The sequence below is a fragment of the Sebastes fasciatus genome, chromosome 5 (assembly GCF_043250625.1).
Source record: "Sebastes fasciatus isolate fSebFas1 chromosome 5, fSebFas1.pri, whole genome shotgun sequence".
Classification (NCBI taxonomy): Eukaryota; Metazoa; Chordata; class Actinopteri; order Perciformes; family Sebastidae; genus Sebastes; species Sebastes fasciatus.
In genome coordinates this window covers 32178421-32322599 of record NC_133799.1, presented here as the reverse complement: position 1 = coordinate 32322599, position 144179 = coordinate 32178421, and the positions used below count along the sequence as shown (strand labels likewise).

Here is a 144179-nt window from a genome sequence, read left to right as displayed (position 1 = left end):
GACAGTTCCGGTAGTGGAGCTTACCTCAGTGCTCTCCACGGGAGACCCACTGGGCTAATAGGCTCTCTGTGTGTCAGGACGCTCCACATTCACTGTTTAAGACGAGATGGATGGACATGTGTCCTTAGATAATCCTAGTTTTGTGTGTGTGTGTGTGTGTGTGTGTGTGTGTGTGTGTGTGTGTGTGTGTGTGTGTGTGTGGGTGGGGTGGGGGGTTGGAGGGTCTCTCGCGCGCACCAGTGCGTGTCTGTTTGTGTGTCATTTGAATTAGTTGTTTATTACAGTAAGTCATTTGGAGTTCTGGTAGATGAAAAATAAACTCTATCCAGTCGTTAATGCTATTATTATTAATATGCTTCCACTTTCACAGTCTTTTTCTAAACCAAATAAATCATATAAATCAGAGAATAAACTGTGTATTATAATATTATTTTTTCATTTATTTTACCTTACTGTTTGTTGTGACAATCAACTCCTCTCACATTTCCAAATGCGTAAAGTTTGGAGATGGAGAGAAGTTACATGGTGACGCGTAAAACCATAACTATTTTATTTCTAAACTGTATTTTTTTTACCTTTGTATTACAGGCAGTATAGGCTGTGTCAACGATTATATTTGAGAAAAAAAACTGTGGATGGAAAACAAATATCATCTCAATCCTTGACAAATTAAAACCTACTGCTTTTCTCATTATCCCGTCCAATTGTCTTGGGAACTTTGAGGCGTGCGTTTATTAGACAATCAGGTTTTGAAACAGGAACATAGTAGACTTCCCCCCTCCTCGTGAGAGCACGAGGCTCAGCCCCTAAAATAATTCCCTCTTATCTAATTCATTGATCTCAAAATGAAGCCTAAGCTGGCGCATGTATATGTGGCAGCCTACATGCCAAATTGCATTCAGGGAAAAGATAGCACCGACATAATTTAAAACTTCAAAATACGCTGAAATATACAGTCCGAACATGCAGTATACTACCTCATGGTTGCTGATGAACATCATAGCTGCCGATTGGGGAGGATTTCAGGAGCTTTTTCTTTTTGCATCCGGTCGGCAACAAAAAAAGAAAAAGAAAAGAAACGTCGGAGGCGTCCTCAGCTGTGGGCTTTATTGTTCTGTAGGTCTATTGAGGCTGAGGGGGATTTTCCTCCCAAAAACGCGCAAATTTAACGATAATTTCAGGGTTTGTAAAGAAAGATATGATGGAAATCTTCCACCGATTGACGCATGCGTGTGTGAGGAGACGAGGAGCGGAGAGAGAGCGTGAGAAACAGACACAGATGCTGTTGGAAATATATGGGAATATGAGAGGAGCAAATATAACTCAATTCTTTTGCCCTATTTTGGGCACAAAAATAAATTGACTTTGGCCTGCATGAGATGGTATTTTTTCTCCTGTTTTGTATAATAAAACCTTAATGTTAGTACTGAAAATATATGGCCAATAAATGTATATAGATTCAAGACCACATTTCAGCTTTTAAAGTATTTTATTTATTTATTTTAATGTACTTCTCACGCATATTAGAAATATTGCACGCCAGTGTGATGTAAAGAATAATCTATGGAGTGGCGTCCTATTTGTGTAACACACACAGAGGAAGATGAGATGATAATTGCAATAGGATGTGGTGCACAGCATCCGCGTGTGGGTGCACGCATCTACTGTATATGTAGGCCTATAGCAACCTTAAATAAATGTAGTTATCAGTGTAACTAACCAGAGACTCGTCGTCTCCAAACAGCAGCATTTAGACGGTGTGAAAACACTCATCTGTCCGCGTTCCGTTTAATAATCACAGCTGAAGGAATCATACATCACACACACATTAGCCCGAGGGCTATTAGGCAGTGGTCCTCATTGGAATTAGCATTTTAAAACCATCACTCCTCACTGCCTCCTTTAAAAAGCACACTGTCAAATAGATGTGAGCTAATGCAACAATTATCAGGCGGACAATGGCGCGTTTCTAAACGTTTACAGTTGACGTAATATTTTCTCGGTGTTTGTAATTGTGTCACTACACAGTTGAGCTTTTCCAGTCTTCAATGTGGATGGATTAAACCTGTGCGCGTGTGTTTGTTATATATGTGCATGTGCGCTGCGTTTGTTTGGCCATTTTACTATAGAGTAGTATATATAAATAAACTATATAAATAGTATTTTATTTTGGCATCCTGTGTGTGACACGCTGGAAAAAAGGTTACACCAACTGAAAAATACTGATGCTAAATATGACATTTCTTCATCCTCCTATAGTGAACCCTTTCTCATTGTGGGTTTTGTGACCACCCTGCAGCTGGATGTGGGAGGGGGGGTTAAAGCCCTGTTGAAGTGTCTTTGAGCAAGATGGAGGGCTGCCTTTTTATACTTTTAAAAAAGATATCCTCAGGAGGGAAGGAGATTTACATTTATAAACATTTTCTTGGAGGAATAAATAGCCTATATTATTATTTTTCTTTTTATTCTCATTATTCTTATTATTTTTGTATTATCATTATCATTATTATTATTGACAGTACTATTATATTATTATTATTATTATTATCATTTTTTATTATTATTATTGTTATCATACATCCCCCTCACTCAAAAAAATAAATGACATAAATAATAACTCTATTAAGGCATATATCTATTTTGGCGACAAAAAACTCCCTATATGTGTCTCTGCGTAAAGCTGTACAGTAAATTGGTTGCACGGTATAGTCACCTCTCTGGATTGAAGTCAGGTTTTAACTGGAAAAGAGGTTGAAGGTGCATGTTTGTTGCGATTCATTACATTAAATGGAATCTGGGAGGGATCCTGAGTATTACACACACACACACACACACCCCTCTCTTTCCTTATTTATTTTATTCTCCTTCTCCTACCAGCCGCTCTTTGTTTATGTTGTAATGTACATGTATTCTGTAGCTGAAGGTATTCTAGTAGCCGGTCTGGGTGCTGATTGGTGATTGGTGCGCTCAGGTTGGAGAGTGAACGCCCTGCAGATTATGTCAGATTGCGTGCAGAAACCAAACCAGCCCAGCCTTTGAACTTCACCGCTTTTGGCTCGTATTCACGCTCTTCCGCTCATTTCCAAGCCAGGTGCTTGACGACAAACCTCCGAGAGAGAGAGAGATAGAGAGAGAGAGAGAGAGAGAGAGAGAGAGGGAGAGTGAGTCGCAGAGGAGAAAAAACACACTTTTTACGACTCCTGCAAACTGACTGCGGAACATTGCTTTCACCTTTGTGGATTTCTTTTACGTGTGTGCATCTTCCATGTCTTTTTTTGCCTCCCTGCATCGCGCGCCGCAGGTCTGAAAGAAGGAGAGTTGTAAAACCGGACTTGAACGCATCAGTTGTTTTTAAACTCTGGGAAGAAGAAGAAGAAGAAGAAGAAAAAAGCAAAATAGAATTTTTTTGCGCTGGATTTTATTTTATTTTTTTCCCAGACTCCGAACATCTCTGACATGACTGGTATCTGGCATCTAGACAGGTGAATAGTTTCTCCCTTTCCTTCCTTCCTTCCTTTCCGATAAGAACTTTTTTCCTCGTCGTTATATTGGGGATAAAAAACAAGTCCACTACTTTTTAAAGATGTCAAAGCCTGCTGACCACATCAAGAGACCCATGAATGCGTTCATGGTCTGGTCCAGAGGCCAGAGGAGGAAAATGGCACAAGAAAACCCCAAAATGCACAACTCTGAGATCAGCAAACGCCTGGGCGCCGAGTGGAAGCTGCTGTCCGAGTCCGAGAAGAGACCTTACATCGACGAGGCCAAGCGGCTGCGCGCTCAGCACATGAAGGAGCACCCCGACTACAAGTACCGACCCAGGCGCAAACCCAAGAACCTGCTGAAGAAGGACCGCTACGTGTTCCCGCTGCCTTACCTCGGAGACACCGACCACCTGAAGGGACTGTCGGTGGGGGCCGCGGACTCTCTGCTGGGTCACTCGGACAAAGCTCGCGCCTTCCTGCCGCCCACGAGCTCTCCGTACTCCTTCCTCGACCCGAGCCAGTTCAGCTCGAGCGCCATCCAGAAGATGACGGAGATGCCGCACGCGTTGAGCGGCTCTTTGCCGTATGCGTCCTCGTTGGGATACCAGAACGGCGCGTTCGGCACCCTCGGGTGCCCCAGTCAGCACACCCACACCCACCCGTCGCCCACGAACCCGGGCTACGTGGTCCCGTGTAACTGCACGGCCTGGTCCACGTCCAGTTTACAGCCCCCGGTGGCCTACATACTTTTTCCAGGTATGACCAAGACTGGGATAGACCCATATTCATCCGCACATGCCGCTGCCATGTAACCTTCAAAGACTCCTCTTTTTTTCTCGTTTTTTTTTTTTAATTCACTTGAATACTGAAATGCATGTAAATATATTACAGGACAGCGCGCGCCACCCCCATTAAAAAAGACATGAACAGTATTAAACTGCCTTGGACTTATATGGCAACAAAAAAAAAAGAAAACAAACTTTTCCAGAAACCCAACAAGTTTCTGACTTGAGCAAACTGGGATTTTGGTGTAAAAGGACGGTGACCCTGTGAACTGTAAGAAATGTAAATGTTATAACGTTTATGGCAGCCAGAAAAAAGGAGGCCTTTAACTTTATTTATTGTGTACATTTTAATGCTGATATGCTGATTTGTGTTGATTCTTGATAGGGTACTTTTATTTTGAAAGAATTTGGCTTGCACAATTAGCATTCCTATTTCCTGTATAGGCCTCTTAAGTAGTCTTAACATTTTGGCACTCGTAATTTTATGATTTTTTCTGGGTCAAAATCAGGACCTTATAGGCTGGATTATATACGGGTCATATTGTTTATATTTATCAAAACACTGGCACATAAAAACTAGACGAGTCTATTTAAGATGACGACAAGAAAGAAAACTACTCATTTACATCCAAATGTTTTTATTTTGCATTTTTCCTGTGGTTCAGTGCTAATATAATAGTCACACGCGTCATTCTTTTTTTTTTTTGGTTTTTGTTTTTGTTTTTTTAAGGATTAACTTCTATTTGAATTCCAGGAGTTATATGTGTATTATCATCTAAGATGGTAATTTAAAAACCTGTCATGTTATGGAAAGGATACTGTATCTTTAGAAGGTTGATACCTCCTGCTCTTTGTTCAATTGCTGAGCAAAGACGTTTCGAATAAAGACAATCTGTCTTCAACGCTATCAATTTCCTGTATTTGTAGGTTATTGGGTGCTTGAGATGACGAAGATAGTGGGATAGTGTGCAAGTGCTGCGGGGAAGTTCAACTTGGCAGAAAGAGGCAACATTAAATCGATTTTTAAATCAAAGAAAATACAAAAATAATAATAAATGCTTAAAAAGGAAATAATAATTTGCAAAAAACGAGTTTGAAACATTTTTTTTTAACTAAAACAATTGTGATTTTTTTTTAACATTTCAAACCCAACTTGACCCCAAACTAATCAATACTGTTGATAGGCTAAAGACTGAATATTAATAAACTCCTCTTAGTAGAATAACAACCTTCAAAATCAATCCTCTTTTTAACCAAATCGATTCTTCTCTCTCCTGTGTGGCTTTTTTGAAGCTGTCAAACTCCTCCACTCGGATCATTTCACATACAAGCTTTAATTGCCGTTGGGCTGCTGCTGCTTTTATTCTTCTTATTATGATTCTTTATTTATTGGAAACAGGTTTGAGACATGTTCAGCGGTACACTGGAGGTGTTTTTATGACCATGGTATGACCCGGTTGTGATCTTTTGATGTTTGACAGTTCAGGTTCAGGAGGAGGAGAGGAGGAGAGGAGAGGAGGACTAGAGAGGCCTCCCTGGAGGGATTCAGCCCGTCCGACTTGTCTGACTGCTTAATCACTTCAAGGAGGGAGCCTTCTTCTTCTTAATTATAGGTTTAACTAATGGATGATGTGATTTTTTTCTTTTGTATCGCTTGCTGGCTCTAAAACAGCCCAGTGCGGTTTTTAAATATCTCTGCCAGTGTGTTTACTTTTTAAAAAAAGAAAAGAAGAAGAAGAAGAAGAAAAAAAAGGTGTTGCAGCCAAAAACCTGCTAAAGGTTATTATCATCAAGTCATTCATACGTGTTTAAACCTGTCTAAACTTGTGGCTGATATATAGGCCTGACTGCCATTAAGACAAAATGAAAACATGAGGAATGATATAAAGATTTAAATGTGAATTGAGCGCTCTCTGGTAATGGAGATCAGGTTTTACGCACCGCGGTGTGTGTGTGTGTGTGTGTGTATATAGCCTCATATTAGACGACTGTAGTATTAATTAAAAATTTCATTCCACATCCAAATTGTTTACTTATCTGCCAGGAACATATGCTGAGAGAAGTTAAGATTCTGCACTATTGCCCAAGGTGCAATTCAATCCTGGGGAAGGAAGGAAGGAAAGGAAAGAAAGGAGGGAGGACGGGTAGATATTTTATGACAGACTTTATTTCTTATCTGGAGCTGTAAATTAGGGTGATACTTCATTGAACCGAATGTGAAGTTTTACATCAAACCCCTAAAGCATCCTAATTCAACTTTGAAATTAGACAATTATAATTACTTTCAGGAGTAACAGCATTTTTTTTTTTGCAAGATGAAAATGAGGCGAATAACCTTTTATCTATGGGCTATTATATAACTGTTGTTTTTTAGAGTTTGCTTTATATTTTATATTTTATTATTTAAGCTGTGTGAAGTTTCTTTGCCGTGCGCACTCACTTATACCTGTAATTATCCAACTTAGTCACGGGAATTGACTGTGGTTACAACGCCCTGAAATAAATAACCTTAACGATAAACGGCATCTGAGAGGTATAATGGGAGGGAAATTATGATTTGAAATTATAGGGAGGCTTTTAAATCCCCCCTCCTCCCCCTTGACGTTTTTATTGGAGCACAACAGAGAGAATTCAATCTGCCTTATCTCTCCAGGACTCCTTTTCAGCGCCAGATCAGAGAAAAAGGAGAGGATAATTGTTCTTTATTTTATTTAATTCAGGCCATTTATATGCTTCATTTAGTGATAAAAGTCAACGAGGAGCGAGTTAGAGTAGAGAAGCTTTTTTACTTTCCCCTCCTCCACAACACTTCATTCCCAAAAAAAAAAAAAAATGTTAAACAGATGAAACAAAAATAGCGAGGACATTTTTAATTAAAAGCCATGGGTCATTTACATTATTGTGTTTTAATGTTACCCTGAAATCATCCTCAGTTAAATGGAGTTTGATAAGTAGCTGTTGAGAATGTGTTTTTTGTATTTAGGCGTACTAATTTCCTAAATCAAAAGAGGAAAAAAGGACCCCTCGAGGAGAGGTTAAAAAAAAAGTACTATTGATGATGATGATGATGATGATGATGATGAGAGTGTCATTACTTCTGATGATGGTGTAGAGAAAAAAGAGGATTATATGGCCAACTCGCTTATCAAAGATGCATAGCATTCCGGCTTGTGTCAACGCGAGATTTGACACAAATATATATTGAGAAATTATTTTGGGTTGGGATAAAAACTGATCTCATTTCAGCATATTAAATATTGTCTCCGAAAGACCAAAAAAAAAAAAAAAAAATCATCACTGGCTAAATCCTTAGTCTATCTAAAATTGAATCTGGGATACCATTTTTGACGGGAGAAAAAGAGAAACCGTACAGTTGTGTTTGTTTGAAGACGCGGGGGCTTGAATTTGGGGGTCCCTGAATTCTCATTTGAAAGAAATGAAATCGTGAACGAGCTGATAAAGAAGAAAAAAAAGAGGAACGGATGAGCTGAGAGAAAAGGAATCACGCCACGGCTGTTTAATGTGCTGTGCCAGTCGGAAAAGTGATTTACACCGAGACTTTTTATCCCCCGACACATAGAAAGACAGTGCGCGTCTCTGGTTTATTTACGCACACGCTCACGCATGCATGCATGTGTGGGGCCCTATATATATATATATATATATTATGGTCAATTCTCTGGAGTTCATCGGACACAGATATGGGAAGCATCGAATCTTATTACATGCTTCACTTAGAAGCACAAGCTTTGTACACGTTGCACATCCATCAGGTTCATTTTCTGCACCGGACAGCGCGGGGAAAGTTCACTCCTTGCACTTGTTTCATGACTTTTTCAACAATGTTTTCATGCAATTTCCTGCAACTTTTTTTTTAATTTGCTAATAACAATACTCATTTGATTTTGCATGTGACAACTTCCCTGCAGCTTTTTTTAGGCCTGATGTCTGATGCTGATGCTGATATTTGCCCGGGCCGCTCTGAAAGAACACCTGCTCTATTATATTCATATTTAGAATGTACTAATATATTTCTATAAGCTTTAAATGTGCATATCAGATCATAATAAAATTAATTAAAATCATTTAATTTCCTCTACATTTAAAGTAACATTTTGAATAACAGTTTTAATTATTATAATGATGATTATTATCATTATTATTATTATTATTATTATGATTATGATTATGATGATGATTATTATTATTATTATTTATATAAGCAGACAGGCCTATAATTTAAGACAGTTATTAAATATGATTTTACATTTTCCCAGGTGTCCTCAGGCTGCAGTCTTTAAAGGGGTAAAGAAGTGCTCCTCACTTTGATTTTTATTTAGTTACTTTTCATCACATTGTTAGAAAAAGTCTTTGTTTGGAAATACTTCCTGCCTCTCATTGAAGTCAATGGGAATTACTGATCACTGATGTCAGTTTAATGTCACTCACTTTAAAGTTTTTGGTTTAAATTCAAAGTCACATGGGACCCCCCACCTCCACCACAAGACCTAGCAGAAACAAACCACATCTTTAGTGGTTCCAACCTTTTTGTCTCATGACCCCTTAAAACTATGGGATGCACCAATCCAACTTTTTCAGCCCCGATACCGAGAGTGATACCTGGGCTTTGGGTATTGGCCGATACCGAATACCGATCCGATACCAGTGTTTCATTAACAAGATGTACAGTATGCTTCACTGTGTGGAAGTAACTGGGATCATTCTTTTATATCAGGCTTAAAAATTGCCTTTCTCACTTGAAAAAAAAAATTGTAGCAAATAAATACATAGATATAAATTTACTGAATTGTTATTTATTATTAAAATAATAAACCAGCAATTTGGTAAAAAAATCTTCAAAATTAACAGGAATTACAATTCAAGTTTAAACCTTTTTTAATGCAGCAAAAAACTTCAACAGGCATTCAAATTACAGTATAATAATGTATATAAACATAGAATTGAATTTAATACATCAGCCCCATTGTCACTGATATCCGATCCAGCTATATAAGTCGGTATCGGCCCAGTATCTGATCTGGTATCGGTATCGGGGCATCTCTACTTAAAATTAAGCAAAGTCTACTTGTGACTTCCTATTGCATGTTGAAAATGCCACTGAGCTATGTTCATTTCCACTAAAGAACTGATCATATTTGATTCGTTTTTAGAGATACAATTATCAAGTAAGATGAAATAATAAAAGAAAATCATAATTTAGTGTAGTAGGACTAAGTATTTTCTTCTTTCTTATCTTAACTATCTTGCGACCCTTCCGATTTATCTTGTGACCCCTTAGAGGTCCCGACCCCCAGGATGGGAACCCCCGTTCACATACTATATATCCTCTACATTTAGGCAAAATTAGCATTTTTCCCATGCAACCTAGAGCTGCCTCACTACTTTTTCACTTTACTTTTTCAGAGTATCAGTCTGCTTGATTTCCTCATGCATATGTATTATTATTATTATGCATGTCCTGCTTGCTCAGACACCCTCCATACATTAAAAAGTGTGTCATAATTTACAGTAGGCGTGGGGCGTGTGAGACATCACACACGTGTGAATGTATGTGTGCTTCATCTCATGCAGCGGTTACTTTTGAGTTATTGTGCTGTGTCTTTGTTGCTCGTTGCACTCTCTCTGAATTTCCATGCGGTTTAAACTTTCCATACATCAAATCATGCGGACGAAGGAGTTTTTTCGTTGCTCATTAATACTCCAGATGCTTCTTGAGTCATCAAGTTGTTGTTGTTTTTTTAAAAAAGCATTTGTATGTCATGGATCAAAAACATAATAATTGCAGAATTCTCAGCATAGATGAGGTGTCATAAAGTCACTGTAGTCAGTGATTCATTAGTTAACTTATCGTCTTAGTTGAAGTTATACAGTTCCAACAAGCTTCTCGTTGGTGTACAGTATTTGATTAGTGATATTAGATACAGAAATTCTGCAGACCTGTACGTATTTAGTAAAATTTGGATTACATATTACGTCCATTCCTTTATAATATTAAGACATTTCTTCTGAGAACACTGTAGAAGAGCTTAAACCATCAGAGGAGGTTACTGAAAGTCAAGTTAAAGCTGCGGGTATGTTACAGACATTAAAAAACTTCATATGACCACCGACATATAGCATATCCGTACTTTCATAAATAAAGTTGTTTTTCTCAGAAAAATAATTGCATTGATTTGTTTTCTTTGTCTGATACATTTAGAATAATAGCAATATGTGATTTATTTCTGTAGTTGTTTGAGCTGCGATTCCTCACACAATAGTTTAACAGTGGTAGTGCTATAATCACCTGGAAGCTCATTGAGCCTCTGTACAGTATGAGCTCATCTGCTCACATAACTCTTTAATCACAGGCTATGTCTATAACAAAACAATCTCTTCAACAATCTTTTAAAAAAAATACCCCCACAAACTAAATGATGTATCATACCACAGGAAACTACCTGCTCAAAATCAAATACAACAGGATGGTGAATACTGAATAGAAATAATCAGATCTACCAAGATTCAAACTTGAGTGAATTCTTAGTTGATGACAGTGTAAACACCACCTTACACTTACATACACGCTAATGTTACTTGAATTTGGCCTATTGTGCAGGGCCACGGTTACCATTGAGGACACCGAGGTCATGGTCCTGCTAATATTTCTACACAGTCTCACAGCAGTTTGTGAAATAGTCATGAAATTCAATCTGTTTGATTTGTGCACATAGACCAGATTTCCCTTTTTCTTTTTTCGTGGCGCTCAGCACAACTTTCAACAACATATTTTTCATGCGTTTTCCTACGAATGTCCAGCAACACGGGACGCACGTGTCAATTTCCACTCCAGGCTTTTCAAAATAAAACTACTTATTTAGGTTTAGGAATAGATCAAATTGGTTAGGCCTAAGCAACAAAAGTACTTAGTTTAAAATAACTCCGGAAGAGGCTTAACTCAAGTACGAAAGTTACGTGACAAAAACTATTTTGTTAGGTTTAGGAAAAGATTGCAGTTTGGGTTAAAATAACTCCGGAAGTGGCGTAACTCAAGTACGGAAGGTACGTGACTAAAACTACTTTGTTAGCTTTAGAAAAGGATGGCAGTTTGGGTTGAATTAACACCTGAAGTGCTGTAACTTATGTTCGGAAGTTACATGACAAATATAAATAATATAATAATAATGATATAAATACGGATTTTGGTGTTTGTTTCACACGGGACAAAAACACCAATCTCCTGGGCGAAAGTCCTGTGTTTTTTGACCCACCCATCCACCCCGACCTCTATATACTTCCCAGATCACAATTCTGTGGATTACATACGAACTGATTTCATGCTGACCATCATGAAAAACGTGACATTCGTGTCTATGTACACAAATCAATACATTCAATTTATGAATATTTCACGAACTGCTGTGTGAGTGGGCTGACTATTTCTGTGTATTTGGGGGATTTAATGACAATAAGAGGAGTTTACATTCTAGGACTGCAGTACTATTGCTCCTGTTGGAGTTTTTAAAGGCTGATTGTGTTTTTTTTTTTTTTAGACTAAATGCCTTAAAATGTAACTAAGAAAACAAAAAGAGATATAGTTTTTGCCACCCACCCAAATGACAGAAACTATAACTGGATAGTTAAATGAAGAAATAATAAGTGACATTTTGTGATGTTTTTAAATACTTACCAGTTGGGTGGGTGTGATTCTGCTGGGGGACTTTGAACTCATGACCGCAGTATTTCTAATATCCTGGATACGGCCCTGACATTGCGATCAGGTCATAAAATAAAGGAGTGTATGTTTGGCATTACTTTTTTTCGTGACGCTCAGCAAGATTTTCAACAACGTATTTTTCATGTGTTTCCCTACGAATGTCCAGCAACACGTGACGCACGTGTCAATTTCTGCTCCAGTCTTTTCAAAATAAAGCTACTTAGGAATAGATCGACTTGGTTAGGCTTAGGCAACAAAAGTACTTAGTTAGGTTGCTGTGTATTTGGGGGATTTAATGACAATAAGAGGAGTTTACTCTCTATGACTGCAGTCCTATTGCTCATGTTGGTGTTTTTAAAGGCTGACTCTGTTTTGTTTTTTAGACTAAATGCCTTAAAATGTGACTAAGTAAAAAAAAAAGAGATTTAGTTTTTGCCACCCACCCAAATGACAGAAACTGTAACTGGATAGTTAAATGAATAAATAATATGTGAAATTTTGTGATCTGTTTAAATACTTACCGGAGGGTGGGTGTGATTCTGCTGGGTGACTTTGAAGTCATGACCTCGGTATATTTCTAAGATCCTGGATACGTCTTTGACATTGCGGTCAGGTCATAAAATAAAGGAGTATACGTTTGGCAAAACTGCCATTAGAGAATATTTAAGCTGATATATACTACAAAGACGGTAAATAGAGGAAACACACCTTCTGATATCAAGTTGTCAAACACACACTTGTGAAGGGCGGATGCCGAAGCGCACACACACACGAGCCACACACACACACACACAGAACTACCTAGCTGATTTAGTGCCTTCAGCGACTCAGGTTGAGGGCAGCACTGGCAGTCCAAGCCAATGGAATCCCTTGGTAAAGAGGATGCTAATCGTAGCTTCTTGTGCCTGAGCATGTCTTCCTGGGCCAAATGAGATTAGAGGGAGTGGGATATGGCGAAGCGACGTGCGTGGGGTTCTGGAGGTGAAAGGTAAAGGCACTTATCAGGAGGGTTCCCCTCGGGGTCCTCGACGGCTGACTCAATCAAAACCCTGCACGCACTTCTCACTGGATTAGACTAATCAGGAAGGAGCAGGGGATGTATAGACCACTTATCTGAAAAAAAAACATTGGGCTCTCTTTCCCTTTGAAAAGACCCTACAGAAATGTTTGTTAATTTTATTTATTACAGGATGCTTGTCGATGTGGCAATCTTCCATGGAATCATTAAAAAGGGCTCTTCCACTCACTGAAGGCACGCACTGTTTACATGCTACAAAGATAGAGGAGCCTTTGATGTTCCAAATTTCCCCCCCCGTTCGCTCATTGTCATTATTATTTATATATTTACTAAGATTTTTTTCTTAATTTATTTTCACCATTTGTGTTTCTCGTGCCACAACAGATCAGACTGATGGAAGGTAGTCAACATAACAAAGACCCTGAAAGGTATATGAATATTTATTACCGGGACGACTTCAGAGCCAGACAGGCCGTTAGCAGTCAAAGGAATAGTGAGAAGATAACAGCAATTTTCACACTTATGATTACCTTCAAATTAATCTCCATTTCTTGAAGGGATGTGGGATAGTTGACTAGCATATCTTTCATTTCTCGATTAAAAAAGTTATTTAATCCAAGTTTCAGCTACTTGTTTGACAAAATAATCCAAAAAACAATTGTAGGTTTTAATGGAAGAAGACATGTAGAAGAGGGTAAAATACTGGACGAAATGATCAGGGTAATGACAATCTCAAGTATTTTACAACACCCAAAACTATTATTGAAGTGAGACCTTTTAATGAATCAGTTATGACTTTATCATTTATTATCACATGCAGCTTCTCTCTAGATTCCAAACGTCTGTATCTTAAAGTGAGACTATGCAACTTTTGAAAGAAGAAATAACACATCCCTCCTCTTATACGAGAAAAGTTAAATTAATGATAAATAAAGCCCACCGTTGCTCAACTCAGTGCACTCAAGGGTTTTACTGCTACAGCCTTACTTGGTCTGGTATGACCAGTAGCTAATGGCGGCTAATGTTAGCTATTGTTAGCAAACATTAAGAGAGATATTGCTCTGTATTAGCATTACTAAGTAACTTCACTGACTTTATGACTCTTTTCTACTTGTGCTACTGTTACACTATGTATACACTATGTATACTCAGCCCAGTCGCACAGCAGTTAGTGAAAAATAGTCACGAAATTTAGTGTATTGATTCGTATACGTAGAATGTAGTAGTGTAGCTTTATTTTGAAAAGACTGGAGCGGAAATGTGTCACATGTTGCAGGACATTCATATACATATTATAATATTTTAGCATTTAGCCTCTCGTAATTGCCGTTTGTGGCCACAGTGGCCGCTGTTTAGCAAAAGTTACATTTTGCATTTTAGTGCATGAGTCTCTCTGTTGTGCCCCACTGGTTAGCTCACAGCCGCCGCTCTGCACTGCGCACATATGGCGGTTATCGCTGATAACGCCACCCCTATCCCATGACGTTGTCACATAGGGCGTAGCATCCACCCTCCAGGTTAACACTGTTAGCCCTGTCAGCACTGTTGCCGTTTTTTGCACTGTTAGCGCTGTTAGCACCATTAGCTGCTAGCCGCCAGCTCAGCCATTGCCATGTTGAGAGCCGTGTGAAGGCAATAGATATGCTCTGACTTCCGTATTGAGCACCTTTAAAGCTCTAAACAGTTTATGTAAGTTTCTAAATATATAAAACCATATGTGGTCGTCATTCATTGCAGATTGTGGTATTAACAGCTCTCTGAGACTATTATATGATGGATCAAATGTTTTATTTGCAACCCCGTCTACTAGGAATTATGTATACAATTAATTGACAACAACAAATACGTTTTGAGGGAAACATAATGGCAGCCGAATTATGTTTTCTAGTTACATAATGAGGACATGTTGTTAAGTAACATATCTGATAAATCGCTAAAACGTTGATGCTGAACTTATTGGTAAAATGTTCACTGACATGTATTTTACACCGAAATACCCGATCTTGCAATACAATATCTGCTTGTAACAATAACAGCATTACTGGACTTTTTTTATGGGTATGTTTAGGCATTTACTCAGCACAAGGTCAGGCAAAGATTAAGGTCTTGGTTTAATACAGAAAAAGTCTGCAGTGACTTGTCTATTAACGTTTACAGTAACTAAAAACACAATCTTTCACTACCCATAACCAAAGTGTTTTTGTTGCCTATTCTAATGCGAACCCTGGTCTCTGGCGCTCACCGCCCACCACGACCACCCTCCTTGCGACTCTGGAGCGCTACATAAACGTAGCACTTTATGCAGAAAAAAACATTGCCTCTCAATTTAAATTTAGTAATATATAAACTTAATTTCTAGGAGACAGGATTGTTTTTAACATCTGCCAATATTAAAGGTGCAGTGTGTAGGATTTGGCGGTATGGTGTGGTTGCAGATTTGCAGACTCCGCTCACTCGTCCCTTTCCTGCGGTAACGTCAGCCGCCAAGGGCAAAACCGTGGTAACGCCGTTTGCCTTGCTCAGAGGCCATCCTTACCATAATAACACTACTTTCAGTTTCAGGTGATTATACACTAATGAAAACATAGTTATGAATATTATATTAAATTTCTGCTAATAAATCTCCCGAAATGTTACACACTGTTCCTTTAAACATTGTAATAAAACAAATAAATGGAACAGCCCTTTAAACTGTTATCGTTTTCACTGGACATGTTATTGTATGTGTTATGATGTGGTAACTTGTATTTGTCCTTGCCTATTTATGCTGTAAGTCCCAATGAATACAACTGGTCAGGGCCTGAGGGAACCAAAAGAACGGCCTTGAATGCCTTACAGCCGTGGTTTATAATCATATTGATTGTTTTGAAATTCTTAAATATATTAGGAAAGAATTTGCATGCAATTTAGATAATTTGCATGCAACCTTGTATGCGAGCAATACGGTAATCTTTTGGTTCGCTGTATTGATTTACCTTGGCTTGGGAACAAGAGTCTGAATGAGAGGTGCCCCCTTTACTCTCCATTCAGTCTATAGAAATGCAAAATGATGTGCACTGTACAACATTGTTATCGCTACAAAGCAGTACAGTGTTGATTATGCCAACTAATTATGCCAGCAAATACTTGAGGAAGCGCAGAGCAGCAGATGAATAAGATATCAGCCTTGTAGAGAGGCTTGATTTGCCGTATTGTTGAATAATGTAACATTCAGGTGCCTCCCTGACATGATATTGAGCTTCATACAAGATGCTTGGGTAATTTCACATTGTTTCGATTGTTACATTGTTTTTAGAGGCCAAATCATCATATCGCAGCTTTCAAATCTTATAACACACGTGTTAAATATGAATTCATGCGCTCTGTGTTGTACTGTATGTTACTGAGGAGGGCTGGGAGAGACACATTATCTTTGTAGCAGTTCCTTCACATGTCAGTGAATGCAGTTATACTGTAGCCCTGTAGCCACTATATGTGACTCAGAGAATCTGATTACACGGAATATTCTCGCTTCTAATTTAGTTTAGTAAGGTAAGATACTTTCTGCTTTCACATATCTTCAGTAAATTATCTCTTTTCTTAACATATTATCCAACCAAGTAAGCTGTACTTCTAATGAGGAATCTCATTTTGAAATGAGATTTTTTTATTCTCGCTGGTAATAGTAAACATGTTCCCCCCTTTAAATAAAGCAGAACTCATCTGGGCCGATCACTGACAAATCCAGTATGTCACTTGCATTGGCGAGATGCATAATTGCGGCACGTTCTGTCAAAATGAGATCAGCAGTGACATAGATATTGTGTGTGACAAATGGATGAGCAAAAATATGCAGGGTACATGCCTGCCATGCATTTGAAAAATCTGTGTAAGTATGAATATGCTGTGAATGCGTACAAACCCAACAAGCAAGCAAACAAAGATTGAAAACCTATTAAATAGTACTTCCTTGTTATCTGTGGCAGCTGTCGCAGCACTTTCCAGAAACAGTATTCTGGAAAGCAAAGAGCAGTTTCCTCCAAAAGGGGCTTTGTACCCTCACTTCTGCCTGCCTCCCCTTGTTTCGGAGTCGACCTCAATTTTGGAGTAGCCATCAAAAAAAGAGCGCTTCAAGGGACTGAGGTAAAATAACCGCCATTGACTGTGGAACCCCACATGAAAACAAACAAAAACAGGATGGAAAGCAGGTAGAAATACATCTTGTTTCTTCTTCGTGTTGTTTAAAGGCAGATCACAGTGGCCTGGTATTGTTTCCAAAAGCTACTCGTAGGCCTAATGTTAAGGCCCAAACACACCAACCCGACATTAAAGAAGTAGCGGTGATGAAGGACGACTGTTGCGTCGCCTCACGTCGCCTTTGTCTTGGCCGACAACTTGCATTTGAACACATTGCAAGGACTACAGCCAACGGCCGGTTAGCATGTACGTTCTGCACCTGCTTGAGAGGAAATATCTCGGCACATCAGCTGGCGGTGATAATCTTTATTCGTCATTCAAAAAGAGAAACCGGAAGACCGAGGAATGCGGATATACTGTACAAGCCGTTGTAGAGTTGCTACAAGAATGAGTCCTAAAACACGGAAATTAGTTAGCATTTTAGCACTTCTGGTCCCCTCGTCTGGAAGTCAATGGGTTTTTTGAATGGGTTTTTAGTTAGATGCCTGAAATAAGGTCTGTGGTTAACACAAGATTTTAACATTTTGTTCTACGATATAAAATACACCAATAAATACCCCACTCATAAATTTTGAAGCCTTTATGTGTCTTAAAAAATGCGATTGCTAACAAGTGGCTAAATTAAACTACTAAACGTCATCACGCCGACTCATTTGCTTTTACAGCCTCGTTGTGTATACTCGCGCTCATGCGACCGTGTTGTAGTTCGTCTATAGCCTAACGTTAGCTTTTTACTTCTGGCGATTGCATTTGCACCTCAAAAATCATAAAAGTGGTGTTCATTTGTGAGGATTATCTTGCTGAAACATGTAAGTATCATAAACATGTGTTTGCCACAGAGCTTATTTTCTGTAATAATCAAAAACCCAATGGAAAAATCTCTTTGGCTTTTTGTCGAGGCAACCCAGGGCGATGCTAACTTCCTGGTTGGCCCACAAAAATACGTCATCCCTGGAGCCTTCTGTTATGATACGTACATGAAACAAAGCAGCGTCTGCCGACCTTTTTTGGCGTCAGGGCCTTTACATATTTCAAGACCCGATCACAACAGAAAATGGGCACAGCAAAGTTCTTCCGCATGTCCTCGCAAAATAGTTAGTGGCGTAGGGACTACTAGCAGGGTTAGTTGGTGAGCTACTATAGCTAATGTGGAAACATGCTAGCACTAGCTAGCTCTCTCAGTTTGCTGGCATGCTAACTTATGGTGACCAGAAGACCCGGTTTCCCAAGGTGTCACGAATCCTGACAAATATTTGTAAAAAACACATAAATGTCCCGGTATTCAACATTCACGAACAAATTCTCCCGGTTTTCACCACAAATAAAATAATGATAACAATATTATACTTACATAGATTTAAGGCATGGCTACCTTGTGATTGACAGGTCATTACCACGGCGTTGTCCAGTCCGAGAGTTTTTTTTTTTTTTTTTTAATTTTAAAACTTTAAGCCTTTCACAGTGTGTTTTCGGTTCATGAAAGTTTATTATAATCGTTCTTTAATTAATTATTCTTTTTGGTCACCTAAAAATGTCTTATTCAGTGTTCGGTTGTACTTCGCTCAACCCTCCCGTGTCACTTCTGGTTGCAAAAACCAAGATGGCGACGGACAAAATTCTGAACCAAAGGACTCAAAATGAAAGTCCACAAACCAATGGGTGATGTCACGGTGACTACGTCCACTTCTTATATACAGTCTATGTGTGAGACAAGCCTGAAAGGTGTACTGTCAAATAATTGATATAAAACTGGGTCTTTAAACTACATCAATTGATGTTGGTTTTTGTTTGTATTTAAAACCGTTTTGTCTCTATGCTCATATTGGTCACATCCTGCTCTTATTTTTTAATGACTCCATACCTTTTTTAATGGCGTATGTATGCCGTTTATGTGGGTAAAGTAGCACTATGGCCAATTGTAATGTACCTGGATTACAGTACAGAAATGATTCATTCTTAATTAAATAAAAGGAAATCAACAATCAAAGTCACATACTGTACAGTTACTTTTGTAACATGTAGCAAGAAACAAGAGAGCACTTAGTGTGTAAATGTATTATAGTATACAGTGAGGTATTTTTAAATGAAAGAAGTACATCATGATCGCTCATCTTCAGTTGCCTAAAATCAGCAGCTTCTTGATATGACAAGCATTTAGTCTGAACTTGCAGTGACTCGGGGCTCCAGGGGTCGGGGATGAGCAACTCGCAGGGCCACCATGAGAATGTAATGAATGAAAAAAAAAAAAGTTTGAGATTCTATGTGCATAAAGCTGAGGCTCAAACTTCCTCTTTGAAATGAAAATCTGAATGCACAGCCAGGTTAGATACACCATTAAAAGTTCATCCTGTGGTGCGGTGATATTTTACACATATTGGATATTTGGATAATTGAGAGTATGAAGATATTAACTGTTTTAATTCCTTGCTTTGAACTAAGACATTTTTAATATAATAAATGGATGTAACCCAGCCCAAAGTGTTGGTGACTTTTGAAGAGGCTGCAGTGGCCACAGTGCCACACCATCGTATTATACAGGGCTCTTTTGTCTCTCTGGAAAATGTCAAGGCGTAATTGATATATTTCTCACTGTGCCCTTTATCTTTGTGCCATGTTTCAGGTTCTGTGATCTGGGTTCGCGCTGACCTTTACCAGTGCACTCTTTTCTCTCGCTTTTTTTGGTGCCTCACTGAAAATAGCTCAATAGGATTTCAATGGGGTGTCTTTCATTTGAGACAATCTTCTCTTCCTTTTCCTACCCCTTTGACGGTGGCTATTTATTTTGAGATCCAACTTTTCAGCATGTTGTTTGATCTGAGATTTACTCCGGATGCTTTGTCCACCGAGGTCTGAAAAAAATCATCCTGTTCCTCAGCAGTGATAGAGGAGATGTGCTGATGCTACTGGCCTTGGCTATTCATCGAGGTAAATGTGCTAAATGTTGTATTATCACTCAAAGCAAAGCTGAAATTGTGTTTTCAGTGATAAATGGAACAGCAGAAATGATGTTAACTTCTTGATTCTCAATTATTTCTAACATTTGTCTTGCTGTTTTCACCTTGATATGTCTTTTTAATTAGTCTTTTTCTCTGCCTTTATAACCGCCTGACCAAGGACTAAAAACTAAAACTATATTTACTCCATGTGCTGAACACTTCCATTGCTCATAGGTTAATAGAGGTACAACGAAAGTCACTGAACTTCATGAGCCAGTTTTGCAAATACTCAATTAAACAACACAATTACCCTTCCAGAACAACTCAAACATCTTTGCTAAGGTTCATGCATAATCAACACAGTCCCACAGCAGTTCATGAAAAAGTCACAGAATTTTATCTATTTGATTCGTGTAAATAGACACAAATTTCCCTCTTTTTTTTGTGACGCTCAGCACGACTTTAATACACGTATCAATTTCCGTCCAGTCTTTTAAAAATAAAAGTACTTAGTTAGGATTAGGAATAGATCGACTTGGTTAGGCTTAGGCATCAAAACTACTTATTTAGGTTTAGGAAAATATCGTGGTTTGGGTTTAAATAACACCGGAAGTGGTGAAACTTAAGAACGGAAGTTACGTAACCAAAAGGAAGCAACACCTCAATGTCTGGCTGGTCCATGGATGAATTTACTTGCATGTCGATCAATTTTCAAACAAAAAAAAAGCGTGTCTGGTTTGAAATTGTAACATTTCTTCACCAAACTTAGTTTTTGAAATGCAGCTCCAATAATATGCTTCATTTTGTATCAGCACGCATAGTTTTAATAGTTGTTAATGAGGCTAGAGAGTTTCAAGAGGCAGCATGTCACATCATCATTTAAACATTCTTACTTTTGATATAATTGCTTAACCTTATAGTAACCTTACAGCCCCACTATGCTAGACATAGTAGCAGCATCTCAATCATTTAGCTTGAACATGATTCTAAAATGTTTTTTAGTGAAGTTTGTAATGTGTTTTCTGTACTTATGTTTTGCTGGTAGGTACATTGGTACCAGCCATGTCATGCTAGCTTGTTGGGAAGAACGCTAGACAACACTACGAATTTAGCCTAAATTTTGGCCTATTGTGTATATGAATATTTCTACTGGGGTTCTTACATAAATTGGGTATCACTGTAAAGCTGAGACTCATATGGATCCAATGAGTCCAATTGTATTCATGTGTGATGATGTTAGTCCCCATAGTAGAGACCATTTTTGGAAACTTGACCTCACTGTATAAAATGACCTGCTGTGACCTCTAGGATAATCACAGCCTCTTGAAACTTTGCAGCCACAAACCTAGAGCATTCAGAGGATGGATGGCTTTCCTAGGTAGTGCTCACCATCCAATCACTGAAAAATGCAATACTTGCAGAAATCTCCAAATTTCAAAAGTTTTTGATACCAAATCACAGCATGGCTTTTTCTACTGTGTTCCTCGAGGTCTTGGTGTCTTAATGTGGTATTTTAGAGGGAATATTGATAATTTTTTATCAATTCTTGAGTGGTAAAAATGGTTAAATTTAGCACCACATCTTTGTAACAAATGGTATCAACACCAAAATTGCTACAACAACTTATGAGACATAATAGAGCATGGAGATGGCCCTCACAAACTTATATCATCATGTTCTATGCTCTTTCACAATTTATTTTAATTGATTAATTCATTCATTCTTATTTCATATTAATGACTAGAACAACTTGACACACAGTGCTGAGCTGCTTCTCAAATTCATCTTCGGGTTCCCAGCTTCCAGATGATGTACACCACTTCCATGTCACATCTACTATTGACTGTTTATCCACACCTGAACATCCCCTATCCCCCACCTCTCTAAAAAAAAGAGGGCGGCATAGTAAGGGTTTAATGTTAAAATTAGGCTTTGGTTATATAAATTAGATGCATGTATTAGTTAAAAACTCAAACTTGATTGCACTCGATTTCATTTCTGTTGCATGTCACACCTTCTTTCTATACATGTGTGTTTCCTCCGGGTAATTTTGTGGTGGAACACAGCATGCATTTGTAATTGTCATGGTGTTAGGCCATTATTAAGGCCCTGTAGACAGTGTCTTTTACAAAGCTTTTTCTGGGAAGCTGGGAATGTACATGCACATGATATAGACTCCTCATCCCTTCTCCTTGATCAGCCTCTACTATCTAAATCCCTCTTAGTAACAGGATAGTACTGGAAAAGCTCCCAGTTCTCCCCGGTCCAGATGCTTTTGTGTCACTAGAAAACAGTGATGCAGAATGCTCACTTGCTCCTTGTCCTCTCCACTTCCTCCCAGTCCTTATCTCTCGGTCATCCACACAGACTTTAGCTGTCCTGGATTCCTCTACTGCAGCATTTCTCCTGCACTGCTGACCTTTAGCTCAGGTCATCAGAAATTCCTTATTCAGGCAGCTGATGGGGAGCTTCAGCTCGCTCTTCTGTTTGTGGGGAAGAAATCCAGGTTGTGGCTGATATACCAGTAAGTCTACAATATTATTCAATAGGCATATAAAAGATAAACTAATGTGCTGTTTCGGCATAAAGACATGCTGCCTAAGAGCATGGTCTGTACTCAGACCTTGGATATGTTGTAAATATTCATTTATTTTATGGCTTGTATTTTTTGTTAAATGCAGTTTTTTCTAACACAGAGTGTTATGGCCCGCTGTTGGCTTTACAAACAGTGCCAGCTTTGTCTGTTTACCAACACAATGAAACTCTATTTCTAAAGAGCCGAAATGAATCTAAGAGGTCACGAGATGATTAACAGGAAAGTAAAGTAGAAAAAATATTTCTGCTCAACAAAAATATGCTTATTTTTGAGAATGTGTTCCAATCTTTGGCTTTTACTTGTGTGAATTATATATACAAAAGTTATTTTAAAGGAAATCAGCTCGAACTTCTCTAACTACAGGGATCACATGTAGGCATTGCTTTTTTTAGGGATGTCAATTGATTCAAATATTTAATCGCAATTAATCACATGATTGATGATTGATTTTTATTTGTTCAAAATGTACCTTAAAGGGAGATTTGTCAAGTATTTAATACTCTTATCAATATGGGAGTGGGCAAATATGCTGCTTTATGCAAATGTATGTATATATATGTATTACTGGAAATCAATGAACAACACAAAACAATGACAAATATTGTCCAGAAACCCTCACAGGTACTGCATTTAACATAAAAAATATGCTCAAATCATAACATGGCAAACTAAAGTCCAACAGGCAACAACAGTTGTCAGTGTCAGTGTGTTGACTTGACTACGACTTGCCCAAAACCGCATGTGATCATCATAAAGTGGGCATGTCTGTAAAGGGGAGACTCGTGGGTACCCATAGAACCCATTTTCATTCACATATCTTGAGGTCAGAGGTCAAGGGACCCCTTTGAAAATGGGCATACCAGTTTTTCCTCGCCAAAATTTAGCTGATTTAGCCTCCCTCTAGGCAAGCTGGGTTTATGATGGTTGGTACCAATGGATTTCTTACATTATCTATGATGCCATTATCTTCACTCTAGCTTTGAAATTGAGCCTGCTACAACCTCCGAAAGGTCAATTGCGTTAATGGGTTAAAGAAATTAGTGACGTTAAAACGAATTTACGTGAGCGTTTCATTATTACGTTAACTTTGACAGCTCTAAAAAATACAAAAAATTCAGTGTTGATTTATTGACCTTCCTTCCTTCATTTTCACATTAACATACCGACTGAGTTGTGGCCCACTATAGGCTTTACATAATGTCAACTTTGTCTGTTAAACAACACAATGAGCTGTATTAATAATTGTTGAAAAGCTGAAGAAAGCCTAGGGCTGAAACAGTTCCTTCTGCCTCTGTGCGTCATTAAAAGTGTTACACACTTATGTGTGAGTGCTGACGACTTCATTTGCCAATTTTATAATTGTTGTGCCTACTTGTTTGTGCCAGTTGTTTATTATGTGTCAGACCCAAACACCCCGACCATATATTTTAGTTAACATGCAGAAGTTTCAAGGCCAATCTTTATTGTGTTGATAAAGTGTTGGAATTTGTTTGTGTATTGATTTCCCAGCTGCAAAAATGGTTATTGGCTCAATGAAATTAGATTCAGTGAGGAACACTGACAGATTCTTGTTCTGAGGCATGTGCAGCTGTTGTCATTTCCACAAGGACTCATTGTGTAGTTGAATTTGTAATCCCTTTTGAAATGCAAAAATATGCTTTATATATGATATGGTTGAATGCATCCAATTATGGCCTTTAATTTTTAAATGATTTGCTCTTGAAACTTATTCCAGGCAAGTGTTTCTCGCTAAAATTCGTGTTCTCTTTAATCTTGCAGAGAGTATGGAATGAAGGGGAAAACTACACGGACCAAAATGGGGCTTTCATAACTTAAGTGAAAATCACCCAACCTCACACAAGTGTTAGGCTGATGGCCTTGCAGTAGTGTGTCATTAGCATTCATTATAGTCCTATAAGCCAGAGTAATTACAGGCCCAAGTGCAGGGAGGAATAGCAGTTTACACTGCTAGTAATTTGATTTGCATCTACGCTAATAACTTCTTTTGTGTGTGTTTATGTGCCGTGTCAGAACACAAGTGCCATTTGGCTGCAGGCTGTATGAGGCAAAAAAAAAAGCCTTTTAAATTCTAAGATTGAGTTGCCTTTGCTTTCAGCACTCGAAGCTCTCAATCTGCTAAAGCGTTCAGACTAGCGTGATCACAGAACAAGTGATACTGCATTTTTCTGAAAGTCGTTTTGATGGGTTTTTGAAGGAAATGTGGGGCAGTAAAGGAACAGGAAAGCAGACGGGCAGCTGAAAGTTTCTCAATGCCGTTTTTCTGTGCAACCTTCAAAAAACGTTTCTTTATACTAATCTAATAGCAAGGTGAAATGGTATTTTATTTGCACATTTACTCATGCCTCGTAACCTGTTGAGATTATCTGATTATCTCCCTATAAAAGCAGAAGCACAAAAGGTTAGAGATTTCTTTGTGTCATAACTGCTTCCATTGAAGGCCATTAAAGCAAACGCCAGTGTTGCCACAAGTTGCAGTTTGCTTGTATCCTGTTCTGCAAGTGCACCGGTGGGCCCTGGGGGAACTAATACCTGTGGTGTCTACGCAGTGTCTTCAAAAGAGCCAGGCTCCCTCTTCTGATGACTGACTGAGAATAGAGAAGCATTCCCCAAAGCTGATGAGGTCACAGGGTTAAGACTATGCTTTTGTTGCGGGACAATGACATCCTATTTACCTGGCGGGGTCCTGCTTTCTTCTCCATGCAACTGTGACCTCGGTGTGAAAAACAGAGCATTGTCTCCTTGACAAATAGAGGCTCAACGTTCAGATTCGCTCGGTTGCACCTCAGTGGCCCCTAGCATGCGAAGCCTGCGGGCTCCTGATGTGGTCACAATGTTAGCTTCTGCTGAAGGTATACCTGGATCTTTTGATCAGGTTTACAGGTTCTAGCAGTATACCCCGAAACCCATGTATACATGTAAGTGTTTGACCCAATTCCTGAGTCTGGAGGAATATTTTTGAGGGGCTGCTTTTATTTTTTAGGGCTGTCAAAGTTAACACGATAACGCGTTAACGCAAATTTGTTTTAACGCCACTAGTTTCTTTAACACATTAATGCAAATTGCGATTTTTAGGTTGCAGTGTGCTCAGTTTTAAAGCTAGAGTGAGGACTTGAAAGATATGAAACTGGAAAACAAAAGGAATCCATTAGTACCAACAAAAATACGTTTGTTTTGACATATCACAAATACGTTTGTAAGTCCGCGGACGGCCGCAAGTGACATACTACAACGAGCAATGCGCAATGCGCAGAGCAGGTGACGTAGTATATTGTTAATGAAAGATAGGTAGAACAATAACGTTATTGAAAGTTATGTGGTATAATAACAAGTATAACAAGCGAGAAAGTCCACTATTGGTGGGCGAAAGGTATTCTGGATGGGGCACACAAAATTTCCCCCAGGAGACCACTGGTCGTGTGAAACGTAGTAATTTTAAGCCAAACCATGATGTTTTTTTACTAAACGTAACCATGTAGTTTTGTTGCCTAAACCTAACAAATGTTGTTTAATTTTTTTTTCAATTTACAACGTTATCCACGTGTTTAAAACTGTTTAAAACTGTTTAAAACTGCGACCGTAATCCGGGAGAAAATACTTTTCCCTCAAAACGTATTTGTGAATGCAGATTGGTTATATGGGAACGTAATTTTGTCGGAGACAGTGTTGGTATGTCTAATGTAACAGATGTTGCTCATACTGATATGTACAGAGAATTAACACCGACTCTGCAGTTCCCCCTAAGCTTTACAGAACTAGCATCCTTTAACTTATTGCTTTAACTTTAATGTTTTGGTTCAGTCTCACGGCTCTCAACAGTGCCATTTCCAGATGCATCAAGGAGCTAATTTGACCTATTTTAGATAAACCCGCTTGACGCCACCTTTAATTTCCCTCGAGGGATCAATACATTTACTATCTATCTATCTGTCCAAGCTCTAAACGTTAGCAACTAGCGTGTGAACATAGTGAAGCACTTAGCTGCTAAAGAGCCAAGTATTTGGTGGAGACCAAAAACAGAGCTAAAATCAGGCTGCAACCTCTGGGTATGAAAAGTGAAGCCAATGTGGAAGTGCCTAAAACTTGCATTATTTCTAACAGCCAGCAGGGGGCGACACCTCTGGTTGCAAAAAGATGTCTGATTGTATAGAAGTCTATGAGAAAATGACCAAAGTAAACATTGTAAACAGGAGTTTTTGGTCTCAATCGCTAGTTTCAAGTCTTCTTAAATACAGCATGATGTTCATTTAGTAAATTATGGTCCCATTTAGAGTCAAATAGACCATAAAGCAGGGTATGCTTTATGGTCTATTTGGGTGTGGATACATTGTGATTGACAGGTCGCTACCATGGCGTTGTCCGGTCTGGGAATTGTCTGCTTTTTTTCTTCAAAGTGTGTTTTCAGTTCATGAAAATGAATTATAAGCATTTTGGTCACCTAAAAATGTCATATTCAGCATTTGGTTGTGCTTAGCTCCACCCTCTCATGTCACTTCTGGTTGCAAAAAAACAAGATGGAGATGGCCAAAATGCCGAACTTGAGGCTTCACAACGGCAGTCCACAAACCAATTGACGACGTCACGGTGACTACGTCTACTTCTAATATACAGTCTATGGCTAAAATGAGAGTGAATATTGCACTTATGTTCACCAGGTGGCCAGAAAAACTACAAATGAATGATGAATGAATGGATGTGTAAATAAGCAACTGTTTTCTAATGTGTATGCCATATCAACTTTAATAGGTGAGAATATTTCAATGTTGTGTTTACAGTGGTCAAAAATAAGTAACATAGGTTTAAAAACACAATGAAATGAGAAATACATGTTCCTGCTTCTCTGTGTTAATTGTTCTGTTCATTTTTCAAATATCATTTACATCAAAATTCATCTCATTTTCCTCATCTTGACGCTGGGGTTGTATACATATACTGTATTTATCCAAAATAACATGATTTGGGGCGACTAGCTTACTCCTCCCATCGTATAAAACCCACACTGACCGTTAGCTCGTGGTTCGTAGTAGTTAGCAGAGCAATATCGCGACTCAAAGTCAGAGGTGCGTGTCTGGATATCCGTTGCCAAAAAACTTTGTTTGCAGTTCTAAAGAATGTGATTGAGGTCTGATTTATTAATTTCAACCCTGATTTTCCCCTTTAGATCTAACAATGAGGTTTCACACAGAAATATGCCACATTACAAAAGCTAAAGTCGTTCTAACTCAGGGCCGGCTTAAGGCATAGGCCATAAAGGCGGTCGCCTAGGGGGTGGCGCTGGTCGCTCTAAAAAAATATATAATAATAATAATGATTTTTTTTTTTTTTTTAAATAGCGGTGGGCACCCTTTCTCATTTTGTACATTGAGGTAACAAATGAACAAATAAATAAAAAAAGAAAGAAATACACTTTTCACCCCTGTAACTCTCTTCATCTGCCCGGCCACACAAAGTGTAAATTGTAACGAAACTGAATAAACGCTTTTAAGCCAACAATATCAGGGACCATTGTTTATTTATATTATAATAAATACAGTTATTTATGAAAATAAAAATCTTAATTTTTGACTCAAAACCATTGTGATGTCTGATGTGTGTTGCGGGTTACAGGGCTGGGGTTGAGGTTCTGAGGGGTTGAACCCGAAATCCGTATTTCGCCTACAGGGCACCAAAAGGGCTAGAGCCGGCCCTGCTCTTCCTGCTGTTTCACGGGGACTTTAAGAGTGTCATTGCACCTACTTCTTCATTGTGCTTACTTCTTTTGGCAGCTCCTCAAAATAATTTCAAAACACACTCATTATTTCCTATCGCAAATGGGTTCTTTCATAACGCTTTCAATTAATCTCCTGATTAAACGTCTGAGGAAATATATTTGAGCATTATTGGCTTGTTTACCAGCTGGTGGTGATAGAATCTCATGGCACTGTCCCAACTGCTTTTTTATTAAGAGGAAGCCAGGGGTGTTAGGTGCCAGTGCAACTGCCAGGGAAGTCAGTGAAGAGTCTGAACTTGTTAAATGGGGCGATGCCGTGACCATCAATTCAGCCACCCACTTTGCCTTTATGCTCTGGTAATGTATTGGCGCTGTAAATGCCGGGATGGAAGTTAATGCAGAGGTGGAAGACAGCCACAAGGCAAAGCTGTTCACTCTCAGACTGAGGAGTTCAAGGCTTTGACAGCCTTTTAAAGAAAATAGTGAAGACCACTTTTTTGTTGTTTTCTGGTCTTTTAGCATACATTTTGACTGCATATCTTATTTGATAAGCAAGTTTAAACCAAGAGCTGAGCTGCTTTTCTAACCCTGGATGGTCATCCGAGGACGTCAGTTATGAAATCCACCTGATAGCTAGCCCCCGGAGCCCTTCCTCTTCCGTTTACCCGCTCTCCTAATCCGCCGCTAATGGTTAGCAATGGAGGCCCAGAGGAAGATTCAACCGTTGGTGTGTGGAAATCCCTGCTGGAGAGGGAGTGTCGCGCTTGAGGAAGTACTCAGCGAAGCGCGCCAGAGACAGCGGCGGGACCCTCATGCCATGTGCACCAAAATGCTCAAGGTGACCCAGCAACACAAACGTACCAACCACACACTTCGCGTACACACTCGCACGGAGGAGTACACAAAGACACACTTTGATTGTGATCGCTGGCAAAAGCTGTGCTGTAAAGGAGGGATCTTCCTTTCTGAAAATGTTCCAAATCTGTCACATTGTTGGAGATGAATTTGATTTGTCGCGCCCCCTCGGTCGTTGTAGCAGTTATGAGTTCTCGTGTATCCTGAAATGAGGATATCTGAGACGGGAATCAACTTTAGGTGAGACTCGACAATCAGGCAGAGGCAGGACCCAGACGCCGACGGAAACAAAAGGCCTGAAAGAAGTGCTCAGTATCAAACCAGCTGCAAACTGCCCGAGGCGTTTAGTGCAATTGTAGGGAAGCGGTGGCTGAGATGTGATATAGCATGATAGTACATAAACTGCTAATTAAATGTTTCAGGGTTGCAGCCGTGTAATTTCCTTCATCAGCTGATAAGAGACTTAAAGGTTTGTTCTCGCCGTCTTCCTCCCAGTGCTTTGGCCTCAGCTTTGTTAGCCTTTGATGGATGGTTTTTATGTCATTATTTCACAGGGTAACTTTTCATGCAGAATTATTGTCACGCTCAAACGCAGTGTGTGCAAGGGACCCGGCAGAGGCCATGTTGTTTCACCTCATTGTCTTAGCCTCGGGGCCCCCAAGGTCATGTTTGGACGGCATTTGTTAGCGTAAGTGTTGGAGGTCTGAACTTTGACCCCACTTATGTCGGAGTGGGATGCTGGTGTCAGCGTTGAACAATGGCAGGGTGACAGGACACACTGATGCGGTGTTGTCCAGGACGTTGCCTCAGGCCTTTGGGCTAACGCTTGGCCAGTAGTGCTGTAGACACCGTGAAACGCGAGCCTGAAGCTGTCTTTTAAAGCAGCAGTAGGTAGAATTGGAGCAAATATTGTTAAAAAAAAGTTATTTTTATATAACAGATCTGAAAAAAATCTGAAAACAAATGCCTTTGTCTCCTCCGTTGTCTTCCAGTGCTCCTAATAGCATAATGGAGGAAAACAACCAATCAGAGCCGAGCTGGAGCCTTACCATCTCTGAGCAGCTGTCAATAACTCGCAAACTCCAATCAAATGGTCAAACTAGGCAGTGCTGATCAAATATTAATCAATATTCTGTTACTGTAATGCCTATTACTTGCCTCAAATGTTTTCAGAAACATCTTGTAGTGTACTGTTTAGCTATAGGAGTTTGCGAGTGATTGACAGCTGCCTCCGTTGAATGACAGCTAATAGGAACGCTCTCTCAATGAAATGACCTGTGATCGGTCAAAGTCTCCCGTCACGGGCTAGATTTTTTAAAGCCTCAAAACAGAGCCATGAGGAGCAGAAGTCTAGTTATCTCTCAGAACACTTCAATTACAATATGCTGAAAGGTTATTATGGAATTTTTGCCCAATGATGTCAAAAACATTCTGCCTACTACCGCTTTAAGTCAACCCTTGCTTCCTATTTTCATTTCATTTTAACTGTTTGGGATGAAAATTTTCAAACGAAGCCATTGTTCAATTGTGTGTTATTTCCCAACATAATAAACTCTCTCTTTCAGCTGAGTGCTACAAGAAGTAATATTGGAAATGTGCCAGTTTGTGTGTATGACTGCGTGGGGGGAGAGCAGTTGATTTGCAATGCATAAACTTATGTGAGCTTAATTTAGACGTGTGCGCTCACAAAAATACCAATTTAGGATTTTATTCTTCTACAGCAAAGTATGTTTCACACTGTCCTCCTTAGACCAAAATGGATGTCAGAATGGGGGGGAAAAGAGAGGTGCTAATCTCAATGAAGAGAAGGGTAAAAAAGAAGATTGATATTAATATCAAATCAGGGCATGTGTGGGAGAGGCAGCGTAGCGCGAAATGCTCAATCTAAACCACAGGGACGTCTGTCGAGGGAAGCACTAAATGTGGACTGACCTCCTTAACCCATCCACCAGGATCCTTTTTGCTGTAATAAATAATAGAGGATCGGTTGGGTCAAGCAGAGCACCACCGGGCGCCCTCTCCTCCCACGCGAAAGGGGTCCGCTCGCTGATCACCCCCCGAAGACACAATGCACAATGTGTCCCAGAAGCCTCAATCAATTATTGATGCTTGATGAGAGATGAGCCAAGACAATCTCTTAACTTCTAACTTCTTGGTGATGTGAAAGTGAGATTGAATGGTCCTAGAGTACACGGCACACCCTCCAGGTTAATTGTGGTTAAGCATCATTTGTGTGCACGCTGTGTGATTGCTCGCCCAGCACAGCTGAGATGAGACTGACCCCGGAAATGGGCGGAAATTGGTTCTGAGCACAGATTTTTGTCTGGAGTCCTATTAAAATTGAGAATGTATTTGAGCTCAATCGAGCAAGTGTGCATGCTAAAATATATTTCAGCTACTTCTGTTTTTTCCCACTCCTTTTTTTTTTCTTTTTCTCTCTCCAGCCACCGTGTTCACTACTTCATCCCAGCAACCGGCCCGCTGCCTTGACACAGATGCTGAACAAACATGTCCAGATCAAGAAAAAACAACTCTCATGTAGTCTCACATTTCAGCCTAAATGCATGTAGTGTCCTAAACAGAGATTATCTGGGCTGCTGATCTTGATTGTCTTCCCCTTTTCGCTCCCAGGTGGCAGAGCGAGGTCCACATGTTTGCACAGGCACAGCAGCAGTCCCTTGGGGGCAACGCTACCGCAGCTCAACCCTCTGATGCTTCTGATCGCACAACACTCTGTGTGTCTGCCTGTGTGTGTGTTTATCTATCTATGCATACACTACCGACACACACACGCACACACACTGAAAGTACAGCTGATAGACTATATCACACCCTATTACGCCACAAAAAAAGATTGAGATAGCACCTGGTTTGTATGATGCTAATCTTCTTCGTGGAAACACAGTTTTTTAACCTGAAATTCGCGAGATAATCAAACACGAGACTTGTTAATCTGGCTGTTAGATATAATAGATATAATATTATGATAAAGTAATGAACAATAAAATTGCATTAGTGGCTTTGTGCTGTGAAAGCTGACTGATTTGCCATCACTTGGATCCATGACAGTTGTTTATTGATGCCTTGGGGCCAGACGACAAAATGATGAATAGAGAGGAAGTAATCAGAAGCACTCTTGAGATGCACCACAGATACGCTCCCTCCACAGGGTCTGCCACAGCGCCATATAACAATTAGACTGCCGGATGGTTTTATTAATAGTATTATTTCCATTATATCCTGTTAAGAAAAATATATATATTTTGACCTGAATTTTTACTGCTTTATTCTTCTAATCAAATCCAAAATCGAGAAATTGTGCAGAACAATGTAGAAAAAAACAGCTCATGTCCACTATTTCTTATTTTCCCATCGTTTATCTTGAGGTCTCATGCAGTTCGTGGTTTATGTGGGGATATTTGGTGCCCAAGGTTAAACACATTATGTCTGCGTTCAGCCAGCAGTTTGCTCAGCTTTGCACAATTAAAGAGAATTAAAGTCTGTTTTTTTTTTCTTCTTCTTCCCAAACATAATTACAGGGTATGGAATGAGTCATAGCGGAGTGTTAGAGACTCAACAATGGCGGAGGAAAAACTTGTTCATCCGATTGTGACTGCCAGAACATTGCCCCGTGGAGACAGGAGGGAAACAAACACACACGCATGCAGGGAAAAAAAAGAAATCCAAAATCATCTTCTTATTCTTTCATTCTTTTATGTGAATACAGATGTATTCAGTCCTGTGTCTGTCACTCTTTTTTAAAAATGCTCGTCTTGACTTTTACAGTAAAGCTGTATTTACTGTTTGAATGCCAAAGATTCCGTCTTATTGTGACAAATTTCCTGCTGCACGGAGACAGTGGCAGACTAAACTTTCTAACCCCCCCCTCCAACTCCTTCTTTTCTCGGGTAAATAGAAACACAAGGACACAAAGCGTGAGGGGGGGAAGTGCGAGAGGTTGCTCGCCCTGTGGGAGGATTTGCCCATGGAAATATTTTGCAATCAGAAATGAATCAAATAGATAATAAGTGTTTAAGAATCTGTGAACCCTATGGAGCGTGTTCCCTTCCCTTTTATCTGATGCAACTATCGGCTGTCTTGTCTTTTATCAGCTTACAGTACGGGATGCCACACAGCAGCAGCAGCAGCAGCAAGAGCACATGTTGGAGGGGAAAATGCTTGGCTGCAGTGCCCTCTTGTGGCGGCTGGTGGCATTTCTGTTGTGCAAACTTGGGAGAAGTCCTCAAAGAGAGAGATGCCTGAAATCAACCAGAATAAAAAAAATATCTTTTGTGCTCTGCTAAGACACAGAAACATATATTTAAAAAGTACATTTTCTGGTCATCTGTTTTGGAATATGATTCACCAACATGGGAAGAAGCAGCAGAACCATAGATATAAAACGGTACATGCATCATAACTAATGGGATAAGCGTCCGTCATCTTAACCAGGGTATTGTTAACAATCGCCACCAATGGGCAGCAACTGGTTATCAGCTGTTCAATTGCTTCACCAAAAGGACCAGAGAGACCAGGGAGTCTGGCATCCCTTTCAACACGTCAGTATAGAGTAGATGAGAGATTTATGGTGCCTTTAAAATGGGGTCGTGTTTACCGTGTTCACAAGAAGAGTCCACATGAACGTCCCCCTCTTGGGGTATTTACGACCTTGTAAGTGGGAAGTTTCTGAAAGTTCAGAGTTCACGACTTGTCAGTAATGGCGGAGGCCATTGAAGTTATTTTTCCGGTACATAATAAGTGAATATATTGTAATTTTAGTCGTATGTTGTAATTCTTCGTAATTGTATAAAATGTCTGAAGAAAATGTTGATACTCCCAACAGCCTCATCTTTCTCCTCTGTCACTATGTCTTTGCATTTACTGCATTATGTTACTCACTTGCTAGCTTGCTAAATTGTTAGCCTCTGTGGCTTCTAGATGCCGACAGTATGTGTTCTCACAACTCAACCACTTGAACGCCAAGCATATCGTGTACATGACTTCCCATGTTGTAAATTCAAGCTCACAAGTTTCATTTGAACGCACCATTATTTTTTACTTATGGGTCAACTAAAACTACAAAAAGTTAGTGAACTAGCTAACTTTACCGTTAAGCTACCACGCAACGAACCAGCTGAGTTCTAAGTCAAAGTTATTACTGATTGTTAGCTCAACAGCATTGATCTGTTAAACAGACGTTTTAATGTTAGCTACACTAACTTCGCTCAAATGTAACGTTTAGTAACGTTAACGTTACAACAGAGTTATTAATATTACCCTAACATTTGACCGCTAAGTAGCTGATTTCATGCCAATCGAGTCGAAAGCAATCTAAAGTAAAATACAGTTGTCTTTCACATTACTTTGAATAAATACCGGGTATTGGCATATTGGTAGAAAAATACAAGGATTATAAGGACAACATGAGCCTCTTTCACCATATAGGGTCCAATTACAGCAGGTTTAAAACTGGACCCAGGTAAAATGGCCGCCATATGGTCCTATCCTGGAATGGCAAGATGTCATTAGATCATTAGTCACATCTACTGTTTTATGTCTGCGAGCCGAACTAGCAACAGACGGGTGTTCTGGTCAAGTTTAAAGTCTCTCCGAGCCAAAAGCCTTGCGCCTTGTTTGGCTTCTTTTGTCCACCGCCTGCCCAAATGAGCCTCTCCCCCTGCTATGGGGATGAGAGGACAGGAGATAGGATTATGCGATGACTTGTGTTCGCCGATGATGAACAAGCCCTCGTTAGCGAGCACTTTAATGTGCGGACAGATAGCGCGCTCATTAGCTCTAGTAATGACCACTTCACAGTGTATTGCTGCTCTAATTGCATGTTTTGTTCTCGCTGAGGCTCCAGCGCCGCAGAGTGGAAGACATCTCTCTCCTTCCCTTCCAAGAAAGTGAGCTGCTATCGCTCTCTAACTTCCTGTCTTTTCTCTCCCTCCGCCTCAGCCATCTATCACAGTTTGAGGACGCAGCATATTTGTGGTCAAGCGTTCTGTCGGAATGAGGCATGGCAGATTAGAAGCTCCCAAAAAATCGTGTCGACTAAATGGAACAGATGAGACTGGATGAAAACCCGGGTATTGTCCCTGTAGCTAGGGCAACGGAGGTTCCAACTCAATTGTGCTTCTGTCGATTAATTCAGTTATGCGGCAGTAATAATTTTTTGAAGATATTGAACGATACGATGGAGAACTGGAAATATGAAAAACTTAAGATCTCACCTTTTGATGCGGAGAGAAAAAATATGAGTAGCTTCCAGCATCAAAAGCCCTAATCACATCATATGTTCTGCACATAAAAGGCTCTCTCCTTTCCCCATTTTATTTCCCCCTGCTGTAGTGATATGTCATGTCAATCGTTATATTATGCACAAGTGCTGTCTTTTTTATTGTGAATTCCAGATCGGGTGGGACATTTGATATGGAGGCTCAGAGGATTCTGATGCCCTTCTATTTTCCTTGATTTCGTTACCAGTGGGACATTTTTGCCTCCATATTCTTTCATGCCCCTCCCTTCTCTGAAAGTAAGTTGTTTATTCTCCATGATGACTATCTCCGGCTCAAAAAAAATATCTTCTGAAAAGACTTCTGAGCAAATCTGTCCAGGCTTGGTCCCTTTTTAAATCTAAGGCTTGGGTAGAAGCCTACAATGGCTTAGAGTCCTTGGAGGAGGCAGCTTTCTTTTACTCTCTTTCTCCATTCCCAGTCATCTTTGTGATACTTGTGAACACACAGCTTTATGACAAGGAGCTAACTTAAATCAATTTAAAACAGCTTTTGAAATGCCTTTCGATATGCCATTGTGCTTACTTGAAAAAGAATGAAAAGAAAATCTGAATTGTAACATCTGTCATATCGGTTGCCCCCCTCCCTTGCAGCTTTCGTCACACACACAATGAGGTATTGATCGATTCAAGTCCATTTAGGTTTTGAAAAATAAATATAAAAAAATACGTATAATCTATCCGGGCTAGAAAGCAGAGAAAGCGGGAAGAAAGAATCGGAGGGCCTGCAGGCAAACAAACGCATTAAAGACATCCAGAGCACAGAGGCAGCCAAGCTATGCTAAGCCAGCAGGATGATTCATTTAAGCACATCTCTCGTCTCTGTAAGCGCCACAGTCATTGTTGCTCGCCTGTGTACACTGCAGTGAACAGCAGCTTTAAGTGGAGGAGAACTGCGGTGGTCATTCTTCGGAACAGCAGTAAAAACTATCAAAGTTTGCTGAATAAAGAGCCGCTCGCTCAGTTCATCTGGTTACTGTATTTCAGACCCAGGCTTGAGTGCTTTCGCTCCCCGAGAGGATGAAATGCCACGTGGAATCATAGGAGGTACTGACCATGAAAAAAAGACCTTAGCCTCGTGTTCCACATTATATCTCATAGACCATCAGCCTGGCGCACAATGCGACTCAAGACCCTTCAAGTGACATCTTAGTACGAACAGAGCGGAAGAATTGCGCCGAAATACCTCTTTGCAGAACCTGAGCTACAAGCAAATCCTTTTAATCCAGTACAGTATACTTAAGGACTGACCATTGGTAAACCCTAGAGAAGAGAGAAGTATTAATAAGCTGTCACAAGGCTTACTCATTCTATGATTTCCACAGACACTTAACTGCCATGGTGAGAGGCAGGGGAGGGCTCGGGGATGAGTGCTCACCCCTGATCTTTACCCCTCTTAAAGCAGTAGGGAAAAATGGAGGCAGGCAGGGGATTATGGAGTGCAGTAATTGTGGAGAGGTGTTGGAGTCAGGATGCAGCGTTTCTGCTGGATTAAGACAAGAAGACAGGCTAATCTTGGATTGGGAGAGGAGACACAAGGGTCGGAGTTGTTCTGGAGGCCTGAGGCCGTTTGGAAAGCTTAAGTGGCAAAAAAAGGGGACTGTTTATCCATACCTCTCTTGTGCTGCGAGACGGCCCTCTTCAAAATCATCTTTTAGCATATTAAATGCTCCCATATGTTGTCATTTAGTACGATAGAAGCAGACGGGCACAGACGTCTAATTTTCTCGCTTCTCGTCTCGCTAACGCGAAGGAAAGGCAGGGCCGGCTCTAGCCCTTTTGGTGTCCTAGGCGGAATTCAGATTTGGGCCCCCCACGGCCGCTAGGGTTCAACCTTGTAAACCACAACACACATCAGACATCACAATGGTTTTAACACAAAAATAATAAAAGATTTTTATTCTCATAAATAACTGTATTTATTATAATATAAATGAACAATTGCTCCCTGATATTGTTGGCTTAAAGTGTTTTGTTAGTTTCACTACAATTTAGACTTTTATCAACAAATAAGTGCGGCCGGGCAGATGAAAAATTGTGAGAAGGAGAGTTACAGGGTTGAAAAGTGTATTTTTTACTTTCTTTCTTTCTTACTTTCTTTCTTTCTTTCTTTCTTTCTTCATTTGTTACCTCAGTGCCGAAAATGAGGAAGGGCACCTACCGGCATTTTTAAAAAAAAATATTATTATTATTATTATTTTTTATTTTTTTTAGAGGACGACTAGCACCCCCCAGAAGGTGATGCATTAGGCGACCGCCTATATGGCCTATTTCTTTATGTTCATGTATATATGAATAATATACAGTGCAGGAAGAGGCAAAAATCAACTGGGCTCATTTGAAGCCTCCACGTAAATTGTGTTAAAATTTCCACAATGTTATAGAGAACACAAGATTAATATACAGAAATAATATGACTGATTAATAGTGATGCCAAACAATTAGAAGAAGATATATACATATATATACAATAACAACAGTAACAATAAATATATAAAAAGAAACAACTTAAGACGAAGGCTTAAAAGTGTTTAGTCAGTTTCACTACAACGAGAGTTACAGCGGTGAAAAGTGTATTTGTTTCTTTACATATTTATTTGTTCATTTGGTACCTCAATGCATAAAATGAGGAAGGCGCTCACTGGCATTATTTTTCTTTTTTTTTAGAGGGTGACCAGCGCACCCCAGAAGGTGGCGCCCTAGGCCACCACCTATATGGCCTAGGGGTATAAGAAAATATTGAAAAAAATCGAATATCGCGATGTTCTGTTTTGTGATACTGTATTGATTCCCCAAAACACTGTATTGCTTTTTAATTAATAGTTTACATGCAAGGATTAACTCAGCCACTACATTATTTCATTTGCAGAGAGATGCAGATCCCACTGTTCTGATTGCATAAAAAATTAACTTTGACTTTTCTCAGATTTTATGCATGTGGTGGTGTGCTCTTTATACTATGACAGTTTTCCTAAAATTAGATTTAAAAAATCACAATATATCGCTTTGCTTACAATATCGAAATATATCGCAATATATTGCATCGTAACCTCTGTATCGTGATACGAAATGTATCGCAAGATTCTTGCCAATACACAGCCCTAATATGGCCTCTGCCTTAAGCCGGCCCTGTGGAAAGGATGAGATTTTGAAGAATGGTCACTTTCTTCCTCTGCGTTTTATGCTACTAACCCTTGATGCTTATTAGCAATAATAATAATGATGGAAAACGCTGGCAAATTGCATTTTTCCCTCGACTTTATTTCCCCCCTTTGCCTTCCTCTCGACGCCTTTGTGCCGCCACAGTCCCCGGTGCTTCCTCACTCCAGTTTGTTGTTGTGCTCCCATTGTCTCCCTGAGGGGAGGTGACCCCGTGTCTGTTGGTTGTATCAGCAGCCCTGCATTGTACTCAGGGGGGGATTTAGACTCTCAAAGCATCTTCCCGCTGCAGCTTTCCCAGCAAACACCCAAAGTGGTATCTCGCCTTTTCTCTCGCTCAGACATTAATCTTGCTCTACCCTTCTACATCAAAAATGCTTGTATTGTCAGGGAGCGCTAATGTTTGCCTCCTATTCACTATATATACACATATATGTATTTTTGTGTCTGAGGGAATCAGTCGAATGCATTGTTCCCAAATCATTGTAATATCTATTTAGAGTGGCAACAGCACTGGCTGCCGATGCTCAGTATTCATGGAGCATAAACCAGCCTTAAGACTTAGAAAAGCTGAAAGGGCTTATCCCTATATTCTTAAACTCCCCTCTTTTATGTTGGTCTTAGGCATTAAGGATAGGATTGTGAATAGCAATTGTTCAACTGCTGCACTGAGAGTGAGTGTGTATACGTGGGTGGGGGTGTTTTATTCCCTGGCAAAATCCTTTTCCTTTTCTCCCATTTTTTTTCAACTGTAAATATTAACTGTGTTCTTAACTCTTAACGGTGTATGGGACAGAGTAATGTGCTTTTAAGGATATATTATGTGAAAGATTTTCCACTGCATACACTGCTGCTTGAAATAAGAAAAGGCTATTTTATGGAGCCTGAAAACAAATTTGCTACGGCAGAAGAAAAAGAAGAAGAAAAAATAGATAGAACTTTGCAGTATCAAGTCGTCAGCAAACAATGACGGAGAGATCTCAAGGGGGCTGGGCAAATCTTTAAAAAAATGATTGCATCCTGCTCTTATTTATTATTTTTTTTCCCCTCTTTTTTGTTCCGTCGCTATGTATCAAAGCCGTGCTTGGTCTTTCTTCAGAAAGTGTGTAGTGCTAATGCATTTCAAAAGCCCTTTTTCAAAGCACAATAGAATATCGCCATAGAAGTTTAGTGGTTCCGCTAAAGAAAGTGGCTCAGTCATTGAGAGCTGTACTCCATTGTGCCCGAGCCTAAGACATTCTCGCTGAAAAGTCGCCATCGTTTTTCAGTTTTCATAGCTGCGGCTGGAGTTAAAAGGTTGTCGAAAAAAAGCTTACATATTTCCGTGTTGCCTTATAACCTGCTATAATAATTACCATTGTGAATCTAATTGTGCGGGGCATTAATGTGCAGCAGAATGAGATCTGGTGTATAAAGAAGAAGGACAGATTTTAAAGTAAAGTTCTGCACAAGGCTGAAGCAGCGTCCTGGAGGTCGAGTTAATTTTTTTTCAGAACTTGACTTTATCTATTTTAGCATGACCTGTATAAACATCTATTTAATTCCTTTGTAAGAGAAGGACATAGGAAACCATTAGTTGTACTGTAAAGTGCAGTCAGCTGTGTATAATCAAAACGGAGAGTGGCACTTGGGGGATTGTGACAGCTGCAGCCACTCCTGTTGATATCAAATAAGACCTTCTGAAACCTTAAGGATGAGTTAGCATGAAACAAATTGCTCCTAATTGTCAGGAGGATAAATTGTGACTGTGAGCGTTTGTAATTCTGTCAGCTACCATTCACCCCCTCATCTCCATTCGTCTGGACCCGAGCACTTTAATTGAGAGGGTCTGGACTGGCTGAGTGAATTGGTAATAGAAATAAGGACCCAGTGTGGATATTTTAATCAGCACTGACTTCTGTACCGGGGCAGAAATGAGCCAGCGCACCATGGAGCGGCAGGCCATCCATCTCCAGAGCCTCAGGTGGAGATGGAGGAGTGGCTTCTCCATTGGATGTGACAGTCACTCAGGGGGGCTAATGGCTCAGCACTCACTACTGATGGTTATTGGGATTTATGCTCCCCATCAAAAACAATAAAGTTACCTCTCTGATTCAGCACGGGCGGCACTCGGAGAGGTTCTCACGGTAGGACACAAAAGGTTACTGTTGTGCTAATGCTACCCAGTGGTGTAATATTACTACATTAAGTACTGTACTTTTGAGATACTTGACATATCTCCATTTTCTGTTGTCTTATACCTCATTACATTTCAGAGGGAAATAATGTGCTTTATGCTCAACTACATTTATTTAACAGCTATAGAAACAAAACTTGAGGTCAGCTCATGAAATATGATGCATTGTTAGAGATGAAACTACTTAACAGTATTTAAAGTAGGCTAGACAAATGAATGCATCAGTAATGGCATTCCAATAATATAGGCTAATAGAGTGCTGCAGGGATGATGTATTTTTATAGGCCAACCCGGAAGTTAGCATCGCCCTGGTTCCCTCAACAAAAAGCCAATGGGATTTTCCATTGGGTTTTGGATTATTGCAGAAAATAAAATCTGTGGCACAGAAATGTTTATGATACTTATATGTAACATAATGTAATCTCCACAAATGAACACCACTTTCAGAGCCAGAAGTAAAAAGCCAACGTCAGGCTATAAACGAACTACACCACGGCCCGAGTACACAACGAGGTTTTAAAGACGGACGAGTCGGCATGATGACGTTTACTAGTCTCATTTAGTAACTTGTTAGCAAACCCCTTTCTTAAGACACGTAAAAGCTTCAAAATTCACCAATGGGATATTAACGGACGTATTTTATATTGTAGAACAAAACTTTTAAATCTCTTAGGCTTGTTTTAACCGCAAACCTTATTTCAGGCAACTTACTAAAAAAACATTAAAAAAAAACATTGACTTTCAGTCGAGGGAACCGGAAGTGCTAAAATGCTAACTCATTTACGGGTTTTAGGACTCATTCCTGCACCTTTTTATATACCGGTATATAATATAATTCTTAAAGGGGCCATTTTGCTGCATGATAAAGAATTTCTACTTTTGATATTTTGATACTACTTTTGTATTTTTACTTAAAGTAACAGTTTGACAAATTATTGGGGAATACACTTAGGCTATTTGCTTTAGAGTAAGATGAGGAGATTAAACCAACAACACATAATGTGTTCATTAGAGAGCAGCTTAAGAGCTGCTGGTAGGTACATTTTGTTTGTCTTTGCACAGAGCCAGGCTAACTGTTTCCTGCTCCCAGTCTTTAGGCTCAGCTAAACTAACGTCTCCTGGCTGTAGCTTCATATTTAATGGACAGGCATGAGAGTGCCCTCTTTCTTTTTCTAACATTTTACAAGTATATTTTCCAAATATTAAAGTCAAAGTATATTTCCAAAATGAAACTATTGTTTTAAGTGTGGTTTTAAAAGCAGAACTTAAACTGTCTCGCCTACTACTTTCACTCTAGTATCTTCTTCCACCACTGTTGCTAGCTCAGTTTATTGGTGCTGACGGCTGGATGTGTAATGTTAATCATTCACTCCATGTCTGCGGTATTATTACACATGACAGCTGAAGCCTTTGTCCATTTATAAAAACACATATTCTAGAAGTTCATAAACAGGCCGACAGGACTATTTATAAAATTGGACAACGGGGGAACAGATCAGAATGCATGTCTATTTATTTAGCTTCGGGATATTTGGCGTGGCCCGCACATGCTAACTTCTACATATTCTAATTTGTCCTTGTCATGTTTATCATTAATCTTTGGCCCTGGTTTGCTTGAGACATGGTGATTTGTTGGGATGTCCCCTGGGAGAACTAAAAACATTCTCCAATATGATAATGGCATTATGCCCGCCTCAGTGAAAATGTGTCATATAAATTATACATTATCAGTGACTACATGCATCATATGTTGATATGACAGTCCTCATTCTACGGCGAAACACTTGGATGTGTCGCTTATAATGCATTTTCACGATCCCCGGGCTCCAGTTAGGTCAACTATCACGTGTGGTCTTTGATTATAAATCATACATACTGTTCATATTTATTCATTGAAGAATGTATAGAACTCTGCGTAGCCAAATTACAATGCTAAAGACGTGAAATAATACACTTCAAGAACGTCATTGACATAGTTGGATTTTTATCAAGCCGTGTACAGGATTTCTCTTTTTCCAAGAGATACACAATCAGAGTTTTTTACTATTATGCGGCAGACATATTGACAACGACGATGCATTAAGTTTTGGAGGTTGTTGGTAACAGAAACATGATCCTGTTTGAGGTGATATTAGCTTCCTTTACATTAATCATTCATTTGACAGATGCATAAACTGTTTTAGGCTGTCGCTTGACAAAACTCATCAATCAAATGATACAGTGCACACTTGATATTATTGGGCATTATTCACCATTGTCCCCTCAGTGAGTACACTTTTTGGACATCGTAGGCTCATATATCAATCACACGCATTGTTAACTATTGATTATTTTAACCAGGCGGAATCACAAGATTAAGAAGGAATGATTAATCATGAGTTTTTTCTAGTTGTTGTTTCACCGGTCTGATGCAGATTTTTTTTCCTTGTTGTGGTTAATGTTACCTTTAAGCCAAGAGGCTGATGACTGGATGAATCAGCGGACTTATGGGCCTCATTTTAGTGCGGTTGGGAAGAAAGGGAAAGTAGAGACATGCTGCTGGCAGAGATGAATTAGAGCTGTGGAAAAGCACTCTGATACTAGCAGGTGACATTTTTCGCCCTGCCTCTCTGTTCCCTCTCTCTTCCATTTTCTCTCCAGCAAAAAAAGGGAACAGAGGGTAAAAAGGGCTGCATTGTGCAAAATGGGACAAAGTATAAAACATATTCAAAGAAAGTATGAAATTCCCCAACTTCAGAAAGCCATTTAGATCATCCATCCGAGTGACGTAAGGGAAAATAATATACTTGACCCTTTTGTCTGTGCACTTTGAGAAGTTTGTTATAATGGCAAGCCCTGTAATAATTCACTGTACCTCATGTATATTAAGTAGAAATTCACTGGCTTTTATGATAAATTGCCAGGGTAACGCCAGGACACCTCTTTTGCATTTCAATGCGAGAGAGTGTCAGATTCTTATTTCATTACCAGGCGACACATTAGCTGATGGATTTTAATTTTCTTTTCTTTTTTTTTTCTCCTGCAAGCAGGAATCCTCAGAGACCGGGTCGAAACAGAAAGGGTTTGAATACGAGGATAGGCGAAAAATGAAATAAATAAATACAAATCAGTGTCAAGAACCTTTATTGCAATTTTGAGGCCATCACCAAAAAAAAAAAAAAAAAAAGTCAGTTTATGTTCCTTTGCATACCTTTGCGAATTGCCTGTCCACAGTGTGAAATGATGTATCCCCAGCATCACTGGCGGAGCTCTCTTGCTGAGTGGACAGAAAATCAAGGTTTAATTCATGTTGTGATAAAAATCTGGATGTGGTTGAATCTAAGACATGCTGAGCAGGGGCAATGTGGAGCAGACGTGAGAGCGTAGCCTTTTCAGAGCGTCACACAGCGGGGTGCTGAGCTGCTCCTCAGCCCCTCTCTGCCTTCACCATAAAGCTAAAAAAACTCTGCTCAGGGATTCTTTCTGCTCGGCTACAGGGAGAGGAGCACAAAACGCAGGTGCCGAAAGCAATTATCAAATTACCTAAGCCTTTTCTTGCTCCTGTTTAATCTGTTTGTAGCAAATCCAGCTAATAATACATTAGGGTATTAAACGTGGCCTTCTATAGAGGTAATAATTACAGTAGCTTCAGTTTTCAATGAAAGGAAAAAAGAATGAACAAAACTAGGTCAGTGTGAAAACTCTGCTAAAACACAACTTAAAAAATAAGTAAAATACATATGGAAACAACATAACAGAAGAATGGAAAAGACGTCACTAACGTCACTAATGTCACTTCAAATTAAATCAACAGCACTTTGGGACATGAACATCGGTCTCAAACGCCAGATTCCTGGTTGAAAGTCCTGTGTTTGTTGGACCCGTCCACCTCTTCTCCCACCCGCAGTCTTTCTCACTTTTTATTCTACATCACAAGCTCTGAGCGTAGCATATTTACACGGATGCATTTACACTGCAGTCAGTACAGACTACATGGCGTACAAATGACAGGCCATACGACATATACCGACCATTAATAAAAAAATTATTACAAAAGCAAATATGAGTATTAAGTATAATATAAGTTAAATTAAAATGTTTGTACCAATAAGTGTAAAAAAAAAAAAATAGTCCAGTATTTTACAGAAATACTATGATTAAATAATAAGCTTGTGTCATTTTTGATGTTCCGCCACTGTGCACTAGGTTCTGATGTCACATAGTTTTCACAGTCACGTGACACGAGTCAGCTAAATATGTCAGGCTGTTTTGGCACAAACATTATATAAAAGTAGTGAAAACATTTGGAAGTGATGCAGCCACCCATGTTTATATTAATATAATTTTAATATCAAAGTCTTTTAAAGGAATTAATACCAAATGAGAAGCTTAAAATATCAAATTATCGATACCGCAGTATCGGTCCACCCATCCCTCATAACTAGGCTAAATTTAAATCCAGCAGGTGTTACTGGCTTGAGGCGCTCAGTGGCCACAGCCATTACTTTTAACTGGATTTGTCCCGTAGGACGGTGGACCATCGTCAGCTCCGTGTATTTAGCTGCTGGTGTCTGGCCTAAACCAGTTCTGTTTGTTGAATATTTCCACAGTCGTGCTCAGAGGAACAGCTCTGCAGCTTTTCTGCCTCCCACATCTGACTATATCTACGCTCAGTGACAACAAAAACCTCCCTCACTTCATACCCAGTCCTCCGTCTGCGGAGCGCGTTTCCTACCATCCATTGTCACCGCATTAACCGTAGGCTAGCATAAAAGTAATTGGAAACTGATGCAAGCCAAAGCTTCAATTAATGCACCACCAAAGTCCCCGTTCTGTGTAATCGGCAATAATGGTTTCATGTTTGGGAGGGCGTTTGGTCACTCGCATTCAGCACTCACCTCCTGACAGAGACTGTTAAACCCTGCTCAAAATCCCCACTCCACAGTAATCTTCATTTCAGTCATTTTCCTTCTTTTTCCATCTCTGATGACAGCTCCAGTGTCTTCGCATTGCTTGCAGTCAGATCGTGCGCCCGAGTGAACAGGAGGTGTAATTGACTACTGACAACTCAGCGACAGGATTCTTAATTATTACTCTAGGGTATGGTGGCTGGCTGGCCTGGGTTCAGCTCTCTTACTGAGTATGCTAACAGAGTCATTTTCCTCTTCTCTGTGAATATCGAAATGCAGTTTTGTTCGCTGCATTTCCGCGTCAGACCCTGAGACTTTGAATTTAGGGGATGATTGCAAATGAAATGCATGTGCCGTTAGTTTAATGCTGCACAGATTTTACACAAGTGCACTGCAGGCTACAGAAGTGGGTCTCTGGCACTACAACCGTATCAATTACGGACCCTCTCAGTGCTGCTACAACCCAGTGTATTAACAAGATATTACAGTTTTTCTTTGTGAGAATTATTCATCTGATATATACATGTTTGATTCCTGACTATTACTTAAAAAATATATAATTTTTAGGCTCCAAACATGAGACTACATGGTGCCTTTTGTTTCCTTTGCCTTTGTGTGTCAATTCTTCATCTGCCCTTCCAGTGATAAGACATTATACACTGACGCTTCTGCTGCTACTAGTACTACACAAGAGCATAATTCCTCTGGTCCTTGCCTGTTTGTGCCTGCGCTGGGCCTGCTCAGTGTGATAGAGCAGAGTAAAGAGGGTGAGCATCGCTTTGTGCTGCAGTCTGTATCTTTTGTGCGGGTGGATATGGAAGAGGGCGTGAAACAATTGGACAAAATGGCCCTAATGTGCTTAAAGAATCTTCTGTCTTTAATCAAAGCTCACACACATGCACCACAAAGGCAGACAGAGCAAACCCAATTCTCCGCTGCTTCTGCCGAGTGACTGTTCCTCTCCTGGCTTCAGTGCTTCTCCTCTCTGTGCTGGAAATCAGGATCAGGTTGGCTTTGTGGGGTTTCTTTCTCAGCTGTCATTCATGTGTAGATTCATTGCCTCATCTCTTAAGGAAGGGACAACGGAGATTTGGCTTTAAGAGCAGGCAGCAAAGCGTAACTTTGTATATGTGTTGTCATGATTACGTCCCATTGTTAGATCGCTCGATCCAACCCGTTCTCACTCCCAACTCGTCAAATACCGCCGTTTTGGTCGGTGCCCCTCGGCATCGGAAACCAACGCGTGAAGGCAGGTTTTCAACCATCTCCAATGTAAATCCACCGGTGGTGCTATTAGATGGACGAAGCAAGTGACGTAGTATAAATAGCGTGAGAGTCCGTTTAGGGGCAGAAGGGGCGTTGGATGGGTCAAACAAACAAAGGACTGTCAATCAGGAGACCGGTGTTCGTGTCCCGTGTGAAACAAAAAAAACAAACATTGACTTATTTTGTCACGTCAGTCTTAATCACGTGACTCGTTGGTATCATCAGTCACGTGAGTCACGTGAGTGGTTAGTCACATGACTAACCCTAACTAAGTGGTTTCTGTTGCCTAAACCTAACTTCCTGTGAAAACTGAAGTTTATTTTGAAAAGACAATATGCATGTAACAAGTGTATATCGACACGTTGTCCCCAGTCCGTCCAAAAGTAACACAAGAGGGGTACCCCGTGTGTCGGTCTTCAATGCCGTGGGGCATTGACCAAGCGGCGGTATTGACGAGTTGGGAGTGAGAATTTGTTGCTTGATCCACTCAGAAGTCGTAATTTGCCAGCCAGCTATTTCACTTAAAGGGAATGCAGTCGTAATTAAAACTGAATTGACTATTAGCTAAACCTCTCTGAACAGTGATTGTCCAGTCATATCTTAGCGATCGTAACTCGGTGCTTTAGGCCTATCAAGCTTAGAATTTTCTTCTTGTTGAAGCAGTGTGCATGGGGCTGAAGTAAGAGTGGTAGCCTCAGCACTTGAAGAGTTTGAAGGGTAGTGTCTTTTATTTTAACCTTTCCTAACCCCACCACCTTGCCCCCTCCCAAAAAACAAACAAAAGCAAATGTTTAAGGAATGTATTAAACACTGTTTGTCTGTTCAAACATCCAACCATGATGTTTTTCCTAAACCTAACTACGTAGTTTAAGTAAGTAACTGCGGACATTACCGTAGTTTTGCTGCGTGGCGTACAAATGACATGAGAAAAAGCAGCATACAAATGACACGCAAAAATGCGTCCTCATGACATACGTAATGTCCTTGTAATATTATGTTATTTATACACCTTCCTGTGAGATCAGCCTCGTTCATAGAGTCACGGCGGCGTGCCGCTGCAGAATGAATATAAGGGGAAACATTGGAATGGATATTTGGCGTCATTTTTGGCATTAAAAAAAAGGGGGAAATACTGCATTCTTCCTTATAGGACTAACATAGCTCTACACTGCAATTCAATAACAAAGCTGTTTATTTCCATGTCTTCTACCTGAATCATCACCTGGTAAGGATGCTAACTTTTTGCCTGAGACATTCAGCTATAGCCTCAAACTTTTGGCATGATATAATGTCTGTAGCCAAATGCATTATTAAGACCCCTGTTGCAGATTACTTGTTTTAAAGTGGGGAACATTTAGAAGTCAGTCGAAGACAGCGTTTTCAACCAACTCCTGGAGCTAGCTTAATTAGCTAGCTAGTTAAAGCTGATAAAAATGTCTAGAAATGAGAAGCCTACTTTTGACTATACCTCAATCTGAAATCAAGGACCCACTGTTTCCAAAATTTGCTATATATTTTTTGAGTGGTATACCATAATCGCTGCAAACTGCATATATATGGCATGCAAGATCAGAAAACTTGACAGGCTTAGTAACCGTAACCAAGGTGGGGGCGAGACTTAGCGAATGGTCAATTGTGACTTTTTAAATGTATTCACGCTTTGTTTATGATCACCGGGCACCATGTTCATGTGGCGATTACCAGATGGCCCCGCTGACATTATATTTCTTTATTCCTGTGCCACTCGCCTATCCGGCACAGTTAAGAGATCAAGAGTGTGATCAGAAATTGCAGCTCATCTCATCTGTAATTTGATGATAAAATAGATGGGAATGAAAGGGAAAAAAGGGAGCATACCTGGGAGCGTAAAAAAAAGCACGATGGTTGCTTCATGACCGCTCCTCTTGCCCTCAGTGTAACATTCAGGGGAAGAGTGTCCCTTTGTTATCGCCCCCCTCTCCCTGGCAATTATCACAAACTCCACTTCCCCTGCCCTCCGGAGCCCGGAGAACTGAGCGGCCGGAGTGGGAGAATAGCTACATTTATAATTTTTTTCTTCTCTTTCCATAGATTAATTTTCTAGGAAGCCCTGTCACTGCTGTACAGGAAAGCGGAGAGAGGAATAGAGTGTAAAAGGGGGGGTGAGATGGGGGGGGGGTTGGAGAGATTGGGGCTACAGTGCACAAGCCTTCTCGCTTTTTCGTTTTCTTTTTTTTTTTTTTCCTTGACAGATCATTTTCCATGCAGGGGTATCAGGGGGTCTGGCCGATAATTGGCATGCAGATTGCAGCTGATGGCGTCCCGCAACAGAAGAAAAGAACTGGCTAGTTAGAATAATGAGCCAGCCTGCCTGATGGATGGGCGAGGGAGGAGGTCATACAAAATGTTTCAGACACAATTCCTAACCCCCATCCCACCCCACACCCCCACCCTCATCCTCCTCCCAACCGCACCCCTACCTGCACCCCCCATTTTTATTTTTCTATTTTTCACAAAGCCCTGATATTTCATTATTTCCTCCTCTCTCTACCCTTCTGGGGCAATGAAAGCGTCCCATCTTCCTCTTTCTTCCCCCTCTCCTTTTATTTTTTTTCTTTCTTCCTCGCCCAGCTGTGAACACTTCCCTTTGCGCTGCAGTGCAGGACTGTCTGCGAGTAGGTGTAGTGCACAGTGACAGTACAGTTTTGGGTACACGGAGCCTCTAGAATGTCACAACTCATTAGGAGCCTGACACCCTTAAGAGACTCTAGTGTTTTAATTACAGTAAAGGAGTTAATTACTGGCCTCTCAATGGATTTCTGTTTCTCCCCCTCTGCGAGTCCAAGTTTCAAATACAGGAAGTAGACTATTAAATATAATGGAAAAAAAGACGCTGACATGCTCACACACAATGTGAGGGAATGTACTTTTTTGTTGAAAACTTTTAATTGGATTTGTAGGTGGGATGGGTGTGAATCTATATTGCTTTTACTTGATTGTTATTCTTATTAATGAATACCATTTTAAAGTCAACTTTACTGCATTGGAAACCATTTATCATCAGAAGGCATGTATTAGCCATTAGGGGTGTAAGAAAATATTGAAAAAAATCTTATATCGTGACATTGTGTTTTGTGATACTGTATTTATTCTCAAAATCGCTGTATCGATTTTTAATTAATAGTTCACATGCAAAGATTAACTCAGTCAATACTTTATTTCATTTGCAAAGAGATGCACCCTCTCAGGGCATGTGCCCTCTCAAAGTAGTACTATGATGTTGGATGTTATAGCGACTGGGATAAATGCAAATACAGATCTCCTTGTTCTGAGTGCATGAAAAGTAAACTTTTTTTACTCAGATTTTATGCATATGGTGGTATGTTCTTTATCACCCAATTTGACCGTTATCAGGCCATTAAATAGGCGTTATCGGTCGCTATAAGCACCATAGATGTGGGGCATTAGGGGCCTACTACGCCTTCTGTGTTGTAAAAGTGTAAAAGTGAAAGCGAAACTTGAAAGCAACACGTTCTAACATGTAAAACTGAATAAAATGTTATGTTTTGAACACAAGCAAAAAGGCTACTTTAGGTTTTGGCAACAAAAAACATTGTGTTTTGGCTTATAATAATTACGTTTCAAAAGTGAAAGTGAAACTTAATGCTTGTGAACTCAAATACAACTACGCATTGTTGTTTTCACACAGGATGCAAACCCTGATCGCCTGGGTGAGAACTCATTCATCTCCCCGACTTCCATCCCATACCGAATGTCAAGCGTCTACTACAGCGCCTGACTTCCGCTTCTACTCCTGTCATAATTACTACGCTCACTAGAGGTCACTGTCATGTTCTTTTATACTTTCCTTCGGTGATCTTCCATGTGAAAACCTACTAGTGGGTGTAGTAGGCCCCTATTGACCCACATCTATGGGGCTTATAGCGACTGATATCACCTATTTAATAGCCTGACAACAATTAGATGTCTTTAAACTATGACAGTTTTCCTCAAATTAGATTTAAAAAATCGCAATATATCGCCTTGCTTACAGTATCGCAATATATCGCAATATATTGAATCGTAACCCCTGTATCATGACGTATTGTATGGCCAGATTCTTGCCAATACACAGCCCTATTATCCATAATGGATACTTAGATAACTGTTTTACCTGTAAAATCACAGTAAACTAATCTGTTATTTGTAGATAAAAAACACTGATTCAGATTTCAGGTTGACTTTTAACATAGTTCCTTTTTCTGTTAGTATTAGATCCCAGGCTTCCCCTTTTAGGAAGCATGTTTTACCTCTCCACCACCCTCTGAGTTGCATTTTATTCTGAATTCCTCTAATCCTTTGCAGCTTTACAGATAATTAACCCAGACTGTCATTTTACCCTGCACATCACCGCACTTTTGATCTACCTTCCAGGTCAGGTAGCTGGGTAAACAGAGGAATTATAATAGCCTGTAAGTGTTATTAAGTACCTCGTTGTGCATGAGAGGATCAGGCACTTTTGCTTGTTTTGTTTGTTTTACTGGCGCATTTTGCTTTGTTTTGCTGATTGATCTTTACTTCTGCCTCGGTGCATCACCCAAGAGTGCACTGTGGTGTTTTAGGAAAGTATTAAGTCAAAGTGAGAGTACAAACATGAGCAAACTACAGGTGTGGTAACACAGTGCAAGCTGCACAATAAAGTAATATACTGTATGTGAAATGTCAGTGCCCGTCATGCAACGTAAACTTGAGATTGATAATCAGTGGTGGAAATTAAATAAGTACTTTTACTCAGTAGACGATTTGAGGTTGACCCTAGTAGCAGAAGGTGCAGGGCACTCAGCAGGGGTTGTTTAGTTGAATATGTTAGTCTCGTCTGCCTGACTCATTGATCCTTTATCTGACTGCAAGTTAGAATCTATGGCCCCGACCATGGCTCTGAAATATCAGTAAGTTAGAAACTATGGCCCTGACCATGGCTCTGAAATATCAGTAAGTTAGAAACTATGACCCCGACCATGGCTTTGAAATATCAGTAAATTAGAATCTATGGCCCCGACCATGGCTCTGAAAGCAATCATTGGCAATGAAAATCTTTGGTCTCAGGTTCCTTCAACAATGCTCATAAAATATGTCTATATAAAAGGGGGAAAGCACACAAGTAAATGTAAAATCAAAAAGATAATCTAAGGCATAAAATAGGGCAGTTAAAATAAATATAAACATAAGTAAATATAGAAAATTTTGAATAGTAATGTAAAAGTAAATTTGTAATTTAGTTGATAACAGTATTTCAGATGGGAAAACTGAATATAAACAGGTTGTAGTATGTACTGTATATGCATGATGAGAAGTAATATGTACATAAAGGTGTAAACAGGAATGTAGTGTGTAATAATGAAGAGTACTAATAATACATATACAGAGGTGAAGACAGGAATAGTATGTATGTAAATATATATATAACAGTTGGTAAAACAGTGTTTTAAGTATATGTAAAGTGACAATGGTAAAGTGACAAGTGATGTAATGTGTGATGAGACAGATTTGTAATTACGACATTTTCTCGGAGTCCTGTCCCATTTCATCTTGGGTCTGTAATATTCTCTAAACTATATAGCTAGGGGGGTATTAAAAAATACAGAACCAAAAGAGTCGTTCATGGGGCGGTTCACCAGTTTGCGGTTGAACGAAACAAACCGGCCGATACCAAGTACCGATCCGATACCAGTGTTTAATTAATAAGCTGTATGCCTCACTGTGTGGAAGTGACTGGGATCATTCTTTTATGTGTAGGTCAACATCAGGCTTGGCTTAAACATCGCTTTCCTAACTTTGTAAAACAAAATGTTACTAATAAATACATGTATATACATTTACTGAATTGTTATTTATTATTCAAATAATAAATCGCACCACAACTTGGTAAAAAAATTAAACAGAAGTTACAATTCAGGTGTAAAACATTTTAATGCAGCCACAAATTTGTCAAAACTTAAACAGGAATTAAAATTACAGTCTATAATGTACATAAACATAGAATTTAATTTAATAGAATGGCCCCATCGTCACCGATTGCCGATCCAGCTATTTGAGTCAGTATCCGCCCGATATCCGATCCGGTATCGGTGCATTCCTACTTATAAATAAACGTAAATATTTTTTTTTCAAAAATTGCAAATGAATAAAAAAGGGATCTAAAAAAAGTAGTGAGTAAAACTTAAATTCAATGAAACTTTGGTCCTTTCATACAGATTATTAAATGTATTCCAGGCCAGCAAATGGTGGCATATTATGATGGTTGATCATCTTAGAAATGCATAAGAAAAAACAGGACAGTTATGGAAATAATGAAAATGCTATCACACTGGTCAGGTCACAAGAGTTTCTCTCATCAACATCACTGATGCACTTGAACACGAGTAGCTTTCATGTTATTGCGGACCAACCTAAGAAAACAAAAAAAAGTTTTGTGCTGGAAAGAGCAAAAAAAAATCTCATGGATGTTTGATCAAGTTCTGCGGCTGCAGCGGCTCTCCCAGCAGCTCGGCGAGCTTAATCTCACTTGCACCCTCATCAACACAACACAGAAGGGAACAAATTTACTGTTTCATCCTCATTCTTCCAGGCACGCCGAGGAGCTGTATACAGTACACACCAGATCAAAGCCTTAATTGAAAAATAATTATAGGTACTTAATCATAGAAAGCACTGGGCTAATTGAAGTGAAAACAAGGAGGCAAACGCAGACCCTCGGAATCGTGGCAGAAAGAGGATATTGTAAAAGCTTCTTCTTCAATCCCCATTGTCTTCCAGATTAAATAGGAGAAGGCTATTAGCAGAGTTAATTGGCTCTCTAATTTAGATCTCGCCCCACTGAAAGCATAACGGATGCGAGCCTGTCGACCAATGATGTGTGCACTCTGTCACACTGTCCTGCTGGACTGTGATTGGTTAATTGCTCAGGGATTTTTGAAGTTTTCTCTCATTCTTCAAATGTAACAGATTTGTTGGTGGGGGGGTGCGTCCGTCTCCCTGGCTGCCCAGGTAGCATTCATTGTTTGAAGTGGGTGAGAGCTGGAACTCGTGTGACTCATTTAGCACAACTAGAGATCACTTGGACTGCCTTCTGGCTCACATTAAACCTGCTTTTATTAACCAAATGCTATAACAGTGTTGATTCCTACTGATTTCTGTCATATGCAGCCTCATGCACAGAAGGAAATATGCACTGAAATCCTGATTGTCCTCCTTGTGACCTGCTCATATTTTTGTAGAAGTTCCTGATGCCCTCACAGAAATAGCACATTCACTCCGGGCCATGTTACGTGAAAGGACTTCTTATCACACTCCCAGCAAGTTTGCTCCCTGCTGCGACCGGCCTCCTGTGTTCTCTGCACCCACTCTGCCCTCTAGTGTCTGCCAGGCAGCAGTGCACTGATTACTGAATAAAAATCCATTTAGACACCCAAAAGGTGGAAAGAAAGTAAATGGGCCATTTTGCTACCATTTTCCGAGACAGCCTTTCATCATTTCGGCACATCTCTTTCTAGTGTTTTCTTATTGTAGCCTGAGTGGTAATGGAGCTCTTGACTGGAGTTCAAAATAGAAGTTGGTGCGGAAATCTTCTTTCAAAGTCTGTCACATGAACTTTTTTTTTTTTAACAAAGTCAGAGAAAATTACAGCAGATTATGCTACACACACCCTGCCATGTGACATACTGTTTGTGGGAACTGCATCAGGGAGGACTCACTATCACGTTTTAACCCCTTGATATACTGTTTCCACTGAATCAGTTTTAAAGCTGCTCTAATATTCTTAGTCACCAAAGAGTATACTGTAGAAGCAAAGAGACAAAACTCTGGTGCTTCTTTGACAACAGGCAGTAAACATGCTAGCAGCTTAGCTCGCCCCTCGCAGGTCACACCGGTCTGTCAAAGTGTCACATACAGTATATTTCCCTCAGGAGTTGGTGGAGACCAACACAGAGTTAAAGGGAGAGTGAATATTGGACATTCGTCAGGTGGTCACAAACACAACTTCAAATGCTTGACATTTAAAAAGGCAACTGTTTGCTAACAGATTTGCAACGTAATTTTTATAAGATGATAATATGTCAGTGTTGTGTTAACAGCAGTAGGCAACCTCCGGTTCTGAAAAGTGAAGCCAATGAGGAAGTGCCTTAGCTTGCATTCTTTCTAACAGCCAGCAGGGGGCGACTGGGTTGCAAAAAGAAGTCTGATTGTATAGAAGTCTATGAGAAAATGAGCCTACTTCTCACTTGATTTATTACCTCAGTAAACATTGTAAACATGAGTTTATGGTCTCAATCGCTAGTTTCAAGTCTTCTTCAATACAGCATGATGTTCATTTAGTAAATTATGGTCCCAATTAGAGTCAAATAGACCATAAAGCAGGGTATGATTTAGGGTGTGGCTACTTTGTGATATGACAGGTCGCTACCACGGTGTTTTCAGTTCAATAAAGTTAGTTGTAACATTTTGGTCGCCTAAAAATGTCTTATTCAGCATTCGGTTGTATTTAGCCAGACCCTCTTGTGTCACTTCTGGTTGCAAAAAAACAAGATGGCAACGGCCAAAATGCCAAACTCAAGGCTTTAAAACGGCAGTCCACAAACCAATTGGTGACGTCACGATGACTATGTCCACTTCCAATGTACAATCTATGGTTGACAGTTTGTTGCGCTAATTCAGCCTAACATCTTCCTTAATAATATGAAGTTCTGTGGGTTCAACGAGAAGTTGGGTGACGAGCATGCATTTGTATTCCCACTGGGGGGGGTATAACAGCACTCAGCATTGATTTGCTGCTTCTTACAGTACTTATGAAAACATTTTTATTCACGGAAAAACCACCATCGTCACAATGAACACATCTTATGATCGTAGCTACTTGGCAAATACATGTGTGTGAAGTATAGCGTCTCTTTTCATGTATATGTCTGGGGCAGCTCACGATAAGCAAACAGTGGCTCCTACAGATGCTGGAAAAGTTGTTTGCTTAAGGTTCAGCCTGCTGGGGGACAAATGGCTTTGCACAGCAGACGGTAAAAATCATTAGCGCAGCATGCTACTGTTATTTCTATTGACAGTGATCAAATCAGGACGTCTGTGTGACTGTGTGTGTGAGAGAGAGAGAGAGTAGTGTATGCTTCACTGGGTGGGTTATTTGAACTACTTTCACAATCCTTTCATTAGTGATTTACTGTGCAAAGTCTGCGTTTAAACATATTTATTTAACCTTTTTTTTTAGCTGTGGTTACTTTTTAGCTATATATACATATTTCCCATGTCATATTATTCTCAAATTACGAAATAATATTTTGATAATTGTCGTATTTAACATTGGATGAAGTTAATAAATAAAAAATTTTTATCATAATGTCAAATAATTATACTGTTAATGTTTAAATTAAGTGGGAAAAATATCCAAACCTATAACACAACTTTTATCCTGAGACACCTGACTTTGGCTTGAGTTTAGCAAAGGTACAATTTTGTATGTTTACTATACAGTATATGTAAATACTATAATAATATGTTTTACTTTGGCCCCAACCCAGTTTCGATACAGTCCTGGTGTCCCAAGTTCTCCTCGACATATCAGCCACAGGCAAATTAGTTTCAGTTCACTACAATCATATCAGTATTTACTTTTGCCTGACTGGCTGCTGGTGCCACAACGATACAGAGCACCCACCCCAACAACAGTGTCATCTAGTATCGCTTAACACCTGTAACCTGTAAATGTGCTTCCAAAACAAAATAATTTAGCTTAAGTTACACATTTGTACGTAAAAACACTGACAAAAAAGTATCCTTAGTATTCTAAAGAATACTGTTTAATATATCAAGACGTCAAGAGGCATGAACAAACCAACTGAGATAATACAAGCATACATTTTTGTGGTTTCAGGCTCATATTAATGCCTTATTTCAGGGTGTTTCTATAACTCTTCTTATCCTGTATCAAAACAGTGTCAGTGTTACCTTGGAATTTGTAAAGTAGACAGACAACTTTAGATGGGAAAACATTTTACATGTCTGAGTATCCTGCCTGGTATTGCTACATCCCAGCCCATCCCATCACATTCAAGTTTCCCCCAATAGGCTATGACTCAACCAAGAAGCTGTCAACAGGAACCAGTATGCTGGATGATTTGTCAACCGTTAAAAATGCGAGACTGAATGTTGAATGTCAGGAGATAAAGAAACATGAATGGCAACCAATGGTATATTCAGGCAGGAACAGCTCTTTTAAAGCCCCTGAAAGTCTGATATATTTCTCTAAAACATTAAATATTCATGACTAAATAAGCAACAATCAAAGATAAAGTTAGAAAAAAAAATACCTTGTGTTTTCCTAGATGTTGTTTATCAAACAATAGTTTGGGGAATATGCTTATTCACTTTCTGACAGAGCGTTAGATGAGGTCATATCTGAGAAATATCATATCTGTCCGATGCATGTGGCTAGCTTACCACAAAGACTGGAAACAGAGGGAAACAGCTAGCCAAGTTCTGTACGAAGTAGCACTTTTATCTCATTTATTTAATCCACACAAAAACCGAAGTGTAAAAACAACAATTCACCAACAATTGTCCATTCTGGGCTACTGTAGAAACATGGCGGAGCAACATAGCGGACTCCGTGAAGAGGACCCGTTCCCTGTGTAGATATGAAGGACTCATTCTAAGGTAATTAAAACACAATGATTCTTGTTTTATTTGAAGGTCCCATATTGTGCTCATTTTCAGGTTCATACTTGTATTTTGTGTTTCTACTAAAACATGCTTACATGCTGTAATGTTAAAAAAAAACTTGATTTTCCTCGTACTGTCTGTCTGAATATACCTGTATTTACCCTCTGTCTGAAACGCTCCGTTTTAGTGCATTTCAAGGGAATTGAAATGGAATTGCGTTGCTAGGCAACAGTTTCGGTCCATGTTTACTTCCTGTCAGCTGATGTTATTTACATACACTGCAATAAGAAATAAACTAGGACACATTTAGAATGTTTACGTTTAAAACCGTGAAATGGTCTAAATATTGTAGATTTGTGACATCACAAATGGACAGAAATCCTAACGGCTTGTTTTCAGTTCATGAAAGTTAATTGTAACATTTTAGTTGCCTAGAAATGTCTTATTCAGTGTTCTGTTGTACTTAGCTCCACCCTCTTGTATCACTTCTGGTTCCAAAAAAACAAGATGGCGAAAGGCCAAAATGCCAAACTTAGGGATTTTTTGTTCAAACTAATGGATTGTCATATTACCTGTAAAAAAAGTTAATAAAAAGTAATAAAGTTTGTATATCCTTATAAAAAAAAACACAGAGGCCTATTTTGTACTGTCAGAATATTATATTAAATTTCCTCAAAACCACTTCTTTTGATTTCCTCCCACCAGTAAAGTGATTTTTGACACTATTCAAAGATTAGCAAGGCCACTACCCAAGAAAAGAGCTGAAATGAAAATTGGCTCTATATAGTTGTCAGAAGGGGAATAACAGAAACTGTTGTAACTTTGGAAGAAATTGTGTGTTCCTGTAGAAACCCACCGCTCATAGAAGCTGATGGAGAAAACAGGTTTTCAGGGCCTTTACGCTTGATGGCTTGAATTCAAAACAGCTTCTACCAATAACAGTTTGAATTTAAAGTAGTAATAAGTAGTAAGTCTGCCAACAGAGGGACTTTAGCAGCAGCTCTACAGGTTTCTGACAAACACCGATTGCATTAAAAAACATTGAAGTGACTCACCCTTTACTGACCAGAATTAGCAAGCAACATTAATCATATTTTACTATTACGCTCCACCCAACTCCTTCTGTACATGACTGTGCTGTGTGCAAACAAGCAGGGTCACTGCTGAAGTCCTTCTTGACTTCACACCCGCCGATATCATATTCAACCACAGCCGCAGTGCTGAGGAAGAGGCCGTTCGTTAGCTTTTGAATCCAGAGAGCGTGTGACATTTTTATTATCCAGCAGCAGAGAAAAGACAGCACCATGGCAGCCACTCTCTGTCAGGTGATGGGCTTCCTTCTGAGCTTGTTAGGGTTGGCGGGAATAATCGCAGCGACGGGGATGGACCAGTGGGCCACCGAAGACCTCTTCGACAACCCTGTGACGGCCGTGTTCTCATACTCGGGCCTGTGGAATTCATGTGTCCGGCAGAGTTCCGGCTTCACAGAGTGCCGACCGTATTTCACCATTCTGGGACTGCCAGGTACGCTTTTTATTTGTCATTAGCAACACAGAACCAACATGGACGAAAATAAATAAATACAATTTAGATGATTTACCAAATGTAACTATATAGCCACATCTACCGAATCTAAAGTAAACAGGTCAATATGGCTGCGTATTTTATGTTCTATTATGTAGTTACCTATTTGTGTTACACTAGAATATTGGTTAGTTATTGGGGAAAATATTGGTAAAAAGTTGCCATTGGTAAAAAAAAAAAAATTGGATGCACCGAGAGGAATAATATTGAACCATGTCAGCTTAATGTTTCCGTAGAATGATGGGAAAATAATGATGAAAGGTCAAACCACACCCTTCGTTATTAATAAGGGGTGGGAATTGTCATCGCCACTGTTTCCCCGAAACTTGGACAAAGACTCGTGAAGATTAGGTAAACATCTGATAAGACCTGTTCCTTGTTGAAGCACACATAAAGATAAGCGGGAGCTCAGGCCCTGCCATTTCACGACTTCGTGACATTGGTGGCAGCTTTGTTTTTAGCGGGACATCTAAAATGGCGGCCTCGATGATTCAGTTGATAGGATTCATGTTGTCCGCGCTGGGGCTGTTCTTAATATCAGCTGCGACAGCAATGGACATGTGGAGCTTGCAAGACCGATCTTTTACAGTCGTAACCAATTTTTTCACTTATTCTGGCTTGTGGAACACGTGTGTAGGGACATCCTACGGCACAACACAGTGCAGGCCTTATTTTACCATACTAGGACTGCCAGGTAAGAGAATTACACTCAGAGAGTAAAAGACATTTATCGAACATTTCTCCACATGTTGGATTAAGGAGAACATTTTTCCAAAAGGACCTTGGAAGGTACTTTAGGGCAGATTTTCTCCATTTCCCTCCTGCATAAAAATGCAGTGGACTGCAGAAAAGATGGTGTCTCTCGGGAATCAAATGGAAATTTGATGAGACATCCAAAGCTTAGCTGAGCAAGCACAAGCTTTACCGGAGTGTCACACAATGTAAAGTACATTTCCACACTCTGTACTTAACGGCTGAATGTAGTGTAGAGCATATTGTACATAAGGTCTTAAAGGCTTAAGTCTAGAATAATACAGGTACAATATCTCAGGCCATTGAAAGACGGCATTTGGGTCAATATGTTTTACTAAATGGTGCCTTGATTTATGAGTTTTTATACCGCTGCTGCTAAAAAAGACAACTGGTTTTGTCTTTCTTAATTTACTTTTAATTTATTTCAATTGTAAACGAATGCCATGAGTGGTGAGCTCTCTAAGCAGCTTTTATGTATGTATGCCTGTGTAGATGTGTCTGAGTGTATTTCTACTCCGGACTGCCTTTGTATGAAATGCTGCTAGAAATCGTGCTAGACAAATACAATTTGAACTTGAGCTATTTTAGATTAAGAACTCAGGAATGAGTTTTTCTTTCATATCAAACGTGATATATGCTAAAACCAATTTCATTTTTTTTTTTTTTTTAAATGAGGATACCTCTTGTTTTTTTGTAAGTAACACACTATATCTTCAGTGGAATACTTGAAAATGCTGCTCTGTTACAAGGGCATTCAAGTACAGAATTAACAGGGAAATATACTTACATTATGAAAAGTATTGTGTTATATTATGTACTATATATCTTATATAAAGGATTATCATTATTGATGCATTAATGTGTAAGCAGCATTTTGTGTTGTAGCTGGTCGAGATGGAGCCAGTAATATCTAGGGATCCGACTTTTTAGTCCCGATACCGATACCTGGGCTTTGGGTATCGGCCAATATACCGAGTACCGATCTGATACCAGTGTTTAATTAATAAGCTGTATGCCTCACTGTGTGGAAGTGACTTGGATCATTCTTTTATGTGTAAGGAAACATCAGGCTTGACTTAAACATCACAAATATAGTGAATTGTTATTTACTATTAAGATAATAAATTGTACTCCAGCAACTTCAAATCTTCAAAATTAACAATCGGAATTACAATTCAGGTGTTAACCTTTTAATGTAGGAATTCAAACTCAAGTATATAAACATAGAATTGAATTTAATAGATTGGCCCCATTGTCACCGATATCCGATCCAGCTATATGAGTCAGTATCGGCCCGATATCCAATCCGGTATTGGTATCGGTGCATCCCTAGTTATATCATGTTTACTTTGTTTTTTTTGTAAAAACGCATCATCATTTATTTAATTATCATATTCCTTTTTTATTGAAAACCTGCAAAGTAATTAGTAACTGTCAAATAAATGTAAAGGAGTACAAATATTTTCCTCTGAAATGAAGCAGAGTTAAGGTTACCTCACAATTGTACAGTACGTGAATAAATGTATTTCCACACTGACAGCTTGCAAATCCATTTTATGAGCAAATAACGTGATGAGAAATGTTCTGAATGGTATAACTTTGACTTCCAGCTCTGCTCCAAGCCGTGCGGGCCCTGATGATTGTTGGTATTGTTCTCGGAGCCGTCGGCTGTCTGATCGCAATATTCTCACTGAAGTGCTTGAAAATGGGGAACATGGAGGACAGCATTAAAGCCACAATGACTCTGACATCTGGGATCATGTTTCTTCTTGCAGGTGCAGTAATGTTCACGATCCTGCTGTTACATATAAACCATTGTGCACGAATTCCATCGTTTGCTCTTAATTTGTAGGCATCTGCGGCATCGCCGGGGTGTCGGCCTTTGCCAACTTGATTGTGCAAAGCTTTCGGTTCACGACATTCTCCGATGGTGGGTTAAGCAATTATGGAGGAGTGGGTATCGGCGGACTCTCAGGATCTCTGACTCCAAGGTAAAGTCAAATTAAAATAACGTTTTATCTGCTACAGCGTTTCCTAACTTTTTTTTCTGGGGACCCACTTTTTAATAATGACAAACCATCTTATCTTACCTTATCTAGAAATCGTGAAAAGAGCAAATTTGTGCGTAAATGAACATTCCTGACCATTTTTTACTGCCATTTCTACATCACCTTATATTATCTTGAATAGGTAAACAAGTCACAAGAGATATACGTTTGATAAATCACAAATGTATTTAATGCATGTGTTATTGAAAAAATGTGCACACGTTAAGTAGTTTATAAATGAAACCAAGTAAATGCATTTAGGTGGAGTTAGCAGGCTCTTGTTTTTTTCCCTCTCAATGTCCGCTAGCCTTTAGATTCATTGTAATAGAGTGCTGCAGGAATGAGTCCTAAAACCTGAAAATGAGTTAGCATTTTAGCGCTTCCGGTTCCTTCGTCTGGAAGTCAATGGGTTTATTGAATGGGTTTTTAGTTAGATGCCTGAAATAAGGTCTGTGGTTAACACAAGCTGAAGAGAATTTAACGTTTTGCTCTAAGACATAAAATACATCAATAAATACCCCGCTGATGAATTTTGAAGCTTTTACGTATCTTAAAAAAGGCGGTTGCTAACAAGTGGCTAAATGAGACTACTAAACATCACCACGCCGACTCGTCCACCTTTACAGCCTCGTTGTGTACATTCACGCTCATGCGGCCGTGGTTTAGTTCCACTATAGCCTAACGTTAGCTTTTTACTTCTGGCGATTGCATTTACGCTTCAAAAATACGCCATCCCTGGAGGACTCTATAAGTAGGCTACAATTATCAGAATAATACGAACATTCAGGCTCCCTCATGTGGCTCAAAGGTGTACTGCAGATATACATCTTAAATAAAAGACGATGGAAGGAAGTCTGCAAATTTATTTAGCGACCCTAATAAACTCTGAAAATATGTTTTACTGAACCCATTGTTTTCATTCAGGTACACGTTTGGCCCCGCTCTTTTCGTGGGCTGGATCGGCGGAGCTATCTTGGTCGTTGGAGGCGTCTTGATGTGTGTGGCCTGCCGTGGAATGACTTCAGATAAACAGCAACGGTACGTTCCATCAATCTGTGACCTTTTCTGACCTTTAATAACAGAACCAGACGAGACGGCAGCAACTTTGAACAGAACTTCTCTCTTCCTGTACAGTAAAGTAATAGAGGCTAAATACAGGAACAGAAATGTCTAGTAAGCAGGCGCTACATGCAAAATATTGGTGCAGATTGTATGTTCACTGCTGTAAAATGAAGTCTTGGCTTCTGACAAAGCTGAACAACAATATAAAGCACCCCCTGGATCTATTCTGTTTTGCTGTGGGGCAGTAAAAAAAAAAAATCTTAGTTCCTTTTGAAAGTTAAGGACACATACTCAGCAAAATGTAAATGCAAGTCATTGGCGTTTTTTTCTCTGCATATATAATGCAGAGTTGCAAATGCTTACAAGGCTGCTTGCAAAACAATACACAGAAGTCCTTATATTCTTCTTTTGGTCACACTATCCCTTGTAAATATGTTTTCAATCCTATTGTTTTTTTTATATAAATATATTTATGAGTGGTGGAATATCCAGAGACTGATGAGGAGCAAGTGTGAGATTGGATGTTATATTTCACTCCAGCAGCTTAAAAAACGTCAAACTAGACTCTGTGCTTGTCTGTCTTTTTTTTTTTTAAAAGTTGCTTATTATCTGATATTCTTCAGGTATGATGGGATGGCCTACAAAGCCTCCTCTCACCACACTGTCTACAAGCCTGACACCAGACCCCGTCAGAACTACAATGACTCCTACAAGGCCCAGAGTATGGACGGAAGGCAGTCCAACCAGAAATTTGACTACGTGTAGAATCATTTCACTCTTATAGATACCTCTCATTTACTGTATATTCTGCTGCTCTGTGATGATCTGTGAGTTTTTCTCTTGTGTTGGCATGGGAAAAGTGGTTATTCTTTTTTATTTCTCTCTACTTTAATTTGGCTGAACCGCTAAACATTTAAGGTATTTTTTTTTGTATTACTTTTTTAATAACATCTTATTATCCTAATTATCAAACGCTGTTTTGTGATTCGTATTGTGATATTTTTGTGTGTCAAATAAAAAAGGATCCTTATTTTGTCTAATTTAGAATTCCCCACCACAACATGTAACACAAAATAAAGATATTGGCAGACTAATTAGAAACCTGGAGGCTAACCTCATAAAATAACGTTGGTTAGGTTAGCCTAATCGGATTCAAGCATATGTCTCCATGTATTTCACCATGATTTATGCATCACTTAAGAAAAAACAGTCACACCACACAAATTAATTATGGTTGTTACTAACACCCGATAACTGCCAGGTTTAGCTGCTGTGTTGCAACAAAAGTAACGTTAGCTTGCTAATATAGCACCTGTTTTTAAACTGGAGAGGAAGAGAGTTGATGATATGTTCGATATCTTACCTGACTTGATCGAAATGCTGTTGTAAACTTTTGTGAATTTATATTTCATTAAAATGAACCCAACGTAGTTCAAATTATAAAACGCTAATACCGTCAGCTTGAATGACCAAATAACATTGGTTAGGTTAGCCTAATCGGATACAAGCAGGGCTGTAGGCAAGTCCAACTTAATTGAGTCCAAGTCAAGTTCAAAACCAGGTCCAGTCCAGTCCTAGTTAAGACCAAGTTCTAGGGCAGTCAAGGCCAAGTCAAGACCGAGTCCGGAGCAATTCAGTTCCTGTTCAAGACCATAATAGGCAATAATGCCTTTCTAATATTAATATAGGCTAGTGATTGATGCATTAAGATGGACAGAATTAATCTATCTATAAACAATATTGATCTATCTTCTAACATCAAACTAATCAATGCTTAGAATTTAGGTTTGAGGATCATTACAGTCAAACATTACGTTCCTTAATAAACCTTGAATTTGATCCGATATTTGCTGACGTTTCTACTCCGGGACCATATGCCCACAAGCAGGGACATTTTCATTAAATTCTCATTTTCAATTTATTTATTGAGATTATTATTTATGCAAATAGCATGGACGAGGAAATAGGTGTGCTGCAGCAACTCCTAAAACAAACAACCAACTGATAAAGTTTAAAGTTAGTGCTTTCTCCGTGAACAACTTGACCAGTTCTCAATAGCCGAGCCCAAGACCAAGACAAGTCTACAACAAGGCTTCAAAAAAGTGGACTCGAGACCAGACTTGAGAGCTAATTGCTTTTGATTAGACAGCGCATGTTTGTTATCAACTGATATACACATCACCAAAGTCTTGACTAGCTAGGACACTTCTGGAGTTTTAATCGTGCCACCAATTCACTAAATCCCTAATTTGAAACTAGCTTGCTGTTCCTAAGAATTTAGGGAGGACTTTATGCACAAACTTAGTGATGGATTTACGAATAACACCTGCAACCCGTTTCTGATATCATGTTAAGAATGTATGGTATGTATTATGCAGTATATTTTTAAAGATGTGATTGCACTTATATGAAGTGACATTTCTAAAAAAATATAATATAACTATGAAGACATGCATAAATCATTTAACAGAAAAGATTTGACACATTTTAAATAAGTGGAAATGTTTCACACATGAAAGAAATGTAGGAGAAAATGACTTCATTTTATGCGTATTCTGTCATGAAAGAGAGCATCAAAACATCTGAAACAAATAACCCTATTGATTATTATGTTGTTGTTTATCCTATTAGTGTTATCAATAGAAAATGCAGAGGTCATCAGTTTATCCATGCTAGTTACCTGTTATCTCCAGCCCTCCAGCACCATGAATCAAATAATTGTCACATTATTTCCGGGTAATTGAATAACGTAAATGGTTCCCCTCAGATAGACACTGCATGTTTGATGTAAGCCTTTATCCCACGGTCAGACGCTGTGCGTTGTATGTATATATATATATATATATATATATAGACCGGTCTTTGATACCAAGGCAACACACTTCCTGCTACTCCTTTGGGATCTGTCTTCATTTCCCAGGGAACGGGCAGAAAAGGGTTTAGATGATTTGCATGAAATTAAATTTTTTGATAATACAATTAATGGAAGTAATAAGTAGGTGGTAACATTTAATCACACTTAAAGTGTGTCATTCATTGTTCTAATTAAATTGAGGCAAAGTAATGGCTCTGCATTAAGTAGGGATGCACCGATACCGGGCCGATACTGACTCATGGGGCCGATCTATTCAATTAAATTCTATGTTTATATATACAATATATACTGGCATTTTAATTTCTGTTTAAGTTTTGACCAATTTATTGCCGCATTAAAAAGGTTTACACTTCCTGTTAATTTTGAAGATTTTTTATCAAGTTGCTGGCACAATTTATTATTTTAATAAATAATTCAATAAGTTCATATGTATGTATTTATTTGTTACATTTTGTTTTACAAAGTTAAGAAAGCAATGTTTAAGTCAAGCCTGATGTTACCTGACACATAACAGAATGATCCCAGTCGCTTCCACACAGTGAGGCATACAGCTTAATAAATGCTGGGATGGAATCGGTATTCGGTATCGGGAATGAAAAAGTTAGTTCAGTGCATCACCAGCATTAAAACAATATGACAAACCTTTTTAAAGCTCCTTTGTCTTTTTCAGAGAGTCCTCCATGTTAGGGGAGGCATGGCTTGGCCTCCAGTATGGCTCATGGATTGAGAGAGTTTGTGTGAGGGGAGACTGGGAGTTGTTGTAACACTTTACTGTACAAGTTCTTTAGATATTTTCTAATGCATCGCAGATTGTGGAAGATTTGATAGAAAATTTGATTATAACTACCTGCCCTGTTATGAACATCAGTTGTTCCACTTGGGATGGATGTATCAATAACAACAGTCCTTGTGAAGTCCAGATTTCAATTTAGTTAACAAGAGGATTGTAACGGTGAAATGCTGATTAAATCTCTTCATCAACTTCATCAATCATTTGTTATGTTTCTTAAAACTAAACCTGTTATTAAGTCTTTCATGTTAATGTGTCTCTTATGTCACACAGATCACAACTTAAATTTTTTTCCAGAAAAGGTTATTCGAAATTTGACTTTCTTATCTCAAAAAAGGTGTTGTTTTTGATGGTTTTAAATGATGGCTCCTGTCCGACAAGTGATGATCAAACCATCTTATAGCTATGAAGCTTCTTTTAGATCAAAAAGGAGGTGGGTGTGTACAGTAGCAATCATATAGTCAATCCCATTTTCGCTGTTCTTAGTCTCCCAGAAATTAAACAATAATGTAATTTGTATATTAGTGGTTTCTTTAATTATAAAAGATGGCGTGAAAAAAAAAGATTCACCAGTATGATGTGTATAAATTGCAGCCACATTTTGAGCTAATCTCTCTAAGATTTGGCCCCCATTGAACATTTTGGGCCATGTATAGATCCAACCAATATATCCTCATCCTTGGTACTCTGGCACCACCTACTGGCTGAGACAGGCATCACTGTTCTGTTGGTGTTGGTGGAGGATGTTACACAGAACTCCTGTAAGAATCAAAATCAGAAATACTTTATTGATCCCACAGGGGGAAATTGTGATGTTATACAGTTGGTCTCTTACAAAGCATAAGACATTTAATAAATAGAAATAAAGGAGTATGTAACAAGTAAATTATGTACACAATGTTACAATATGTAACACAATATATGTAGAGAAATATAAATAAATATTACTAATAAGAAGAAATGAGAAATATAAGAAATATGTACAAATATGTGCATCAAACACAAACAATATATTACCACAATGTAAATAAGTAAATAGAAGATCCCAGATGCCCTGCTTCTTCTTTTTACTATCTTTCTTTTTACAGATCACCCACTTTGACTTGGTATTGATCTTGAGATACACATAGTGCAAAATTAAAACAATCTTTAGCTACTCCAATTATATATATTTAGGTTACTTTTTTGGTGTAATTTACTTGCATAAACTGGGGAGCCTGACAAACACCACCACTTAGCCCCAAATAATTAGAGTGAGGCATTTGTCGCATACAGACTGTGACAAGATGAAAAATGTTGGTAAACCTGTAAATTAGCACAAAACTTCTCAGATATTTCTAGCAGTTAAATCAAAATGCTCAGGAACTTGCATTGAATTATTATTTAATTATTATGTAATGTCTCTGTTGTTTAGTTTTTCAACTTTGCCTCAATCTTTCTCAGTTCTAACAGTATCTCCAATAGCAAAGTGTCAGGTTTTAGCAGCAGCAAAGGAGAAGTTAAAGTGACACAGGATTAGAGTGGAGCTACTGTACAGTTCTAGGTGCTGTTGTCAGTGGAGGATGACTGGAGGTCAGACAACAGATGTGTTCCAGTCCAGGCAGAACAGACTTTTGAAGGTAAGTATAGAAACAATGAAGCTGGGCAGCAGTGGGTGGAAGCTACATGCTGCCTCAAGCTATAGCTACATTAATCTCATCAGTAACAATATACACATTAAAGAGCATAGGAGATAAAAGAGGTACAGTGTTATCATAATTCAAAACTTTCTTGGTCAAAAACCAAGATAATTGGTCCGTGTTATAGTCAGTCTTGGCCTTTCAAACAGCCCAAGTATATTTTACAGGTTTTTATGCCTCCGCGCCGGTGACAGCTGTGGTTGGAGGCAATATGTTTTTGCGTTGTTCATCCGCCCGTCCCATTCGCCTGGAGAGAATTTCTTCAAATTGTGCACAAACGTTGACCTAACATCCATCCAATTCTCGTGAATGTGATATCTTGCCTTGAGGGAATTTCTTAGAATTTGGCACAAACGTCCATTTGGAGTCAAGGATGAACTGAATAGATTTTGATGGTCAAAGGTCAAAGGTCAAAGTTACTGTGACCTCACAAAACACATTTTTGGCCATATCTCAAGAATTAATATGCTAATTATGACAGTTTCACACAAATGTCTAACAGGATAAAATGATGAAGTGAGGACATTTTGGACAGACATGGACATAAACTGCAACTTCGCTAGTTGCATATAACCGCAAGGCGTTAGTTCTAGTTAGGAGTATGAGTCTGACTTCTGCCAGGCAACATTTTTACAGCAGAGGATCTAATGTCTAACGTTGATGATGAGGGAATTTTAGATTTCCGATATTCCCTTTAGACAGAAAATCTGTACTGGATAATAATGATTCAATACAGTTTCCATGCATCTTCAATGACAAAGACGATAATTAAACCTAAACATCAAGGTAAACCACCAGATATAATATATATATTAGAAGTGATATAGGTTTACTTTTCACACTAATAGATTGACTTGTCCATTCTACTGGCTGCTTGCCTATTGTGCACAAAAATTGTATTGTTTACTTAATCAGCATAGCCACGTGTGAGAGGGCTTGAATAGTATTAAAAGGGGAAACGAGAGGCCTGACGAGGTCACACATTGCCTCAGATAAAGAGATGGTTCCGCTTCATCTGGAAAAGTCAAATGAGATATACGTATTTTTTCATTTGTTTTCTGGCCTACACTTTGCATGTTTATTCATTAATATTGTGTGTTAATGTGCCTTTTACATTCTTAACTGATTTGCAGACTTGACACTCTCCATAAGGCTTCAATTGTACTTGTACCATTGCAAATATAATGAAGAAAGTTCCAGAGAGATGATGCCTTGAGTCCACTGAGTGAGATGGTTGGGGGACCTTCTCATTACTAACATTTTTCTACTTCCATGATCACCTTGTCACATCCAATGGCCTCTTCTACTGTTGAGTTGTGTTCAAAAAGCAGAGGCTTTCACAATCTGACATCCAGAAACAGAAAAATAAGAAGAGAACTTGTGGTTACCAGATATATCCCCAATTGTCTGGTAATATTGTTATGTATCTCAACACACTTCCCTCCTCACAGTGGATGAGGAAGCAAACTTATTTGATATAGCATACCTGTAATCAGTGGTGTAGATAGCAGAGTTCAGGCGTCTCCTCTTCCTGTTACTGGTCTTTGCTGTGATTGGACATTTGAGGTTCGGGTCAGCTGCTCTATTATAAGATGAGATACCTCACCATGTTACCAGAGAATCAGAGTTATGTCAATAACTGACATATTTAACAAAGTCACGCGTGACCTGGGTAACTTATGGCTCAGACTACTATAAAAGGCCTGTATGCACAGTTTTCCTTTCTACTCTTTTCACAAAGATTTAGTCTATATTCAGATCAATGGACACTTCTGCTGTCATCTGAAATTCAAAGAAGCACAGTTACACTTGTAATTTATTCTAAGTATGTCATGCTGACCACCAGAGACTGTGCTTTTTGACCTGAATTACTTACACAAACATCATTATTTAAGGCTTGGGCATGTTTCACACCACACTGTGTTTAATTGGAAAGAGACCTTCAAATCTGTGTCAGTGCTGTAATGCACTGGGAGTCTGAGAACATGTTCAGCATTTTAATAAAATATAGAGATGGAGATGTGAGATAAGATTAATGAGGCAGGGGAGGAATGGAGCTTAAAAGGACTGCTGAGAGCCAGTGATAGATCAGAGGAAAACAAAAAAAAATTCAAACACACAGCTTTGACAGCATTTCTTTATTTGTTCATTTCTTACCTCAATGCAGAAAATGAGGAAGGGCGCCCACCGGCATTTAAAAAAAAAAAATGATTAGCCTTATTATTATTTTTTTAGATGGCGACCAGCGTCCCCCAGAAGGTGGTGCCCTAGGTGACCTATATGGCCGATGCCTTTCTGACATCTTTTCTGGTCATTTTTGCAAACTGCTAATGCAGAAATATCATGAAAGTATAGGTACTTCTTCAAAATGATGAATAGGTCCATAAGAGGCATGATGCCATGATCTGAAAATCTACTTTTCTTGCTGTTTGTGTTGCTGTTGTATTACCTATACATTTATTATAATGTACCTCATAATGGTCCAATGACACCTAGGGTGACCAGATCCCTACAAACCAAATGATGGACAAAGAGTATGTTTGTGTGGGACAATGTGGGACACGTTACCAAGGCCGAGAGGTAGTCAGTATTTGTGTATTTTGATATAATGTGTAACTTAAATAATAAACATTATGACCCTTATCTTGTAACATCTCTATGCTTTTCCCCAAATGCATCCATTCGCATCAGCACATCTCTTTTTGTTTCTTGTGAGACTCACATGAATTGTGTCGCTTTAAAAAATAACTGGCAAATTTCACAAAAATCTCTGAGAATCGCCTTCCACCGGCTTATAAATACCTTTAAGTAGTTTCACAGTCTTTGTTGTAGCTGCTCTTCCTTTTCTTTGTGGTAGTTTCCATCATATTCCACCTAAATCTGCATAGCTTATGACTTTGCGGTGACTCAAATTTCTCCGTTGGGAGAATGATGACAGCCTTCCCTGCTTTCTTCACAGCCAATTGGATAAAAGGCAGATCTAAAAAAAGCATCTGTCCTGCAGTGGTTTGACTTTTGAAAACTAGAGCCAATAAAAATGTGGGACATTGTCTCAATGTGTTGGATGTGGGACAAAGGATAAAAATGCTGTGCAGTCCCTTGTAAAGTGGGACACCTGGTCACCCTACTGACACCGACATATAAGATAAGATAAGATAAGATAAGATATTCCTTTATTAGTCCCGTAGTGGGGGAATTTGTACAGCCGCAAAGGGTATAGTGCAAAAAAACAAGATGCATCATCTAACACAGTAAAAAAAAAAAAGAGCTAAACAAAGTGTAACAAATATGAACCATTTAAATAGAAGGAAGTATAAAAATAGGAGCAGTATATACAGTATTGACAATAAACAGACTATTAAAAAAAATTGCACAAGTGGAAAATGATATTGCACAGTGAGAATGAAATGGAATTCCACCTGAAAATACTGCACAGTATGAATTAGATTCAAGATTCAAGATTCAAGATTCAAGATTCAAGATGTTTATTGTCACGCCGGTTATACAGGTACAAACGTGTGAAATACTTTTTGCTGGGAAGCTCCATTAAAATAATAAGTTATATTACATTTACATTACAATTTCATTTACATTAAAATTATAAAAGGAAATACTTTGTACAAGGACATATTAAGAACATACAGTATAAGATATATTTTGTTTGTGGTTTCCCCCTTTTTTGCCATGCTACACATCCCCCGGTCCAGTAGGTGGCGGTAAGCACATTGGTTTGTCATCCTCCAGTAAACACAGAGAAGCAGCAGCAGCTCCCCTCCGGTGATGCTACTTGTAGCAACAAGCCTGTACTGTACTGTACTGGCCGCTCCTCATACCTGTAGTTGGGAGTCTCTTTACTTCTTCTCCTCCAGCAGCCTCCAGTCTCATGTAAATGGAGTTTAATGGACTCTGCGAGCTGTCAGCGGGGTCAAAAGAAAGCAAACCCGAGTTAACCATGCGGAGTGACCACCGTGTTGGTGTTTAAAGATGACGTTAGTGTGAGCTTTACGTGTCTCTGTAATGATAGTCAGCGGAGAGGCGAGCTAACAGCTAACAGCTAGCGTTCAGTCAGTCAACTTGTTTAGCAGCATACCACAGTAGCTGCTCTGCTGTATCAGCCAGTAGCAGTGGACCTGAGACACTTCACTGTTTAGTCGTGTTAGAGGTATGGTTCATGTGGTGGTTTGATGGGGCTTTTAAGGATCATGATGCCGGCCAAGTTCCAGCTGTTGGCCGTGTTGGTTTTTGCAGTAGCGATGCTGTTTATAGAGAACCAGATCCAGAGGCTGGAGGAGTCCAGAGCCAGGCTGGGTAAGAACAAAACATGCAGATATTATTATTGCATAATTATTGTGTTCATGAAAAAGTCTTTAAATAATATTCCAGACGAAACTGTTGGTGGCAAAAGCATATGGAAGAATTGCTGGAAAACTCAACACATTGAGTTCATTAGTTGATGAATTAAGTTTGAGCAAACAAACAAACTTGCTCAGTTTTATATAACTACTGATAGGTTATTTCTATGACTCAATTATATTTTTTTTGTAAAGTTCTTCTCTGCACCTGTTTTTGACAAACAAATATTTGAGATAGTAATTTTTAGAAAGGGCTTAAATTAAAATCTGCCATATATTATAAACATGAATATCAGTTTTCCTCCCATTACATCATTTGATTTAAAATCAATTGCAATTAATTAAATAAAATGAGGTCACACAGTTCATGTTGATCAGGCAGTAACATAGAGCATATAAATTAGAGAGCAAATGAGTGCGTGTGTGAAGGTTTATAGAATAAATGCATACATTTTTTGGCCCAAATAATAATACATTGTTCTGCAAATGTCAGTCAAATGCGAAAACTCTATCGACTCAAAGTGTCCATTAAAGCTGTAGTGAAAAAAAGTTATTTTTATAAAACAGTCACTATATCCTGACATTAGTGCATGAGACAGGTAATCTGAAAAAAAATCATGTGCTTCTGTGTCCTCCGGTGCTCCTAATGGCATCTGCAAGATTTCACAGACCGGAGGAAAAACAACCAATCAGAGCCGAGCTGGAGCCTGCCCTCTCTGAGCAGCTGTCAATCACTCGCAAACTCTGATCAAACGGTCAAACTAGGCAGCGCTGATCAAATATGAATCAATATTCTGTTACTATAATGCCTATTTCTCGCCTCAAATGTTTTCAGAATCATCTTGTAGTGTACTGTTTAGCATGTTGAGACCAGTTGAGGAAATACCAAGCACCGCCCACCAGCCGGAGCAAACTTTCTGTATATCGCGACACCCCTTTCTTAGACCTTTTATATTATATATTTGCACTCTTCCCACTTTGTATTACAACCGACTGCACAGCAATTTCCCTCGGGATAAATAAAGTCTCATCTTACTGTACAGTAGTACTTGTTAGAAGTAGGCACCTGCTAGATTGAAAAAAAAAAGTCAGACTTTGTATCTTAACAGTTGCCATATTGCACTTCAGTAAAGCTGAATGTTGAGTGGAATGAGAGTAACTAACCGCCTGCACATTTACTGTATAATTTCTTTAAGAGGAAGGGAATTACAGGGGCCAAGAGACCATCCATCTGCCCTCAAGTGCAAACATCCTGCAGCAGACACATGGCTCCTCTCTCCTCTTGGTGTCAGACACTGAAGTGCTGGCTGGCTGAGCAGCATGATGCCTGCATTATATTGAGCGAGACACAGCCGATCCAAGATACTCACAAGGCCATTCCTGTAATTGACTTTAATTAACATTGCAGTGGAGACGAGAAGTGGGAGAAAACACTTTTAATTATGCCTCCTGTCAGTATTATCATCAAAAGCTTGTTTGCTTGTTTTGATGTTATTGTATTTGGACTGTGTTGTTGTCATTAATTAAGACAAGACTTCATCTTAAAACTACTTGTTCATTTTAACAACAGATGTACATTTGTCTTTACTGCTGTGCTGGTGGCCTCACACCTGCTGTGTGTGCTACCAAATGAGAATAACAATAAGCATCACCTAACTTTTGGCTCGTTAAAATCCATGCTGCAGAGAATGTCAGCCAGCCCATAATCATAAAAATTGAGGATTATATTGATTTAGTGAACAATGAAAATGCTCTATATATTTGACAGTCTTTTCTAAGGCATATATGTATAATTGATGGTAAATGTGATATTTTCAGAACGTACCATTGCCAGATACGAGGTGGCTGAAGTCGAGCAGCGTCACAGTGAAGATGCTGGGAGGGAATCGTCACCGCTGGCGGAAAAAGACGACATGGTCATCATCTACAACAGAGTGCCCAAGACAGCCAGCACATCCTTCACTAACATCGCCTACGACCTGTGTGGGAAGAACCGCTTCCACGTCCTGCACATCAATACAACCAAAAACAATCCTGTCATGTCTCTCCAAGACCAAGTAAGACCATTGAGCGTTATTGTATTTAGAATAGGGCTGTTAAAATATGTAGTTGCGATTAATCGCATGATTTTCCATAGTCAATCATGTTAATCGCGAATTAATCGCACATTTTCTATCTGTTCAAAATGTGCCTTAAAGGGGGATTTGTCAAGTATTTTCATCAACATGGGAGTGGGCAAATATGCTTGCTTTATGCAAATGTATGTATTCATTATTAGAAATCAATTAACAACACAAAACAATGACAAATATTGTCCAGAAACCCTCACAGGTACTGCATTTAGCATAAAAGATATGCTCAAATCATAACATGGCAAACTGCAGCCCAACAGGCAACAACAGCTGTCAGTGTGTCAGTGTGCTGACTTGACTATGACCAAAACTGCATGTGATTATCATAAAGTGGGCATGTCTGTAAAGGGGAGACTCGTGGGTACCCATAGAACCCATTTTCATTCACATATCTTGAGGTCAGAGGTCAAGGGACCCCTGTGAAAATGGCCATACCAGTTTTTCCTTGCCAACATTTGGTGTAAATCTGGAGCGTTATTTAGCATCCTTCGCGACAACCTAGTATGACATGGTTGGTACCAATGGATTCTTCAGGTTTTTTAGTTTCATATGATACCAATATCTTCATCTTATTCTTCTCTAGCTTTAAAACTGAGCCCAATACAACATAAAGATCCCAAGCTGCATTAAAATAAATTAGTGGTGTTAAAACAAATTTACATGGACACGTTATTATCGTGTTAACTTTGACAGCCCATATATAGATGCATTAGTAGTGCAAATGAAAACCAGATCTCAAAATCCCATTCAAAACATGAAAGGTCAGAATTTATTACAGTAGTTAAAGTATTTTACTTTAATTGCGAATTAATCTTTTTTATACAGATTTCCAGCCAATAAAAGTTGCTAGACAGAAACTCAACTCCACCTCTCATATGAGCACATTTCTGTCATTATACTATTAATTCTGTACTTAATACAACAAAGAAACAAAGACAGAAGAGTGCTTTGTTGGTGTAACAGATGCTTCGCTTATGACAGGCTTGTGAGCACTTTGATCGTCACAACTGAAAATGTGGAATTAGAAATTGGCCATTGTTGTGGCCAGAGTTGTACTAGTCGTAACATGAAACATATTCACATGAATGTGCCTTTAATACTCTAAAAATATCTAGAGGCTTTGAGCCCTGCTTGGTTACCAGCCTTACGTCACATCTGTGCAGTGTAGAACTTCACCAGTAGTGTTTGTTAGTTAAGGCTCAGGCAGTAGATCTTATTTCGGTAATGTTCTGAATATGTTCCTATTGTTCAGATCTGTCAGTGACTTATATAGAAGAATATGCAGAATACAAGGATGGCAGTTTAATAGTGCTGCATTTTTAATTTCTATCAAATGGTACAATTTCTTAAAGGCTACATGGTTAGCAGCACACAAACCAATAATATCATCATCCACTGAAGGTCAGGTTTTCAGTCGTAGATCACAGATCGTGCAGTCAGATAGTCACTATTCCAGCTCTTTGGATGTGAAATTGAATAATAACTATAGGGATTAAGTACTGACTTTTAGCTTTAAAGGGATAATTTGGGCGTTTTGAAGTTGGAGTGTATGAGGTACTTATCCATAGTCAGTGTATTACCTACAGTAGATGAGGGTCGTTACGCCCCTAGTTTAGAGAAGCAGACAGGAGTTACCACACAGGAGCAAAGCAATGCACTGCTGTGGACGGGGCCGGCAGCAAAATGTATTTTAGCCACCTAAAAGAAAGGCTCATCTAAAAAAAATCAATATCAGTTTAAGTGTACATTATATTTAGAATATTTTGCTGGTTTACCTTGCTGTGAGACAGCTATACAGTCTATGTTTCCGACGGGGAACTGAAGCCGTTATCTATGCTCTCACCAGACTCCATTGGGAAAAAAACTTGCATCATCCATCTACACTGCTCTAATGTTTTGAAATTGTAGCAAAGCAGAGGGAGAGGAGCTCGCAAGTATGATGTCATCAGTAACGTTATAGCTGTGAACGCAGCAGTGCAGTGTGTGTACAGTTTTGGATATTTGTAGGTGAATAAATGCTACAACTCCTGCGGCTTGCTTGGTACCTGCGGATTAAAGTGAAGGCTCCCTTCTCTCCGGGCCGTCATATACCGTTATACGCCGTTGGAATGTAATGAAGGTATGAAGGTATGGAAAAAAAGATACCATACCGACCAAGCCTAAAGGGCTTATTACAGTCGTGCGACAGCCACAGATAACTTTTTCTTTTTCTTTTCTTTTTTGTCAGAGCATTTAAATTATTAACTGCTGTCAAGATGTAATGAGAATTTCAACTAATATAACAAAAAATGCAATTGAAAAACACTTCTAATGCTACCTTTTAATTAGATAAAGTATTTCAGCTTAAAGACACCACAATCATGGTGGTAGAAGTTTAGGGAACCATAACAAGGGAATATTGTTCAAGCTGGGGTTAGTTAGTAGTTTGTTCCCTTCTCTTGTAAGTTTATAGACTCTGCATGTTTTAAAAGCTCCAGAGAATAATACACATGGCATCAGCACATATTACAGCCTGTTAACACTGGGTGCATTGATATAGCTGCCAGTGCAGCTTAGGACACATAGTGTAAGTGCCTCAAAGCTATGCTGGTGTTATTTTTGGCTGCTAGTGCCAAGGTAATATCCTGTCTGCCATCTCACAACAGGCTGCCCCCCCCCCCACCCCCTCCATCTCACAAACAGTCTGTTTCCTCTGCACATGATAAAACGGAGACGAGGGGAAAGAATCAGTCTGCTGGCACGTCGGAGCCCAACTCATTTTACAACAGGAACATTCACATTTGGATCCAGTAATAGCATTTAGCTTAGCCAAAACCGGTCAATGTGTTTGACTTTGTCATATTTTTACTCTCTCAAACCGCAGAGGGTGTTTCAAAGATAACAGCAATAAATGGAGGTGGTGTAGGAAAGGAAATTAGGGCTGTTTCATGTTAACTGATAAAATTGTTACTTTTTCATGGGAGACATCACGCAGCTTATTTTGATGTAAGAATTACAGCATTGGAACTTTTTGTAAATTGAAGCAGTGTAATTTTGGTTTCATACTATTGACCAAAGGCATAATTTCCACTGTACACTAGAGGGTCATGTCCCTTTAACTTTTCAAAATCTTTTTTTTATAGCTTCATCTTTTCTAACTAAAATGTCTCTGAACATTTTTCTCTTATTGTCCTGCTACCATAATCCAGATGAAAGATGCTCTTCGTCGAAAAAAATTTTGATTCGCTCATCTGAGTTGCCTTCTATCGTTGCCGTGCACTTACAGCGAGTGTTTTTTGCACCAGGATTTGCCTTTCAGGCTTCATACAGTCCACCCAACCTTTTTGATGGACATTGTTGTATGCAGCTTGAGATAAAGACTGCAGGCACTACTCAAAGCCCAAAAAATGATCTCTGTGTGTCTGCATGTTGATCTATATTTTTATTAAGTATAGCCAATATTCTAAAAAAAAAAAGGAAAAAAAAGAATTCATCATCAAATATAAGGCAGTAAAGTGGCATCTGCTCTTTGTAGTAAAGATACAAATGCAGCAATATCTATCATAACCATAGACTGTGTATAAGAAGTGGATGTAGTCACCATGACGTCACCCACTGATTTGTGGACTACAGTTTTGAAGCCTCGAGTTCGGTGTTTTGGCAGTTGCCATCTTGGTTTGTTGGAACCACAAGTGACACGAGAGGGTGAAGCTAAGTACAGCCCAACACTGAATAAGAGATTTTAGGCGACCAAAAAGTTACAAATAACTTTCATGAACTGAAAACACACTGTGAAAGGGTTAAAGTTATAAGACGAAAACACGGACAACTCCCAGACCGGACAACGCCGTGTTAGCAACCTGTCAATCACAAGGTAGCCACGCCCTAAAGCATACCCTGCTTTATGGTCTATCTGACTCTAAATGGGACCATAATTTACTAAATGAACATCACGCAGTATTGAAGAAGACTTGAAACTAGCGACTGAGACCATAAACTCAGGTTTACAATGTTTACTGAGGTAATAAATCAAGAGGGAAGTAGGCTCATTTTCTCATAGACTTCTATACAATCAGACTTATTTTTGCAACCAGAGGAGTCGCCCCCTGCTGGCTATTAGGAAGAATGCAAGTTTAAGGCACTTCAGCATTGGCTTCACTTTTCAGACCCGGAGGTTGCGGCCTGATCATAAAGTATCAGCAGCCTGTTGCAGCAGTCGAGCATAGGTTTGATCAGAAGTTTGAGTGTTGCACCGTCTCTACTTTCGCTGCAACATAACTAAGTCAACCATAATGAAAAAACTATTTTTTTGCAGAAAGTGCACCTACTGCATCATTTAGGTAAAATGACTGAAAGTAGGACACGTAACTACAATCGTCTGTTATATTAAAAAGGAGAAACTAATAAAAGAAAACAAGGAGAAGCAATAAATGCTTTCACGTGTGAATGAGCTAACATATGATACAATGTGTTTGTCCTTCACCTAATTTCTTGGTTGAAGCACATCTAATTAATTTGCCCCCCCGCTCTTCTGAACACAGGAAGTCTGTGACCCATTCAGTCAGCTGATTGGCTTCCTGTTGAGCTCATCTGCCTCTACCTCTTTTTGCAAGCCAATGTGATTTCCATGTAATGAATTCTCACTAAAACCATCTCACAATGTCAACTGCAAAGACATCCTTTAAAATGTGAGAAAGTCAATGTCTTTGGAGCAGAAATACAAAGAGTATAGAAGCCGTGTTTTTTTGACAACCGCCATTTTGGACTGAAAACGCTTATTGTATTTATAATATTTAATTGTTCAACGCAGGCCATTTCAATAGAATAGAAATACATTTTTTTTTAACTTTTGTAGGGCACTTTTTAGGCTGAGGTTTACTGTCCGGTAGTCGCTTTCAGTCCAAAATGGCGGAAGTGTAGCTCTGCTGCTGGGCGCTGATGTTGCAATGGAACAAACAATTGACTTCCACTTCTTGGTTATATCCATTCTTTCATACAAATGTATCAGCCTTCAGCAAAGCCAGTCTTTTTCTCTTCCCTATCCCAGTGTTTTCTTTTGTTGTTGCTGTGTTTTTCCATTTGCTGGAGTTTCCCTGCTGCTCCCATAATTAGTTTCCATTATCTTTGGCTACAGGTGCGCTTTGTCAGGAATGTCACCTCGTGGAGAGAGATGAAGCCCGGTTTCTACCACGGCCATGTAGCTTATCTGGACTTCTCAAAGTAAAGCCCTTCATTTCCTGTAATGCCATTAATATCCAGATTAGTTACAAACAGTTAGAGCAGATAAAGGGAGGTCATGTATTGATTGCAAACGTGTGCTTTAGTGTTGATTAATAGCATTGTTGTCCTTATCTCCCCTGGCACTATCATTTCAGTGATCACAGGTAATTATCCTAATGGTGTAAGTGTTCTTCAGTGAGAGAAAGAGAGCCCCTGTTAACTTGAGTTCTCCCTGATGCTGCTTCATGTTATGTCTGTGTGTGTTCAATGAAAATAAAATATGTCAACCCCTTTTCTTTTCTTTTTTATTTAGATATGGGGCGAAGGGTAAGCCCATGTACATAAATGTGGTGAGGGACCCCATAGAACGCCTGGTGTCGTACTACTACTTCTTACGTTTTGGAGACGACTACAGACCGGGTCTTCGACGAAGGAAACAAGGAGACAAAAAGGTCTTTGTGTAGAGCTCATCAGTCTTACTCGAATAAACCTTTTGTTCAAGGCCTGTTGTTTGCCCGGACAGAAATGTACAATAGCGAGAGTTTTCTGTTTGTCTTTCAGACCTTTGATGAGTGTGTGTCATCAGGTGGGTCCGACTGTGCTCCTGAGAAACTCTGGCTGCAGATCCCCTTCTTCTGCGGCCACCATTCGGAGTGCTGGTGAGTGGGCTGCACCTGCCACATCACAAACGGAACACAGTCTGTGGGAATGAGTGCAGGACGCCGGCAGCTTTATATGACACAGCACATTAGGGCTGAACATAAAATAGTTTATAGTTAATTGTTGGCAATTTTCAAGTCACTAGAGCCTCAGTGTTAAAGGTTCTCTGTACAACATTCAGAGGATTAATATAACAGCAAATAGGGATGCACCCGTCTAGCTTTTTCAGTCCCGATAGCGATACCTGGGCTTTGGGTATCGGCCGATACCGAGTACTGATACAATACCAGTGTTTTAATTAATAAGCTGTATGCCTCACTGTGTGGAAGTGACTGGGATCATTATTTTATGTGTAAGGAAACATCAGGCTTGACTTTAACATCGTTTTCCTAACAAAATGTAACAAATAAATAGATAGATTCAAATTTATTGAATTGCTATTTCTTATTAAATTAATAAATTGTACACCAGAATCTTAAAAAAAATCTTCAGAATTAACAGTCATTAATTCAAGTGTAAACCTTTTTAATGCAGATTGGTCAAAACTTAAACAGGAATTAAAATTACAGTATATAATGTGTATAGTATATAAACATAAACTTGAATTGAATAAATCGGCCCCATTGTCACCAATATCCGATCCAGCTATTTGAGTCAGTTTAGGCCCGATATGGATCCGGTATCAGTGCATCCCTACCATCAAACAACTATTGTCTATGTAAAGGTATAGAGAAGTAAGATCTACCTGAGCAGAGAATGAAGTCACTCTCCGTCTGTGCGTTGTAATCAGAGCTTCTCTGTGCTTTGTTTACGTAGCCGGGCCGGCCGCGCGTGCTTCTAGTGCATGTGAGCATGCCCCACTGGCACCAACCCTCCGGTTCCCTCTCAGGTTAACTGTTAGCTCTGTCTGAACTGTTGCAGTTGTTTGCACTGTTAGCGCTGTTAGCACCATTAGCCGTCGCCATGTTGAGAGCTGTGCCTCAATTTCGAATTTAGCACCTTTAAGAATAACCCAATTAACGGTGTCTGTACAAGCTGCAGCAAGTAAAAGTTTAGACAGGTAGCTGTTGATTCAGGCTGGTCTCATAAACTGGTCGGAGCTATACCTACGAAAAGTAACGCACTGTAATTCGTATTTATCCCAAAAAATGTATTTGTATGTAATCCACGTGAACCAGGAAATATAAAGAGTGACAAACGCTGCGTAGGTAGGAGGTTGGGGTGGATGTTTGGGGTAAAAACAACAACTGACTTTTCCCCAGGAGACTGGTGTTCGTACTCCGTGTGAAACCAGAAGTCAACGTTGATTTATTTGTGGCGTAACTTCCGTATTTAAGCCGCTTCAAAGAGTTATTCTAACCCAAACCACAATCTTTTCCTAAATTTAACTAAGTAGTTTTGTTGCCTAAACCTAAATTAGTTGTCACATGTTGTTGGACATTCGTAAGAAAACACACAAAAAATGAGGAATAACTTTTTGCAAGATATCATACGAACCATTGTATGGGGATACATTGGTTGTTTACAACATTTGTGTCTATACATTTACGTTTGGCCAAAGATAGTTTTGTGGAAGAAGAAACGCCATTCAGTATTATTTTTAATGCTTGAAAAAAATAAGGAATTTTTTCGTATGTTTTTGCTGTTCATAAAAGACCAACAAAGTGACAGGTCTTTATCTATAATATTTCATGTGCTGTTTTGAGTGCAGGACTGCAGGCAGTAGATGGGCCCTGGAACAGGCCAAATACAACCTGGTGAATGAGTACCTGCTGGTTGGAGTAACTGAGGAGCTGGAGGACTTCATCATGATCCTGGAGGCAACACTGCCACGCTTCTTCAAGGGAGCCACGGATCTCTACAGAACAGGTAGCAACACAACACACCCGCCTTCCAGTCAGCCTCGCTATACTGCAACGTTTTTGTTGAATATTTTCTTCTATTTGTGGTGACCACTACGATACCAAAATTCTGACTTCGATACGATACCCTGCCTAAATACTTCGATACCGATGCTGAAACGATACCACGAAAAAAACCTAAAACATCAGGAAAAGTAATGGAAAAATAAATGACTAAACAAGGAACTAAAAAAATTTACATGGTATGCAGTAATCTGATGTATTTTTTTTGCAAAACAGTCCCCCCGCTGGCTTATCACTAACAGTTCAGGTGGAGAATGGTACTGCAGCACAGAAGACAGCGAAAGGCTTCCAAAACAAAACCCCACAAAATGATAAATACTTTATCGTTAAATAATAAATTCTTATGAAGTTTTGTGAGAAGTTGATGAGAGAAAAAAGATGCTAAAATCAGGAAGACACCACAGTGACTGTAGAAAGCACTGTGTTGTGTTGAGGTGGCGTTTGTGAAGAGTCACTGCCCATTTCACGTTACTGAGAAACACGGTAAAATAATACTTTAACACGTGCTCTTTGGTGGATTACGTGATTGCCGAATTACAGGAGATGCTTGGACAGATTCAGAAAAGATGGTGAATCTAATTTATTCTGTACATTTGATCGGTAACTAGAGCCGCGCTGTTATTGTCCTTAATTTTTTTAACAGAGTTCTGCTGATTCAAACATCAGCTCAGAGCGGGACTGTGCAGCCGGTGAGCGGTTCATCACCTGCTTTAATCCTCTTTTCAACTACATTTGTTGACTCCATCCTTCCGGTTATTGCTACAGTTTATTTTTTTGACCGTCTGCAGCAAAGTTAAAACCGCCCGTTCCTCTAAATGCCTTCCTATGAAGCAGAGCAGCTGTCATTCTTAAAGTACCGGTACTAACAAAATGGGGTATTTTACCATTTTAAAAGGCAGGGTATGCTATACCTTTTTATTACCCGTATACAACAACACTACTAGTGAACTATGTTGGTAATGAAATCATCGTTCAAGTGAAGCGTTGAACGAATGAATGCTTCAAAGCTTCAAAACTTCGACAATTGCCATGTTAATCCTCCAAATCAGTATTCGAATGCTTTGTTTTTTTGTTTTGTTTTTATATAAGTATGTTATAATAAAGTATAACTCCCCAAATTGCCCATGAAATAAGGAATAATCCCACAACATTATTCATTATTCATATTCCACATGAATTATATTAGTTATTCTTGTGTGTAGAGGTGGGTGTGTGTACGGTAGTACGGCAGCGGCACTGTCCCGGGTACTGAAACAGGGGAGATACAGAGTGACAGAGCAACATGTCAGCCCGCTGCACCGCAAAGAAGCTTCGAAATACCTTAGAATATTCCTCACCGAAGCTTCAAAGCCCCAAAAAATGGTATTGGGGACAGCCCTAGATGTTTACTAAGCTTCTGCAGTAACCCTGTGTAGTCTAGACTGACATTAAATCCTCTCGTGTTCCCTCCAGGAAGGAAGTCCCATCTGCGAAAGACATCCGAAAAGAAGCCCCCCGCCAAAGAGACAATAGCCAAGCTGCAGCAGTCCGACATCTGGAAAATCGAAAACGAGTTCTACGAGTTCGCACTCGAACAGTTTCAATTTGTGCGTGCTCACGCCGTCAGGGAAAAAGACGGAGAACTTTACGTCCTGGCTCAGAGCTTCTTCTATGAAAAGATCTACCCCAAAGTGAACTGAAGGTGTAGCCACAAAAAAGAGAGACAAGGGGCTGCACGGGGGACTTTCCGGGACTCTATTAGAAAGTAATTTGCACTTGGAGGAAGTTCATCAAGTGATGCTGGAGAATGCTTTTTCTGACCCTGTTACAGACCGTACAGCGGACTTTCTACGAGGAATGTGTCTAATTTTTTTTATTGCGTGTGCAACTGTTGAGAGAACTTAACGTGGATGTAAACCGTCAGTCTGAACGGTGAGAAATATTTCAAACCCAGAGCGAAGGGTGAAATGGTTACTGGATGTGATACATCTCAAAACCCAAACACAAGCAGCCTTTGATTCATGAAGTCCTGTGTTTGTTTTTTTGGGTGAAGCGTCAAGATAAAAGCAGCAAACCTCAACTAGTTCAACAAGTTTCAAACCATATTTTTCTGACAGATTTCAAAAAGCTCACAATGCTGTTCAGCTCCACGTTGTATTATTATTATTTTTTGCACATTTTTACTACATCAGAAATTCTTGTTGACAAACTGTTACAAACAAATCTGAGGTGCGTTTGTACATAGCGTATTAACATGCAGGGAACATGTTTTTCGGGACCAAATGGTAGCAAATGAAAAGAGATTGGATCATTGCATCCTTTGGTGCGTGACTAGTAATGTTTTTTAATCCCTCTGAGATGTTCTCGATTTTTTTACATGTTTATTAACACATCATATCAGAATTTTATCACAGAGGCTGACGTGCGTCTTTGATATAATTGATAGCTGCTGTTTTAGCCTGTGAACTGACCACAGCTGGAGCAGGAGAAAGGTATTAATGAACAAAAAGGAATAGCATGTGTTGAGTACAGGGTTTACCAGAGCTTTGACGTGGTCACAGGGTCATTTCCCGGCGGACAGGAGTGGACTTTAGAGCTGATAGTGCCTTTTATTACAACGTTTATTATTTTTTTTGCCACTAATTTTTCAGTGATACCACAATCATGTTTTCTCTTTTTCTTTTTGTACAACTGCAGTTCCTGTTTCTCTTCTGTGTTTCACACCCCATTAATAACCTAAACATGGATACATAACTGCAAGTTTCTTGGCTCATTTTATTCTTACTGTTTTCCCTTCTAAGAGTTGTTGATCGTGTCTAATGTGTCCTGATACCAAAGAGTATAGTATAAACAAAATAAACTCCGGTGCTTTTTTTGACAATAGCTGCTGGATGGTGCTGCGGTAGCGCTGCCACCATTTTGGAATGAAAACGCCAATGTTTCCATGGCCATGGATGTATAAAGAGACGTCTGTAAATCAGAGGATTTTTTTTTTTTTTAGGTTAATCAACTTCCCAGTACAAACACTTAAATAGCCCTCATTTAAATCATTATGTCCTAATAGTTGTAAAACTCACTAATAGCTGAATCCAGAGTTATATTCCTCGCCATAATGAACTTGCATCAGATCCACGGGTTCTGCCAGCTTCCTGCTAGCTGTAAGCGGCTGTAATAATGGATATATTGGCTGTAATTCATCACTTTTATTATCTTATAATACACCCATGTGCTGTATGCTCTAAGCCTGTACCGTGGTGGATGTATTAATGTCACTGTTCCCAAACAACCGGCTATCGGCCAGTAGCTAGTAACACTGGTAGCATGACATAAACAGAATTTAATGTAGTTGTAGGCTACTTACTAACACGCAGGGCAAAAGCACAGGACACAACCTCTTCTACATCCATGGTCTGTGGTCTATTGGACATCGATGTTGGAGATCCTTGACATGAAAAAGTTTGAGATTGCTCTCAAAATCTGTGTGCTGGATTTTTCTAACTTCCATTTATGTCCATCGCTCACTTTATGATCCTCTGGGAAGCAGCCGGGGAAAAAAGTTTAATAACTACATAAATAAGTAAGGAAGTAAATAGTTAGAATATTCTGCATATTTATAATATTTTTTATAAATATTTTTATTGTTCAACACAGGCCACAGAGACATTAAAATTATTAAATAATTTAGTTTTACTTTTGTACAGCACTTTGTAGGCGGATGTTTTACTGGCGCCAGGTAGTCGCTTTCAGTCCAAAATGGCGGAAGCGTAGCTCTGCTGCTGGGCACTGACGTTGCAATGGAACATAACAATTGGCTTTCACTTTTTAGCAATATACGTTCTTTGCTACAGCTGTAGCTCATTTTTTGCAGGTACTTAGTCATAAACCAAAGTATTGGACACATTGAAATTTCTACCTAATGACAGCGTTGGAGGGAAAGTTAAGAAAATACCAAAGTAATTACAGTTCATCCTGAGCATGAATGTGTGGAAGAAATGTCATCATGGCAATCTATCTGACAGATGTTGAAACATCTCACTCAAAACCACAAATGTCATAGTGGTGCTAGAGGAAAAGTACAGGGATCACTAACGTCATTAGGGTACATCCTCTTCATTCATTCAGTTTTATCCAACAACCGTTTTCTGTTCAACTGATTGAAATTTCTGTCTTGTCAGAGCAAAACGTTCTGACTCTTAGTCCTTAGAATATGTCAACCACCAAACACCCTGGAGCCTACATGTCCCATAATGCAATGCTGTCATTCGGCGGGTATATGCCCATGTCTTTCATACTCACTCTTTCATACGCTAGGTCTTTAACTAAGGATTATTTTCACTATTGATTATTTGCTGATTATTCGATGCCCAAGATGACTTCTTCAAATTGTTTTTTTTTGTCCAACCAACAGTCTCAAACCTAAAGATATTCAGTTTACAATGATAGAAAATGAAAAGCATCCTCATATTTGGGAAGCTGGAATTTTTGCAAGATTTCAGAAAATATTACTTCAACGATAAATTGATTATCAAAATAGGTGCCAATTAATTTTCTGTCAATCAACTAGGGCTGTCAATCGATTAAAATATTTAATCGCGATTAATCGCACATTATTCATCTGTTCAAAATGTACCATAAAGGAATATTTGTTGTGTATTTAATACACTTATCAACATGGGAGTGGGCAAATATGCTTGTTTTATGCAAATGTGTGTATATATTTAGTTTTGGAAATCAATCAACAACTCAAAACAATGACAAATATTGTCCGGAAACCCTCACAGGTACTGCATTTAGCATAAACAAATATGCTCAAATCACAACATGAACATAAATCATATACCACAGTTGTCAGTGTGCTGAGTTGAATACTGTATAACTCTCCCAAAACTGCATGTGATTATCATAAAGTGGGCATGTCTATAAAGGGGAGACTCGTGGGTACCCATAGAACCCATTTTAGTCACATATCTTGAGGTCAGAGGTCAAGGGACCCCTTTGAAAATGGCCATGCCAGTTTTCCTCGGCAAAATTTAGCACAAGTTTGGAGCGTTATTTAACCTCCTTCGCGACAAGCTAGTATGACATGGTTGGTACCAATGAATTCATTATGTTTCTGGTTTCCTAGTAGACCGCTACAACCTCTGAAAGATTGATTGCGTTAATGCGTTTAAGAAATTAGTGGTGTTAAAACAAATTTGTGTTAACTGTGACAACCCTACAATCAACTAAAAGACTAATTGATTGTTTGTAATGCAGGGTTCCAAACCCTATCAGACTTAACAAAGCTTCTCCAGAACTGTTTTTTTTTAGCTGAGTAGTTCTCCCTGTGACTAATAAATTGACGTTGATATATAAAATTGGTGGAGCACCCCTTTAAATTTAATGTTTGTATTAGACTGTACATTTTTGATTAGATTAGGGATGTTTTCAGTGGAGGCTGAATATTTTTAAATACTTTTAGCCTTTCCCCCACTGGTTTCTAAAGTTGATCCTGTCAGGATATAAGAGATTTTATTTCATACAGTACACGTGAGCCATGACTACTCCCATATGTGAACAATCAGGCTTGTTTTTGCACCCTTTTTTTGGGTCTCTCGCAGTGACTTCCACGAGCCCGGTAACTCTTGACTCAATTTCTCGTCTTTTGGCTCCATAATTACAGAATAATTGCCTCGCTATATCTTACTCAACAGGGAGTACTTAACCACTGAAACCGTGAAATAACAGACTGGGACGGGATGATCTGCTGAAGTCAGCGGTATTACCGACTCTTGCCTCCTCTCTGATGGGAGAATAGACAGTATAGGGAGGGGAGTGTGTCTGCGGGGAGAAGCGCTAGCACGCTCCACCAGTCCACAGCCTGTTCTTGTGTCTACACAGAGACGAGCACAAAGGCCCCAACCCATATTTGACGCTTTGTGGCCATGGACACAAGGAGAGGCTGCCCCGTCTCAGAAAATAGAACTCAATTAACAGTTTAGCTGCAGGCATATTGGAACATTGTTTCATTAACGAGATGAATACAGTCTGATAATTACTTCATCTCAATTAGAAAAAAAAGGCTACACTCTATATTGATTGTGGCTGATGAGCTTGAAGGTTAATTAGGAACACAATATTTCAAAAGTCTATCCTGCTTTGTTGTTGTTTGACAGTTGCGGCGAGAACTGTTTGTTGTTTCGCTTTTGTGCATATTTTTTTAAGGACTCTGCAGGTCTTCCTGTCACAATAAGACTACTAGATAGATTTTATCTATTCAACAAAAGGTTTTGTCTTTTGTTTCAGCAAAATAACATGCATCCCTCCTAACCTTGACTCCAAAGTGCACAGTTTTTGGCATCAGTTTTCTGTCTCGCTGTTCTGCTCTGAGCCACTAGAGAGAGCTGTGGTCCTTCTGAAAGCCCGCCACGGAGCAGATTGGACCGACTGAAACGGTTCACCAAGCCCCCATTAATGCACCTGTGCAAAGCCAAATGGAACAAACTAATAGTGCATTACCATTAACAATACAAATTACACCATTAGGCACACTTGGCTCTCAGGCCTTGTGATAGCTATAAATAGTTTCACTTGGTCTTGGACAATTTGTGCTGTACTTGCATAATGACAGCACTCAAATTAATTCAGGGTGTGCAAATAGAGTACCCATATTGCTGCATGTTGTGAAAGGGGACATTTTGGGCTTTTTTTTAATGATGTGCCTCTCCCTGCAGAACCACCTTTTTGCAAGAGGAGGATTGATCAGAGGGACTAGCAGCTTTAACATAAAGTAAAATGTCTCCGTTACAACCCGTCCACAGCATTTGGTCCTGCTATTGCTGAAGCTGAGCACAGAGTAATGACCTGTTTTTGTCAATGAAAGTTGGCCGGATGAGTAGAAATGCCCCGCTGGATCGGTTTTGGACCCTTTTTTTCCGCAGACCATAGGAGACCCAGCACAGTTTTTTTGCAGCTATAGCTGACCTCAAAGTGGTTTCACTACTGCTCCATAAAACAAACAGAGCAGAGCAGAGGCAGCTTGACTGCCCCTCACTGGGACTGTGGACAGGACCTTCAAGCGCTTAGCCAAAGGGGACCATTATGTGTACTACTTTTCGCTGTGTTTTATGTAAATGCGCCACACTGAAATGGAAGGTGAAATTAAGCCAGCATGTCAGAGGCACCGCGCCAAGAAAACTTCAAGTGTTCCTGATATTCCTGTTTTACTGGAGCCTGATGCAGATGATAGATTGCAGTTGATGGGGGGTGGTGGTGGGGGTGGGTGGGAGAAAATGATGGAAGCAATCACCGTCATAAAACATTGCCAGATTCATCCATTAATGGTTTCTTGCCTTCTAGCCTGTTACACATTGACATTTGATGATGCGAGAAGGATAGTTAACCAAGACTAACCGTCTATAGCCACGCTAGCAGCTCGGTGAGGCTGCACTTAGGCACAGTGTAGCCCCAGTTTGTGCCAGCTGTGTGAAATGATCATTCTTTTATGTGTAAGGAAACATCAGGCTTGATTTAAACATTGCTTTCCTAACTTTGTAAAACTAAATGTAACAAATAAATACATAGATACAAATTTACTGAATTGTTATTTATTATTAAAATAATAAATCGCACACCAGAAACTTGGTAAAGAAATCTTCAAAATTAACAGGAATTATTTACATGAATTAAGTGTAAACCTTTTAATGCAGCAACAAATAGGTCAAAACTTAAACAATCATTAAAATGACAGTATATAATGTATATTAACAAAGAATTAAATTGAATAGATCGGCCCCATTGTCACCGATCCAGCTATATATGAGTCAGTATCGTCCCGATATCCGATTCGGTATCCGTATTGGTGCATCCCTAGTTTGGACCAAAGTGGTAGTCGACAACACAAATCACAGACAACGCTTTACCTGAGCAGTAATCCATGCATACACCCTCATACACTCTTATCAATTAAAAAGAATAAGGACGGGGGAGATCACAGCATCACATCCATCATTTACATGTAGCAGTACATGATGTAATACATAATGGACAATATGAGCCTGTGAGCACAACAGGGAGGTTGACCCTGTACAGGAAACTCTCTGATACTCTTAATTAGATTGCTGTATTGTAGTTTGACCTTGGTGGGAGACACTCTACACTGCTCTGTCTCTCCCCCTCTCTCTCTCTCTCTCTCTCTCTCTCACTCTCTCTCTGTCTCTGTCTTTCTCTTGCTCTTGGTTGTGCTGGCAGGCTGAGAGCACATAGTGGAGCATGGGCATTTTCTCCTGGAGGGTAGGAGAGAAATGCAATCAGCAATTCAATCGTGGCCATTGTGTAGCAGTACTGATGAGCTTTGCAGAGTAGATAATGGATTAAATTATTTATCCCCCCCCCTCCTCCTCAGTGCTTATTGTTGCCTCCTCTTTGTGCTGCTACAGTGGTACACAGACGTAGGTTGAAGGCCTAGATCACTTGCTGCCTTTCATAGATCTAATTTTTCTAATTAGCGCTTGAATGCAGAACGTTCTCTCCCCCTTTGCCCCCTGCCTCCACCGCGGCGTTCATTGTCAGATACGTTCCATGAGGTGAGCCTGTGAACCTATCAGCGTCCAATTCAATGACAGAGAATACCACTGTACCGCCACATCACTGTCACTCCTCCGTGTTCTTCTCTTATTGAAACGCTAAATGGTCTTGATAATAACCTAATCAAGGACACTTTCTTCAAATGGATGCTATTAGACTGCAACAGCTGTGCAGAGGACTGGCTGATCCGGGATCAGGAACACGGCGACCAAAATGTCAGTCCTCTAAGTGTTTTTTTATTACGTGGTGACCATGTGGAGGAAATGGGAAAGTCACTGGATGCTGATTATCTACAAACTGAAACACAGAAAATCCATACATGATAGTGATTGAGGCCACTGAGCGTGACATAAAAAGTAATAATAAAGTTCATAGTATAGTATGTCATGAAATGCCATGGTATAGTATGTAAAAATCATAGTTGTATGTCAAAAAAGTAATAATAAAAGTCATAGTATAGTATGTAAAAAAAAAAGTCATAAAAAAGCAAGTGTAGTATGTCAAAAAAGTCATAAAAAAGCCATAGTAGGCTATAGTACGCCAGTTATAGTATAGTATGTAAAAAAAATAGTCATAGTAGCTATAGTCTGTCATAAAATAAACATAGTAAAGTATGTCAAAAAAAGTCATAAAAAGCCATAGTACTGTATAGTATGTAATTAAAAAGTCATAGTATTTTATGTTTAAAAAAAGTCATCAGTAGTCATAGTTATGGAGTCAGATGAGACTCAATATTAATAAATGCACACAGAAGGATCCACAAAAATATTTTTCAATACACACAAAAATAGTTATCGTTGTTTATAAATGTAAAAAGAATCCACATATAAAATAAAATAAAGTTCACAAATATATTTCTGATGTACATACAAATATTTCTTGTTTTAAATAAATCTAATAGAAATCCACAAATATATGAATTTAAAAGTATTTGCAATTTTCATCCAAAACCTATTTAGACGTTGTTGTTACATTTACATACAAACTGTTGAACCTGCATTTAAAAACTGCTTGTCATGTGTAAAATTCATTGCATTTGTGTGTAGGTTTTTTGAGACTCCCCTGACGTCGCCCGATCCACATATGCATTTTTTTCAACTGGGGAATTATCTCTAGCCAATCAGATGTCTCCCTCCTTATCAGCCAATCACACAAGCGTTTCCCCATGGGGGTATGATTTACATCATCATGCACAGGGTGAACACCAATATGTAAAGTAGTCAGACAGTGAATGGTCCAAACGTTTGACTTGTGCACCTTAGCGTTGAAACAATCAAACGTAGACAGATACATCTGTAAACATCCCCAAAATAATCCAAACATGGTATACAGCAACTGAATAGAAGTGAGAGAGACCACCGGCACCTGGCGTGTTGCTATTTGACAGCTTGCTAACGTTGACGCGTTAACTAGCTGGCTGATGTTAGCTTAGCGATATGTTTGTTTGACTGATGATTTATGAGTTTGTTAGCTGAATGAGGTCTGGTTTACTGTATAACATTGTTGTTTTGGTTTCAGTCAAAGTACGGTCATGCACGCCCACGTGCACACGTTAATATGCATGCAACATATGCGTTTTCATTAGGATGGCTAACTTGGCGCACCTGTGGTGCATTTGAGCACGGAGTGGGATCAGAAATAAGGTGTTATTATAGGTGGATGCATTAGAGGCTGTGACAGTCAGGACTTATCACACCCACTACTTTCACCCCTTTAATCACAGGGCTATCCTCCTCATGGCACACTGACAGTTTGGGAGTCCTGTAGAGAGTTTCTTTCAGAGGAAACTTATTGTTGTCCGGGACTACGGAAATTATTTTTCAACTTTAGTTTTGAACCCGAACAATCTCTATCACATCGTGTTCCTCACCACAGCCACACTTCTACCTGTAGGCTATTATAATTAAAATGTGGAGCTCCAGACAACATTTTGGCCAGGATGGAGACACCGGGTGAAAGACTGACAGGAACGGACAGTCCTGAGGGAGTTATAAGCGGAGCAAAAAGTTTGAAGGGATTCACAATGTTTCGCCTACATGCGAAATCCGCAGAAAGAACTGTGTAGAATAATTAATCAAAACCACACGTTTGATGTGCACAACAGTGCACAACAGTGCACAACAGTCTGAGGCTGGTCCGTGTCCATGCGTAATTATGGCTTAACAGCGCGCAATATCACATTCTGCAGCAGGGTGCGCTGTGCTGGCTGTCTGTATATACTGTTATCTTGTGTGCACAAATGAATAATGAGTGGGACAGAACATGATAAACGTCTATGGAAGTATAATATTGTTATCATTTTAATTGTGGTGAAAAGCGGGACAATTTATTGGATAAACCTGGACAGTCCCGGACAGTCCCGGACAAACCGGGACGTCTGGTCACTGTACTATTACATCAAACTAATATAGGCTGGTCATGTCTTCTTTGACAAAATAGTTAATTGTAAAATCGACACTGCGAGCCAAGGCATTGATTGCTCATGACAACATTAGCTAGCAAGTTAACTAGGCTACTTGCAAACTTAACTGAGCTAATGTTAAATAGCAACACGCTGGGTGCTGAGGGCGGCTGTGGCTCAGAAGGTAGAACAGGTCGTCCACCAATCAGAAGGTCGGCAAGACACCTAACCCCAAATTGCTCTCGAAGGCTGTGCTATTTAGAAGAGATCCTGATGGGTAGGTTGAATGTGTGTGTGACTGGGTAAATGCTGACATGTAGTGTAAAGCGCTTTTCGACATACTATACTATGACTTTTTTTTCAGCATACTATACTATGACCTTTTTTTCAATACACTATACTATGACTATTTTTCGACATACTTTACAATGATTTTTTTTCAACATAAATTACTATACTATGACTGTTTTTCAACAAACTATACTATGACTTTTTTTTTTACATACTATGGTAATACTTTATTTCGACATACTATACTATAACTTTTTTTCGACATACTACGTTGCACTGTTCTAGTCTTTCCTTAAACATCATGACAGTTGCTGTATCCCTTTGGATTATTTTGGGGATCTTTACAGGTTTATCTGCCCACGTTCGATTGTTTCAATTTACCTGGACAAACCAAATATTTGGATCTATTAGCCAAAGCCAGCTGTCCTCTTGGTCTTTATACATCCATGTAGCTATCTGACTATATTCTGCGTATATATATATATATATATATATATATATATATATATACACACGTAGGCAAAATTGTTGGTACCCTTCCGTTAAAGAAAGAAAAACCCAAAATGGTCACTGAAATAACTTGAAACTGACAAAAGTAATAATAAATAAAAATTGACTGAAAATGAACTAATGAAAATCAGACATTTTTTTAAAATTTTGGTTCAACAGAATCATTTTAAAAAACAAACTAATGAAACTGGCCTGGACAAAAATGATGGTACCCCTAGAAAAGATGTAAAATAATGTGACCATAGGGACATGTTAAACTAAGGTGTGTCCTGTAAATAGCATCACAGGTATCTTCAAACTTGTAATCAGTCAGTCTGCCTATTTAAAGGGTGAAAAGTAGTCACTGTGCTGTTTGGTATCATGGTGTGTACCACACTGAACATGGACCACAGAAAGCTAAGGAGAGAGTTGTCTCAGGAGATTAGAAAGAAAATTATAGACCTTCATGTTAAAGGTAAAGGCTATAAGACCATCTCCAAGCAGCTTGATGTTCCTGTGACTACAGCTGCACATATTATTCAGAAGTTTAAGGTCCATGGGACTGTAGCCAACCTCCCTGGACGTGGCCGCAAGAGGAAAATTGATGGCAAATTGAAGAGACGGATAATACGAATGGTAACCAAAGAGCCCAGAACAACTTCCAAAGAGATTAGAGGTGAACTCCAAGGTCAAGGTACATCAGTGTCAGATCGCACCATCCATCACTGTTTGAGCCAAAGTGGACTTAATGGAAGACGACCCAGGAGGACACCAAATCATAAAAAAGCGAGACAGGAATTTGCCAAAATGCATATTGACAAGCCACAAAGCTTCTGGGAGAATGTCCTTTGGACAGATGAGACAAAACTGGAGCTTTTTGGGAAGTCACATCAGCTCTATGTTCACAGACGCAAAAATGAAGCATACAAAGAAAAGAACACTGTACCTAATGTGAAACATGGAGGAGGCTCGGTTATGTTCTGGGGCTGCTTTGTTGCATCTGGCACAGGGTGTCTTGAATCTGTGCAGGGTGCAATGAAATCTCAAGACTATCAAGGCATTCTGGAGCGAAATGTGCTGCCCAGTGTCAGAAAGCTTGGTCTCAGTTGCAGGTCATGGGTCCTCAAACAGGATAATGACCCAAAACACAGCTAAAAACACCCAAGAATGGCTAAGAACAAAACATTGGACTATTCTGAAGTGGCCTTCTATGAGCCCTGATCTAAATCCTATTGAACATCTGTGGAAGGAGCTGAAACATGCAGTCTGGAGAAGGCACCCTTCAAACCTGAGACAGCTGGAGCAGTTTGCTCAAGAGGAGTGGGCCAAAATACCTGTCGACAGGTGCAGAAGTCTCATTGAGAGTTACAGAAATCGCTTGTTTGCAGTGATTGCCTCAAAAGGTTGTGCAACAACATATTAAGTTAAGGGTACCATCATTTTTGTCCAGGTCAGTTTCATTAGTTTGTTTTTTAAAATGATTCTGCTGAACCATAATTCAAAAGCAATGACTGATTTTCATTAGTTCATTTTCAGTAAATTTGTATTTATTATTACTTTTGTCAGTTTCAAGTTATTTCAGTGACCATTGTGGGTTTTTCTTTCTTTAACGGAAGGGTACCAACAATTTTGCCTACGTGTGTATATATGGAGATATGTGCATGACGTATATCATACCCCGGTAGGGACATGCTCATGTGATTGGCTGAAGAAGAGGGAAACATCTGATTACACAAATGCAATGATGTTCACTCATGACAAGCAGTTTATAAATGCAGGTTCAACAGTTTGTATGTTAATGTAACAACATCCAAATATGTTTTGACATGAAAATTGCAAATACTTTTAAATACATATATTTGTGGATTTCTATTAAATTTATTTAAAACAAGAAATATTTGCGTGTACATCAGAAATATATTTGTGAACTTTATTTTTTATATGTGGATTATTTTCACATTTATAAACAACGATAACTATTTTGTGAGCATTGAAAAATATTTTTGTGGAGAGAGTCATTTATATATAAGTAAAATAATACATTTGTGAATCCTTCTGTGTGCATTCATTAATATTGAGACTGATCTGACTCCATAATAGTAGCTATATTATGTCGAAAAAAGTCAAGAAATGCATCCGAAAAAGTTCATAGATTAGTATGTCATAAAAAATCAAAGTATAGTATGTCATAAAAAAGACATCGTAAAGTATGTCAAAAAAGTAATAAAAAAGGCAAACTATAGTATGTCGTTAAAAAGTCATAGTATATAATGTCAAAAAGAAACCAACAAACCAACACCGGTGAAAACATAACGTTCTTCCTAGGCCTTTGGCCTTGGCGGAGGTAAAAAAGTCATAGTATAGTATGTTTAAAAAAATCATAGTATAGTATGTCGAAAAATGAAAAATAGTATAGTATGCCGGAAAATAGTCATAGTATAGTAAGTAGGAAAAAAAGTCATAAAAAAGTCATAGTATAGTATGTCGAAAAAAAGTTATAGCAGGTCGAAAAAAAATCATAGTATAATATGTTGAAAAAAAGTTATAGTATGACGCAAAAAAGTCATAATATAGTATGTCGAAAAAAAGTCATACTATAGCAGGTCGAAAAAAAATCTGAGTATAGTATGTCATAAAAAAAAGTCATAGTATAGTATGTCCAAAAAGACAGTTATAAAAAAATCATAATATAGTAGGTCGAAAAAAAGTCATAGTATTGTAATTCGAAAAAAAATCATAGTATAATATTTCGAAAAAAAAAAGTCATAGTATAGTATGTAGAAAAAAAAAGTCATAGTATAGTATGTTGAACAAAAATTCAAAGTGAAGTATGTCCAAAAGACAGTTATAGAAAAAAGTAATAGTATATTATGTCAAAAAAAAAGTCATAGTATAGTATGACGAAAAAACGTTATAGTATAATATGTCAAAAAAAAATCATAATATAGCATGTCGAAAAAAAATCATAGTATAGTATGTCGAAAAAAAAGTCATAGTATAGTATGTCAAAAAAAGTCACTGTAAAGTATGTCGAAAAAAAGTCATCGAATAGTATGTTGAAAAAAAAGTCATAATATAGTATGTTTAAAAAGTACGGAGCCCCCCTAGACCCACAAGAGAAAGTTTTATTAATTTGTTCCCTCAAGTTAGTAAGTTGTTCCCTCATAGTGCACTTCCTCCAATCATTGACGTTCAAATCATTGACTTTGGTAAAGTTGGAAAGATATTGAGAGATTCAAACTTCCTGAATCAATAACTCATAACTAAAACGACATTAAAACACAAACAACTGCTCTTTCTAACCACAGTAAGGTAAACAACGAGCTACAACCTCATTTTAATCACAGCGACACATAACATTGGTCTCTTTGACCAGCCGGCTGTGAGACGAGTGGTCAGGGACCGTCGACAAAATTACTTCACATATCAATGGTCTCCTCGTAATTGTACTACAACACTTAGTTTGGAAAAATATGCTTTTGCATAATTTTGGTTAATTTTTAATGGGAAAAATATTTAATAACTTCACTTTTATAAAGTGTAGTGCCACCAAAATGTCTTCACACACAGATTCTATTCATCATGGCAACCATGTCCAGAGCAGTAAGGACTTGAATACCCATATGAGCTGACCTGGCAGCCATGTTGAGAACAGTTGAGGAAATACCAAGCACCGCCCACCAGCCGGAGCAAACATTTTCATTTTACAGCAGAACAGTACACTGCAAGATGTTTCTGAAAACATTTGAGGCAAGAAATAGTCATTACAGTAACAGAATATTAATTTATATTTGATCAACGCTGCCTAGTTTGACCGTTTGATCGGAGTTGGCGAGTTACTGACAGCTGCCTAGATTTTTTAAAGCCTTTAAACAGTCATTTGGAGGTGCAGAAGTCTAGTTACCTCCGTCAAGGCCGAATGCCTAGGAAGGAGGTTATGTTTTCACCGGCGTTGGTTGGTTTGTTGGTTTGTTGGTTTGTTGGTTTGTTGGTTTGTTGGTTTGTTGGTTTGTCCGTTTGGATGATTACTCCAAAAGTCTGTGATGGATGTGAATGAAATTTTTTGGAGGGTTGGGGTGTGGTACAATAAACAATCCATTCGATTTTGGTGGCGATTCGGATCATGATCTGGCTTCGGGATTTTTTTTTAATAACTCCGCTCAGCCTGTGCACCAAAGGCTTTAAGACATGCGCAGTGTAACTGATGATGCGTTCATGATGCGTCACCCAGCCTCTTTTCCTTCTGCCTGCAGAGAGAGGGACAGAGAGAGAGCGGGAGTGTGGAGATAGGGGGGGACACCTGTAGATACGGCTTTTGTTTCACATTAAACTCTGTGAAATTACAGTTGAGTTCGACCAAAGCACACTTGGTGATTGTTGGAAAGAGTAACGACTTAGGTGGTTTGGGTGAGTTTTACTTTGTTTCTGTCCAGTTTGAATGAAGTGTTTTACGCTGCTCCGCTGCGTACAGCTGATGTCAACATAAACAAAAATACACGTGGATGATGGCACAAGCTGCACGGAGAGAGGGTGCAATCGTACTCAGGCAGCTTGGCGGAGGTCTGCGCTCTCCGAGTGCCATTCTAGTTATCTCTAGGAACACTTGAATTACAATATGCTGAAAAGTTATTATGAATTTTTTTCCCAATGATGCCAAAAAATATTCGGCCTACTGCCACATTAAGTAAGACTATTGGTCTAATTATTAGTAGTATCAGCATAAGTAGTGGCGCAGTCTCTTGTATAGACAATAGCATATATGAATGTATCTCAGTGAGCATGCAAACAAGCAAATTCATCTTTACACAGTTGAAACAAGGCCTGTGTGGCAGAACTTATTCCTCTCCCCTGACAGCTAATACAGGCCCATTTTAGAGTGTTGACAGAAGGTGCGACTGTTGTGGTCGCATCCGGAAAAAAAAAACGGCCACCTGTGTCTCGCATGCAGACCGGAGTGATGTAGACACCGTGTCTACAAACACTCCCTATTATTCTTGTTGTGGCCAGTGGAGGCTTGCATGTACTGTAACTTCCAGAGCAATGTGGTCTGCTTGTGTTACATACTTTTGTGGGCCGCCTCCCTGACAACTGGCAACAAAGGATCCATTGAGCAGAGGCAGCGACGAGGGGCTTTGATGGGTAATCTGCATGCGTTTGTAGAGGGAAACTGGAGCTGGGTTAAAGGAAACAGGTGCAACTAATTACAATATCCCCAGTCCTCTTTTCCTCTGGATTTCCTCCTGCTTTCTCTCTTTTTCTTTCATTTTCTTTATCATCCTTGTTTTCCTTATTGCAAAATCTTTCACAGGGTAAAATTCCCTAATGAGACTCTACTATATATACACGCACACACACACGCTGCAATAACACAGAGCGTGCAGCCTCATTCTCTTCTTCCTCACAGGTCAGACATCAAAGTGGCGAGGTGAAATCTACGAGGGAAGGAACAGGAAGACGTTTTAATTTAATACTTCACACCGCACGTGTTACGGCTTTGTTCTTTGCACGTCATCAACATGCTTTCCAACAGAAAGCAGGATGACACACTCCTCAGTACAATATGGTATCTCTTTGTCAAAGTGCACTTATTCTGCGTGAACAACTGCGTGCTTGCAGGCACAGTCTACTTTGCAAAATAATGGAAATCTGAGAGGTTTCTAAAGCACCTGGCACTAAGTATTACCTCTACACGTCAGGCTCTATTTCTGAGTAGAGCACAGCTCTCTAATACATGAGAGGTCATTCTGCGTAGACACACAAGATATAAATTAAAAACATGATCCACGGTCAGACCTTTTGCTTCCAAATGTCTCCTTTCCTCCATTTTCCTCAGAGCTTGATTTGAGCAGAGGCGATTGGCCAAATCCATACAGATAAATCATAAAAATAAGCTGCTCAATACATATTATGTGCTTGGCACCGTCTGTGGTATTTTAAAATCATAAGCAGATTTTTTTTAAGGAGTTATAGGCTGATCTTAAATTTGGCAGCATGTAGCTACAGCAGGAGGGATTTTCATGTTGATAGTTAAGCCTGACATGAAATTCACATAAATTGACTATTCGCTAGAGAGCTTAGCAACTGTAACTGAAGGCAGGTCTGTCAAGATTTTTCCACGAGCCGATGTGGTGGGCATGGGTCTTTGGTGCTCTAGCATAACCTTAGCATGTCCAGCTAATGTAGCATTATGTCCAAAGAATAGACTGTATATATAGATGGACGGCGCGTCTCCACTTCCTCCCACTGTACAAAAGTGAAGTCAAAATATCCCGGATACAGGAGCTGCCATCTTGATATTTTGATGTCATTTGGAGCCAGAGTCTGCGCAGTAGTGATCGGGGGGGGGGGCTGGAGCCACGGTATCGAGCTCCCGCCCACACACCTGCGCCAAGCCAATCACAAGCCGAGCACGGCCTTAGCTTGTTAGCAAGAACCACCTAGCTGCTACGTTAGCACCACGGTAGCTGTTTGGCTAGAAAGACACAACAACTGACCATAATATCTCTAGAACTACATTTATGATCAAATTGACACATGTTTTATTTCACAGACTCGTGACGGTTATGGAAAGTTCAAGTTACATCTCCTCTCTCTTACAATTCCCGAGCAACTACTTCACTCAGAGCAGATGTCAATTATGACGTTTCAACCCCTTTTAATTAAAACCAAATCTATCAGAAAAAAAAAGAACACGAACATATATCAGCATAATGAGAACTACCTAAAATGACAAAAAGCATCTTTGGCAAAAATGTACTTGACGTAAACTTTTTAGTTTGGCCCATGTCCAATCCGCTAACATGGAGGGGGCTGGATTTATGACCTATACTGCAGCCAGCCACCAGGGGGCAATCAAGATGTTTTGGCTTCACTTTTGAGGAGCTGTCATGTCGTCCATCTTTATATACAGTCTGTGGTCCAAAGCCAAGTTTCATAGCATTAGCTATAGCCTATTTCTCTCCTCAAATGATTTCAGAGACATCTTGTAGTGTACTGTTTAGCTGTAAAATGACAAGGTTTGTGACCCGGCCGCCATGTTGAGATCAGTTGAGGAAATACCAAGCACCGCCCACCAGCCGGAGCTCATTTTACAGCTAAACAGTACACTACAAGATGTTTCTGAAAACATTTGAGGCGAGAAATAGGCATTACAGGAACAGAATATTAATGAATATTTGATCAGCGCTGCCTAGTTTGACCGTTTGATCAGAGTTCGCGAGTGAATGAACAGTCAATGGGAACGCTCTCTTTCTGAAATTACCTGTGATTGGCCAAAGTCTCTCGTCACGGGCTAGATTTTTTTAAAGCGTGAAAACAGAGCCATGAGGAGGTGCAGACATCTAGTTATCTCTCAGAACATTTGAATTACAAAATTATGCTGAAAAGTTATTATGGAATTTTTGCCCAATGATGCCAAAAACATTCTGCCTACTGCCGCTTTAATATTAAACAACAGAACACGTGTATTCACATGTCGTATATGCATTCATAACTTTATACATAACTCATTAGGAACATCTTTTGAGAAGAAGTTACCAATATGTACACTGAACATAATATCAAAGTGAGACTTCTATGTGAATATGACTCAGAGACGAGGCTTTAGTCTCTTTGACATAAAAGCTGGATCAGGCTGTTAATTGATGCCCTCAGATCCCCATCTTTTGTTCTAGGCCACTTTATCTCGTATGTCTAGTCCTTGAGCTCTCCTTTATATCAGTGCACGATCAAAATATGGAGTCATTAATTTGCAGTTCTGTGTCATGTGGTTTCATTTGCCACAAATACACTCAAAGACATTCAATTAAACAAGGTGCTGAACTTCTGCGGTTTCTCTTGTGTATGTTGGAGAGCTCATGTGGATTTTTTTTCCCCCTTCACAATAAGTCATTATAATCTTGGCGGATACAGAAAGGTGACTCCCCAAAGGGGAAAAAAAAGCTGTTATTTAACGATACAGATCCATTCAATTCATGATGAGTGAGTCACATCAAGACAACTCAAAGCCTGCTATCTTGCAACAACACATTCCAAAGTCTATGTTTCATGCAGGGTGCAATATCTTCCCCTGCGCTGCCACACCTCCAGTACAGATTATCTCCATCTACGTGTGTGCGAGGGGGGAAAGGAAAACAATCTTGCACTAACAAAACCATTATTAGTTCATTATGAATTAGAGAGCCACATCTGCAACTAATACATGGCCAGGTGGGATTTGTAAAGAGAGTACAGTGTAGAGTTTGTTCCACTAATGCATTATAAACACAGCGAGAACATGTGGCCTTTGAGGTTATAGTTACACTGAATATGGAGCTTGATGTTGCTCAGATATAATGTTTCTCACATGGGTCAACATTTTTCAATTAAACAATCCGGGATGAAACGAAGCGGTGCCCTTGTTTTTGCTCACACACGGCTTTTATTCGGCACTTTGTCCACTTTTTATGGAATGTCAGGACCTGAATTCTCCCCCTTTTCTGTGTGCAGACTTTGGGTTGGATGAAAATAGATGAAAAATAGGCCTATAAAGCAATCAGGAGCCTATTCATTGCAACTAGAATTAAGACACAAGCAGTTTACTTAGTCTCAACATTCATCTAAATTCAATTTAGCTCTTAGTTGTCCTGTCAACTCTGTGACAAGGAAGGTGGGTAAAAGGCCATTTTCCCAGGCTGCTCAACCAGATTTGGGCTTGAAAGAGAAGCACCGCAATGAGAGAAAAGGGACATCAAAATTGGCCTCTTGTCATCAGGCCCCGGTATGATCCCCATTTGCCTTTCTCCGGGCGATCCGTCAGCAAGCCTTGATCAAAAAGGGATACGTCTTCGAGCATTCCCCCTTTCCAAGAGATGAGTGTCCCTCACTGTCCCACTGCAATCACTTCCTGTGAGCCAGGAAGCCCCCAAACAAAGGCCTGCCTCTTTCTCCCGACCAGCGGGAGTGCAGAAAAAGAAATACAACACATATTTATGAGATTATCTGGCATCTCATGTTTCATTATAATGAAAGAAAGAATTGTTTCAGCCTCAAAGACTTGAAACATGTGACACCAGGAAATGGTTTGGTGCTGTTACTCTCTTGTCTGTGAGGAGGAGTGTATTTTTTTGGCAAGAGGGATACGCGATGATGCTATTCAGAGAACTGGTTGGACCGTATGGAATCAGCGGGGGAGAAAGGGCAACATGCTGTTTGGAGAACTTACTAAAGATGCAATATATATATCTTATAATGCATATCCCACAAATAAGAGCAATAATGGTATTAATTTCAGTATGTTTTGGATGAGTTAAGTGAACTTTCACCACAGCAGCAGTAGCCTGAAAGTGAGAGAAGTAGGTTTGTATCTGTTGGACTCCCCACACCAGCTGGGAAAAGCTCGGTGCTGAAAAGGAATGAGTAATGTGCTCGCCTCCAAAAACAACCACTTTTGCTCCCATTTGTTCCGCTAATGTTGCTCAAAGGCCAAAATCTAGATGTCTGCGGTTACAAGAGCAAGAAAAGAACATGCACGCTTAGCAAAACCTTTCCCATGATAAATAAAGGTAAAACATCAACAGCTGCGGGGACAGTTGCCCTGTCTGTGTTTGCTCATGGGTGCCCAAGAGACTGCAGGACTCTGTTTCAGTGGGATCATTTGAGGCGAACACCTAGAGTATACGGGGGAAATTAAATGGCATGGAAATGTCCTTGTTTCGACTTTGCTCTAAAGTTCACATTTGAAGACAACTGCATTTTAAGTTTAGTGTAGCACCCACAATGTGTGTTGATGCTGAGGACTATATTCAGGCTTAATTGTTGGACTTTATATATTTATACCTTTCCCCTTTGCATACTGTATGTGTCAGTTAATAAGGCGAGGTAGGGTGTAGTGTAATAGAAAGGGGGAAAAGAGAGAAAAAACACAGAATAGCCCTTTTTCACCTTGACAGGAAAAGAAGGTGGGGAAGGTGAGGAGATAAATGAGACACACCTGTGAGCTGGGGGAAGGGTAATCAACTAAAAAAAGCAGCATGGAGGAGGACAGAGAGAGGAGAGAGGGGAGTTAAATGAGGAGATAATTTAGGTTGAATACAGTTTCTGGACATCTTTGGAACTAAAAGAAAACAGTGACATATATATATATATAAATTATATATAAAAGTAAACTGAGCAGCAAAAGGAGCCAAGAACTGGCTGGATTCAATAAACTGGCTTGGACAATAAGGCACTGCTGGAGGTGTGCTGATCCCTGGAGCAGGTAAATAACTGGATTCTGTTCTGTTCAGCTTGGATCTGTTTGAATGCTACTGTGGTCTCCTTGCATTTGTTGGGCCATCAAGCTAAGTCCTTTTTTTCTGACACTCTCCAGGCTTCTCCTTCTTTTACTCAAACCACCCCCAACACCTAAACCCTCACACATTGAACTGAACTAACTGAACTGCCTTCATTCAGACACACACACTGAACTAGATTTGAACGGACATTCAAACTCCCTCCTCTCCCACGCGCACACACACACACACACACACACACACCCCACATCTCTTTTGTTAAAAGACTGCTCTCCTTTAATGAATGCTGATTTATGATTTATGATATGATTAATGATTTGAAGGATATTTTATTTTTCTTATTTGGACTCAGGATTTGAGTTTTGTTTTTCTTGGGCATATCGTGTGTAAAATTGTTTTGAGTGTGAACCGTACTTTTTTTTTTATTTGATTACATAATATTTGGGTTAAAGACAGCCAGATTTAATTTGATAAAAATGAGTTGATGGTTTGTGTTTTGTTTATCTTGTGCCTTTTGTAGCGAGGGTAACAGGCTATCCGGGGCTAACTCTCAATGATTTCCAGTAATTTTTTTTTTAAAGTGACAGGGTAGAAATTGTGATTATTCTCCTGTCTGGCGTCCAACTATTACTTTGGATATCTAGGAGTTAAACCTACACTACAGTAGCACCCACCCTCTGGTTCCCCCTCAGGTAAACACTGTCAGCTCTGTCAACACTGTTGCTGTTGTTAGCATCGTTAGCTACGAGCTGCCGGCTCAGCCATCGCCATGTTGAGAGCTGTTGAGAGGCAATATGTTCTGAATTTCGTAAAACATTTACAAAAACTTCAAATTGTCCCATTTCAGAACTTATGATGACTTGAATGCATGTTAAGATGAATTTTCACTAAATCCATTAAATTAGGGTTCTAAAGGAAACATGATTATTAGCTTATCTCCCAGTATGCATTGTTTGGGGGCTAAAACTTTGATTCTGTAATCTAACATTGGACTCACGACTTACATGAGGACATGCCTAAAAATTGGACCAAACTGGCAACAAACACGAGCGATCATGGCGATTAGACAAGTTGAAAATAAGACAGACCATTGCACATTACATCTACGGCAATTATGGTAGGCTACAGGTTAATTACGTCTCTGGAAAACTTTTACAAATGTAAAACTTCCATAAGTTAATAAGTCATAGTACAAAGAGTAATGCGTGACCTTATTTGCAGTTGTAGTGTGTCCTGTAAACAGTTAACAGAGATCTCTCTGGTCCAAAAAATGCAGTGGATTAAAGTACCGCAAGTGGCCACTTGCACAAATTGACAGCAAGTCTGAGTGATGGCGCGCATCACTCTTAATACATCCATGGTAAAAATGTGATGGATGTTTACAATAGATGGTTATTTTGGGATAATTTTAACATGTGCCTTGGTTTTCTTTTCCAAATTTTACTAACCAGGAGATGTATTTATGACCTGTCAGACTGCCCCCATTGGACCCATTTTTTTTTCTAGCAAAGCTGTGGCATTCCCGGCACAATGTTAACATAATAGAACCGATGGCTGGAAATATGACTATAAAGTCGTAGTTGTAATGACCCAACAGTTACTGTCAGTGGAACTGAAATGGTCTCCCTTTGGCTTCTTGACCCAAGTTGGTGCAACACATGTACATGTTTCCATTTCAACATTCCATTTACCAGAAGGTCAGTTAGTCATGTTTAAAGATCTTAACAAGAGCACTATGAGTGGAAAGTGCATATACACAACCATTTCAACAAGATGATGAAAGTATTTTCAATCAGTAACCAACATGTCAAACCAGGTGTTTTCTTTATATTCCCATTAAAGACGTTGACCATCATGTTCATGTAGAGGGTTAAATGTGACATTGAAAGTATGCTGCAGCTTTACCTCATTTTACATTACGTGCTCTGGGAGGAGAAGTGGTTTGACCTATGGGGTGGCTCCATTTGGTGTGTTGAGGTAAGATGTTTATTTTCTATAATGAAAAACGTTCAGTCAGTGCGATTCATTAAGAGTCTCATAGTAGAATTCCTTTAGTGACTGTGACGTGGCAGACATAAGGTCTCCTTATGTCCTTTGAACACATGTAGAAGGGGTTATTCTCAGAGAAAATAAACTTGACGTACTAAAGATTTACAGTACATACAGGGCTGTGTTTTAAATATAATAGAGTTAAGAATGAAGCTGGAATTAGAGTATTGATACATCCAAAGATCTCTGCAGCTCTACTCAGAGAAGGGTGCTTGGGTAACCACAGGTCACAGACATTAGTGAAAAGTGTCATTACATTTACTCAGGCTCTGTACGTTTTTTTGTTCAAATTTTGTACTAAAATTGTTTTTTTGTTTTTTTTAATTTGCAATATTTCATTGCATTACCAACTTAATACTTCTACTCAACTACATTTCAAATGAAAATAAAGTACTGTCTGTGAAATCTTGCAGATGACGTTAGGAGCACCGGAGGACACAGAGGCACATGATTTTTTTTCTGGCTACCTGTTTCATGTACTACTGTCACGATATAGCGACCGTTTTATAAAAATAACTTTTTTTTTAATCATATTTGCTCCAATCTCGCCTACTTCAGCTTTAAGCAAAGGATCTGAGCACTTCTTAAACCACTAGTCACAGAGGCAGAGAAGAGTCAACGCCCACACCTACCAAATCACAATAACACAATGTGCGGACGTGTCAAACAAGCTGATTGGTAATCCATTGTAATCCATTCCAGCTATGATACCCAAATGGATTAACAGGTCTTTGAATGCATGGACTAACACTAGACACATTTTCTGATGCTGCAGGAAACAAATAGGCTTATTTTGAATCATCCAGTTAATTACCTGCAATTTACATGACCATAAATATTATTGATTGGGCCTACAAGTCAAGCATGACCACTTCATCCTCATAGATTTTCAGAAATGCCTTCATATCCAATGCATGAATGTCATTCTCTTTTTTGGGCCAGTTATGTTGAACAATGTTATTTCAAGTTTTTCCTTGTTACTTGGAAGTCATACATTCGTTTTGGTAGTTTTAATCATACAAGTCTGTCTGTTCCTCCGTGTAGAGGGAGGGTTATTGTTTTCTTGATTTACATCCATTTCTGTGTGTGTGTGTGTGTGTGACCAGCTCCAACATCTTGGATACAAATTCACAACATAAAAGATGTTTTTCTTCCACTCATTGATTTTCCTTAGAAGCATTAATCTTGCCTCACTTATCCCCATCAGAAATCGCACAGAAAATAGAATCCTCTCTCGGTGACTAATTGCACTTTCTGACACGTCGTCTGATTTTCCTGCAAATCCGATGGAGCGTTCACTTTTGATGTGACACAAAAAATAATAGTCCGAGGCCCCCGGAGGATGTTTTCCCTCCATCAGAGGAAAGAGGTGGACGGGTGAATGTACACTGTTATCTGCTTTTCATCACAAGCTATAAATGAGGCAGGGCAGTAGAGCTTTGCAATGGTAAATAGGGTGTCTGATTGAAAGATTGGCCCACCTGGCCGTGACTGTCAGGAGGCCTCATCCGAACGCAGGCAACCACAAAGCTCAGCCTGGCGTCCTCCAGCACCCACTACCCACTCTGTGTCGCCCAAATAGCCTGGGACGGGACCCGTGTCTGAGGAGATTGCTTTCGGAGCGCTGTGACTGGACCCTGATAGAGGAACACTTATCTCTGGGTAATTACCCTCTGTGCACAATGAATAAAATGAGAGACAGCTCCATAATCTAGGGTCTGGCGAGCTCGGAGATTACACAGCCACTCATATTATTCGCCAAGACTAATATGCAAAGATGATAAACAAGTGAGGTTATCTTTGGCTTGTCTTGATATAGAGTGGGAGCTGTTCAGATTTATTTTACACTGAAATATATTTTGTTTTAATTAGTGGGACACACACATTTTGAAAACCACTCTGTTACTGGATCTGCATAGTGTTCCCCTGGAAACATAAAATGATGTGTTAAGGGAACTGAACCGGCAAGCTTGTTTCTAAGTCTAATATCCACTAAAAACAAAAAAGCATATTTGATTTAACTTCTTAGGAAGGTGAGAGTGTTTTCACAAAGTCACTCCATGCTTATGGATATTTTGAGATCTCCATAGTCTCTCTCGTCTTTGTGGAGGGTATAAGACTCCCCCGCTCTATTGTTGAGCTTTGTAATTGGCTGTGTGTTCATGACAAAAGAGGCTCATGGAGGGACCCTGATGAGAAACTGCCCCAATCCAGCTCCTCTGTTTCTGGATGGGCTTAATTAGAATTGCTGCAAAGACCCTAAGGGCCGGAGAGAAGGCCTATTTCATTTTCCTGTTGTCTTTTGTCATCCTCACATCGTCTTCCCTAATTATTTCGGAGCCAAGGAAATCTGCTCGAAGGATTGGGTAAATGAGTGAAGAGGTCAATCTGTTAGATTACCCAGAAATGTATCATTAGAACTGGGAGAGAAGTAAAGTTTTGGGAGGAAAAAAACACACAAATTCCAACAAGGAATAGAAGATAGGGCTATAGAATATACGTATATCTGTCATGTATAATCATACAACATGTGTATGCCTTGATCTTTAATATGTATCACAGTCCAACCAATAGAACTAATTCATGTTGATTGATTGTGGCTGAAGAAATAGTTTGACATTTTGGGAAATACGCTTATTGGCTTTCCTGTCAAGAGTAAGATAAGAAGATTGATACCACTCTCATTTCTCTACAGTAAATATGACGCTATAGCCAACAGCTAGTTAGCTTACCTTAGCATAAAGATTGAAAATGGGGGCAAACGGTTAACCTGGCTCTGTCCAAAGGTAACAAAATCCACCTTTCAACACCTTTGAAGCTCACTAATTAAAGGCCTTTGCACACCAAGTCTGTATTTTTTGTCTGAAATTGTCGCACGTTTAAAAATAAATACGACCTAACGTTGTGTCAATAACGAAGAAACTCCGAAACTTTCGTCCATCATTAAAGTTTTCGCAACAGGTTCAATTTTCTGCGTTCTTTCGCATCAAAAAGCCACCGTCAGTGCAAACGTCATCATCCAGCACAAAGCACTTTACGATAAAGAAATAAAAGAATTGAGAGATGCGGAATGTAACTTTGTTTTATGTTTTTGTAAGTACCTGCCTCAGGACTACGGATAGAATTTAGCTATTGTGCTAATTCCGGCATATTTACATTGATGTATATTGTTGATATGTTGATTAATGTGCACTGTCCTAATTCAATAATAATAATTAAAAAAAAAACATATTGACTATATAGTGCATAGTATGAGATTTTTGACGCAGCCCTTTTCATTGCCATGCTGTTGCAAGGGAAACAGCTTTGGTCCAAGTTTACCTCCTGTCAGCTACAGCATTAACAAACTAGAATGGCACTCGGAGAGCGCAGACCTCTGCCAAGCTGCCCGAGTACGACTGCCCCCCACCTCTCTCCGTGCAGCTTGCGCCACCATCCATGTGTATTTTTGTTTATGTTGAGATCAGCTGTATGTAGCTGAGCAGCGTAAAACCCTTCATTCAAACTGGACAGAAACAAAGTAAAACTCACCTAAACCGTTGTTGTTACTCTTTCCAACAATCACCAAGTGTGCTTTGGTCGAACTCAACTGTAATTTGTCATCAGTTACACTGCTCATGTCTTAAAGCCTGTGGTGTTAATGCACAGGCTGAGCGGAGTTATTAAAAAAATTCCCGAAGCCGGATCATGATCCGGATCGCCACCAAAATCTAATGGATTGTTCATTGTGCCACACCCCACCCCTCCAAATGATTTAATTCAAATCCATCAACTTTTGGAGTTATCCGACAAACCAACAAACCAACGCCAGTGAAAACATAACTTCCTTCCTAGGCCTTCGGCCTTGGCGGAGGTAACAATTGCAACAGGAAATACAAAGGGGCTCATTTAGGATATTTATGATAAGCTTGAAAAGGTCTATTAACATGATTCCAGAAACAGCACAGTACACGAGCTTATTTAGGTGAAACTGTATGTATACAGAAGACCGACAGCAGTCAGCACAAATCCAGTCCCATACTGTACATGCTATATCTGCATACATGGAGTGAAAATACATGCCGGTATAAATAGACTCTGCATGTGCAATTTGGATCACAGAATTCCACATTTAATGAGAGGTGTGAAAGAGGCCGCGGTGCCATTACTGTACACAATAAGACTCATTCAGAGAAGCCGTTAGTTGGAGCAGTTAATCACTTGACAGAAATAGCCTTAAGAGTAACAATTTACCTGTCGAATCTTACGTGTAAAGTCAATCACTGCTGAACATACTGCCTGTACTGTAGTAGAAAGCTATTTAGCGGGGATGTTGCGCTGTATGAGGGTGATGGGAGTAATCAAGGAGGGGAGGGGGCTTCTCCATAGGAATTTCCTGCAAACAGAGTGCACCCACTTTTTAAACCCCATTTGTCTTGTTAATGCTCCCCTCTGATTACCTGATTGCACTGGATGACTGTGGAGAAATCTGATTGCGTAAAATTATATAGAGCAAACTTTTGATTGGGGAGGGATCTGGCGAGCTTGCTGCCACCATTGACAGGCTTTGTGAAATTTGGCCTCGCTGATTTGAAATCAGCTAAGTGTCACGTCCCGTAATTGTAATCAGAACTTAATTTTTTATCCTTGTTCTCTTTCACAGCACAACTTTTTCTCACGCAAACTTTTGAAGCTTGAACAATACCGCAGCTATGTGCTAGATACAATAACCAAAAATAGACTACACTCCCTTTTCAAAGTGACTTCTACGTGGGTCAATGACAATGGATACTCATTATGTTCAGTGTGTGCATAGCTCCATCTTAAACATGGCACATAATGAATTCATTAGCTTCTTCTCCGCTGTTTAAACATATAACTTTAATCATATATACTGTATAGCTGGTCCTGGCCATTCTCATTTCATTTTGAAGCATTTATCAAAACCTGAACCTCTTCTTGGCCCTTCTATCATCTGGATCAAAGCTGTTTAAATGTCACGTATGAAAATGATTGCTCAATAAAGGAGATACCATCTTTATTCATAGCCAGCAGTTGAATCATATCTTTGAATAGAATTTTGTAATTAAATGTATTTAAAACTTCTGAAAATTATGTCTTTGGGGATTTTATTAATGTTACCAGTCCTCAATCATAGACTCAATACAACCAATTTTAGTCATGACACATTGCAACCTCATTCATTCATTAATTAATTTCTTCACTCCCAAATCAAGAAGAAAACATATATTCAGTGTGAGTGGTTGGTTGGTTGAAGGCAAATGTTTTTTCCTTTTATTAGATTATAAATTGAAGGTAAATTAAAAGGTAGGTTGATTTTTCTTTTTTCTTTTTTTTTTTTTTAGATGTAATGCTAGTGACATTTCAATGATTGTAACACAATCATAAGCATTCGGAAATCCATACTTCACAACATGGCATACTCCTCATTAATTAACTTCCTATCGATCGCTGACCTCGCCACTTCAACTTATTTCCATTTCACACTTCAGCTTACAATTCAGTCAATTTGTGTTCGGGTGAAATACAGCGCACGAGTACGAGGAAGTGGTGAGGGCAAGTGGAAGAGGATTAAATGTCATTATGTTCAGAAGAATGTAAGTTTAGCTGGTCCTATCTCCCATTTGGAGATGTCAAAAGTCTTGTTTTCATTAAAGCTGTTGTTGATAATGGATTTTTAAGAAATTTAAAGTGCAGGCTTTAGACTTGAGCTCAAGGACCCACCCACCCAGCAGCAGGATCAAGAGGCTGGAGGACACTATGAATTCTGTGCAGGGCTGACACTGTCTGTGTTTATTCACTCAGGATCAGAGCTCGATTTTCAAGCTAAACTGTTGAGTTCTGTTTAAGCAGAAATCTGGGAAATACACAGATTTTCAGGTAACCCTACATACATACAGTACATACTAGGGCTGTCAAAGTTAACGCGATAATAACGTGTTAACGCAAATTGCGATTAACTAATTTTTAGGTTGTAGTGGGCTCAGTTTTAAAGCTAAAGCTGGCATCACATGAAACTAGAAAACCTAAGAAAAATCCATTGGTACAAAACCACGTCATACTAGCTTGTTGAGAATGAGGCCAAATAATGCTCCAAATTTTACTTTTCATCTGTTAAAAATGTACCTTAAAGGTAGATTTGTCAAGTATTTAATACTCTTATCAACATGGGTTTGGGGAAATATGCTTGCTTTATGTAAATGTATGTATATATTTACTGTAGGAAATCAATCAACAACACAAAACAATGACAAATATTGTCCAGAAACCCTCACAGGTACTGCATTTAGCATAAAAAATATGCTCAAATCATAACATGGCAAACTGAAGCCCGACAGGCAACAACAGCTGTCAGTGTGCTGACTTGACTATGACTTGCCCCAAACTGCATGTGATTATCATAAAGTGGGCATGTCTGTAAAGGGGAGACTCGTGGGTACCCATAGAACCCATTTTCATTCACATATCTTGAGGTCAGAGGTCAAGGGACCCCTTTGAAAATGGCCATGCCAGGTTTTCCTCACCAAAATTTAGCTGAAGTTTTGAGTCTGCGACAAGCTAGTATGAGGTTTTTTAGGCTTTCTAGATTCATATGATGCAGTATCTTTACTCTAGCTTTAAAACTGAGCCTGCTACAACCTAAAAATCCCAAGTTGCGTTAATATAAAGAAATTAGTGGCGGTAAAACGAATTTCCGTTAATGCATTATTATCACGTTAACACAGTACTAATAAAAACATCAACTGGTGCAGCTTTAAGATTACACCTGAACCATAAGTATTGACCCCTAGTCTTCAAAGTAAATGAAAAAGACAAGTTGATGAAAAGCTAGTATCACTTTTCTGGCAAATTTCAAAATGAGGGCAGCTTGTGGATGTTTTTTTAGAAATTCTTGGAATGCCAAAAAGGTGATAAAGCTGCTTGCTGTGAGTCCCAAACTACACTGCAGACACTGTGGCAGCATGTGCAATTTCCTGTATTTAGGATGGAGTTAGCTCAGGCTTACATAAAGTCGTAGCCTCAGAGCATTTAATCTGGATTTGTTCACACCTTAAAGTCAAACATCTTTGTTGAGTTGATTGCAGCATTGTGTGAGGCCTTTGTAGGAGCACAAAAACTTGTTTTGTCCAGTGTGCCTTTTCAGGTATTGGTAGTATGTTAGTCGAGAGCGTCCTATAAGTACAGTGACAGTCATACTGCACGGAGGAAACACCATTATGAACTCAACAACTCCTCAACATATTGGACCATGTCCATGCTGCATTCTTTTTGGCTCCTGAGCCTCCAGCCACCTGCACAACTTGTAATAAAACTGTCACAAATGAATGAAAGTCAGGAGGAGAGAGCGAGAGAGAGAGAAGGGGGAGGGGGGGTTAACACAGATGTCCAAATAAAGTGTGAATGATTCATTTTGCCAAGATTAGTGGCATTCTCCAGCAGAAACTTTCCCATGGCAAAGGAGCTCCGCTGCTTTCATTACTGCCCTGTGGATTGTCATCATAAATTGATTTTCTCTCTGAAAGACAAATTAAATTGCATATGAAATACAACAGAAAGAACAAGAAAGTGTCTGTTTCTCCATTTTCTTCCCCGGCTCCCGTCCCGTTCCCTCCCTTCTCTTTGTTGTCCCCTTTTTGTCAATTTCCCATGTCTCTCACATCTAAGTGATCCAGAGTGTTCAAACTTAAATTAAGATCTCTGGCAAGATAAACAGTTAAAACCAGTTCCCATAGTTACGGCTCACACAGCGTGGTGATTGCATTATAATCCGACAGCAATCAACTCTAAATGAAACGGGGATGATAAGGGTGCTATTTTCTGTGTGTGTGAGCGTGTGTGTGTGCCTGAATGTAGCTTATTTCTTCCCTTTGTTCGACTTAGATTTTTATTACCTTCCAATCAGGTCAGCTCCAAAGCAAAGGCTTTTTGGACAAACATGGCCATGGTGTGGGCAGAATGAGATTAAGACACTAAAGCAAGGCCTCAGTGAAGAGCCTTCTGTTGTTGTGGAAAATTCAGTATCTCCTGATGACTCAGAAAATGCTTCATTTGACACTATGAAAGTGAGTTTGCCCTTCAACTTTAAGCATATATAATGTCAATCTGGACCTGCGACCATTGTTTCACAAAAACACAATGACTAGATGTCCTAAAATACTTGGTCAGTGTAATGCGCCTCTATTGAATCTCATCAGGAAACTAATGAAAATATGTATGTATGTATTCATCAAAATATTTCATCACACTTCACCTGTGTGGTTAGTCCATAGACTGTATATATAGATAGACGGTGCGTCTCCACTTCCTCCCACTGTACAAAAGTGAAGCCAAAATATCCCAGATACGGGAGTTGCCGTCTTGAAATTTTGCCGTCATTTGGAGCCAGAGTCTGTGCAGTAGTGATCGGGGGGATTGGAGCCACGCTGTCGACGTCCCGCCCACACACCCGTCCAAGCCAATCACGAGCCAAGCACGGCCGCAGTGTGTTAGCATGAGCCACCTAGCTGCTACGTCAGCACCACAGTAGCTGTTTGGCTAGAAAGATACAAAACAAGTAACCATAATATCTCTAGAACTACATTTATGATCAAATTGACACATGTTCTATTACACAGACTGGTGACGGTTATGGAAAGTTAAAGTTACATCTCCTCTCATACAATTCCCGAGCGTCCGGATGTGACTATTTCACTCAGAGCAGCGGTCAATCATGGCGTCTCAGCCCTTTTTATAGCGTCAAATAAATAATTAAAAGCAAACTTATCAGATAAATGAACACTTGAACATACATCAGTGTGATAAGAACTACCTACGACGTGTACTTTGACTTCTTAGTTTGACCCATGTACCATCCGCTAACATGGAGGGGCTTGGTTTTATCACCTATACTGCAGCCAGCCACCAGGGAGCGATCCAGATGTTTTGGCTTCACTTTTGGGGAGCTGTCATGTCATCCATCTTTATATACAGTCTATGGATTAGTCCTTGCTAGTAGGTGTACACAACATTTAAATTAAAAGTAAGTAAGAGTCCAACTGTTGAGACTTTTAAGGCCATGATCAAACAGACTTTGTCCCCATGTGAAAAAAACGCAGCCCCCTAATTCATTTGAATGAGGCTGCTCCCTTGACGCAACAACACATTGGGCCTCAGCAAAATAACAGTGTCATCCGGCAAAAAGTTGAACCTGGCTAAATTAAATGCATCGTCATCTAGAAAAGCACGTCTTTGGCCAATCAGATATCAGGTAGATTACTTCGTAAGGCCGCCAACATATTCCTACAGTTTACCTCGCTATCCTGGCCACAAAAGATAAAATAGTTGCCACCGTAATAACTGTTAGGAGTTATAAAATCCTGATAAGCCCTTTGCTTTGCCTTGGGTACCAAAGTTGCACTGTGCCACCTGGTCTGCATAAACCCAACTTCAGCTGGCCACTCCACCCACCTTGGTGCAAACAGGCATGTATGATGCCATGGAAATAGCAAACAAGTGCAAAAAATAGACTGGCAAAGGTTGCATTGCGAATGTGTATTTGCTACTACTGGTTTTGCCCCAGCCCCAAAATACCAACAACTCCTTCAAATTAAATCAACGAATAACTAAATTGACTAAAGTCAAGGTTTGGTTAGGTTTAGGGTAAAGAAGGTGAAAGGTGTAAAAGACAGAGACATTGTAAGTCAAAACATTGCATCAATAAAAAGTCATTGTTTATCACAAGGTAAGGCAGAAAAACTACTTGGTTAAGTCTAGGGAACAAATGTGTTTTGTACTTGTCACAGTCATAATTCACAAAGCCACAAAAGGTCTTTGTCAGGTAAACATAGATTGTTCTTTAGGCATTTGAACAAACAACCAATGCTGTACTTTTCCAACCTGACATCAATGAACTAGCGGCGACGAAGGCAGACCGTTGAGTCGCCTCATGTCGCCTTTGTCATGGCCAAAAGGTTGGATTTGAACACACCGCAAAGACTATATCCAACGGCCGACTAGCATGTAAGTTCTACGCCTGCGTGAGATGATATTACTCTCCACACCAGCAAGTAGCGATCACATCTATTCATCATTCAGGAAGGGAAACCAGAAGACTGAGGACTGTGGATACACAAGCCGCTATTATGAGATGTACATGAAACAAAGCGGCGTTTGCCGACCATTTTCACACCACTCTCACTCACCACTTAGCTTCATTCCAGATGGCCATGTCGTTGTGAAAATATCTGTGTATTGGAATGAACAGATGAGATGAAAAATAAGAAGAGCTTTCTGCATTTGCCATCTTGATTATACTCGTTGGCTTGCTTTCCTCACTTCTGTTTCTCTTCTCGTGTACCGATTCGTTTAAGCTGAACAGCCAATCAGTGATTTCTCTCACAGACGGGCGCTGCTGCCGATTCAACATGCTGATTCAGGCTAAAAAACTCCAACACGGGGAGACTAGAGCCAACAGTGTAGGACACACCGCAAAAACTAGGCCGACAGATGCTCACCGACGGCCCCAAACTGTCCGACGGCCGACCGTCGGCTTCTTGTGTCAGGGCCTTTAGGCATTTGAACAAACAACCAATGCTGTAATTATCTGAAAAGATAGTTTCATTGCTCACAAACCAAGTTTTCAAATTATAGTGTAGAAGGAATGAGCACAACAGTTTGACTGCTACCAGTTCGCATTTGTTCCTTGAAGCTCAACCAACTCCCGAACCACCATGGACTGCCACTCTCCACCATCAGTTTCTCACGGCCTCGACACTAAACAGAGAGGCTTTCCAGTTCATTCTTCCATGTCTGAGACTTGGTGTCTCTGTGGGAAGAATGCTGCTCATCTGAGATGTCTGCAGGTTGTCAGAGCAAGAGGGAGAGGGAGCGAGGGTGAGGCGAACCCCGAGGCAGCCCCAAGACAAACAAGAGAGGCATCTGTGATTGGAAGCCATCATCAGTCATCCTAAAGAAATTATCCCCTCCGCTGTGTGCCACTGATCAACAAGGAGCTGCGTGCTCAGACCGTGGCCTCCTCCCAAAAAGACAGAACCCTCTTTCATTATCAGCTTGTTTTAATCTACATTAAAGGGAGCAGATATCCCTGCTTCTTACCACTTCGTTCATTTGAGGTTTTAGATTAATCAATAAAGATGGACCAGGTAGATTTGGCGCGGTGCCTCACTGAAAGAAAAATGAGCAAATTCTGAGAAGGCGAAGTTGAAGGAATTTCTGAAATAAACAAAGGAACAACATCATCTCCCACTGTTGTATTTAACAGCGCCTGTAGTATGCAGCACGTCGCTGTAAATAAAAAAGGAAAAGAGCAGTCATTCAGTAAAGTGGGGTTAGAGCCAAATGAAATATGCTCCCAATTATGGCAATGGGTGTAAGGAGCTAATAAAGTGAATGTCCCTACAAGACACTGAACCCTAATGGATCCCAACTAATTTGCTTTGACTGATGAATTTCCCTCTCCAGTTGTGTGGGGTTGAATAATTATGAAATTTATCACAAGACATCGGGACTCATTAAGGATTCACGACATTTCATTAAAGCAATGTTGTTAGAGGCAGCACATGGTGTTCTGTTTGTGTTTGTACGTGTGCACACGCAGAGAGTCTGAGATGGTGTGTAGACGTAATTATCCAACGATTAAAGCACTTAAAGGAAGGGCTGTTTTTGCTTCTCTGTCATTTAGTTTCTGAATTCCATCATTTCCATTCGCTGAGATGTTTTCTGGCTCTGTTGTGCACATTCATTACTGTGAAGGGGCTTCTGGTTTGTTTGAAAATGTGCACCCTGATCCATCAAAAACCTACAAAATCCATTACATTTATATGAAAATGTCACGACGGACTCGATGGGTTCATTATATAGGCCTAGCTTTACAAGAAAAGTTTGCTTCTGGAGCCCAAATCCTGTGCAGATATGGGCTTAAAGTAGTTAATTTGGGGAAACAAAAGTCCCTTGTTGTTTAGAATGGTATCAAATTAGAAAAGCTGTGTGCATTTTTCACCCGATTGAATGGGCGTTGTCTGTAGTTGTCACTACCAATGCTTCAGATGGGCCAAACTACCACATTGTGAAAGTGAAACTTGATGTTGTGAATTGAAACAAAAGAACCTAAGGTTTAGGCAACAAAACTACCTGATTAGGTTTAGGAAAAGATTGTGGTTTGGGGTAAAATAAGTATGCTTACATATTTTGGCGTTAGTGAAGTAAGTTACGTAACAAAAGTACAGTAAAATAATGTCTCCCAGCTGAAAATTCAGTGCTCTGACCCATCCATAGCCTCTGACCGCCACCCTTTGCAGACTTTTTCACTCATTATACTAAGTCACCTGACTTCCTCCTTTGCTCCCGTCATAATTACTACGGCCACATCTAACCCACATCTATTAGCCTGATATCCGTTGATAACGGCCATTCAATCGGCTGATAACATTCAAAGAGGGTGCATTTTTAGTGACAAACCATCTAAAAATGCCACCAAATATAGAAGAAAGAAATGTATATAGACATCAATCCTCTGATGATTACCCCCTATGAGGTTTACAATAACCAGTCTTGTCGAATGCATTGTAACTCTGCCCATTGGACACTTTTTTCCCCCTTTATTTTGCTTTTTGAGTCCAACTCTTATTTGCTTCATTAGGTTCTTCTTGCTAGAGTTAAGCCTTTCAGCTCAGTCCAAAAATCAGCACCAAACGCAGCATATCTTGTTCCACACTGCAGTGACGTGCTATGTAAAAACATATGGGAAAAAGATTTAAATAATAAAGATATTACATTGATCTGCTGTAAGCAGGAAGTTGATACTACAGGCAGGCGACTATACTGCAGAACACTTTGTTCTTAAAGGAATAGTTCAACATTTTAGGAAATACACTTATTTGCTTTCTTTAAAGAAGTTAAGAAGAAAATATCAATTTCCTGTCTGTGTGTTAAGTATAGAGCTGGAGATGGGACATGGTTAACTTAGCTTAGCATAAAGACTGGATGCAGGGAGAACTGACTAGCCTTGCTTCGTCCAAAGTGTAATTTCTTGAATCAGCATGCAAACATGGCTACATTGGTTGTTTATGCAAAAATTCCATAATAACCTTTCAGCATATTGCAATTCAAGTGTTCTGAGGGATAACTAGACTTCTGCACCTCCTCATGGCTCTGTTTTCAGGCTTTAGAAAATCTAGCCCGTGACGGCAGACTTTGGCCAATCAAAGGTCATTTCAGAGAGAGTGTTCCTATTGAGCGTTCCTATTGGCTGTGTTCCGGCTGGTGGGCGGTGCTTGGTATTTCCTCAACAGATCTCAACATGGCTGCCGGGTCACAAACTTTCTCATTTTACAGCTAAACAGTACACTACAAGATGTTTCTGAAAAACATTTGAGGAGAAAAATAGGCATTACAGTAACAGAATATTGATTCATATTTGATCAACATTGTCTATTTACACATCCAGCAGACACAGAGAAACATTAGCATTCATTTGGAATGTTTGTGTCCACTTAATGTAAGTCCAATATCTCTCCTTTAGCTTTATTTTAGTTTCCACCAACTCCTGGGGGAAATGTCTGGCTCCTTAATGCTCCACTGTGTTCACCAGCTAGTTGTTAACTTTGTCTGTCTGTCATTTGGTGCTGGGCAAGAAGCGTCCAGTGGATTGCCCAGTGGAGTTTTTTTCTGGACGAAAATAGCTGTCTGCTGTGGCAAAGGACTGCACCAAAACAGTAATGTTGCGGGCCCTAAAACCAAAACAGTGAGCTAAAATATAATAAAATGCTCCATAGAGCTGAGGAAAACTTCAGTGACAGGTGATAATTATTGGTGGGTTCATCATCATGAGTGACAGCTTTCATGTTAAACTTATTTATTTAATCCATTTTAATGTAAAAATATTAATTATAGCAGCTTTAAGTTTCGTCATCAGTGAGTTTTCAAGGTTACCATTATGCTTGTACACAATAACCAAACCCTGTGCTATAACTACCTCTATATCTATAACAGTTGTTTGTCTAGAAATATCTCCAGCCCAGAACTGAAAAATTACAAATTATCAATTTTACATTTCTATTTATGTGCAGGTTTAATAACTGAAATACACTGTTTGAATAAGACAGGTTCAGATGAGTATTTAATTCATAGATATGAACTTAATATGAATCTTCTCACCTCACTCTCAGAAAGAAAGCAAAAAAGTGTATTTCTCAAAATGTTGAACAATACTTTTAAGGCCAAGAAATAACACTAATACTTACTTGCTCTCTCCTGACTAATTTGTATTGTGTGCATGTGACTTGCGTCACAAACACTGGGAACCGTAAGCTGTTCTAGATTCAAATATCACTTTATCTCTTGATCTTCAGACCACTGTATTGGTCCTGACACTTTTTTACACAGTTGTTGCACTGCCCGGAGCTTGTGAAATCATCAGCACAGGCTTTAAAGAAAGCCACTGCCATACAAGGGGTGTTTCTTGAGTTGTTGATTTCTATTTACTTAAGCTCAATTGTTCTGTTTAATTACAAAACGATAAATAAACAAGATCAATACCACCAAATAAATGAAGTAAGACATATTTTGAGAGGGGAATATCGAGCAAAACACTTCTGGCTGCTTCATTGTTTCGTGACCCAAGTGAAGCTGGAACCACATGGGAAAGTGGCAGGACTACAGAGAACATACCACAAGAGAAAGCAACACGGCCATGAACTCCGATTGAAGGGTTTGATTACACTAATTTAGTCATTCTGAATGTGCTTATTTCCATGCCATTTCAACTACACATCACATCACACTGCAGTGTATTGGTTTGCCATGTTTTCAACCGAATGTGGTCTTGTAGTGTCCCACAAAATGATTTGTTTTCAAATTTACCACCAGACTTTTATATCAAAACTGTCAGTTTTAATGAGTTGAATGATGCCATTTATCAAAAATGTTGCAAAAATGATATAAATAAAGGGAATTTGCTTATATGCCTTCTTGCCAAGTTACCAAGAGTTAGACAAGAAGATCGATACCACTCATGTCTGTATGGTAAAATTCAAGCTACCGCCAGGAAATGGCTAGCTTAGCTTAGCATAAAGGCTGGCAACAGGAGGAAATGGCTAGCCTGACTCTGTCCAAAGGCAACAAAATCCGCCTACCAGCAACTCTAAAGCTCTCTAATTAACACGTTGTGTCTTGTTTGTTTAATTCATACAAAAACCTTAAGTGTAACCTTTGGACAGAGTCAGGCTAATGCTAAGCTAGCTAACCATGTCCTGACCGCAGCTCACAACTCAACACACAGGCATGAAATAGAGTGCTACAAGAATGAGTCCTTAAACCCGGAAATGAGTTAGCATTTTAGCACTTCTGGTTCCCTCGTCTGGAAATCAATGTTTTTTTAAAATGGGTTTTTAGTTGGAGATTAGTTTAAGTTTAAGAGATTTTAATGATTTGTTCTATGACATAAAATACGTCAGTAAATATCCCACTCAAGAACTTTGAAGCCTTTATATGTCTTATATAAGGCGATTGCTAACAAGTGGCTAAATGAGACTACTAAACGTCATCACGCAGACTCTTCCGCCTTTACAGTCTCGTTGTGTATACTCGCGCTCATGCGACTATAGTGTAGTTCGTTTATAGCCCAACGTTAGCATTTTGCTTCTGATTGCATTCACCCTTCAAAAATCCTAAAAGTGGTGTTCATTAATGAAGATTATCTTGCCAAACAAAATGTTAAAGTATCACAAACGTTTGTTTGCCACAGAGCTTATTTTCTGCAATAGTCCAAAACCCAATGGAAAAATCCCATAGGCTTTTTGTCGAGGGAACCAGTGTAATGCTAACTTCCTGGTTGGCCTACATAATATGTCATCCCTGGAGCACTCTATTGATATTGAACAAGAAGTTTACCTGTTTTTTCCAGGGTCTGTTTCCCCGTTATGCTAAGCTAAACTTTCTGGCAGCTGGGTTTACCTTCATATTTAGCATACAGACATAAGAATGGTATTGATCTCCTCATATAACTCTATAGGCAAGAAAGCAAGTAAGTGTATTTTCCAAAATGTCAAACTATTCCTAATGTATTTTGCAGGTAAGTAGCCAGTTACTCATTTAGAAGATTTCATTTGGAGATCTTTCTGCCGAGTCCGCCGTCCTCCGTTCGGTCATGGAGTGGGCCCTCTCTATCTGTAGATAATCTGAACTCTAATCTTCCCTCATCAGTTGGCTCAGCTAACTGAATATCATTCTCTCTAACAGACAGCTCACACACACACATGCAGTAAGGCGAGTGTGACGCTATTTCACAAACAAGGCCATACTTTGCCGTGATAAACAATGTTAGCTATGTGATCTCATGAAACGAGTGTGAGAGAAAAGTTACGCTGACCTGCGTGTTGTTTAGTTTAAAGATTGCCTGCACGATGTGTAAACTTGCATTGATTGAAACCGGCCTCTTTGTGGCTCAGTGTCATGTTAATAGAATATAACACGGAGTGAATCCCGATCTGAAGTTAACCACCATGTTGAATGTGACTCTCTTGCTTTTTTCCCACAGGGCAAGCAGCTTCATTATGAAGCACCGTGGTCTCCTTTTCATCTCGGTGAGATCACCCCTGTGGGGAGTATCAACACAGCGAGCCACGTCTGACGCTGTTTAAACATTGAAATAGTGTTGCGCCACATTGTTGTGTGCCGCTGTTTTTTTTTTTTATCTGGTGTGCTTCATAATGCAGCTGCTTGGAAACTGCCACAGGACTGAAAGATCTCAGCGGAGAAAGGAGATGATCAATTTCTGAGGGAACACCCCCCCCTCTTTATCTCCAGACCCTCTCCCCCACACATGCAGCTCCCTGACCCCTCCACCTCCTCCTCACTTCAACTCCATAGCCATAATTATTTTGCAAAAAGAGCTCCAGAAAAAGAACACGCAGAGTAATTTCTCTTGCCCAGTTATGAAAAGCTCATTAAAATAGGCCTGGAACAAACAAAGCTTTTCCTGTGAGGCCCCTTTTCAAATTCATTTCATAATTTCCCTCTGTTTTAATCATTTATATCAATTAATCATTCCTTGGTGGAAAAGATATTCTTTGCCCATCGTCTGCGGTGTTTTTGTTCTACCGAGCGAGAGGCTTGATGAGGACGTCAAGAGAATGTGCCTCAAACCAAGGTGGAGTAGCATTGGCTTTGCCAAAGGGAAATCAGCTTGATGCGGCACAATCTCTTTGGAGCTGCAGGAATAATTAAACAATTAAAGTCAAGAAAAAGATAATCTTTATACATCTGATGTCTTTCTAATGAAGCCGGGGGCATCTTATAATGAAGCTGTTTTGTCATGTAAAACCGGTCAACCCGCTGAATCTCAAACAACTTTTCTCCGTCGCAACTTTTCTCCAATAGAAACACTTTTTTTTTTTTAAGAAGACGTCACTTGTTTTTCACAGAACAATTCGACACTAAAAAGCTGAATATAAAAAGAGGAATTCCCTTCTCTTTCAACATGTTCGCAAAACATGTCGGCACCACATTATTTTTATTAAAAGGTGTTGCAATTGCTTCCAGTTTATCTTGTCCTTTGAAGTCTCACATGATGGTGGAAAAAACTGGAAGACTGAATGAATTAAAGGATCTCAGCCAAATCGAGGTCTTGCAGATTAGCCTTAATAGGTGTTGAAACCAATGACCTGAGGCTTAATGAGGTTGTACACGACAGCAGGCCTTGCGATTATTTCCAGTGACAGACGATGGCGCCACTACGCAGCTATTAGGGCCTTGATAGGTTGGAGTCACCCTCGGTAAACTAAGTAGTTATTGAATGTCAACTAATTAAACTCAGACGTGAGATGAATGCAGCTCACATGGATGCTGCTGGTATTTAGAAAAATGTTGCCTGAGCTCATGTGGAACCAGTCCAAAAAAAGGAGATCCATCAGTTTTTATTAGGATAATACTCAGATATCACTCCCTTTTATGGATATTATAGAGGATTACAGACTATTTATTGTTGCAAATAATTAAACATGATATATAATGATGATATACGGTGTTTTTCTTTGTGCCTTGCAACCTCTCCTCTCCCTGTCAATGTTTTCAAGTGTGTATATTTGACACTTTTCCTCACCTCTCCAGGTCCATCGCTACCATTCACCTCTCCGTGTTTCCATCCTCCTCCTCTTCTGCGTGTCCAAGTCCCATCTCGCCTCCCTCGCCTCTGATTGGCTGGATGTGTTATTCCTGCTAAATGAGACTGCGCTCTGATTGGCTGCGGCGGCGCCTTCGTCACGCGGCTAAAAGGGGTTTTTACTGGAGGTTTCTTCCTGTCAGCGACACATGTAGAACAAGCAGCTAACGGGACCACGGAGAGAGAGAGACCGGAGAGGACCGTCAATTACAGCCAAAACACGCACTTTTTCTCGGTTCCGAGGACGCTACGACACGCGTAGACGTGTAATTACGCCTTGCAATGGACTCCTTTTGTTCCAGCGAGAACACCGAGAACAGTGAAGCAGCGACAGTGAAGCGGGAACCGTCCAGTGGAAATACTATCTGATAACTCCATTAGCTGGTTGCTGCGCTGGTTGCTGCGCTGGTTGCCAAGTGAACACACACCGAGAAGAGCTCGAGACGAGTCCTCTCGCCGAGGTCCGCGCGGAGCTGTTGGGAGGCCGACCGACCGCGCGCGTTATAGTGTATCCGCTTTTTTTTACCTGTACTTTTTTGGGGGGACTGTTTGCAGCAGCCTACCTTGTTTACCCTCCTACACCCTGCAAGTCATTAACTTTACAGCCATTACTCTAAACAGAGACACACGAGGTAGGTTCTGGTCCATATTACCGCTATGTTTCATGGGTAAAAATGTCTGTTTTTATTCTTTCTAGTTTTTACAGCAGGAAAACTAGCCTCGTCGTCGGCTCTACTCGTGTGTTTTTCTTTACAAGAATGCTAGCCGTGATATGTGATAGCCTGTGTTATTCTTGCCACCTCCGTATCCCCTGTTTCCCCCGCAATAACACCAATGTGATCTTTTATTTTCCATTAAAACGCAGCGGACAGGACCCTTTTAGCACATGGTTGCCTGATATGTGTTTTTTCCTCTCCCTCTCTCTCTCTCTTTCTATTTCCATGACTTGCGCCCAAATTGCCTGCCCGTGTAATTACTTGAGTTAGCCCATTTAAGTTAAAAGCCACCCCCCTCCTCCTCCTCTTCCTCCCCTCCTGTCCCCTCCATCTCTCAGTGGAAACTCCTCTCTGAATGAAACTTGACGATGGTCCGTCTTGTTTATCCAGGGAGTCACTTTCAGGTCGCCTTTTTGATTCATCTCCTTTTAGATTTAATCAGCACTAAGGTACGCTGTGGTTTGTCCCTAAGAGCCATCGCTAATGGGCTTACTGAATGCTTTTCTGTGTGCACCCCCACCACCACCACCACCCCTCCTCTCCTCTCCCCACCAACTCTAATTAGCCTACCTGCCTTTCAACAAAGATTTGGCTTTATCCAGGCATGTAGTCTGCCTGACCAAATTGGAGAGGATTACAATTTGAAAGAGCCCACATTTAATGTTGTGGGTGAAACAAATGCCTGCATTGCATTAGATTAGAGCATCATTACAGGAGGGCCTGTGGTATATATCACTGTGGCGGCTGTTAAATATTGGTTTTTAGTTGCATTGCTCAGGTCAAAAGGGCCTGCAAGCATCAAGTGTTGGTAAACACCACAGAGCCAAACTGCTTCACATGTCAGTTCTAAAAAGCCAATTCTGTTTCAACCTATCGGTACAGTATTTCCTTTGTGTTTTTTACCACCACCTCCCAGCGTTTCAAACTGCAATAGAGTGAGGAATTGTGTGAAGTATTGTGCTATTTAGGATTTCTTAGGGCAGCTCAACAAAAGCCTGTGCTGCATAATTGTTCTTCTTGGCTCCCGGGGGTTAACAGTTAACAGACATTCATCACGAGAGGTCCAATGAAGCAACAGCACGGGGATGAGACGGAGATCAAGGGCAGATTAGTTCACGAAATGAGCTCTCTTGTAGCAGAACAGGACTCTGAACTGTTCCCTTTATGAGATCAGCTATTGTGTTTTTGGTACAGCCGTTCAAAGGATGGAACAAGATGTTCATTTGATAATTGATAAATTCACTTGTGGCGCCTATACATGATCCAATTACACACAACGTAGCCCCGGGACCCATCCTTGGTCCTGACCCAATTGTATACAAAACAACACTTGCCTGGTAAAAGTATGACCCTTCTGGGTGTGACACGTAGAACCAGCGGACTGTTGACATCGTCTCTTCTGTGTGTGTGTGTGTGTGTGTGTTTTCAGGGACAATGGTGAATCCCGGAGGCAGCAGCCAGCCACCACCGGTGGGCACAGGTTCTCTGTCCTGGAAGCGGTGTGCAGGGTGCGGGGGGAAAATCGCGGACCGTTTCCTCCTCTACACCATGGACAGCTACTGGCACAGCCGATGCCTCAAGTGCTCCTGCTGCCAGGCCCAGCTGGGCGAAATCGGCACGTCGTGCTACACAAAAAGCGGCATGATCCTCTGTAGAAACGACTATATCAGGTGAGAAAAAACACTCGGATGCACATGCATGTATTGTTAAGACTTTCAGGAGATTATCATTGAGCATTGTCTGACGCAACTCCTGTTCTAATATTACAGTATAAGTTTGATAATTCATTTCACATCTTGCATGATTTTTAAATGGAATTGTTTTGCTCAGAAACCAGATAAATTTACTTTTAAAAGTCTTGTAATATATTAAGAAACACTATTAAATCAAGTTATAAACAGACAAAAATGGGACTAGTCTTGCAACGATCAGCAAGGTTGGGTGTATTTCTGCAGAACATGTGTCTCAAATTGTCATCAGTGTTCATTAAAGTATGCTGGTTGAAGTCTCCCTGGTCTACCCTCAAAGAGGTCAAACACGCTGGCATGTTGACATAGCACAAAAGCAAAAGAGTTGCTCTGCAGGCCATCTGCATGTCTGTCCTGTTTGCTGTTCATGGTCAACCGAAGGACAGAAAATTGGTCTTGTAGGATTTGTGATTGCTCTGCGAGACATATGTACAGCGCTCGTCTTGGGCAAAGATTATCGTTTTATTTTGTCTTTTTTTATATAAGAGAAAAGCACCATTTAATTAGCAAAGAGAGCCTTTTTAAATATTCTAGTAGGTGAGCCAGACACCCAACCAGAGCTTATTGATGACACTCTCATTCTGGTAATGTAGAGCAGTCTGATGTGACGGCACAAGGCACAGTTTACTGAAAGTTCAAACACTTCCTTGAATCACCCTGGGACACAAGAACGGTGTTGATTTGAACCCTATTAATTAACTGTTTTGACTATTATTGACTATTATTCTCTAACATATCAGTTCACTCTAATATCAATGTAAGATTTTTAGTAGGATTTTTCTGTTTTGTCAATGGGGATGCACCGATACCGGATATTGGTGACAATGGGGCCGATCTATACATATCATGATACAGGGGTTACGATTCAATATATTGCGATACTGTAAGCAAGGCAATATATTGTGATTTTTTAAAAAAAAAAAAATTTTAAATCTAATTTTAGGAAAACTGTCGGTAGTATAAAGAACACACCACCATATAGATAAAATCTGAGTAAAAAAAAAGTTTACTTTTTTTTTATGCAATCAGAACGGTGGGATCTGCATTTGCATTTATCACAGTCCCTGTAACATCCAACAACATAGCACTAGTTTAAGAGGCCACCGATACACTGAGAGGATACATATCTTTGCAAATGAAATTAAGTATTGACTGAGTTAATCTTTGCATGTAAACTATTAATTAAAAATCGAGAATCGATACAGTATCACAAAACAGAATATCGTGATATTCAATTTTTTTTCGGTATTTTCTTACACCACTTACTTGAATTGGAATTCCTGATAAGTTTGAAGATTTTTTTTTACCAAGTTGCTGGTGTACGATTTTATTATTTTAATAATAAATATAAATTCAGTAAATTTATATCTGTATTTATTTGTTGTTCTGTTTTACAAAGTTAAGAAAGCAATGTTTAAGTTAAGCCTTATGTTCTCTGACACATAAAAGAATGATCTCAGTCACTTCAACACAGGCAGGCATACAGCTTATTAATTAAACACTTGTATCGGATCGGTACTCGGTATCGGCCGATACCCAAAGCCCAGGTATCGCCATCGGTATCGGGACTGAAAAAGTTGGATTGGTGCATCCCTGTTTTTTAACATACATGTACATTATCTGAGTTTTGGGTACAGTTTCAATTTCTTTTGCATTAATAATCTTAAAAGATGGCATTGCACCAGAGTCAACACAAGCATGCAACGCTGCTATTAAATCTGCATGGATAATTCAAAATCTAAAGTGTGCCTGCGCGCTCTCACACCCACCTCATAAAGAGGATGAGGAAGTCAATGGGGTACTTCATTCATAATGGGACTATAACGTAATTAAAATTGGAAGGGGGGGGGAAACGTGGATACACCTTTCCACTTGTAATGAGAGCATGCTTGGTGGAAGAGCTAAAATGCATATTATGGATGGATGGAGATCTCTGTAGAGATAAAGATAGGAGCGGAGGGGGAAGAAAAAAAAAAACATCTGACAGTGAGTCTACACAATTAAATGCTTTAATTATAGTCCCCCTCCATTTCCTTTAGTCCTGATGGGTTTTATCTAATGAGATCTGGTCCCTGGCTTGTATCCGCTCCCAATGACGTGTCCGAAATGAATGAGAGCCACACTGCAAACAAAACATTTAATTAACCAAATTGGCTTTTGAGAGAGAGCAAGAGAGAAAGACAGATAGAGAAGAGGGATTATTGCGAAGGCCATTTGCCGCTGTTCCCCCCCCCACCCCCCCCCCCCCCCCCCCTCATCTTAAAGGGACAGGCTCATTTTTGTAATCGACTGCTCATACAACACACGTTTTAAGCTCCAAACTTATATTAATACAGCTGATAAGAAAAAGGCTCATCTGATTGATCAGGAGTGGAAACGCTTCACATCACAGCTATAATGGGATGGCCTGGGATGACACCCATCTCCCATCAATCAAGCAGAAATATTCACACACACATCACATGACGAGCACCATCTCTGTTTTTCACGCAGCGCTGCTTTAATGTCAAACTTTAAGCCAAAGTTGCGTTCGCTGTGGGGGGATCATGTTGTTTTAAGCTGGAGGTGATATTATTTCTGTGGGCTGCTAGTAGAGGGAGAATTAATTTACTTGTGGCTGCCGGATTCAGTGAGAATGCTGTCCCCTTAATTGAATAAGCCTAGGTAATTAAATGGCACTTTTCCAATAGAACGTGTGAGGTAAATCTAATAGTTGGGTTATTTAATATCACTTTGAAGTCTGCCCACTCAAGCACTATGACAGCACGGGAGAATGTGAACTATTAAGCCAGGGAGAGAAAAAAAAAACCGGGATCTCAGAAATTAATTAAATCGCATGCAATTTAGGGGAAACGTTTATCTTGATTTGTCATAACAGAATTAATTCAAGGCCTTCAATTCACTTGGGGCCAGATCTGTTACTCTGAATTAACCAAGTGTAATTTGGCTGATCCCCCCCACCACCACCCACCCTCCACCCCTACACACACACATCACCATCCCCCTGTTCCCAAAACACATACACAACACAGATCCACGCGCGCCCTCCCTCACCCTAGCAATCTCCCCCACCCCGGCCCCTCCACCCTTTTCCTCTAATGCAGCTCTTGCCATTATGCAAAGCCCCGCTTCAGTATCAATATGGCCTAGTGCTTTTAAGGTGCTTTGGCTGCTGATGTAGAGAGGCATTTTTAATGGATTGTGTTGCAGAAATCATTGTTGTGGGGTAATTTTACCCTACTCAAAGGCCTTGGTGAATGAGGTCTGCATTTACCAGACAGCCTAGCAGCAAGCCATGCTATATTTCACCTGGCAGTCAGTGCTGAAATGAAATCCAATAGTCGTTGCCTATATAGACAACAGACAGCTCCAAATGTTTTTTTGTGATTTAATTTAATCAAACACGTTGGTCGTAGCAAAGTCAGTTCCACCGGGGGAGGAGGGGAGAAAACGGATAAATCAAGATCCTCCAGAACATAGTAAGAGTCATTTTTTTAGGTGGAAAAACCAGATGTGTCACTGCAATTAAAGAGTCCCTTGGCCTTAATTATACTGACCTGGGGTGTCTACTTCACCTCAGCGCTGTAGGTCGCTGGCAGAGGAGGCCATTAGAGCCCAAGTTCAAACCCATATAGCAGCTTAATTTAGCACCTAAAGGCTCTGGCTCCTTAAATCAAATGCTATCAAGAGCTATCCCCCTGATAAAATAATTAACCTGCTATGAGTTCCACTCCGTGGTGAAACATAAAAGGCTGCGGTGAAAACGTCCTGTAGTCTTTGTTTCGACACCTCAAAAGCGTTCACACGGAGGACACCACAAGGGATAAATTCGACATGAACACGAAAGAACATATTTCCAATTTGAGCAAAATTTTAGTCGTCTTTGCGCAAGAAGTGTATTTTTTGCTCTCCCACAGATTGCACAAGCACAAGAGTCTTAAAGCGAGGCCTATATGTTCATTTCCCACTATCATGTTTGTCCCAGTGAAAGCGGGGAGTTGGCAGTGTTGTGACGACAGTCTCCAGTTAATTAGTTTCTGAAATTGAGTTTTGATGGAGCCTTTCCAAATGATGCTAAGACAAAATTTGCTTCTGCCTGGGCTGTCTTATTGAAAGCCATTTCTGTGTCCCTTTTGCAAAGAGCTCTGGCTTGTTTGTTCGTCAATATATCCAACAACCGCTTGGGTTATGGTCGGGATGGTAGAAGCATTTATTCCCTTGCTCCGTCTCAGCACGAATTTGTTAAATACTTTTCTTAAAATTGTCCTCAAGAAAAAAAAAAATGTAATTCGTACAATACGTTTCCCCTGTTTCTTTTTCTTGTTAATTTTTTTTTTAGTTTTTGAGCCAAACAACTTTATCTGATGCACACACACCAATGTTAACCACTCCCCCCTATCCCTTTCTTTCTCCATCCCTGTCTCTCTCTCTCTCTCCCCTTCTCTGCGGAGCATGTCAGATGCCGTGGTCTTATTTGATTGCTTAGGAAAAGTGCAGTGATAGAGCAAACACCCGGTGAGATATGATGACAAATGGGTCCAGATCCCAGTAAATTACTTTCTGCTCAAATCGAAATTTCATTCAGTTTGCTGCTCACCGAGATGAAGTAATCTAAATTGTGGACTCAGAAGGAAGATAGAAGGGAAGCTGGAGCAAGCATTTCATTATCAAGAGGCAGAGGGAACGAAAGAGAGAGAGGGAGAGAGAGAAGGTTAGGGACGAAAGAGATGAGCAGAAGCAAATCTAAAGTGTTGACACCATGATTGAAAAGGTTAACCCATGCACATTATATATCAACCCGAGTAGCTACTGGCTTCTAATGGAAACACGGCACTGACAGAGCATTCACAGGAGTCCTAATGGCAAAAGCACTATGTCTCCGCCTGGATGTACAATCAAATCCTCTTAGGTCCTGATTGCTTATGTTCCAGGTTATTATTAGGCTGCAAAAAAATGTGCACCAAAAGTAATATGCAGTTTCAGTGCTGGATGCTTGTGGAGAGCTGGAGGATTCATTTCTCCGTCGATATTGTGATGATTTTCTATTTCTTCATTCTGTTACTCTCCCCTCTCTCTCTCTCTCTCTCTCCTGTATGTTTTCCCTTCAAGTTAGAAATGGAGCTGGGGAAAAGCGAAGTTAGCACTGAACGGACTTTTCATTCAGACACAAGAAGTGTGGTTGCCACAGTCCATTACACAAGGCTAAATCTATGAGGATGCCTACAGTGGTTCCATAGTAACACTCGCCTCTTCTTCTTCTTCTCAGATTATTTGGAAACAGTGGAGCTTGCAGCGCTTGTGGTCAGTCCATTCCAGCCAGTGAACTGGTGATGAGGGCACAGGGCAACGTGTACCACCTCAAGGTAAACTCAAGTCTCAATGGCCCCTACAGGGATAAATAAAGTTGTACTGAATTGATCACACCATAATTTTATAGCAAGTTTGGATCAAGATGTCTTGTGTGTTCAGGAAATGTTGAAAAGCTTGTTGCCTTGGAATTTGAAGATTTTAGCTTTATTGTGCTACTTTCTATGAAGAGCCAGGTTAATGAGAGTTTGAAGCAATTATTAATTAAGAGTTAAATCCCAGTGTTTGAAATGAGGACTAGGGCTGCAACTAATTATTATTTTCATTATCGATTAATCAGCTGATTATTTTCTAAATTAATCGTTTGGTCCATAAAATTTCAGAAAATAGTGAAAAATGTCCATCCCAGTTTCTCAAAGTCCAAGGTGATTGTCTTTGAATATCTTGTTTTGTCAGTCCAGAGAAAAGCAGGAAATCTCCAGATTAATGATTAATCTTTTATCAGAAGTTATTGATCGACTAATCAGTCGAGTAATCATTTCAGCTATAATAACGACCAAATCAAAGAACAAAAGTGTTTAAGCAGTAATCGTTGTTCTTGCTAGGGATGCACTGATCTGACTTTTTCAGTCCCGATAGCGATACCTGGGCTTTGGGTATCGGCCGATACCGAGTACCGATCAGATACACAATATCGACCGATACCGATCAGTGTTTAGTAAATAAGTTGTATGCCTCACTGTGTGGAAGTGACCGGGATCATTCTGTTATGTGTAAGGCAACATCAGTCTTGACTTAAACATTGCTTTCCTAACTTTGTAAAACACAATGTGACAAATCAATACATAGATATAAATGTATTTGTTTTTTATTATAAAATAAGAAATCGCACACTCGCAAAACTTGGCAAAAAAAATCTTCAAAATTACAATTCAAGTGTAAACCTCTTAATGCGGCAACAAATTGGTCATAACAGGAATACAAATTCCAGTATATATATAGTATATACACATAGAATTGATTTGAATAGATCGGCCCCATTATCACTGATACCCGATCCAGCTATTTGAGTCAGTATCGGCCCGATATCCGATCCAGTATCGGTGCATCCCTAGTAAATGTTGAAAAGCTTGTTGTCTTGGAATTTGAAGATGGTAGCTTTATTGTGGTACTTTCTATGAAGAGCAGGGTTAATGAGAGTTTGAAGCAATTATTAATTAAAAGTTAAGTCCCAGTCAGGCATGGGACAATATGAAAATTTCATGTCATTATTATCCTGGCCAAAATAATTGCGAATCACAATATTATCCTGATGATAATCATCAAAATATGTTTAAAACTCTCACTTTACATTACATTTAGTTAAGAAACAACTATGTTATTGCATTACAGATACGACACAAAACAAACTTAACTAACAAACAAAATTAAACAAAGTAATCATAAATCATAAGGTCCCCCTGCATAAATAAAGGATAAATAAAATTGAAAAAATATCAACATTGTGGGAGTCTAGTCTTTCTTACATGAAAATCCCTGGGTTTTTTATTTTTTAAATCAGGCTCTAGCAAGCTGGACTGCTTTTTCAAGTCACTGGTGCCGATACTCACGATTATCCCGATAATGGAAATTCACCACGATCAACTTATTGTGTTTCTTATCGTGATCTGCGATAAAATCCTATATCGTCCCATCCCTAGTCCTATTGTTTAAAATATGGACCAAAACATTAAAGTGAAAGTTTTGTTTTAAAGCGGTAATCATTGAACTTGCAGCAGCTAAAACAGGTAGGAAAATAATGTAATTGCTGAAGGGCCAAAACAATTGGTTGATTAACAAATCCACAGAACATCGACAGAAATTTAATTACTGTTTATTTTGATATTTGATAAATCGTTAGTCATTTTTTAAGCGAACAGTGCCAAACATTACCTCTCTTCTTTGTCCTATGTGATATTAAATTAAACACCTTGGGTTTCGGACTGTTGGTTGGATAAAACAAGACACCTGATAACATCAACTTGGGCTTAAGAAAATAGTGATTGGCGTTTTTCATTACTTTCTGACAGTTAATAGACCAAACCATTAATCAGTCAGTCAAGAAAAGCCCTAAATTGCTGTTTATTAGTTTTACCTGTATTCTCCACCTTTAACCACCACTGACACCTGCACACACAGTTGTGCAAAAGTGCATATATGTCTGTCTCCAAGGTGTTGTTACATAATAGGATTGAGCACTACCTTGTGGTCCTGGGGCCTGGTTGTGAATGGTTGTCTCTCTGTCCCGTCCCCCCCGTAGTGTTTCACATGTTCCACCTGCCGGAATCGGCTCGTCCCCGGGGATCGGTTCCACTACATCAACGGCAGCCTGTTCTGCGAACACGACAGACCCACAGCACTCATCAACGGCCATTTGAGTTCGCTGCAGACGAACCCACTACTGCCCGACCAGAAGGTAATTCCCCCGCCCTTTCTCTCTGCACTAGTGACACATGACGGGGGGTGGGGGGGAAGGGGGCTGCCTGATGATGGAGAGTGCTCCGGAGTTTCTTTGTGGTCTCATTTCAAAGTATTAAAATGGGCTGATAACTTCAAAGTAAAGGACAAGTCAGTAAAAGCTCGCCATCAGTCAGCTGGAGTCATTAGCGGGGAACGAGAAAACATCTGTAATTTTCCCGGCAACATTTTTCACTCTGTTTACATTGGTGTCGTCGATTCGACATCACTGCGAGGCACGCAGCAGATACTAAATCTTACAGAGCAGAGATGAATTTTATTTTTAGACAGCCAATGGATTTTTCCATCATTCTTGTTGGAGGACACGCACTCAGAAAATCTGTATTAACCGTCAGCACAAAACATGTGAAAATGTTTTTTTTTGTTGTTTTTTTGTACTCGCACTCTGTTTGTTACGAGCAGATACATATTTGACTCATCTTGAATTTATTTGCCGTCCCGAGCCGCGCTTCCCAACCGCGCTGAAAAATGACGCACGCCGCCATTAATACCGAGTGTTTAAAACAGCATTTGACTACTGTATCAACAAGACCGCGATCACCTGGGCTAAGTTATTACTCCAAGGCCAAAAATATGTATCCAGGGCCCGAAGGTTGAACACAGACAGCGAGCTGCAGCAGCCAGTATATCATGAAAGCTGTCATCATGGCTTTCCCTGATTTGATCTTGAGGCCTCCAGTGAAAGCAAAACAGAAGGCCTAATCATATACGAAGGATAACTTCATTCTTCAGGATAGCTTCATTCTGCCCGCAGGAGATATAATCATTTTTGCCTCACAACAAGGAGCTTTATTGATACCTTGTCTGCACACACAGCACACAGAGAGAGATATGGGGGGGTGTTTGGAGTGTGTCAGAGTCTGACTGAAAGAGGAATTATATTGTTGGGAGCATGCATTTCACCTTGAGTGGTTTTGTGAGTAGAGGAGAGGTAGAACTCCATTAAGCCCCCCCACTTCCCCTCCCTCCCCTCCACGTCACATGCCTTTTAAGGGCTTGTCACTTCTACAAATCAGCTCTTAGAGCTCTTAGAGCTCCTCACATTTAAATTGAAAGCCGTTGCATTATCTAGCTTAATTTTAAATGTCTGTTTAAGTCCTTACTCCCACCCCCCTCCCCACCCTCAACGTCTCTTGCAGCATGGCTGGTGTAGTAAATATGAGGCCTCATTGTTTATTTATGCGCTAACATCAATTGTAGTGAAAACTGCTGAATTATTGATGCTAAAATGCAATCTGAATATTGGCCCTGGTGCTTTAATTATAGCAGAGAGAGAATTATTAAATAAACAGAGACACATCGCTCAGTGGGAGCAGTCTCCGGATGCTTTTGTTATCTCCGCAAGTGAAACAAGGAGAATTAGCCCGCTTGCTGAAGCACTTTATCACACTAACGCTCTCATTTCTTTTGCTTAAAACAGAATTTGGAAGGCCTCAAAATAACACAGAGTAGGATAACAGCACTCCAAAATCAATATACCGCATGTATCGCAGCATAGATTCAATATAGAAACACAGGCGGGGAGAAAATGAAGCAGTCACCGGCGCTCACACGGAAACACGGGGGTTATCTACTGACCATTGTTTTGATTATGTGCGATTTTGCCGCGACATAATTGGTGTTGTCCGCATTCACGGCGCGGGACGTTTTGATGCTCATTTATTAAGCTTTCTTCCTAGCTTCTTCCTAATCTCTTTGTTCAGAACAGACAAATTACCTCTCTCATACGGAGCTGCTTTGACCCAGGGGAGCGAGACCCTCCCAGCGTCAGTCACTTTAATTAGCCCCCAAGTAGGAGTTTGCAATTACTAATAGACTGAAGCCCTCCTAGTGATTTGAGGGATGAAGGGAAAAGTAAATCGCCTCTAAGAATCATAAAGAAAGAAGAAAAAGGGAGAAGAAAAAAAAAACATTTTTCTGTTTCACAGTACTGAATACCTCCTGCAGTTATGTCGGAGCGCGGTTATAATTATACCAAAGAGAATCGCTTCATGGATGCACTTTTAAGTTAATGCAAAGTAAATGGGACACCAGATGGGTTTCAAAGCCTGGCTGATCAATAAATTAAACACTGGAGCTGGTGGGTAGTTGATTTATCAGGATGAAACATGTATGGCATTTTGTGAGCTGATGCTCTTATAATGATGGCCCAAATTATTAATTTTTTTTTTTTTTTATCTCTATCTATTCAGGTGTGTTAGGCGGGAGCCGTGCAGGAAGCAGGATGTGTGCCTTCATTTTAGCCCTTACTCATTGTCACCCGAGACAGCGTGGATCAGCAGCACCCCAGCCTTTTAGCTGTGCCCCCAGGCCCTTTGCCCCCCCAAAGGAATCCTCGACCCATCTAACCAGTTACCTGACTTTTATTTCCGCAACCCCCATCCCCAACGCTCAGCCTTCACCCTCGGCTTTTCCCCAAATACGGTCGGATACTTGCACTTAATGCACCTGAATCAGGACGCTGAGGACTCCACGACCTTGGAATTAAAAAACAAAAAAAGGGGAACCGATCAGAAGGGGACTCTTCAGGAAGAGAAAATTAAAGAGGATGTTGTGACTGAAGTGAAGGGAAGAGACAAAGACTAAAAGAGATGCAGACTTTTCAACTCTGCATATTTGTTTAAAAGACATTTTGGGGGAAAACCTGGGATCTTTTTTTTCATTTTTCCTCTCTTCCTTTTCTATCCTCATTTCCCCAACAACATGGTGTTTCCACTTTATATATTTTAAGTGTTGTCAAAGGGGAATGTGTTTTTTTTTGTTTTTTTTCTTTGGTGGTATATATAGAAAAAAGATGGGGTTTTAAAAAAAAAAAAAATAAATCTGTGGCTTTTTGTGGAAAACAAATCATGAACACTCTTGGTGTATTTGTAAAACTACCATGTATGTACAGTATGCATGTAAATGTCGTTGTCCAGGCGTGGCTACAGTACATCTGACCCTCCGCACTCCAGCCCTCCCTCCTCCCCTCCAAACCTCAACCCACGGCAAAACGGAAGAAATTTGCTCATAGTCAGTAATGTAGAGATCATCACCAACATATAAATGCTGAATGAAAGAGAAATTTATTTGTGATATTTTCCGAGACATTTGCTCCAGTATGGTGTATTTAATTAATAAAAATATTGAAGATTTAAAAGCCTCCTTAAATTCATTGTAAAGCCTCCGAATCTGCACTCAAAGTTAAGATTTGCAAAACTTGGGTTATAAATTATTATTAAAGCGGCAGCAAGCAGTATATTTTTGGCATTATTTTGCAAAAATTTCATAATAACCTTTCAGCATATTGTAATTCAAGTATTCTGAGAGAAAACTAGACTTCTGCACCTCCTCATGGCTCTGCTTTCAGGCTTTAAAAAATCTAGTCCGTGACGGGAGACTTTGACCAATCATAGGTAATTTCCGAGAGAGAGCGTTCCTATTGGCTGTTCATTCTACGGAAGCAGCTGTCAATCACTCACAAACTCCGATCAAACGGTCAAACTACGCAGCACTGATCAAATATATGAATTAATATTCTGTAACTAATGCCTATTTCTCACCTCAAATGTTTTCAGAAACATCTTGTAGTGTACAGTTTAGCTGTAAAGTGAAAGTGTGCTCCGGCTGGTGGGCGGTGCTTGGTATTTCCTCAACTGATCTCAACATGGCTGCCGGGTCACTAACTCTCATTTTACAGCTAAACAGTACACTACAAGATGTTTTTAAAAACATTTTACACAAGAAATAGGCACTACAGTAACAGAATATAGATTCATATTTGATCGGAGTTTGCGAGTGATTGACAGCTGCTCAGAGACGGCAAGGCTCCAGCTCGGCTCTGTTCGGTTGTTTTCCTCCAGTCTGTGAAATCTTGCAGATGCCATTAGGAGCACCGGAGGATGCAGAGGCACATTATTATTTTTTTCAGATTACCTGTCTCATGCACTACTGTCAGGATTTAGTGACCATTTTATAAAAAATAACTTTTCTTGTCATATTTCCTCCAATCTGCCTACTCCAGCTTTAACGTTGAGAACTAGACTTCGCACATACTACAAGTTCAATTCATCAAGTGCCCAAGAATTTATCTTGCAAAAGCCTGATATCAATGCGTGACTCGTCTGTCTCGCCATTGAAAACCATCTATTGAAGATCCCGCAGCGCTGCCATTCAATTTCCAGCCTAGCAATCATCAAGGTGCATGATGAGCGTCTAACTGAAAATGGATAAACATGTATACTCTCTTTCTGCTCAAATGACCGTTTGCTATTCATCACTCTAATACCTGACAGAAATAGAGGAAAATGTCCCTTTGAAGATTCAATTACTGCAGAGAGGGGGAGAGGTGTCTCTCTTTGGCAGGCACAAATTGAATGGGCTATTTGCAGAACAAATTGGTGTTTGAAGTCCTTGCAAGACCTAATAGGTCTGAAGGAGGAACCCGGTAATGGCTGATGCGCTTATCTGTGGAGTCTGGGCCCCTCATGAGCCCGCCGCTGTGGCTGAAACAATGCTGCTGCTGTACAGGATAAGACTTTCATGCACAAAAAATCAGCTCCAATAGAAGAGGAAATGGGCCTAAAGAGTAAACAGACGTTTGTGTTTTAAAATGGGATTTAAATGCTGTGAAAATCTTGCAAAGCTAGAAGAAACTAATCTGTTATGAATGGAATCATCTCCAGGAATGTAACCCCTAACATGCATCCTAAATGTTTCAACATGAGTTGGATTTTTTTTAGTTTGTCAATATTGGAGGACACTCAAAAGTGGTTTGAATTACTGTGGCTCTGTCTACGGCTCATGAAATCTGTTTATTTTGCCAAAATAGCAGCAATTAGGTCACATATGAGTCAACATACAGTAGGTCCTCGTGTATATCTGACTGGTGTAAACCAGACAAGGCTTTTTCCCAGAAGACATAGGTGTAAATAAGAAAAAATAATGATGGCTGAATTCCATTTAGCTGCTTCAGTTTCAGGGTCCTGGTGTTGCTATGACAAGTTAGAATGTCCAGCCCAGTCGCACAGCAGTTTGTGAAATAGTCACGAAATTTTATGTATCGATTCGAACATAGACACGAATTTCGCATTTTTTTCGGGATGGTCAGCACAAAAACAATTCGTAAAATTCATGTAAAATACAGGACTTTTGCCCGGTGTTTGTGTCCCGTGTGAAACCACAAGCCAAAGTTCCGTAGTTACAGTAAGTTACAGCACTTCCGGAGTTATTTTAACCCAAATCATGATCTTTTCCTAAACCTAACTAAGTATTTTTTGTCACGTAAATTCCGTACTTAAGTTACACCACTTCCTGTGTTATTTAAACCCAAACCGTGATCTTTTCCTAAACCTAACTAAGTTGTTTTGTTGCCTAAGCATAACTAAGTCAATCTATTCCTAAACCTAACTAAGTTTTGAAAAGACAGGAGCGGAAATTGACACGTGTGTCACGTGTTGCTGGACAAAAAACACCAAAAATACGTCGCTGAACATCGTGCTGAGCGTCACGAAAAAAAGGGAAATTTGCGTCTCTGTAAACAAATCAATTAGATTAAATTTCATGACTATTTTACGAACTGCCGTGAGAATGTGCTGCACTGTCATGGCTTACTGCGACACTTGATTACAACAGAGCCATTGTTAATGTCATTAGTAACACCTGTGCTTTTTCTGCTATCACAAGTCAGAATGTCTGCTGTATTCATGTATACATTAAAACACTAAAATGAGACGATCAATAAATAGTTAAACAGGGACCAGACCTGAGTGTTCTAGAGGGTTCATACATACAAAGAAAGGACATGTTACTACTAATATTTAGATCTGAGTCCAAGACAACACCTGGCCTGACTCACCGTCGCTATGAATCAGATGAAGAGTCAAGGTGTGCAAAAAAAAAGGCCCAGCTCAGCAAACTAATTTAGCAGATTTAAGATAGGAGTTTGGACCATATATGTATTTCTTTTTAAATAAATACAAGGTTTTTTTAACAGCCAAACTCACCCTACATGTGGTTGGGAAACATCAGTGTCAATGTGAACTTCAAAATCTCTCTCCTAGAGCTGATTCTCACTGCAAACGCACAAAAGCAATATGGTCAGATTTGCAAAACATAAAACAATCTCGAGGGATAATTCCGCTTTTTCACGTGGCATTTAAATGGATCTTTGGCTGGAGGTTCTATGAACCACTTTAAACAGGAATTTTGGGGGAATAGCTACATGGAAATGTAGTCAGCATTAATACTTAGATGACTGCGAAATGCTTCAAAAACATCATCCTCATTTAGCTTAACTGCTGATTTGATTTAGGTCTTTTAGGATGATTTTGAGCATGAATTATGAAACATGCTACAGTTGTCATCCATGGTTGATGCTCGGGGGGAGGCGATGACCAGAGAAGCATTCCACTTTCACCTGCTTATTAAACGACCGTCAGGGCCAAAGAAGTATCCGATTTTAAAAAAATGAATTATCCTTTAAGTTGATTTTGGGTTTGATTTTGCTTTTAAGTGTAATCCACATCCTAACAACACTATTTCGTGCTACACTAACGTTGGCCTTGTCCATTATGAAATCCGCTTGGTTCCATTAAGCTGTTTACTCACCAACACACACATAAACACACACACATACACAGATAAATATACGTAAGCCGTACACATGTGACGCACACAAACACATTTCATACGTCTCCCTTTTCAATTTATTGAACAAGTCAAATAGGTCAGCTCCAGACTCACTGAAATTATATATATATATATAAAAACACTATTTACACATAATCCATATGTGAGAATGTGCTTTGATGTGGCAAACCAGAGTGAAGGCTAATGGATCTCACCCACAACAATGGAGCACACTTAAATGGCATGTCTGCCTGAGGGAAATCACTTTGCCTCAACTCCAGCTCCCTCCTGCTCTCGCTGGGGAGTCTGCTGATGCACCACAACTGGATTACTTATGATTAGTCACCTTGTATTTATTTGTAATTAGTTTACGTCTTCATTCTGCCGCATGTTTTTGATTTATCTCAGTGTGATGGGGAGATTTTTTTATGGAAGGCTGCATGCAAATCCAGGAATTTTATTCAGAAATCTGCCAAACTCTAGTTTTCTCTCTTTTAGTTAACTGTATCAGAAACAATAAACATAACACCTTCCAGATGCTTTATGATAATCATGTCAACACATTTTATAGATGTATTTATTGGACAACGTAAAGGAGCAGGCTGTGGTTTTGTCTAAAACATCTTTCTTTACTTGTGTAACAGGCCTCAGTGCTTCCAACTTCAAGAACTAAACCAGATGCTGCGTTGCATTTGAACTGGGAAGTCGGAATTTCCGAGTTCCCGGTTGCAAATTTCAACTGGAAAGCCCCCTGAAGACGGATTCCCGACTCAGAAAGTTGGATGAACCTCACTCAGAGAACATTTATTGCAAAGAAGTGAAAGTAAATTGTTCGTTCCATTGCAACATCAGCGCCCAGCAGCAAAGCTGTGCTTCCGCCATTTTGGACTGAAAGCGACTTAAAAAGCGCCAGTAAAAACATCCGCATAAAAAGTACCGTACAAAAGTAAAAAAAAAAAATATTTCTGTTCATATGGAAACAAATCTCATATTGGAACAACAGTTGGCGCAAATGATGGCGAAATACAAAACAGTCCAATAGCTAACTAGCTAGCTAGCACTACCACGTCTACCCGTATCAAAAAAGGAAGGAAGCGCTAAAGTAATAAAGCCCGCCTCTTGCTTGATTAGATTGGCTGCCTGGGTCAAGTTTGACATTGATGAGTGGCGCGACTCCGCGGCTGGCGCTGAAAATTTGAATTTTTTTACTTTTAATGCGTTGATTTTTGAATAATAATCGACTAATTCCCAGTGATTTTCAAATAGTATTTTTGCTTGGAATGCACATCCCTATTAGCTAGTTCCGCATTAGCGAGAAGGCTAACGTTAGCAACATTAGCCAGCTAAAACCACAGTATCACTATAGTCTATATCGCACATACTTGGCAGTAACGTAAGCTTAATTTTGCCAGCTCGGGATCTGTTTTGATACCCAAAACTAAACGAAGGTCCCTCCATGACTCGAAGACCCGGCCTAGTTTTACCCCGACGTCGGTCATATTCCTGTTTTGACGGGCTCCACAAGACTTTGGTCTTTTTGTGCTTTTGTGGAGTTTGTGTTGGAGTCTGAGTTGTGGTTGGGGCTGGTCGTTTGTTCGCGTTAGCGGACTCTATTTGTAGCGGAACGTTAGCTGCCCTGTAGCCGAGCTGAGGAGAATGAAGGCACTTGCGAGCGTGCTTAACGTTGCATCCGTTGGATTTTCCTGGGAAAAAAAACAGCCTGCATTCTTCACATTGAAATCAGTCTACAGGCCGATAGAGGAAACCTTGAATGTCGCGGAAGATCAATTTTTTTAGGTTAGGTTACAACCTGTTCACACATTGGCAACAAAATAACGATTAAAAAACATTTATACATGCAAAAACTGACATACAGTCCCTTTAATCTCATCTCATGTTTCCTAGGATGTATCTGAATTACATACATGCTGTATTAGCCATTCTGTGTATTTCTTAAATAGAACTTCCTCCATACCATCAGTCAACTTTCATTTCTTTATTTGTTCCATCATTCGCTCATCCATCCATCTGTTTTCTTGGCCAGTCTTGATCAGATTTTGCCAAAACCTGTGAAAATTATGCATCTCACCATTGCGTTCCAGCATTTCTGTAATTACACTGATTAGGTCCAAGGGATTTTGTCTGTTCCTTTGTTCGTTTGTATCTCATAAACCATTTATCAGATTTCGACAAAACTTGGGCAAGTGATGCATCTCAGCGTCAGTTTTCCCAGATT

General features: G+C 39.7%; 4 protein-coding genes and 1 long non-coding RNA gene across 7 annotated transcripts in view; 4 read left to right on the top strand and 1 right to left on the bottom strand.

Annotated features, from left to right (window-relative positions):
• Positions 1–1241, bottom strand: part of LOC141768629 (uncharacterized) — an 11081-nt gene extending 9840 nt beyond the window's left edge. Inside the window, exon 1 of the long non-coding RNA XR_012594126.1 lies at positions 978–1241. This is a non-coding gene — a long non-coding RNA (uncharacterized LOC141768629). The remainder of the gene's footprint in view (positions 1–977) is intronic.
• A 1679-nt stretch (positions 1242–2920) lies between these two features.
• On the top strand, positions 2921–8372 carry sox14 (SRY-box transcription factor 14). The gene has a single exon (XM_074636495.1). The coding sequence runs from the start codon at positions 3584–3586 to the stop codon at positions 4295–4297; it is 714 nt and encodes a 237-aa protein (XP_074492596.1). The 5' UTR covers positions 2921–3583; the 3' UTR covers positions 4298–8372.
• Positions 8373–58936: 50564 nt separating this feature from the next.
• Positions 58937–64262, top strand: LOC141768628 (claudin-18-like). 2 transcript variants are annotated; one of them, XM_074637020.1, is made up of 5 exons: positions 58937–59309; positions 61733–61897; positions 61975–62113; positions 63095–63208; positions 63856–64262. In XM_074637020.1, the coding sequence occupies exons 1-5, from the start codon at positions 59090–59092 to the stop codon at positions 63995–63997; spliced, it is 780 nt and encodes a 259-aa protein (XP_074493121.1). In that variant the 5' UTR covers positions 58937–59089; the 3' UTR covers positions 63998–64262. The 2 variants fall into 2 exon arrangements, with proteins under 2 accessions (XP_074493121.1, XP_074493122.1); XM_074637021.1 differs by lacking the exon at positions 58937–59309 and adding an exon at positions 59567–60063.
• An 8101-nt stretch (positions 64263–72363) lies between these two features.
• On the top strand, positions 72364–85577 carry hs2st1b (heparan sulfate 2-O-sulfotransferase 1b). The gene is made up of 7 exons (XM_074636529.1): positions 72364–72884; positions 74747–74985; positions 80174–80259; positions 80573–80711; positions 80821–80918; positions 82631–82788; positions 84297–85577. The coding sequence occupies exons 1-7, from the start codon at positions 72761–72763 to the stop codon at positions 84521–84523; spliced, it is 1071 nt and encodes a 356-aa protein (XP_074492630.1). The 5' UTR covers positions 72364–72760; the 3' UTR covers positions 84524–85577.
• Positions 85578–104555: 18978 nt separating this feature from the next.
• lmo4b (LIM domain only 4b) lies at positions 104556–138473 on the top strand. Of its 2 annotated transcripts, none has more exons than XM_074636533.1 (5): positions 104556–104806; positions 127192–127432; positions 132777–132873; positions 135117–135272; positions 137527–138473. In XM_074636533.1, exons 2-5 carry the CDS (start codon positions 127197–127199, stop codon positions 137533–137535), a joined length of 498 nt encoding a protein of 165 aa, XP_074492634.1. In that variant the 5' UTR covers positions 104556–104806; positions 127192–127196; the 3' UTR covers positions 137536–138473. The 2 variants fall into 2 exon arrangements, with proteins under 2 accessions (XP_074492634.1, XP_074492633.1); XM_074636532.1 differs by lacking the exon at positions 104556–104806 and adding an exon at positions 125011–125678.
• Positions 138474–144179: the final 5706 nt, after the last annotated feature.

Bases quoted from the DNA above. Each gene is read 5' to 3' on its own strand.
- sox14 (XM_074636495.1), top strand. From the start codon at position 3,584: ATGTCAAAGCCTGCTGACCACATCAAGAGACCCATGAATGCGTTCATG.
- LOC141768628 (XM_074637020.1), top strand. From the start codon at position 59,090: ATGGCAGCCACTCTCTGTCAGGTGATGGGCTTCCTTCTGAGCTTGTTA. The intron at 59,310-61,732 runs GTACGCTTTTTA...TTTGACTTCCAG, and splicing joins CACCATTCTGGGACTGCCAG to CTCTGCTCCAAGCCGTGCGG. The intron at 62,114-63,094 runs GTAAAGTCAAAT...GTTTTCATTCAG, and splicing joins TCAGGATCTCTGACTCCAAG to GTACACGTTTGGCCCCGCTC.
- hs2st1b (XM_074636529.1), top strand. From the start codon at position 72,761: ATGGGGCTTTTAAGGATCATGATGCCGGCCAAGTTCCAGCTGTTGGCC. The intron at 74,986-80,173 runs GTAAGACCATTG...CTTTGGCTACAG, and splicing joins TCATGTCTCTCCAAGACCAA to GTGCGCTTTGTCAGGAATGT. The intron at 80,712-80,820 runs GTCTTTGTGTAG...TTTGTCTTTCAG, and splicing joins GGAAACAAGGAGACAAAAAG to ACCTTTGATGAGTGTGTGTC.
- lmo4b (XM_074636533.1), top strand. From the start codon at position 127,197: ATGGTGAATCCCGGAGGCAGCAGCCAGCCACCACCGGTGGGCACAGGT. The intron at 127,433-132,776 runs GTGAGAAAAAAC...TCTTCTTCTCAG, and splicing joins TGTAGAAACGACTATATCAG to ATTATTTGGAAACAGTGGAG. The intron at 132,874-135,116 runs GTAAACTCAAGT...TCCCCCCCGTAG, and splicing joins GCAACGTGTACCACCTCAAG to TGTTTCACATGTTCCACCTG.